General features: G+C 58.8%; 5 protein-coding genes and 2 long non-coding RNA genes across 12 annotated transcripts; 2 read left to right on the forward strand and 5 right to left on the reverse strand.

The window, feature by feature from the left end:
* Positions 1 to 4,378: 4,378 nt before the first annotated feature.
* Positions 4,379 to 11,882, reverse strand: PXMP2 (peroxisomal membrane protein 2). Its single transcript, XM_039505116.1, has 5 exons — positions 11,711 to 11,882; positions 6,585 to 6,701; positions 5,945 to 6,107; positions 5,272 to 5,391; positions 4,379 to 4,834 (listed from the first exon to the last, which is right to left on the reverse strand). Exons 1-5 carry the CDS (start codon positions 11,818 to 11,820, stop codon positions 4,763 to 4,765), a joined length of 582 nt encoding a protein of 193 aa, XP_039361050.1. The 5' UTR covers positions 11,821 to 11,882; the 3' UTR covers positions 4,379 to 4,762.
* A 280-nt stretch (positions 11,883 to 12,162) lies between these two features.
* POLE (DNA polymerase epsilon, catalytic subunit) lies at positions 12,163 to 48,130 on the forward strand. 2 transcript variants are annotated; one of them, XM_039505115.1, is made up of 49 exons: positions 12,164 to 12,313; positions 12,427 to 12,562; positions 12,751 to 12,831; positions 14,075 to 14,119; positions 15,376 to 15,468; positions 15,847 to 16,001; positions 16,622 to 16,763; positions 17,147 to 17,227; positions 17,552 to 17,659; positions 18,162 to 18,272; positions 18,517 to 18,602; positions 19,345 to 19,464; positions 20,238 to 20,370; positions 21,032 to 21,145; positions 21,810 to 22,022; positions 22,476 to 22,583; positions 23,029 to 23,157; positions 23,461 to 23,563; positions 23,693 to 23,839; positions 24,690 to 24,835; positions 26,114 to 26,262; positions 26,709 to 26,801; positions 27,046 to 27,190; positions 28,166 to 28,323; positions 32,618 to 32,813; positions 33,680 to 33,894; positions 34,147 to 34,249; positions 34,440 to 34,520; positions 34,602 to 34,724; positions 34,831 to 35,049; positions 35,318 to 35,527; positions 36,435 to 36,578; positions 37,939 to 38,079; positions 38,524 to 38,677; positions 38,761 to 38,867; positions 39,081 to 39,257; positions 39,655 to 39,878; positions 40,035 to 40,255; positions 41,041 to 41,245; positions 41,611 to 41,784; positions 42,805 to 42,930; positions 43,744 to 43,864; positions 44,044 to 44,227; positions 44,653 to 44,784; positions 44,910 to 45,103; positions 45,459 to 45,659; positions 45,747 to 45,872; positions 47,279 to 47,368; positions 47,594 to 48,130. In XM_039505115.1, exons 1-49 carry the CDS (start codon positions 12,249 to 12,251, stop codon positions 47,702 to 47,704), a joined length of 6,840 nt encoding a protein of 2,279 aa, XP_039361049.1. In that variant the 5' UTR covers positions 12,164 to 12,248; the 3' UTR covers positions 47,705 to 48,130. The 2 variants fall into 2 exon arrangements, 1 of the variants encoding a protein (XP_039361049.1); XR_005589561.1 differs by lacking the exons at positions 43,744 to 43,864; positions 44,044 to 44,227; positions 44,653 to 44,784; ... (3 more) ...; positions 47,279 to 47,368; positions 47,594 to 48,130 and having other exon boundaries at positions 12,163 to 12,313; positions 41,611 to 41,891.
* LOC120386163 lies at positions 14,443 to 15,852 on the reverse strand. The gene is made up of 2 exons (XR_005589562.1): positions 15,699 to 15,852; positions 14,443 to 14,588 (listed from the first exon to the last, which is right to left on the reverse strand). It is a non-coding gene; the product is annotated as an uncharacterized LOC120386163 (long non-coding RNA).
* An 8,989-nt stretch (positions 48,131 to 57,119) lies between the features above and the next one.
* Positions 57,120 to 76,044, reverse strand: P2RX2 (purinergic receptor P2X 2). 5 transcript variants are annotated; one of them, XM_039505190.1, is made up of 12 exons: positions 75,548 to 76,044; positions 69,008 to 69,143; positions 66,561 to 66,632; positions 65,906 to 65,981; positions 65,655 to 65,751; positions 65,183 to 65,263; positions 64,387 to 64,525; positions 62,809 to 62,939; positions 62,161 to 62,251; positions 59,295 to 59,360; positions 59,140 to 59,217; positions 57,120 to 58,453 (listed from the first exon to the last, which is right to left on the reverse strand). In XM_039505190.1, the coding sequence occupies exons 1-12, from the start codon at positions 75,706 to 75,708 to the stop codon at positions 58,364 to 58,366; spliced, it is 1,218 nt and encodes a 405-aa protein (XP_039361124.1). In that variant the 5' UTR covers positions 75,709 to 76,044; the 3' UTR covers positions 57,120 to 58,363. The 5 variants fall into 5 exon arrangements, with proteins under 5 accessions (XP_039361124.1, XP_039361122.1, XP_039361123.1 ...); XM_039505188.1 differs by having other exon boundaries at positions 57,120 to 58,681; XM_039505189.1 differs by lacking the exon at positions 66,561 to 66,632 and having other exon boundaries at positions 57,120 to 58,681.
* Positions 76,045 to 82,689: 6,645 nt separating this feature from the next.
* On the reverse strand, positions 82,690 to 85,034 carry ISG15 (ISG15 ubiquitin like modifier). Its single transcript, XM_039505083.1, has 2 exons — positions 84,872 to 85,034; positions 82,690 to 84,130 (listed from the first exon to the last, which is right to left on the reverse strand). Exons 1-2 carry the CDS (start codon positions 84,872 to 84,874, stop codon positions 83,660 to 83,662), a joined length of 474 nt encoding a protein of 157 aa, XP_039361017.1. The 5' UTR covers positions 84,875 to 85,034; the 3' UTR covers positions 82,690 to 83,659.
* Positions 85,035 to 92,723: 7,689 nt separating this feature from the next.
* On the reverse strand, positions 92,724 to 120,339 carry LOC120386289 (2'-5'-oligoadenylate synthase 3-like). The gene is made up of 12 exons (XM_039505442.1): positions 120,055 to 120,339; positions 116,298 to 116,580; positions 115,332 to 115,498; positions 114,735 to 114,985; positions 111,001 to 111,148; positions 110,119 to 110,247; positions 99,880 to 100,092; positions 98,121 to 98,409; positions 96,521 to 96,696; positions 96,019 to 96,269; positions 95,255 to 95,402; positions 92,724 to 94,482 (listed from the first exon to the last, which is right to left on the reverse strand). Exons 1-12 carry the CDS (start codon positions 120,238 to 120,240, stop codon positions 94,348 to 94,350), a joined length of 2,376 nt encoding a protein of 791 aa, XP_039361376.1. The 5' UTR covers positions 120,241 to 120,339; the 3' UTR covers positions 92,724 to 94,347.
* LOC120386147 lies at positions 105,000 to 106,841 on the forward strand. The gene is made up of 3 exons (XR_005589555.1): positions 105,000 to 105,053; positions 105,636 to 105,735; positions 106,326 to 106,841. It is a non-coding gene; the product is annotated as an uncharacterized LOC120386147 (long non-coding RNA).
* Positions 120,340 to 136,400: the final 16,061 nt, after the last annotated feature.

Below are 136,400 nucleotides of genomic sequence, written 5' to 3' on the forward strand. Positions count from 1 at the left end.
GTGGTGAATAGGAATGTTTTGTCTGAAACATCAGGAGGAAAGTAGGGGAGGTAACAAAACACACCGTGAAACGCATAGGGAGATAAGTTGTTTATCCCAGATTGTTTGTCTCGGTCTATACCCACCACCGACTGAGCTGCGTCCATTGTCACTGGCAGACACGTCTTAGTACCCTCATAGAATCTGCCAGTGCTATTACCGTGCTTCGCCGACAGTGAACCTGGCCAGGCGCCTTCGCTACTAAACCAAGTCTTGTGATCATTGACTAGTTCGACCGAGGTCTGCTGTGCCAGCGATCTGCGCAGGGCTGGGACAGCACACAAAGAACACACGCATGCAGTCGAACAGCTGACCACAGGCACTTTATACTAAATGCCCAAAAAGCCACAATTGAGGAAGGGTGTATTGGTTAAAGAAACCTCTTTGAGCGGCGAAGTGAAGGCAGCTATAATATAATATAAAATATAACAACTGAAAGAAAGGGGAAGTTGATATAATGAATATAAATCAGAAGCTAAAACTGATACAGGAAGCAAAGTGACAAGGGGAAATGTGTGGCCAGCAGAGACAAGGACAGTAAGGAGATTTTTAAGTATATCAGGAACAAAAGGAATCCTTACATTCTTTTCTGGTCTGTTACTAAAAGGAAATAGTAGAACTAATTATTAATAATAATGCAGAAAAGGCAGAAGTGTTCAATAAATATTCCTGTTCTGTATTTGAGGGGAAAAAACAGAGGACGTAGTCATATCATATGATAACACTTTCTATTCCCTAGGATCTCGGGAGGATATTAGACAGCAGCTACTAAAGTTAGACATTTTTAAATCAGCAGGTCTAGATAACTTGCATCCAACCGTTTTTTTAAAGGGCTGTCTGAGGAGCTCACTGGACTGTTAATGTTGATTTTTCAATAAATTTTGGTGCATTGGGAAGATTCCAGAAGACTGGAAGAAAGCTCATGTTGTGCCAATATTTTAAAAGGGTAAATGGGACACCCCAAATAATTATAGGCCTGTCAGTCTGACATTGATCCCAGGCAAGAAAATGGAGCAGCTGATACAGAACTTGATAAAGAATTAAAGGAGGGTTGTATAATGAATGCCAATAAACATGGGTTTATGGGAAATAGATCCTGTCAAACTATCTTGATATCTTTTCTTGATGAGATTATAAGTTTGTTTGATAAAGGTCATACTGTTTTGATGCAATATACTTGGACTTCTGTCAGACATTTGAATTGGTACTACTTGACATTTTGATAAAAAATTAGAAAGCTATTTAACGAACATGGCACACATTAGATGGACTAAAAACTGGCTAACTGATAGGTCTCAAAATACAGTTGTAAAGGGGGAATCATCATCATCAAATGGGTGTGTTTCTAGCGTGGGATTGCAGGAACTGGTTCTTGGCCCAGTGCTGTTTAACATTTTTATTAATGACTTGGGGAAAAAAACCCATAAAATAATCACTGATGAAGTTTGCAGATCACACTCAAATAATGGAAGTGGTAAATAATGAAGAGGACAGGTCACTGATTCATAGCGATCTGGATCGCTTGGGAAGTTGGGTGCAAGCAAACAATATACATTTGAATATGGCTAAATATAAATGTAGACATCTGGGAACAAAGAATGACATTGCTTGTCCTGTTTCCAAAAATAAATTAACCCTTTACAGACAGTGGGTCACAATACAAGGGAGAGGGGAAACTGCATGACAGATGTTATCCATACGAATACATTGGAAGAGTGCCAGTTCTCCACACCATCCACATGCAAAATGGAGGACTAGTCTGTGGGATGGTGCAATGGGGTATACTCCACACACTGGCTCTGAGGGCTGAGGTAGGCCAGGTGGGCCCAATCAGCCAATTAAGTAGCAAAGGGTGATATAGGCTGAGTGGGAGCTTTGACTAGAGGGAAGCTCACCTGAGTAGGCGTCATCTGGGCTACTATATGTCCTGGAAGTTGGCAGCCGCAAAGTAGGCTGAGAGGAAGTTTGTGGTCGCGCTCTGTGTATTAGAGAGGAAAGGAGGGAACCCAGGGAAACAGTAGGACCCTGAGGGCCTGGCCTGGCAGGAAGGGTGGACCTTGAAGAGAGCAGGGTGGAAAACAGAGCCCATGGGACATGAGGTAGGAAGCAGCCTAGAGAGTGAGCAGCAAGGACTGAACAGACCTTGGTGGCGTGTGTGGTCTCTGGGCTGGAACCCAGAGTAGGGGGTGGGCCCAGGTTCCCCTACCCACCACTAGGGAAGTGGCACTGGTGGGGCAGTGAGCTGGAAGACTGCCCGTGTCACTGCCAGAGTGGCTGAGTCAGGACAGTGGGTGTGAAGCCTGCCTGATGCCAGGGGTAGAAAGAGACTCTGAAGACACCCCGGAAGGGGAAAACGTTACTAGTGACCTGGCTGGAGGGCTGAGTCACCAAGAGGAAGCTGCAGCTCCTGGCACTAGAGGGGGCTACAGAGAAAGACACCGAGTGACAACGTGCCGCAGGAAGGGCCACTGGCCTGGCAGAGCTAATTCCCAGAGCAGCCAGGAGAAGGCACCATCCTGAGGTCAGTAGAGCACCCCCGTCCCAGATGGTAAAATGCTTTGAAGACAAGCTGCTTTTAGGACCTTATTTAGATGTTTCAGAGGGAGCCCTGCTGTGTGTGGTCCCGGTTCTGAGGCTAAACGTAAGATGGGGAGTGGGTTGTATCATTCTGATCTAAAGTGGAGAACAGGTGACTTCGTTCATGTCCCGCCATTTCCAAGCGTTGCTGAAACTCCATCTGGGGGAAAGCTGTTCCCATGATTCATGCACAGCTCTGTGGAATACCCCTCTGGACAATGGCCGGTGACCATTTGGATCACGGCTATAGGTGGCCATTTGCTCCTGGCCTAGCACCAACTGTCTGGGAGTCCTGAAGATAGCACTGAGACAACAGAGGGCATCCCCTGACCCGGCCTCAGCACCCTGTATTTGGTCCAGCAACTGCTTGTGGAGTGGTGTGCTCTCCTCTCATACTACAGGGCTTGCTTCAGCAGGATTCCTTGCTATAGCGTCTGGCAGGAGCCAGGCGTGTACGTTGCCTTTCCCAGTGACACGGGATAGCCTCAGCTTTCCCGACAGGCTCCTGCAATACCACTAAGAGTGCTGGGAACGGATGTGCCCGAGTGTCTGATCTCGAGGAGCAAAGCTCCATGGACCTGCGTGAAATAGCTTTGTATCCCACTGGGTTTTTCCGAGAGAAGCCCTGAGGCTGAGAGCTGGCCAGGTGGAGGGACCACACCCACAGTACTGCCCACCCATTACCAGCTGGTGCCAGCTGACAGCTCCTACTTGTTGGCCTGACCCCACCCGGAGTTTTCACACCCAAAGAAGGGGGCTGAGGCGTTTGTCGGGACCCAGCTGCCTGTGAAGGGCCTGCTGAACGGGAAGGGTGCACACTGGGAACCTTCTGGCCTAGTAAAACGGAGGCCAAGGGACTAGGAGGGAAGAACTAGGCCCCTTCCTGCCGGCTTGTTCTTCAACAACTGGGCTGCTCTCCCTTGTCGCTGCACAGCCCTCTGCTGGGGCGGGGGGTGGGAGACGTGGCAACCCGCAGGAGAAGCTGGGAACAATGCCTGGAGGGACTTCAGGGCAGGGTGACCCGCAGCAGCAGCTGGGGACAACAGCCAGCTACTTTCCAGCCTTTCCCTGTGGCAGGAAAACCCTGTCCCTGTCCCATCTTCCCAGGGTGCCTGAGGAGGAATACACGCTCTCCTTGCCCAGGGCAGCGGCAGAGCTCCTCACATCGTTTCACAGCACTCCGTACGCTGCCTCTGGTTGGTTTTAACATGCAGATTTTCCTGTTGGTCCTCCAGCTCTGCTCCGGACTGCTGGCTTCCCTGCCCTAAGAAGGGGGCTGCACACCTACACAGGCGTCCCGCCATGGCTACGGCCTGGCCTCTTCTTCCTCGAGCTGGGGAGCAACGCTGAGCTTAGCTTGCTCTGAAAACAGTTCCAGGGGCTGGCAATCTCCCTGCCCTGCAAGAGCCTGGGCTGGTCTCCCCTCCCGCACACAGACCGTTTGGGGCGTCTCCAGAAAGGTACTGGCCAGAGACTCCCCAGAAGCTCCTCTAGACAACACGTGGGTCTGTATTTCCCAGTGGATATCAGCAGGGGCTCCCTGGGAGGAATGGGGCACATCAGCCTTTTTGATGCTGTCAGTTGTTAGCTCTCCTTCCCACTAAGTAGGGGACCTTCACTTTCCATCGTCTCTCTCTTGCATATGAGATTTATCTTATTCCTTCCTGCAACTAAGAGGAGACTGTTCACTTCTGCCTGGATTTGTCACCGATCTCAAACAGAACCAGCAAATCACCAGAGGAAAAAATAAAACTTCACAAGAAAGGAGTGAAACAGCAATTTTATTATACTTAAAAATGAAGAGTAAGAGCCAGAACACTTTGTGCTGGTTTCTCACTCTACCAGTTGATTTTGTGGTTCCTGTTAAGCACCATTAGAAAGCAGTTATTCACGTCTTAGTCAGAAAAGAATCAAAGTATTATTTGTATTAGGAGAGTGCCCAGGGCTCCGGGGCAGGGACAGGCGCCCGACTCATTGTCCTACGCACCGTCGGCACTAGGGCAGCATGCGCGGTGTTGAATCACAGAGGATTTGCAGTGGTATCAGTTCTTGCAGACGCTCCCAGATTGAAGTGGGGGCTGTGGGCTCTCAGAGCACAATTGCCTCAACCGGCAATACAGGCCAGCCCAAAATTACAGCTGTGATGCTATCGCTTCTTGATGGAGGCCAGGTAGGCAAACCAGAAGAGAGCAACGAGGTTTCCAAACAACACCCGAAACTGTGGAGAGAAGCGTCAAGATACAGAATGGCCTGGGGCTGACAGTCCCCTGGGTCACTTACTGCACTGGGACGCGACACCCACTTCGGATACAGGTGCGAGTGCCCATGTCTTACTGACAAACGTGTCAGGGGCTGTCTGGATTTGTGTGGTCCTTCACAGGAGAACAACTGATTGTGGGCAACGGGGACCTCAGCTCTGCAGCTCGCTGAGGAGCGGTAACAGATACAGGCCAAAATCTCAAGCACAAGAGCAACTGAGGGGGTTGCTAGCATGGAGGACAGATGTATTAAAGGAAGGGGATCTTAGGGTGATTGATAAGGGGACCCTGGACATACACTAGTGGGGAAAAAGCCCACGCTATAAACCTGGATGTAGGGCTGCAAAAGTGGTCAGAATTCCCAGCAAGGACAGCACGTGAGCAGGCAGAGACTTACCTGCATAGGGACATAATTGACATTAATGAACTGGACTGGGGTCCACACTTTCCAGTTCATTTTGAGTGCTACCCAGTAACCACTCTTTATCTTCTCAGCAAACGCAGACAGATCTTTCCCCTGGAACACAAGGGACATTGGTGATGGCCAGGCCTAAACTCCAGAAAAGGCCCAACTCTCATCCTTACAGAGCCCTAAGCCGTGTAGGCAAAGGGGTTACAAAGAGAAATCCTAACAGACAGCACAGCCAGAGAGAAACACTCGCCACCTGTGAGACCCAGGCGCACACGATGTGCCCAGAGGCGCATCACACTAGCCAAAGTTGGCCATTCCAGCAGAAGGGACCAGAGCGACTGGCCATGCAGCACGCTCAGGAGATCACAAACCGCCGGCTGATGTTAAACACGAGCATCCCCCTGGACAGCAGGGCAAGCCAAGGCCCAAAGCAGCTGAGGGAGCTACTTCAGAGCTCACAGGAAGACAGCAGCTGAGCAAGAAGGACCCGTGCTCTGACCGACAGGGCCTGTCCTAGATCATGGGTGACCGGGAGCTAGCTTCCGTCCAGGCACATAAGCACACAGATACGTCTATCTTCCCTACCTGTCGCAGTATCCAGAACCACACACCAAACCCTACAGCCCGACTTCAGCACACACTGGAAATGGGCACCTACCTCCAGCAGGTTCATGACGAAGAAGAAGAGCAGCAGGAAGGGTGGAGCAACAACCAGACGGTCCAGCAGAAGCCTCTTGACCATGGCAAAAGGGACACTCGATGGGATCAGCTGCTCCAGGTACAGGTAGAAATAGTGACTGAGTGGCCCTGTGAACAGGAACCTGACAAACCAGAGGGCATGACTGTGCTTCATCGCTGTCCTCCAGCCTTCCCCAGACTTCCATCCAGCCCCAGCGTAGGTGCTTAGCTGGCCCCATTACTACAGTATCTGAGCACCTCATGATCTTGAATGTGTTTATCCTCACAACACCCCTGTGCGCAGGGGCAGGGTCTTATCCCCATTGTACAGATGGGAACTGAGGTCCCAAGAGACAAGTGACTTGCCCAAGGTCACAAAGGAAGTCTGTGGCGGAGAGTACTGTGCTACTGCTCTAACCAGGCCATCCTTTCTCTTGCTCCAAAGAGATGCCAATGGTGCCACAATAGTGAGGGGGGAAGCACTCCTGCTTCTCACAGACCTCCAGGAGGAGAGCACCACCAACTCAACATCCTCTCCGGTCAAGTTCACGCCCATCACCATGGTACCCGAGCACCTTTCAGAGGTGCACTAAGTGATGCAACTAGCACCTGTGACTTACCCATAGATGGCGAATCTCAAGGGCCCACTCAGGTCCAGGCTTTTGGATGACCCTGGCTTTTTCCGGCTCCTCTCAATGACCTGGGACAGGAGGCTCCCAAGCGCTGACAAAACAGCACTGCAGGCAGAGGGAAGGGGATGAGATCAGAAGCCAGCCACAGAACCCAGAGTCCGAGGGAACCTGAGCTCTGAGCATAGCCACTGGAGAGGAGTGCAGTAGCTCCAGGACCCGTCAGATCGGGGTGGGAGCACTCACTGATGGCGCAGCAAGCTCTGAGGCGTCACACTTCCCGCATGCTCGTAATGAAACCCAGCCGATGGGGGCGGGGGGGAATTCTGCGTCTCCCATCTAGATTTAGTAGCACTGGCTCGCAGCCCGTGACCAGGGCAATGCTCCCAGTAGCCCACTCCGGGGCCCACCACTTCCAACAGAAGAGAATGGGTTTTGTTGTTGTTTTTTAAATTAAAGCTTCTGACCCTTCTGGCTGTGGGGCAAACATGCCCAGATGTAACCCCCTCCCCCACATGCTGCGGCCTTCCAGACTCAGCAAAGAGCCTGTGTGACCTGCTCCTATTTATCTCAGTGATGAGCTGACTCTGAAGACTACTGATAAAAACAAATGGCAGTGTCGGTAACTATTGTACTACAGACCAATAGCAACAGCATCTGGCTAGTTCCCATATGCAGTGCCATGGAAACCAGAGATTGGGTCAGGTTCCCTGTTCCCTACAGCTCTCCTCTGCTTCAGCCAGCCTCATTTAAAATATCCCCCGTGATGGGCCCTTCACCCCCTGCCTTGGTGAGAAAATCCCATAGCCAGATACAGCTCTTCTCTGCCTGATCTTTAAGCCACATTTTCCTTCTCAGTTTCATCCTCTCACTCCTAGGGGTGTCTCGGCGCTCAGAGAAGAGCAGGGCAGCAACCACCCCGCAAAGGAGAAGGGTTATAGGAGGAAGGAGGCGGTGAATGAGGTACCAGCACAGTTCCACCACCTCACCCAGGCCCTTTGAGCCCTGCTTCTGTGGACTGCGACCCCATCCACTCAGCAGGGTCTTAAACCCCCCTGTAAACTGGTCACTTTTCTGCCAGCTGCTGAGCTGACAGCCATGGGGTCTGCGGAGTCCGTTCACTTGAAAGTGTCCTTTAGATTGCAGCTCTGCTTTGAAAATGGCCCCAGATCTGCTCCCGGTGTGTGCCAGTCAGAGCTGCAGGCTTGGGGGGGACAGGAAGTTGGTGCTGCCCTGAAAAGCCAACACAGCTAAGAGCAGGGGTTCTCAAACTGGGGGTCGGGACCCTCAGGGGCTCGCAAGGTTATTACATGGGGGGTCATGAGCCGTCAGCCTCCACCCCAAACCCCGCTTTGCCTCCAGCATTTGTAATGGTGTTAAATATATAAAAACGGGTTTTTAATGTATAAGCGGGGTCGCACTCAGAGGCTTGCTGTGGGGAAGGGGTCACCAGTACAAAAGTCTGAGAACCCCTGGCAGAGAGAGAGAGAGAGAGAGAGAGATAAAGGCTCCTGCTGGTGCGTGGGCAAGAGAATCGTTTGCTGTGGGCCAAATCCCGCTTCCACCGACACCCACGGCAGCCTTCTGCATTGATTGCAATGAGCATTTGATCAGCCCTAAATTCCATTCGTGGACACCTACGCCCCCTCACCAGGCAGTGGAATGACAAGCACCAGCCCTTTCTTACTGGGGAGGGTGCGTGGGAAGGAAAGAGCCCGGCTCTCGGCCATGGGGAGCGTGCTGGGCCAGCGGAGAGCAACCCAACACGTCTGCCTATCGATGGCCCCAGGTGCCGCCAGTCTCTGAGACACCGACTATACTCTGCCCGCGGGTAGCGTGGCTCACCGGTGGATCTCAAAGAGCGTTACAAGAACAGGCCCTATCATCCCTGTTGGCCAGACACTGACGTTTCGGTCTCATTTGCCAGAGCAGAAATGGACACAGAAATTCTCTTCCCTGCTCCCAAATGCATAGCCCTAACTTCCCCTCCCTCTGGCTGGTCAGTGCCTCAGGGAGGGGAAGGCCAAGGCCCATGGGAAGAATAGGCAGTAGCTGGTGAGAGGGAGCAGCTTGTCTGTCTCTCCATGGTATGCCCACGGCACACATCACTGTAGCATCTGAGCACCTCACAGTCTTCAACGTGTTTACCCTCACAAGCCCCGTGAGGTGAGGTGCCATTTATCCCCATTGTACAGGTGGGAACTGAGGCAGAGACTAAAGTGACTTACCCAAAGTTACACAGGGCAGTCTGTGGCAGAGCATGGACTTGAACCGAGGTCCCCCAAGTTCTAGGCTAGCACCCTAACCACTAGACCACACTTCTCCTTTGGTCCACCCAGTGAGAGGCCAAGTGGTGGGAAATTGAGCTGGTGGTAAAGGGGAGAAGGGGATGGGGAAAACAGGAGGGGAGGGTTTAAAGAGAGGAACAGCAAGAGAAGAAAAAGTAAGAGAGTTCTCTGAGGTTATTCACACTGGGCTGGTTCCATTTACTCTTCAGCATACCACGTGGCCACGGGGCAAACAGTGAGTGCTTCACTCTTCACCACACCTTCAGCCAGGAGCCTCTAAGTGCTTTACAAACACTAAGGGCACGTCTGCATTACAGAGCTACACTGGCACTGCTGCAGAGCGTCCGGCGAAGACGCGCTCTGGGAGTGCTCTCCCGTCGGCACTACTCCACCTCGGCAAGACGCGCGGCTATGTCAATGGGAGAGCAGCTCCCACTGTGCGGACAGCGCAAAACGTGTGTTGCTCGGGGTGGGGGCTTTTCACACCCCTCAGCGATGTAAGTTACATCAACTTAAGCAGCAGGGCAGAGCTGCCCGAAGGCTCCCAACCTTCCTGTGAGGCAAGGCCACAGTGTTCCCCTGTTAGAGCTGGGGGAACAGAGCTGAAGCAACTTGTCACAAGAGTCGGCGATGGAACCCAGGAGTCCTCGGCTCCAATCAGCTGCAAATCACAAGCTGGGGCATGTCCCCACCTGAACGTGTGGGTGCTTTGTTTGCCAGCCCCACCCAGCCCTGGGCTATCACTTGCTCAACACAGATCTGCTTCTGGCCAGCACTCTCCCTCACGCAGCGTGCAACGTCTCCGTTTCCGCTCAGAAACCTGGGCAGGGAGTTACCCCACCTCCAACAGGCAAAGCCAGATACGTCTGTAGCACAGCTTCAGAGTGCATCCCCCTCTTTGTACTGAACGGGAGCAAGACCCCTTCACCATGTGCTGGGAGGACGCTCTGTGGACAGCGGTGCCAGGGGCGGCTCTAGCCATTTCGCCGCCCCAAGCACGGCGGCACGCCGCGGGGGGCGCTCTGCCGGTCGCCGGTCCCACGGCTCCGGTGGACCTCCCGCAGACGTGCCTGCGGAGGGTCTGCTGGTCCTGCGGGTTCGGTGGAGCATTCGCAGGCACGCCTGCGGGAGGTCCACTGGAACCGCAAGACCAGCGGACCCTCCGTAGGCACGTCTGCGGGAGGTCCGCCGGAGCCACCTGCCGCCCTCCCGGCGACCGGCAGAGCTCCCCCCGCGGTGTGCCGCCCCAAGCACGTGCTTGGCGTGCTGGGGCCTGGAGCCGCCCCTGAGCGGCGCCTCCGGGCATGACAGCAATGGCCCTGCTGACAAGCTCCCGAAGGCCAAGACCATCAGTTGATTAGATCAATAGCTGAGAAAATGCCTTAAGATCTCTGACCAGGGCGTTACGTTGGATCCAGTCTGAACTTTGGCCTGACAATCAGCTTCCTCTTGTTCTGGGGGAAGCTGAAGGGTTAAGTTGGTGTATGGAGAGCTGGCAAGAGGTGCCAACCTGACGGCTCTGGAAACTGGGGTTGTTATCTAGACTGTGGTAGCACCTAGGGACCCCAATCATAGGAGCAGGACCCCACTGCGCTAGGTGCTGTACAAACAGTCCTCTGCTCTCCATTATCGACAGAGCAGGTACAGCCTGGGCAGCCGCAGGGCAAGTGTCTCCTGCTCCAGCAACACGCCTCGTCCCTGCCGTCTGGTTTAGAGGGGAGCTCGGTGTCTGTGACCCCGAGAGTCCGTGGTGCCTCCGCTGGGAAGAGCAACCAGTGCAGGCTGTGCCGATGCCTTCAGTGAGTGAGCAGGAGCGACCCCCCCCAAATCACTGCTCAGAGGCTGCTGAACCCCGCCCACTGTGGCATCTTGTGGGACTCCTGACAGCAGCTGGCTCAGAAAGCGGCCCAGAGGTAACATCCCCCGCAGCCCGTGCACACGTACAGCCCCGCTTTCCCCTCACTACCCATTACAGCCACACTGTGGGTGAGAGGCCTGGGAGCGTTTGTCCAACGCTGCTGCTGCACCTCGCCAGCAGGTGCAAGAACTGGCTGACAGGTGGTGTGCCAGCCCCACGGAGTGCACCCAGCCCCAAAGAGCAAGGGGGCGAGGGCCGAGCATCCTGCAATCCCACTGCAGCTGGGCCTCTGCCCTGGGAACAGCCCTGCCAGACCTGGCGCTCTGTCTGCACGGGGCAGGGGGGGGCACGGTGTTAGCTGGCACCGTGTTAACCAGGACTCTGCCCTTGGGTACGCCAGGCCAGGGAGGTGCGAGCTGCCCCTGGCTAAGGGCTTGGAACAGGGCAACTGCGCAACTCACAACAAAGCACGGGGTCAGGGGTCGGTCCTGGTCTCTCCCGGGGAGGGCTGGTTCCCCGGCTGGGGGTGGGGGTCTGTCCCTCCCGGTCTTTCTCACAGGGTGATGGAGTAGTTCCCTGGTTTGGGGGTAGGGTCTGCCCTGGTCACTCCCGGGGGGGTCTGGTTCCCCGGCTGGGGGGGAGGGTCGGTCCCAGACACTCCCACCGGGGGGTGCTGTAGTTCTCTGGTGTGGGGTCGGTCTCTCCTCGGAGAGGCGGGCAGGGGAGGGGGCTGGTGTCGGTCCCGGTCTCGCCCCCGGGGTGGTGGAATAGTTCCCTGGGTTGGGGGTAGGGTCGGTCCGGTCTCTCCCGGGGGCGGGGCTGGGGCTGGTTCCCCGTGGGGGGGGGGTCTGTCCCGGTCTCGCCCCCCGGGTGGTGGAATAGTTCCCTGGTTTGGGGGCAGGGTCGGTCCGGTCTCTCCGGGGGGTCGGGGTCTGGGGGTGTCAGTCCCGGTCTCTCTGCCCGGCGCTCACCTGGACGCCGCCTTGGTGAGCAGCGGGTGGAGCCGCAGCAGCAGCAGGTACCGGGCGAGCAGCCTGCGGGGCAGCGGCCCCGGCGGCGGCTTGGAGAGCGCCGGGCACATCGCGCTGCACGCTGCACCCCAGCCACCCTGGGCTGGCTACTGCGCGTGCGCCCAGCGCCTCCGGGAGGGGCCGGCTGGGCGGGTCCCACGAGCCAAGGGGCGGGGCTCTGAGTGCGAGGCTCTGGGCAGGCAGCTCGGGGGCGGGACCAGACCCTCGGGGGCGGGGTTATCCTTGTTAGGGCGGGGCCAGTATCGCTTGGAGGTGGGGTGAGGCTAAAGGGCGGGACCTGCCCGTGGCGGGGCGGGCCGATGGAGAGGGTGGCCTCTCTCCCATTGGCTGACGGAGGGGCGTGCGCCAGGAGCGCCCTGTGATTGGCGTAGCGTCCGGAGACAGAGAACGGGCCCGGCGCTCGCGGAGGGGGCGGAGTCAGGCCGATCTCGCGGGAGCTGGTGCAGCGCGGGAAATTTCGCTGCCGGCCGGAGCCGGGATGATGCTGAGGAACAGCGGGCGGCGCCGCGCGGAGCCCGCGGGCGGGGACCCCGACACCCCCCGGTGCGGGGCGCGCGCGGGGCCGGGGCCGGGGCCGGGGCCGGGGCCGGGGCTGGGGCGGGGGCTCCCTGCGGGCGTGAGGCGGCCCCCCCGGCCTGACGCGCTGCTCTCCGCAGGGACGATGGCTCCGGGCTCTCCGCCCTCAAGCGCCTGGAGCGCAGCCAGCGGACCGACCGGCTGGACGCGCAGTTCGGGTTCGAGCGGGCCAAGGAGCCGGGGGAGAAGACGGGCTGGCTGGTCAACATGCACCCGGTGGGCGGCGCCGGGCCGGGTGTGGGGGCGGCGCGTTGGGGTCCGGTTTGCCGGGCTGAGCCGGGTCAGCCTGTGATGCTGGAGGGGGGGGGGGGGGGGGTTGGGGGGGGGGAAGCGGAGGGGGGAGGCGGGGTTCTCGGGCCCTGCGCCCTAGGCAGGGTCTGTGATGTGCTGCCTCCCCTCTGCAGACAGAGATTTTGGACGATGACAAGCGCTTGGTCAGCTGCGTGGATTATTACTTCATCCAGGAGGATGGGAGCAGGTTTAAGGTGAGTCCCTCTAACCTTGGGCGCAGAGGATGGAGGAGCGGGAGCAGCTGCCCTTGGAGGCACAGGGAGTGTAACTCTGGGTGGTTTGGGGGAAGGCTTTGCAGAGCTGTACACTGGAAACGGCTTCCCGACTGACGCTGGAGAATTGACACCAAGGGGCTGCTCCTCCTTTGGGCACAAGTCCCGTTGACAAAGAGGGTGCAGAAGGGAGGGGCGGGATAGCTCAGGGGTTTGAGCATTGGCCTGCTAAATCCCGGGTTGTGAGCTCAATCCTTGAGGAGGCCACATAGGGATCTGGAGCAAAATCAGTACTTGGTCCTGCTAGTGAAACTAGGGGGCTGGACTCAATGACCTTCCCTTCCAGTTCTAGGAGATAGGTATAGCTCCATATATTTTGTTTATTTTTATTAAGGGAGTTGGGTGACTGCATTAAGGGGTACAGACCCCGCAGATTGCCTTGCAGTTCAGTTGACTCTTTCCTGGATCTCCCTTAATCCCTAAAAGGGCATTGTGAGGAACACTAAGGAAACAGAAAGACAAACTGGGCAAGGTGATATCTGTTATTGGACCAACTGTCCAAAGAGATTACCTCACCCTGGTCTTTGTAACATCCTGGGACCAACACCGCATACAACTAAGGAAACAGTCTGATCACCATTCCAGCCTCACGTCTGTGCTGCCAGGTGTAGGTAGGGGTGATTGGCTGGAGGTGGGATTGGGCCCCATGCATAACATTTGCCTGCATTGTTATGTATGTGCCTCAGTCAGAGGCAGGTGAGGATGCCTGCAGAGCTTTGCTCACAATGGCCAGTGATCACCATGGTAACAGGAGGTCAGTGCTGGCCTCATCTTATGGTGCCTCCCTGCTGCGTGGGTGGGTGTTATTATAGTGTCTTCTGTGTTCTTGCCCTGAACATAGCCTGTTTTTCCTAGGCGTCCAGGTGCTTTAATTCCTTCTTGATGGGATTTTAAGTGGGGCAGTTTACTCCACCATGGAAATCTGTCCCCACAGGCTGAGGTGGGAAGGGCCCTGCTGGACTCTGCTTGAGAACCAGAGGGGGGTGGGTTTGTGTGTCAGGGCCAAGCTGAAGGGTACATGGGAAGGTGTATGTTAGATTATTGTCTGTGCGAGAGAATGGGAATATGCAGGTCTGTGTGTGTCGCACAGGGAATGTGCTGAACTACATGCCTCTCCCCTCCTACCCAGGCATGTGCCATGCTGACTGTCTCTGCTCTTTTCCAGGTGGCCCTGCCCTATAAACCCTACTTCTATATTGCAACCCGGAAGGTGAGTATCGACTCTGTGGCTGGCAAACAGGGCTTGAGGTAGAGCGTGGAGACAGACGTGGGCATGAACCAGGGATGTGAGTTAGGCAGGTGTGGGGCTGAGGCAGCAGCATGATAACAGCCTGAGAGGGCTTGGCGGGGGGTCCTGGCCAGTGAGACAGAAATCCAGGATTATAGCTGGGCTTGGAAGGATCAGATCTTTATCGGTAAATGCTGATTTTTTGCTGCACACCCACAAACCAACGAAAACATGTTTCCATGGCTAACAATCAAAATTTACAGATAGGCCAAATAAGAAAACTGCTGCTTGAAAAATCATTAGCGTTTGATTTAAGGATGTTTACTTTGTATATTTTGACATGGGATGTTGACAATTTCTCTTTTAATGGTTATAAAGCTTGAACTTCTTGAATTTCAACATCTCCTGTGATGAAATAATCGGCTGGTCACCTTTGCCTACTTTCCTGCAACTGTAGAAATATAAATAGGAACAAATTGAAAAAATGTTTAAAAATGAATATTAATATTATCCATCAAAATGATAAAATATCGAATTCAGTGCTAGTTGCAGTGCTGATGTCTGACTCCTCACCAGAGCTGTCTGTCAGCTGTCGACCCGAAAGGAGATGGAAAGCAGCTATACCAAATGTACATAATCTTTCTGATGTGTTTCGGTGGAGATTTGCTTGTGTTTCTGAATGAGCTGCCCCTCGAAGTACCAGCCACCTGGTGCTCTTGCTCAGCGAGCCCTTCAGCTCCTAATCAGCAGCCCTGTTTGGCTTCTGCACACAATCCTGTGACTAAATGCACCTTTCATTCCTGTTCACGGTCCAGTAAGTAGCTGAGGGTTTACTGTCCTGTCACTCTGCCCCGTGGAGAACTCACCTGGTTAGCTGCAAAATTGAGGGCCTGGCTGAGAGTTCTGGGATTTTACATTTTTAGGAACCTTGTTTAAAAAACAAACAAAACCAAACTCCTCTCCAGGGTGGAAGACATTGGTTTCCAGTCAGGCCCTGTATATGTAGAGGTGCAGGACACAGCCCCAAGTGAGACAGTGTCTGTAAATCTGCTCTGCTTTGATGGGCAGGGCTTTGGCTGCCCTAAGGTGACCAGATAATAAGTTTGAGAAATCGGGACAGGCGTGGGGGGTAATAGGCACCTCTGTAAGAAAAAGCTCCAAATATCAGGACTCTCCCTATAAAATCGAGACATCTGGTCACCCTAGGCTGCCCTCTTGAAGCTCTAGTCTCTGTGCAGGGCTGTGAGCGGGAAGTGTCCTCCTTCCTCTCCAAGAAGTACCAGGGGAAAATCGCCAAGCTGGAAACGGTTCCCAAAGAGGATCTGGACTTGGTGAGTAGCTACTCTGCCCCCTGCCCAGTTGCTGGCAGGTTGCACAGCTCTAATGGGGGAGGGGCGTACAAGTCGGGGGAGAGTGGGATGCAGCCCGATCTGTATGGCTCTGTCCTCCTAGTTCTGTATTCTGCTCATACTAGGCATAGGGCCTGGACATTGATCAGGGGAAATAATGTTGACTCTTGACAGGCACTTTCTCTTCCCTTCCTTTCTCCCCATCCACATACCTCAGCCCCTTGTTCTGTGGTCTCTTCTCACCCCCAACTCCTGCTGTCTGTCTTGGTCCATCTCCTTTCTCAACCGCCTCTCGCTTGTATAGTCTCTTCCCCCCATTCTCACTGTCGTTTCCTCATTGGCCGGTCCGTCCCTTTGTAGCCAAATCACCTGGTGGGCCTGAAGCGGAACTACATCAAGCTGTCTTTCAACACTGTGGATGACCTGGTGAAGGTGCGGCGGGAAATCTCTCCTGCTGTGAAGAAGAACAGGGAGCGGGACCAGGCGAGCGACACCTACACGTCCATGCTGTCCAGGTAGATGTTCTCCTTTTTGGCAATGCACCTGGAGGAGCTGGTCCCAGGGCCCAGCAGGATTCCCTTATGTTCTTGTACTGTGCCTAGTGAGGTGTTTCCCATGTGACCCAGACCTACCTCTTCTCTAACCAGCACTGAAAGGGTTTAACTCTAGCTGTTTCCTTTGCTCCGTGTTAAGTTCACAGGTCCTGATGTCAGCTCCTCTGGATAGGGAGGGAACTCCCTGAGCTGACGCTCGCCCTGGTAACCACAGCAAATGTCCCAGTTCTCCTTTGTCCGTGGATCCCACTCGAGGTGAGCATGAGCCTCGTACATGCAAATCTCTCGCACATGAGGCGCATGTGCACCTTGAGTGGGATCCACACAGACAGAACACCACAAAGAACCACCATAACCCTAGGGTAAGCAGCTGTTCTTTTCCTTTTCTGAAGCTGGCTGCTGGATTAATAGGGAAGAGTTCCTTCCGGTGACTGCCCTAGCATCTGCTGGTGCTAAACCTCCTGCTGTCCTGTTCAGGTCACACTGACTAGAGCTGCTGCTGCAGTGGTGTTTCTTATCTTCATTCCCCCTGAGTCTGAGACCTGTGTATTTAAACCATCCCTCTCCCCTGCGCCTGGCAGTGCTCTAGTCGGTGGCAGCCTGACCATGGATGATGAGGGGCCCTCGAAGAAGACTGTCAACCAGATGGACAACATAGTGGACATGCGGGAGTACGACGTGCCGTACCACATCCGCCTGTCCATCGACCTGAAGATTCATGTGGTGAGTGAAGAAGCCAGGAGGGGGTAGCACGTTTGTTCTAGCGCTGTGCCCTTGAGGGGCAGAGGTGATGGAAATTCTTTGTCTCTCATCCATCCAAGAGTCTCCATGGCGATGAGTCAGTCTCTGTGATGTAGGCGATTACTGTTAGTCCTGTTTCTCAGCTGTGGAAACTGAGGCACAGCAGCTAAGTGGCTTGCCCAAGGCCACAACTTGATCCAGTGATAGAACTGGGATCCTTAACGCCCAGCCCCCTGCTCTGGCCGCTTAGCCCATGCTGCCCTTCTTTCCGATGGCCTGTATTAGGTGTCAGTTCAACACCCAGCACATGGCATTGGGAGATGCCGTGTTAATGCAGCTCCTCTGATTCTCTCCTACTGCGACAGGCTCATTGGTACAATGTCCGCTATCGGGGCAGCATCTACCCTCCGGAAATCACTCGCCGAGACGACCTGGTGGAGAGACCGGTGAGTGCTCCGATTAGGGTGGGGCAGTCTGTGCCTCTCCTGCGTGGCTGGTTATTCTCTGCTTGAAGTTGGCTTCCACCAGTGAAATGGTGGGTTTTCCCAAATGTGGCTGGTCTTGTACCACAGGCTCCAGAGGGATCATGGTGCAAGGTTAGAGGATGGGCTCGAGGTAGTGGCTTGGGTTGATTAGGAGGTGATGTGACCAAGCAGTGTTTCTGCCTCACTTTCACTCGGTTGGCACATTATCTCTGCCTGCACTAGCCTGAAATCACATTGTCTGGATCCAGGCTCCCATGCTGACCTTGACGTGTGGGTCTCTTTCAGGATCCTGTTGTACTGGCCTTTGACATTGAAACCACCAAGCTCCCCCTGAAGTTCCCTGATGCAGAGACAGACCAGATCATGATGATCTCCTACATGATTGATGGCCAGGTAACTGTCCAGCCAGGGCTGCTGCCTCCACACACTCCAGCAGCAGAGCCAGGCTCCGAGCCCACCCGTGACTTCAGCCAACTTATCTCCTTTTTGTCTCATTGCATGTTGCTTAGTGTCTATGGAATGGCTCAGGGAATGAAACTAATATCTACGCCAGAGACTGCAGGGTTCCTAAGGGCTTTCCTTTCAGTCTTCTCTTACAAAGCCTTGCCCTCCTCCCATCTGGGGGTAGGGGGTCCCCTCTTTGGATAAGCAGCAATACGTGGGAGAGTGTGAGGAAAATCCAGGGCTCTCCACCATTGTCTCCTCCCAGTCCCTCAAGCCTGGTGACAGACACAGGTCCTCGTCTGGCCAAAACAATCGGTGATTGCACTGGCTGATGCACCCCTAGCATCTTCAGCCACAAGGACTGGCCAAGCTGGTTCTGTGGAGCTCTCCCCAAGTACCCTGCACCTGCGGTGCACACGTTCACTAACCCTTCTCCTTTGCTGCCTCCTAGGGCTACCTGATCACAAACAGGGAGATCGTCTCTGAGGATATTGAAGATTTTGAGTTTACTCCCAAGCCGGAGTACGAGGGTCCCTTTTGCGTCTTTAACGAGCCGGATGAGGTGAGTAGGTTCAGTTTGGAAGATGAGATTCAAATTGCTACCCGTCATCCACCCAGGTGTAGGCAGGCCAGAGAGAGTTGGCTGCTTCCTTTGGGGATTACAATGTGATCGTAGTGTCGGTCACAACACATGAACAGGTTTGGTTTCCTGTGTTTAGTCACATTAGAGCAGATCAGGTTCTGCGAGAAGGAAAGCAGAGGGTTGGTTACGTTATATCCACATCTCACCTTTCTCTTAAATCCAGGCCCATTTAATCCAGAGGTGGTTTGAACATGTCCAGGAGACTAAACCCACCATCATGGTCACTTACAATGGGGACTTCTTTGACTGGTAAGGATGGAAGTGAAACCATAGGGCAAAAGTCAGCTGGGGGTAGGAGCAGGCACTAGACCATGTGTCCCTCCTTCATTTCCAGGGAGTCACAAGGTGACTGTGCAAGGCTGTTTTGATCCATGTTGAGTATCCAGCCACTGTATGTCTGGAACACCCTCTCTGAAGAGCTCTTTCTCCGTGCTGTGGGACTGATCAAAGCCAATGGGTCCCAGGCTACAGAGCCCTGCGGTGTGGGGGAGGTGGGGTGCAGAGCTGCGTCTCTCATGTTCCTGGCTTTGAAGCAGTGACCCTGGACGTTCCAATCTAGTTACTTCTGGCTTTCCAAGCCCTGCTCTGCCATCTGCACAGCCGCCTCTTGTCTCTGGTGTAGACACCACCGTGTTTATGTGCTGCTGCTCCCAAAACTGGTGGGGCAGTGAACAGAGAGGAAACTGCAGAGTGAGCTGGGAGAGCAGAGCAGTGGGGGGCTCTGTGCAGGTTGGGTTGGCTGACCATTGAGTTCTTCATTCAGATGCAGAACGTCACTGAGTAGCTGTGCCCATCCTCTGCGCAATGCTGTGCCGAGGGGACTCTTTGGGTTCATACTCGGAATGGTAGCTGGGAAGGGAAGGGGCAGGGAGGAGCTCTGGCTTACATGGTCCATAAAGGAAGCCAGGTTTGAAAGCACTTCTCCAGGGGAGGAGGGGTGAAGGTGCCTGTGTTTGTGTCCCCTCTGTACTATGCTCCGCCTTCTCCCCAGGCCCTTTGTGGAAGCCAGAGCAGCAGTGCATGGAATCAATATGTACCAAGAGATCGGATTCCAGAAGGACAGCCAAGGGGAGTACAAAGCCTCCCAGTGCATCCACATGGACTGTCTAAGGTACCAGACGCTGCCTCCCTTCTGTGCACCTGTGGCTCTGGGTTTGTAAATTGCCAGTTCCCGGAGGAGCGAGGACACTGGCCAGTGAGCTGCCCCTTGGGAGACGTTGCTCGCTGGCTTCATGCATGGTGCCTCGTTGCATTGGTGGGTCAGTCCGCTATTTGGCTGTTCCATGTCCAGTGCTGGGTATGCTAGGGCCTGGGTAGTGCAGCAAGCCAAGGCCTGGACCTGGTAGCTCAGGAGATATCTGCTAGCGCTCTGGCTTGGCTGATGGGTCCCAGAGGGGTTGGTCTCAGCCCATTGCCTAGCAGGCAGGTGATGGCATTCCAGCCTGTAGTCTGAGCTCCGGCACCCAGGAGAGGCGGAGGAGGGGCATTTGTGCACCGAGGCAAATCCTCCACAGAGAGCTGGAACGGGAGCGAGTGTTTTAGTTGGTCCAGTTCTATGGGACGGATCCACAGTCCGGATAACCACTCTCCTCCTGCTGGGAGTCCCAGGGTCCCGTCCTCTTCGCTCAGGGATTTAAAGTAGGAGGGCTGAGGTGTGCTGGGATTGGGGGGTGGGTTAAGAGTCGCAGAGGATGCAGATGAGCAGGATTGAGGGCACTGGCAGAGATGCCCAGCCCCTCCCCACACTAGGGCTGGCTCCTGGTACCTTGAACGAAGGCCATGCTCCCTCCCCCCACTTGTCTGAGTAATCAAGGTGCTGCCCGTGTGGTGCAGGGTGGCTCATGGCTTCCGTTCACAGGCTGGCGCTCTGGTTCCTTTCCCCAGGTGGGTGAAGAGAGACAGTTACCTCCCCGTGGGAAGCCACAACCTGAAAGCAGCAGCCAAAGCAAAGCTGGGTTACGACCCGGTGGAGCTGGACCCCGAAGAGATGTGCCGGATGGCTACAGAGGAGCCTCAGGTACTCTCTGCTCTGCAGCCTCTGCACCCAGTGGTCAGGAGACAGGCCCCGGGAAGCCACTGATCGTTTGGGCTAGTTCTTGGGGGGGATAAATGCCTTCGGCTAATGCAGTGAGCATGGAAGGAAGCCGGAGAGTCACTTTGGCCTCCTCTGTTTCTGGCAGCCTTGGATGGGGTTCCCATGTAATCAGCAGAGCCTGCCCAGGGCGGGGTGGGGGATTCCTCCTGGTGCTGTCATGTTGATTTCACTAACAGGGGACCTCTCACTCGTCTACAGCGAGTGACGCACTTGGGCCGTAGAAGTGCTGTGCAATGCTTCACTCCCACTACAGCTGGGGGGAAGGCTCCGTGTACACATGGACAGGGTGGGGCATCAGCTATGGGGCATTTGTGTGGACAGGAAGCAGCTCCCCACTCCCAGCACTATGGGGCATATGGGCAGCTATGTGGCAAGTGGCCCTTTCCCCTGTCCCCTCAGGGCTGAGGGGCCTCTGAGCATACAGCTCATAGAGAGCCTTTACTGTCTGTGACTGCCCGTTGCCCACGTCCCGCCGGGCTGTGGTGTGTGCAGTGGGGAACAGGCATGGGGCAGGCGTCGCTCTGCTAGACTCCTGTGCTCAGCTCCACTTGAACTAATCCAGCTCTTTGCTGTTTCCCATCAGACGCTGGCCACTTACTCGGTGTCCGATGCTGTTGCTACCTACTACATGTACATGAAGTACGTGCACCCGTTCATCTTCGCCCTGTGCACCATCATCCCCATGGAGCCTGACGAGGTGAGTGCTCAGGAGCCAGAGCCCAGGCTGGGCCAGGCAAAGGAGCTGAGTGCTCTGTGTCGGTGGAACACGGCCATGCTGGCAGAGGGTCCCCATTGCCAAGGGGCTGAGGCATGAGAGTAGACTCAGGGGGGAGGATCAATAGGGGCTGTGGCTCTGACAGTGCTCAGACGTGCTGAGCACTGGCAGCTCCCAGTGACTTCAGCTGGAGTTCTGAGCGCTCAGGATGTCTGCAGATCAGGCTCCCGCCAGTGTTACCCTGGGCTCTGGGCGTTTACCCAGTAGAGGGCACTCCCCTGGGCCAGGTTCACTCAGGGAGCTTTGGGAGCTGTCTGTGGGAGCAATTTTGAGGAAGTCTCTCTCTAATACTGGTGACGATGGGAGCGCTTGGAGATGCAGCATGGGCAAGTTCACGCCATGTAGGCCTGTCGTGAGCCCCAGCCACAGCTCTCTCCCAGTCACTAGTATAGGTGCAGTGTGCGAGGCTCTCCGAAGGGCAGGGTGTTCTCTGCTCCCCACTGTTACCACAAGCTGGGTGTTGCCAAGCCAAGCACCTTGTCTCGCTGACATGGTGCTGACACAGGGCTGGCTCCCCTGGGTTCCTGCGTGGCTCGGTCTTGGCCGTGTGTCCTGACGCCAATTCCCCCCACGTCTCTCCCTGCAGGTGCTACGGAAAGGCTCAGGGACGCTGTGCGAGGCGCTGCTCATGGTCCAGGCCTATCACGCCAACATCATCTTCCCCAACAAGCAGGAGCAGGAGTTCAACAAGCTCACAGAGGATGGGCATGTGCTAGACTCGGAGACCTACGTCGGGGGCCACGTGGAGGCGCTAGAGTCAGGGGTCTTCCGCAGCGACATCCCCTGCCGCTTTAAAATGGTGTGAGCCTAGGTGTGATCTCCCTCCCCCCATCTCTGGGGTGTAGAGAGCCCACCTGCCCCCCCCCCCCATTAGTAGTTACTTTCCCTCGTGTTTTCTGTTGTGCTGGGATCCTCTGGCTCTGGGCTCCTGAATCCAGACATAGCTCAGACGGGCAAAAACCTTTCCCCAGCTGGAACTAACAACCAGCCAAGCCAAAAGGATTGGATTTTGTCTCCTCATCACAGGCAAACGTGTGGCCCTTACCAAGGGGAGGGAAACACCCCCTAGAGTAAGCCGTAGGTTAGTGGGGAGAGTGGCTTGTGTCATGGATGCCTTCCGTTGTCCTAGGCCCAGAAACGGACAGCTCGGGAGGAGTTTGTAGTTGCTGTCCTCCCCCCGGCCAGGGAGGGAAGTCGGGTGAGAGGAGCTGGAGTCAGCCTCATAGTTACTGTCATTCCCATGTCCCCTCAGAACCCTGTTGCCTTCGACTTCCTGCTGCAGCGCGTGGAGAAGACCCTCCGGCATGCCATCGAGGAGGAGGAGGGTTTGCCACTGGATCAAGTCACCAACTTCCAGGAGGTAGCTTGGACCTAAGCCTGATTCCTGCCTACGTGGAGTGTGGCACGGCTTGGGGCCTGTAGGGGGTAGTACGTGGAATTTCTCTAGACAAGCCCATCTCCTGTTTGTGTGTGTGAGCATCATATAACCGCTCCTCTTTAGCTGTTGTTCTTTTAGCCCTGAGTTCCCTCCTCCCCCACCTGTGCCTGGCCCCATTCCCTTGTATGAAATAGTTGACATCAGAAACAGTCTCCTGTGACAGGCTAAGGGGAATCAGTGCTGGTGAAGATCAAAATGCAGCTCATTCTAAGCTTCGTGCTCCGTTGGCTCTTACTCCGGGTCCTCGTGCGCTTTGTGGTCATGGGAAGGTTGAGTACCTGTCCCTGTGGAGGGGAGGCCGTGCTGCGTGCTCAGCTCAATTGCTGATTCATTCCTGTCTGGTTTCTGCCTCTTCCCCTCACCACAGGTGTGTGATGAAATCAAAGTCAAGCTGAACTCCCTGAAGGACATTCCTAACCGGATCGAGTGTCCCCTCATCTACCATCTGGACGTGGGGGCCATGTACCCCAACATCATCCTTACAAACAGGCTGCAGGTGGGTAGCAGGCTGCCTCCTCCTGGGTTCGCATCCCAGTGGGACAGGGCTCAAAGACACTGCCTGCTTCCCAGCCAGCGAGAGCAAACTCCCTGCTCAGGAGGAAGTGCGGAAGCAGGGCTGGGTGCTGACGCCCAGTCGGGCATTTGGAAGGGCCTGCTATACCTACGGCTGCCAGCGGGTCAGAGGAGAGAGGCCTCTGAGGAGGCAGAGCTCTGAACCCAGTTGCTAGAGGCCTGGGCTGTAGGCCAAGCCGGGGGTAGAGCCAGGTTCTCTGATCTCTCTCTCTCTCTCTCTCTCCAGCCCTCGGCAATGGTGGATGAGGCCACATGCGCTGCCTGTGACTTTAACAAGCCAGGTGCCAATTGCCAGCGCCGGATGACCTGGCAGTGGAGAGGGGAATTCAGTGAGTGTTGCTCTGCTAGCAGAGGTCCCTTTGCTGTGCTATGCTGCAGGGAGACCCTGGAGCCTGGCCTAGGAACAGTCCTCCCCCGACTCCTGCTCAGACGTGCTCATGGCTGTCCTTCCCTTGCAGTGCCTGCGAGCCGCAGCGAGTACCACCGCATCCAGCAGCAGCTGGAGTCAGAGAAGCTGCCCCCGCTCTACCCGGACGGCCCACCCCGTGCTTTTCACGAGCTGTCCCGTGAGGAACAGGCTAAGTTTGAGAAGAAGCGACTGGCGGGTGAGAACGAGCTTAAAATGACATTTACTGAACTCTGAGGGCGTGGTATCTTGTGGTTCGGTTTGCTCCATCAGGGTGCTGAAGGGTCACTTCCCCTGAAGATATTTCTCCAGATTAACTCCCCCTGTTTGCCTAGTCCATGCTGGTACAATCTGCGGCTCTAAGGGATGACGCACTGCCAGCTTGTAATGTAGACACTGGCTACGCAGGCACAACTGGCTTTCGCCCTTCCACCTGTCATCATACACTCTCCTCTGCCCATGTGCTGAGTGTTCTTGTAACCGGCTGCTTCTTCCTAGCTGCTGAAGTTGGAGTTACGTTGTGTGCCAGGACAGATCACGTCTGCTCTCAGCAGGCTGTATGCCAGCTCTCTTCTGAGGTCCCCAGTGGGGCTGGGCAGTGAGTTTCTAGCCCTTTGGGTTGTGAAGAAAACCCTCCAAGGCTCCCTGCTGTAGTCTGTGGAGAGCGCTTTGGATTCTGTCTGAGACATGAACAGCCCCATTCATCTCAGATGAGTTTTAACTCTGAAACCTAATGATGAATAGCAATGTCAACACCGTGAGCATTTTTACTGCTTGGGAGGCACTGTTTAGCAAACCCATCGCCCTATTCTGGGGCTGTAGATGGAGCCTGGGTTTGAGGGTGGAGCGTGAGGAGAGCACCATCACTCTTCTTGTATGCCCCCCATCCTGACCCCTGTGTTGGCAGGTGCTGTTTCTCCCTGCTGTTATGGCCTGCCCCGGGCAAAGCTTAGCTGCTACCGCCATCCTCCTGTGTCCACCAGTCGGGGTGAGCGTCCGTGTGGGCACGCTGGTCTCTGGCTAAGCTGCTTCTGCTCTCTCCGGCACAGATTACTGCCGCAAGGCCTATAAGAAGCTGCACGTCACCAAGGTGGAGGAGCGCGTCACCACCATCTGCCAGCGGGAGAACTCGTTCTACGTGGACACCGTGCGAGCCTTCAGAGACCGGCGCTACGAGTTCAAGGGCCTGCACAAGGTGTGGCGGTCGGATCCCTCTGCCCTGGGTGTCACTGGGGGAGCCATGAATGCCCTTTTCCTGGAAGAGCTGATCTCTGCTTCCAGAAGCTGAGCATGAGCATCTGTGCTCAGGAGCTCAGGCCGGCTTGCTGAATCAGACCCAAGCTCAGAACAGAGACGGGTCCCTCCATGTGGCAATTCTGGGAGGGCCGAGGGGACTCACCGGGGTCTCCCCATTGATCCAGTTTACTCAGTAAGCAGCAGTGGTGAGGCATGAACAGCTCCAAGACCCAATCACTTGCTACACCAGTGAGCTGAGTGGCTGCATGTTTAGTTCATCTGGGATTTAGTCAACCCTGCACCTAGGCATCCTGTTTCCTTGCCTTGGGTTCACATTTAAACCGAGACAGCTGTGAGGTGAGAGGACTGCAGACTAGGGCCGGGCTGGGAGGGGAAGGCTGAGAGCTGGCTGAGGGAGAGGGGGACCCTAAGCGTACAAACTGCTCTAAAGGGGACCGGGATCGGCTCCCCTCCTCCCTGGAGGCAGGGAAATGCTGCAGCAGAGCAAAACAGCAAGAGGAATTTTCCTGTAGGCACTGGGGTGAGCTGGCTGTGGAGTCCCAGCTACGGGACATGGGGGCTGGGCTGTGGGTGCTTGTCGAAGGGAATGGCCCAGAGATGGGGGCTGGGAATCAAAGCCCATCGATTGGTTTTATTCCCTTTGCTGAGCCATGCGCTGCCTAAGACGCTTCAGGCCCAGAGAGCTGCAGCTCAGCTGTCAGCCTCTTGTGTGTCGCTGTCCGTCCCAACGCCAGTCGGGCCCCCAGCTGGGGGCGGTTGGGACCTGGTGTCCCTAATGCATGTAGGAAAAAACAAAAGACCCTTGAGTCTGTCTCCAGAACGGCTCCGCAAAGGCCCAAACCATCTTTTCCTTTGCCAACCCACATGGCTCTGCTGTTGGATTTTATCCTGTCTCCTCCCGCTGCACAGCTTGCTGCCATCTGTGCAGTGAGATGGGGGCAGAGCTGATCGGAGGTAGCTCGGCTGCTGTGTGACGTCTGTGAGGAGCGCGTCCTTCAGAGCCGAGCGGGAAGCAGGAAAGCGCCTCTCCATCTAGCATGAGATCTTGTTCCCTAGGTCCAGGTGAAAGGAATGTAGCGTCTAAGCAATTGATCCTGGCGCACCCATGCCGTACTGGGGGCTGTTATCTTGGGGAATAACTGGACACTGCTAATGTCTGTAGTGCCTAGGCAGGAGCATTCTGACCCATGTGCGGCTGTCTGTCTGTCTCGCTCAGGTGTGGAAGAAGAAGCTGTCTGCTGCCACAGAGATGGGAGATGCCACCGAAGTGAAACGCTGCAAGAACATGGAGATCCTGTACGACTCCTTGCAGCTGGCACATAAGTGTATCCTCAACTCCTTCTACGGCTACGTGATGCGCAAAGGGTGGGTGCTGCCTGCAGCCCTCTCCTCGGGGAGCTAGACACACGCTCCTCCCTGCCAGACCCCTGCTGGGAGAGGCTGCAGGAGGGAGGGTCACTCTTGTGATTCTGCCCCCTGCTTCCCCAGCTCCTCACTGGTTTCCAAGTCTGTGAGTGATCCCTGTACCACTCCCCTTACTGCTGTTTCTTATGGCAGCCCGCAGAGGCCAACCCAGAGCAAGACCCCTTGTGCTGGGCCCTGAACAACCAGCAATAGACAGTCCCTGCCTCGAAGAGCTTCCAGCCTAACCAGACAAGAGACGGGAGGGGAAGGGGATACAACCCATCGCTGGGCGTCACTCTCTTGCTCTTCGACCTTCCCTTCTGGGGCTCCTTGCCAGGCCCTTTTCCCAAAGGTTGGCATGAGCTCGCTGCCAGCCCTTGTTCATACCTGGCCCCTCTCTCCGCCAGGGCCCGCTGGTACTCCATGGAGATGGCCGGGATTGTCTGCTTCACTGGAGCAAACATCATCACCCAGGCCAGGGAGCTGATCGAGCAGATTGGGTAAGTGCCGGAAGGGGTAAATGACCCAGGGCATGGGCCTGTGGGTGGATTGGGGGAGAGGTCTTGGCTGCAGGACTGCCCCGGTGGGACACGTGGCATGAGGGCTTGTGAATCACGGCCAAGATGCGGGATACAAAGGCTCTGCCACCTGCAGGTTCTTCCATCCAGCTGCCCGTGTTAACTGCGCGGGCTCTGCGGAAAGGCCCTGCCCTTCTCTCTGCCAAGCTGTGCTCTCCCTTCCTAGGAGGCCACTGGAGCTGGACACAGATGGAATCTGGTGCGTCCTTCCCAACAGCTTCCCAGAAAACTTTGTCATCAAATCGACCAATGCAAAGAAGCCCAAGGTGACAATCTCCTATCCCGGTGCCATGCTGAACATCCTGGTGAAGGTAAATCCAGCCCCAGCATAGACCAGCTGGGAGGGGGTGGAGAGGGAAGGACAGGAGGGGAGACTCCAGCGGACCTGATCTTGGCCTTCACCCACGCGTGGAGCCAGTGAAGGTTGCTCTGCCTTCATTGGGAATTACAGGTGCTGGGGCACCCAGAGGGCAGCTTCTGATCCAATACCGCGAATGAACACGCCCTTGGAGCCTCACTTGCTGCTTGCCCAGTGCCGACCTGGGGAGTCATTAGCACAAGCCTGGCACCTTGAGGGTGGGGGAGAGAGTCCCAGAACCCCGCAGCGCGGTGCAGATACCAGCTCCTAGAGAGCAGGAGCCCAGGATTGGTGCGTGCATGTGTATGCACACGCTCCCTTCAGTCTGCACGCTGGCTGAGTGGCGCCATGACCCTGGTTGCTGGTTGCCAGCGTAGAGCCTGGCTTCAGCGACTGGAGTGCAGCATGCCCACCTCTGCTCCTCGCTGTAACATAGCGGGGGGCTGATGGCTGCCTACACCCCATTACTGCCTCGCTAAAGCCTCTGTCAGGACAGCCACTTTAACAAGCTCTCTGCCACCCTCTCCTCCTCTGGTCCAAACCCAGCGCACCCTGCTGCTGTCTGTCCAGCCCGCCCCGTGGCAGCCCCACACTGGCTGGAACCAGAGCGAGGTGCTTTGTAAAGCTTTTATGTTGTGTCCTGCTGAAGTGCAGATCAGGAGGCAAAACTCAGTCAGGCATCTCAGCTGGCTGGCAGGTCAATGCTCCACCTAGGGCCGTGGGAGTGTGGTTTGTCTGTGGGGAGCCAGGGTGGTGCCCATTACCCTGGTGAGGGAGCAGAGAGTGTTTGCTGTCCTTCCCTGCTCATTTGTGGGAGCAGCGGGTACTTGCGGGTCAGTCCTGGTGGGCGTGTTGGGGGAATGTCCCCCTTTCACCCCGCAGATTGCCAAGCCAGCAGGGAAGTGGTCCCATGACGCTGTGTTTACAGGAAGGCTTCACGAATGATCAGTACCAGGAGCTCGTGGACCCGGCTTCGCTCACCTACGTTACCCGCTCAGAGAACAGCATCTTCTTTGAAGTGGACGGGCCGTACCTGGCCATGATCCTCCCAGCCTCCAAGGAGGAGGGCAAGAAACTGAAGAAACGGTGAGTGTCACTTTGCTCAGAGGGAGGTGGGCAGGCTGGCTGTTTGCGCTCTCCTAGTCTGATAGGGCGTGAAGCAAGTCAGTCCCTGCTTCCTTACCTGCTCAGCGCTGCACAGAACGCAGGAAATGCAGCAGTCCAGATTCCAGCTGCAATGTGAACAAGGCTGAACTGACTTCACCAGCAGTACAGGGGGTGAGCCCGGCCTAGGGAGCATCTACTGTTAACTCTGGTTCACCCCCAGGAATGTGTCAAACGTGCCAGTAAGCCAGAAGAGTGCTTAGCATTGCTGGGGCAGCCTTAGCTCGTACGTTTTCTGGCAGAGATTTGAACTGGGCAGCCTCCATGTTACAGCCACAGAATCTTTTGAGTTATGTTGGACCCGATTCTCCTTTGACTTGCAGCCCAGGCAACTCCACTGAAACCTAGGAGCGTAAGAATGGCCGGATGGGCTTAAACCAGTGACCCATCTAGTCTAGTGTCCTTCAGAGGACAGAGCAAGGAAACTCACAACGTGCAGTTACGAAATACTCCTTCCCAGTGAGGAGAGTGTGGCTCAGAGCCTTTGGCTTAGATCCCTTCCAATTTCCTGTAACTCTGCTGTTCTCCTGAGCCTCACAAATATCTGATCCTCGTTTGAATCCCACTAACCTGGCCCCAGGGATGTGCTGTGGCAGTTCTTCTCCTGGATTTCCCGTCTGCCAGCTCAGCAGCAACAGGGCCCAAATGAGGTCTTTCCACCACTTTGTCTTGTACCGGCTTCATGGCTTTGGTGATCTTTAATCCTCTTTGTTCCGTGTCATTCTTCACCGTGTCTATCCAATGCATCCTTGGTCTTCCTCTGTTTCTAGTTCCTTGCACTCTGGTACGTATCCCCATGTGTGGTATCCTTCTTGAAGTGTCCAAACTGTCGTCGTCTTTCTTGAATCTTCTGTAACAGCGTTATTTCTTGCCCTAACCATTTTCTTCTCTTTGTTTTCTGCAGTTTTCCGTTTTCCCCTCAGGCAGTTCATTTCTGCAGTCAAGATCTTTTGTTCATCGGCTTTTCTCATACTCCAGCAGTATTGGCATGAGGGAGCCTCAGATAGGTTGGCTTCTGCTTTTATCAAAATGTCTTTACCCTTCTGCAAGATCTAGAGTTATCCCAATGTGGTAACAGCTAGACAGTCATCTTGTTATCTTCCCAAATCCTGTTCTTCAATACTAGTCCTCCAAGGTACACTGTTTGTTCTAGTTCTTTCTCCTCCAAGTTTGATCTTTACCTCTTTCTCTTGTCTTCCAGTCTTCTCCATGCTGATCTTCAATCCAAATGTTCTGCTGTCCCAGCTGACCTCATCGCTTATTCTCTATAAATCATCCTAGGTCAATGCTGAGAGTCAGTATCCTCCACGAATTGAAGGCTATGCACTGTCCTACCATGTAACATGACTCCTCCCATTTCATCTGTCAGTGCTACAGCCATGACTGCATCCAGTACCAAGATCTGATGAGAGCGTCCATCCTTGTCTCACTTCTACAGATGCCCTGCACCATTCCATCTGCTTCTTTTCTGCTCTCACCACACGCAAAAACTTGCTGTGGATGTTTGCTCCATTCTTCATGGATGCCATACTTTCTCATAGCTTGCCATAACCCTCTCTGCCAAATGCAACCAAAAGACTCTGAAGTCTGTTGTGACAGGTTTGGCTTTGTTCTAGGTACTTGTCTGATATCTGTCTCGTCACAAATAACTGATCTATTGTGCTTCATTCATCCTGGTTGAAATCCAGCCCATTTCTCTGCAAGCGCTGCTTCCATAGACGACTTTGTTCTCGTCTGCAGTGTGTTGGGGAATGCTTTCCTGGCACACTCAATGAGCTGGTTCTTCTGTCATTGCTCCATTGACTCATATCAGTCCTATTACCGCTTCTCCCTGTTCGCTTGGCACTTGCTGCATGTAGACCTGTGCCTGGCTTGTGCATCACCTTCACTGTGTGTTCCTTTCCTGCTTGCAGCAGCTCTGAGCTTACGTTGGCACCTTTTTCCTTTTCAAACTGCCTATCAAGATCTTTTGCTACTTCTAAGAATTCCAGCATCTGTTCTCCCTGGTTTGTGCTGAGGAGCTTCTCCAGGAGGTTTCCCCCACGTGTTCTGCACGTGGTACAGCTCTCCAAAGTGTTCTTTCCATCGCTTACTCTTTGCTTATTCACCCCCAGTTACTGTTCCACACTTGTCTTTCACTGCCGACATCTTCATCTCATCTGTCCCCCTATAGTACTAATTTGTCTTGTATTGAAATATAACACCTGTGTCACATTTCTCTTCATGGATTCTTCTGCTTCCTTACATTGTTCTCTTCTCCAGTTGCTTCTGTCTCTTTGCTTCCTGTTTTGTCTCTCTGGTCAGCCAACTGTACTCAGCTCTTATACTTACATCATCCTTTTCATTCTCCCTTAGCTTCCTACGCTTGTCACTGTACTGCAGCATTTCATCTGCCTTGCAGCCCAACACTTATTCACCCACTCTCATAATCCCATTTTGTACACGGTTCCCATGTCTCTTCAACATTCATTTCTTCTTTTAGCAGAGACGTGATGTTTTTCCACATGACGTCTTTTTAGTCTTTCCTGATATCCAGCTCTTTCACTTGGTCTGCATCATGGGTCTTGGGTTTCGGCACTTCTTCGATTTCTCTCAGCCTCAACCTTATTGATGCCAGGACTAATTTATGATCTGATCTGCTAACAGCCTCAGATGATCTCCACACTTGATTTATAGCTGCAATTCACAAATACAAAGTCTGTCATGTTCTTCGTTTGCCCCTCAGGTGATATCCATGTCCACTTCCTCTGCCACCACCTTTGTTGAAATAGTGTGTTCGTTATCACCAGGCTGTTACTTAGGCTACTAAATTTCTGCCTTTCTCCTCTTCTGTTTTCTTCATCTACCTCTGTCTATTGCTCCAGCGCAGGAATTCTAGTCTGATCCTACTTTTGCTTTAAAATCTCTTGAAACTCCTTGTATTGTTTTCTGTAGATCTTTATAAAATTTGTCAATTTCTTCCTTGGGCACAGCTGAGGTTGGTGGATATATTCGTACTGTTGTAACTGCTCAGATTTGATTCTGAATCTCATCTTTGATGTACAAGGAGATAGCAAGTTCCTGTAAGAACCTGGCTTGCCTTCAGCTTTAGCAGCAATGCAACTCCATTCTCATGCCCGCCATCTTCTTTTCCCGCTGTGGGTGTCGCATTTGCATCACGGTAAAATTCACCTTTGCCTTCCCATCTCATTTTCATATTCAGGGAATCCAGTCGGGCCTGCCAATGCCTGTTAAACTGAAGGGCCATCTCCTTGCTCAACCCCGCTCAGTTCCTGTTTGCAAGTAACTTGTAGCCTTCTCCCCCTCCCTCCAGTCCATCACCATGGAAACCAGTGTGATGTCGAGCACCCTGGGCTCCTTGAGACCAAGTAGCTGCAGGATGGGGGCAGGTGCAGTTGCTGATCTGGGTGGGCACCTTGGCCTATCACACATTGAACCAACTGCTGCCCAGAGGCCCTGCCAACATGTCCCATAGTCACATGGATGGTGGAGGGCCTTCCATAATTCTCTGCATTCACGCTTCCCTGGACACTCTGGTGTGGGACTGACCCTCCTTTGGCATCTTCAGAGTGATGTGGATACTCATGACCTCTGCTCCATGCACCCAGCTTGCTTGGAGAGCGTGGCCCTGGGAGGCTCGAGCCGGTTTGTGTCCACCCATGTGCACTGGTGATTGGCTGGGGCAGGGATGCGAACTGCAGAGAGAGCCGGGGCTGGCAGTTGGAGGGATGTGTCTTTGTAATGAGTGATGCTGCAGCATCTCTCCTCCCTGATTGCGCCATCAGCTTCCTCTGCCCCTTCACAAGCAGGCAGCTTCCTCATCCTCCCTGGGAAGCTCTCCAGAGCTCCGCCCTGCTTTCCTCACCCTCGTCCTGCACCATCCACTTCTCAGCTCCCTAGGCATGGAGCAGTGTCCCGTTCAGTATCCACCCCCTGCCTGTTCTGTCCCACATAACTCCTGACGGCCCTTCCGTGCCTGAAGCGTTCCGGTGAGAAACGCTCCCAGCTGGCAGCTCCGTGGAGCAGGGCTCTGTTACCGCTCAGCGCCTTGACTTTGAGCTGCGTGAATTTGGGTTTATTTTCTAGCACCCCAGACCTTGGCCAGCCTGGCAATGCGGCTGGGGGTGTCCAGGAGCACAGCGAGGCCCATCTCCACTGGCAGGGAAAGGACATGCCCTGGAGTGCTGGGCGGTCTCTCACGAGCGCTGTCTCCCAGGTACGCGGTGTTCAATGAGGACGGGTCCCTGGCTGAGCTGAAGGGGTTTGAAGTGAAGCGGCGAGGGGAGCTGCAGCTGGTTAAGATCTTCCAGTCGTCGGTGTTCGAGGCCTTCCTGAAGGGCACCACGCTGGAGGAGGTCTATGCCTCCGTGGCCAAGGTGGCCGACTACTGGCTGGATGTGCTTTACAGCAAGGTGAGTGCCCAGCCTCTTGCTTCTCTGTGCTGCAGTGTGGGCCCAGGAGTGGAGATGGGCGCAACCCCCTGGATGGGAGGACAAGGGATGCACTGGTGCCCTGCCGTCAGGAGCTAAGGGAGAGCAGCAAGGGGAGGACGGACGCTTTCTCCAGCGACCTGCTTGTCCCCTTGTTTCCCCGAGGGCCATCCCAGCTCTATGGCTTTGGTTCTCTCTGCTGCTCCTGACGTTGGAGGAGAACAGGACCTGTCGGTGGCCTGTGTTTGCGGCACTCCCTTGGCGGCTGCTGTAGTCTGTGTTTGGGCTAATATTTGCCCTTCTTCTCCAGCAGCTCCCATCCCGGGATGAGTATAGCCCCCTCCCCAGAGCTGGAGAAGAAGGGCGAGTTCTCCCGGCAGGGCAGTGCTGCTCAGCTCTCACTGGGTTCATTTTGTGGGGACCCTCGCCGGGTAGGATGTGGCCAGTGGGGCTCTGTGGAGTCTGGCCACCTTCCCTGGGTCAGAATTGGCGAGCGCTGACATGGACAAAGCCAAGCAATTGGGCAGAGTGGGTGACCCGAGGAAACAAAGGGGGCACAGGGTCCCCAAGGGACACTTGGGAGCTTCCAGTGGCCACTCTCGTGCCTGATCAGGATGATAAATGGCCCTAAATTGCCATAACATGACAGTGTAAAACAGGGCTGTCCCCAGACACACACCCACCAGCAAGCCAAGCTGTAGTCAGTGTGTTGTTGGTATGCTTCAGATTGTAAGCACCGAGGCAGAGCGAGGCTCGTATAGCGTCCCCCTCCCCCACATAGAGGACTGTATGCTCCTGCAGCACTAGCTGATAGCAACAGGGATCCCACAGACGCGCTCTCTCCCCAGGCTGCCAACATGCCGGATTCTGAGTTATTTGAGCTGATTTCCGAGAACCGCTCCATGTCCCGCAAGCTGGAGGATTATGGGGAGCAGAAATCCACCTCCATCAGCACGGCCAAGCGCCTGGCCGAGTTCCTGGGGGATCAGATGGTGAAGGACGCTGGGCTGAGCTGTCGATTCATCATCTCCAAGAAACCGGAAGGGTCCCCTGTTACCGAGAGGTAAATCTGCTTTGAGAGGCACTGGGGCTCACCACAGAGGGCCTGTGGCGAGAAGTCTCTGCCGGCGGAGGCAGACCATAATGAAGGCATGGGGGTAAGATGGCGCCTGTACCTGCCTGCTGCAATGAGCCCTAATGGGATGCTCTGGGGAGGGGGGCGAGCCATGACGCCCCTCGGCCTCCCTGCAGGCTCGGGGAGGGAGTTTTGTGCTGCCAGCACCCAGTGGGTGATGAGTGCTCTCATGTGCCCCAGGGCCATCCCGCTGGCCATCTTCCAAGCCGAGCTCACCGTGCGGAAGCACTACCTCCGGAAATGGCTGAAGAGCCCCTCCCTGCACGACTTCAACATCCGGACGGTAAGTGAGCCGGAGACACCGGTACCGACTGCCCATCACTGGCACCCGACGAGGGGTGTGGCTAGCACATGGGCACAGAGGGGCTGTGCGCACCCAGACTCCCTGCGGCTGTGCCTCTCAGCAAGGCGTAGCTAGGGAGCCTGCTGCTCTGCCTTCCCCAGTGCTAACTGCCACCCTGTCCTGCCCCCAGATCCTGGACTGGGACTACTACATCGAGAGACTGGGCAGCACCATCCAGAAGATCATCACCATCCCTGCGGCACTGCAGCAGGTGAGGGGGCGGCTGGGCCTGGAGGGGCTGGGCCCCTGGCCTCTCGCCCTGTGGCTGGCGTGACAGACCATGTCTCTGCAGGTGAAGAACCCCGTGCCCCGCGTCCGACACCCCGACTGGCTGCACAAGAAGCTCCTGGAGAAGAATGACGTGTACAAGCAGAAGAAAATCAACGAGCTGTTCACTAGTGAAGGCAAGAGACAGGTAATGGGGGTGGGGCTGAGACACAGCAGGGGGACTGGCCGATGCTGTTTGCCTAGGCCACGTGGGGCCCTGTCTGTTCCCACCCCTGCCCTTGTTCCCACCCCAGGTCACCGCCAACCAGCCCCAGGAGGGCACCCCCTGCACACAGGTTGCCGACATGGAGGATTTGGGGGCTGCCAAGCCCGTGCAGCCGTCGGTTCCTATCGCCAGTAAGCGCAAGCGGGTCCTGGTGGCAGGGGAGAGCCAGGAGATGTCTCAGAACCTGGAGCTGACCCAGTCCTGGCGGGAGATCCTGGGCCCGCCCCCGCCCACTGGCACCACCAAGGTAAAGATGCTCCGGTGGGAGGCAGGGCAATAGCTATGAGATGCTCACTTGTCTGGGGAGCAGAGGGGGCAGCGGTGGGGCGGGGGGGGGGAGGCTTAGCCCAGCTCCATCGCCACGCCCCAGAGCCTGTCCTGCTGGGTTGTTGGAGCGGCTGGGTGGTAGCACATATCCATATCCCAGGGGATTGCCCTGACCGTGCTGGGTGTGTTTGCAGCTAATAGTCCCGCCATGATCCTGGCCCCAGTCACCCCCCTTTGCTCTCCCCCAGGAGGAGCGCCTGGCCTGGCTCCGGTACCACAAGAAGAAGTGGGAGCTGCAGGCGCGGCAGCGCCAGGCCCGCCGGAAGAAGCGGCGGCTGGAGGATGGGGAGGTGGTGCTGGGCGGGGGCGTGATCCGGGATGGGCTCTCCAAGGGGCTCGGCAGCTACCTGCGCAGGACAGCGCGCAGCATCCTGGACCTGCCCTGGCAGATCGTGCAGGTACCAGGCAGCAGGAGGGGGGTGTCTCTGCTGGGTCCGTCACGGGTGCTCAGCCTCCGCTTGGAAATCCCTCCTGCAGACTCCCAAGCTGGTGAATCCCTGGTGGACCAGGCGGGATCTCCCAGCCCAAGGGCCAGGTGGCTCTGTATGGACACGAGCTCCCCTGGCAGAGAGGGGGCTCGACCCATTGTCCCTGGCCAGGATTGCTGGGTGGGAGAACCCGGCTCATCCCCTGTGGTGCTGCCATCGAGCCCAGCTCACTGGGGCGGGGAGGAAAATGGTGTCTGGACCTTGGCCTGGACTGTGGGCTCCTCCTTCCGTTTGGGCGCCCAGCCTCTTGCTGCTGCAGTGCCCGTCGTGGCCTTTGAAAGCCCCTGGCTGGCCTGGAACTGCAGCCTGAGCATGTGACAGTGATCCGCACCTGGCCCAAGCACAGAATGCCTGGCCAGGGGCCGGCGCTGGCCAGGATCTGCTGGCCCTTGTCACGGGCTCCGAGCAGACAGCCCTGGTGGCATGTGTGCGGGCAAGGTGCGGTGTCATGGACTGGAGGCTCCCTGGGAGCAGACCTCAGTGGGGATCTCCCCTGGCTCAGGGCCTGGCTTTGAGCTAGGAGGCTTTGGCCTCCAGCCCCAGGAAGAGAGCACCCCGGGGGGCAGTAACTGAGCACGTGCAGGGGATCAGGGGGGCAAAGGCGCGGCATGGCCAGAACGCCCCTGCCTCTCAAGTCCCACGGTTGAGAAAACATCCAGTGTGGCTGGCGGCCCCAGAGGGAGCGGTTCTCTCGAGGCAGGTGCCCGGGGTTCAGGGGGGTATCCTGAGCGGGGGGCCCTACAAGCCCCTGGGGGAAGAGTGAGTAACAGTGCGCGCTGCCTCCCACCGGGCCTCTGAGCCGCCTTCCCGCCTGCAGGTCGCTGAGACCAGCCAGCCGGGGCTGTTCCGGCTGTGGGCCGTCATCGGGAGCGACCTGCACTGCCTCAGGCTGAGCGTCCCGCGTGTCTTCTACGTCAACCAGCGCGTGGCCAAGCCCGAGGAGGGAGCCGCCTACCGGAAGGTGAGGGGGCAACCTCGGCTCTGCCAGCTGCACACGGGCAATGGGTCAACTGCCCGGGGCGGGAAATCCTGTCAGCTGGAGGCCGAGTGCAGACAGCTTCCTGTGCGGGGCCCTCTACCCAGCTCGGCCAGCGCCCCTCAGTCCTGCCCCACAGCCCCCGCCCGGCCAGCGCCCCTCAGTCCTGCCCCACAGCCCCTCCCCCCACTGCTCGGCCAGCGCCCCGCAGTCCTGCCCCACAGCCCTCCCCACTGCTCGGCCAGCGCCTCAGTCCTGCCCCACAGCCCCTGCTATCCCAGCCTTGCCCCGCCCCACCCACTGCTCTGCCAGCGCCCCTCAGTCCCAATCCACAGCCCACTACTGTCCCAGCCCTGCCCCCCAGCTCTGCCAGCGCCCTTCAGTCCTGATCCACAGCCCCTGCTGTCCCAGCCCTGCCCCTCAGACCCGACCCACAGCCCCCTGCTCTCCCAGCTCCGCGCCCATCCGCCCCCCCGCACTGCTCGGCCAGCGCCCTTCAGTCCTGCCCCACAGCCCCTTCCCCCACTGCTCGGCCAGCGCTCCTCAGTCCTGACCCACAGCCTCCTGCTGTCCCCGCCCTGCCCCCCCCAACAGCTAGGCCAGCGCCCCTCAGTCCCAATCCACAGCCCACTACTGTCCCAGCCCTGCCCCCCAGCTCTGCCAGCGCCCCTCAGTCCTGCCCCACAGCCCTCCCCGCCCGGCCAGCGCCCCTCAGTCCTGCCCCGCAGCCCTCCCCACTGCTCGGCCAGCGCCCCTCAGTCCTGCCCCACAGCCCCTCCCCCCACTGCTCGGCCAGCGCCCTTCAGTCTCAACCCACAGCCCGCTAGTGTCCCAGCCCTGCCCCCCCACTGCTCTACCAGTGCCCCACAGTCCCAATCCACAGTCCCTGCTGTCCCAGCCCTGCCCCGTCCCCCCACCCCACTGCTCGGCCCGCACCCCTCAGTCCTAACCCGCAGCCCCTGCTGTTCCAGCCCTGCCCCCCCCAGCTCTGCCAGTGCTCCTCAATCCCAACCCGCAGCCCCCTGCTCTGCCAGCCTTGCCCCACCTCCTGCTGTCAGCACCCCTCAGTCCAGACCCACAGTCCCCTGCTATCCCAGCACTGGCCTACTGAGCAGAGGCGGGCAGTTATGGTGATTTTGAGATGTGCACAGTGGATGAATCCACTGGACTCCTTTCCGCGGGGGAGTGGGCTAGTGCTGGGAGGTGGGTGGCCTGTTCAGCCAGGCCCTGAGCCAGTTCTGGGAGTAGCTGTAGTTCTGTAGCTCTCCTGGGGGCGTCTGGGGCTCCCCCAGCCCATGGGAGGGGTGCAGACTGGCGGACGGTTGTGTGTGCATCTTCCTGGCAGGTGAACAGGGTCCTGCCCCGCTCGAATCTCCTCTACAACCTGTACGAGTACTCCGTCCCCGAGGACATGTATCAAGAGCACATCAACGAGATCAACGCCGGCCTGTCTGCCCCGGACATCGAGGGGGTGTACGAGACTCAGGTGACCGCGCCTGGTACCCACCGGGGTTCTGCCCCCAGAGACAGACGTGGCTCCTAAACTGCTGGCCAAACCTGGCCTCAGCCGGGGGATGGGAACACAGGCTCCCGTGGCCCACTCGGGTGTTACCCCAGCCTGCCTGAGGCCTGGGAGCCCCCTGCCTGCAGCATCAGGTGTCCTGTCGCCGGCTCAACAGGGCTCTCCCTCCAGGGAAATGCAGCAGCATGTGCCACCCCTCTTCCCTGGGAGCTGTGGGGTGAGGGGAGGGGAAGCAGGTCGCCAAGTGAGATCACACAGGGAAATGGGGCAGGGCAACAGAACTGCCTGAGCGAGCCACGGTCCCTCCCCCTCTGGCCCCCCTGCACCCACGTGAAGAGCTGCTGGCCCAGTGTCCGAGCCTGTGCCCGGGGCTTCCTAGGGAGGCTGACGAGCTCTGCCCCTCCCCAGGTGCCATTACTGCTGCGCGCTTTGATCCACCTGGGCTGCGTGTGCATGGTCAGCAGGCAGCTGGTCAGGCACCTCACCGGCCGCGAGGCTGAAACCTTTGCCCTGGAGCACCTGGAGATGCGCTCGCTGGCCCAGTTCAGCTACCTAGAGCCAGGTAAGGCCCGAGGCTGGGTGTGTTGGCAGGAGGGCTGCGGGGCCCAGCCCCACGGCTCTGACCTGTCTGCTCTGCGTTCCTAGGGAGCATCCGGCACATCTATCTCTATCACAATGCCCAGGGCAGCAAGGCGCTCCTTGGCCTCTTCGTCCCATCGCAGCGCAAGGCCTCTGTCTTCGTGCTGGACACGGTAAGGGGGGGCTGCGGGGTGTCTTTAGAGGGGCTGGGGCGTTCTGCGCTGCGCTGGATCGTGGCTTCCCAGTGGGCTCCAGCAGGAGCACGGCAGCGTTGTTCTCCAGACCCCTCTCAGCACAGAGAAATGCAGCGTCTGGAGCCGCTGGCCCCTGGATGTGAGGACTGGGGGCCCTGCTCCCCCCTGACCTGCTCTCTCTCTTTGGCACAGGTGCGCAGTAACCAGATGCCAAACCTCACCAACCTGTACTCGTCAGAGCGCAGCGCCATGCTGGAGAAGGTGGGCGAGGAGCTGCTCCCTCCGGACAAGCACACCTTCGAGGTGCGAGCCGAGACCGACCTCAAGACCGTTTCCAGGGCCATCCAGCGCCTGCTGCTGGGCTACAAGGTAGGAGCCACCCCCGGGCTTGGCTAGACACGCAGGCGCGGCAGCAGACCGTAGGCGGGTGGCCCAGCACTTTACACCCACCCCCAGGCCCTGGCTGGCCAGCCATCGCCCTAGCCTGGTGCGGTCCCTCCCCGTGCAGGACAAGCCTTGCAGCTAGGCCTCCCAACTCGTTCCTTGGGGCCACTCCCCACGGCCTCTGCTCCCAGCCGCGGTGACCAACGCGATGGAGAGGTGGCAGAGGGGGACCCGCCAGCTCTGCAGGGTGCTCTGACCCGCTGCAGGGGCAGGCGTGATCAGCCATGGGCACTCGCTGGCCAGGCTGCAGTTTCTCCACGTAGGCAGAGGCCTCCGCACCCCCGGCCCCAGCCAGCCCCAACTCCCCTCCCGCCCCATGCAGGACGAGCGCCGGGGCCCCACGCTGATCGCTGTGCAGTCCAACTGGGACGTGAAGCGGCTGGCGAGCGGGATTCCCATCTTTGAAGAGTTCCCCTTGGTTCCCGTGCGGGTGACGGATGACATCAGCTATGCCGTCCTGGACTGGCAGCGCCATGCTGCCCGCCGCATGATCCGCCACTACCTCAACCTGGACACCTGCCTGTCCCAGGCCTTCGAGATGAGCAGGTGAGCCGCTGCCGCGCCCCCGTCTGGGGACAGGTGCCTGGCACAGTGGGAGGGCCGGGGTTGGCTCTGTCCTGTGCCCCCGAGATGGGGCAGGCCAGTGTCAATCGCTGTCTCTGTACCTGGGCTGAGCTCTGCCCCTCGCCTTCCCCGCCCCAGGTACTATCATATCCCCATCGGGAACCTCCCCGACGACATCTCCACCTTCGGCTCCGACCTCTTCTTCTCCCGCCACCTGCGTCGCCACAACCACCTGCTGTGGCTCTCACCAACGGCCCGCCCGGACCTTGGGGGCAAGGAGGCGGACGACAACCGGCTGGTCATGGAGTTCGACGACAGAGCCTCGGTGGAGATCAACAACCCGGGCTGCTATTCCACCGGTGAGGAGGGTGCTGCGGGTGGGGAGCCACTGGCCCACAATGGGCTGCCATCCTCTTGGCTAAGCCAGGGTCAAGGTGGTTGATACTGAGGCTGGTTTATGGTGAAAAGTGACATTGGGCATAGCTACGTTGTGAACCCACCCCCTCCGCCTGATGCAGCCATGCCGACATAGCCCCGGTGTAGACACAGGGTAACTGAGAAACCCCGTCTAGAAGTGTAGGCTGCATCTGTACTATGGGCTGTGCTGGTCTCTGGAGACGGGAAATCCCCAGGGAATGCCGGGGGCTGCAGGCACCCCCATGGTCACCCCGGCTGTCCTCGGAAAGTCAGCCCATTATTGTGAAACCTTCAGAACCAGGCAAAACGAGCCAGAGGCTGAATAACACCGAACAGGCTGCCCGGGCCAGTGTCCCTGCGACTGAGACACTGAGCTGAGCCTCTTTAAATGCCAGGAAATAGCAAAATCCTGGCTGCGGCTAGCGACTGATCAGCCAGCTAGCGGTTGTGCAGACCCAGGCGGCTGTCCTGCCTCACCTGAAACGGTACAGGGCCCTCCCTCTCCACAGCAGCCACTGCTCCAGATAACCGGCCCCTACCACCCACCCCACCCTCCCAAGCATCGTTCTGTACAAAGCCACAGGGTACCTGTACACTGCAACAGTTGCACTGTAAATAGCTCCACGCGGGGTTCGCTTGTGTTGAACCATTGACTTCAGTGGGGCCAGGAGTTCACCGTGCTGGGGCCAGGGAACTTCCCTCCTGCTGACAGGCTGCTTGTATACAGTGTGCCTGGAGCTGGACATCCAGAGCCTGGCTGTGAACACCATCCTGCAGTCCCATCACATCAACGACATGGAGGGAGCCTCCAGCATGAGCATCAGCTTCGACGTGATCCAGCAGGCGTCTCTCGAGGACATGGTGACGGGGAACCAGGCCGCCAGCATCCCAGCCAGCTACGACGAGACCGCCCTCTGCTCCAACACGTTCAGGTGTGGCCACGCGGCCAGCGTACGGGCCAGGCGCTCTGCGAGGAGACGCCTAGCAGGGGCTGAGGGGTGTTTGCCTGCCCAGCAGGTGTCTTGGAGCAGCTGTTCGAAGGGCATGGCTGGGGGTAGCCAGGAGCATGACTCTGGGCTCCGGGGACAGGGACCTTCCCCCATTCCCCAGGCCTGTAGGTGTCGGCAGAGGGGACCTGGAGGTTTGGCCTACGCAGGGACACCAGAGTGCTGCCCTTGTGGGTGGGGGGTGGGCGCTGCTGGGTTCCTCCAGCAGCATTTGGAGGGGTCAGGCTTCAGCTGAGGCCTGTGGAGTTGGCCCAGAGTTGAGCAGGGCCTGATCTCTGCTCTCCTGGCAGGATCCTGAAGAGCATGGTGGTGGGCTGGGTGAAGGAGATCACGCAGTACCACAACGTCTATGCTGACAACCAGGTGATCCACTTCTACCGCTGGCTCCGCTCGCCGGCCTCGCTGCTGCACGACCCGGCGCTGCACCGCACCCTGCACAACATGATGAAGAAGCTCTTCCTGCAGTGAGTGAGGGCGGGCGGCTGGCAGGCCGGAGGGGGCTGCTATAGGCCACGGTGTCGCCCTGTCACGGTGCCAGCTGCAGCCGGGTCCCCTGAGGAGCTAGCTGCAGGTGGGTAGGGCAGGCCCCAAAATAGACCTGGTCACCCCATTCGCTGCTGTACTCCTCTGGCTGTGGGGAGAGGGCTGGAGGCACGGACAGCCTCTGCTGTGCTGTGGGACTGCATCGCAGGTTGAGCACCACTAGGTGGCACCATTAATGTGCTCAACAAGTGGGGCCTGCTGCGGGGGCCATAGTGGAGCCGGGGGGGACAAGGCGTGGTGAGGCCTGCAGGCGGGGGGCACCACAGCTGGAGGGGATGAGGCGGGCTGAGACCTGCAGGAGGGGGAGCCAAGGGGATGAGGCGGGCTGAGACCTGCGGGCAGGGGGCCGTGGCAGAGTTTGGGGTGGGGGATGAGGTGTGCTGAGACCTTGGGGCGGGGGGGGGCGCACCGGAGCCAGGGGGATGGGGCATGCTGAGATCTGCGGGTGGGGGGGGCTGCACCGGAGCCAGGGGGATGGGGCATGCTGAGATCTGCGGGTGGGGGGGAGCCGTGCTTGGGCCCAGCGGCTCCCAAACATCAGTGGTTCATGTAGCACCTTGAACAAAGGCTGTGAGGTGAAGGGCTGGAAGATCTGGGAACCCTGCACTCACCTCCGCCCAGAACAGGTGATCCAGGCTGAGAGGTTCGGGGCCTGCTCCCATTAAACACAGGAGGGGTCATGGCAGCGCCTTTGCGTGGCTGTCGGGGCACTGCCATGCTCGCCAAAGGGCAGTGCATGCAGCCCAGCCGGCTGGGCTGGCCGCGCCCCGGGCCAGGCCTCCTGTGCCCAGCACCCTGCCAAGGGGAGCTCCCTTCAGAGACGCGATGCCCGACGGGGTCTGGGCCTGTGGAGGGGACTGGGGCGGCAGCATATGGGCCAGCGCTCTCTGGGGGCAGCACCGGCCTCACGTGCTCCTCTCCCCTTCGCGTCCTTCCCCCAGGCTGGTGGCTGAGTTCAAGCGACTCGGCTCTTCCGTGGTTTATGCCAACTTCAACCGCATCATCCTATGCACCAAGAAGCGGCGCATCGAGGACGCCATTGCCTACGTGGAGTACATCACCAACAGGTGTGGCTGGGAAGCTGGCTGAGTTCCCCTGGCCCTGCAGTGCAGAGCTGAGCCCCACAGCCGGGGCATGCGGAGAGGCTGCAGCCGACGGCTCTAGCCAGGACGTGGGCAGGGCTGTGGCTCTGTGGCGCAGAGCAGGAGTCAGTGGTTCCTGAAACCCAGGCACGCCCCCTAGATCCTCTGTGCAGTGGTGGTGTAGCCGTGTTGGGCCCCGGACGCTGGGCAGACCAGCTGGGGGAGGTAGCAATGTCTCTCTCCCCAGCAGAAGTTGGGCCAGTCAAAGATGTTCCCTTGCCCACTGCATCTGCCAGTCTGACTCCTGCATACCCCAGGCCAGTGAATTTCCCCTAGTGCCAGCTACGCATCCTGGCCTGGCTGGCTCGCAGCATGTCTGAGCCATTAGAGTGCAGGGGCTCCCCACAGGCCTTTGCATCTGGGGGGTGCTTGGGGTAGGGGGCAGCCTGATGAGCACAGTGTGTCGTCCCGGAGCCCCTGGATCAAACATGCCCCTTTGTCCCCAGCCCTGGAGCCTCTGTGGGGCAGACCTGGCACCCATGATGCCCCTGGTCAGAGCAGAGCCATGCTCCAGTCGTCTTATGCCAGGCCCACTCCCTGAAGTGGGTCTGATGTGAGGGGGCTCTACTGGCTGGCTGGGCAAGGGAGTGGCACCCCCATGTGGGGCACACATCCCACACTGCCCTCCTCTCTCGGGCCCCAAGGGGACTTTCCTCCGAGATGCAGAGTAGAAGGCAGACCCTGGGCGGGCTGCAGTCTCCGTGTGGCTCTGGGTCACCATCATCTCTTCCCTTCCAGCATCCACTCGAAGGAGATCTTCCACTCCCTGACCATCTCCTTCTCCCGCTGCTGGGAGTTCCTGCTCTGGATGGACCCGGCGAACTACGGGGGCATCAAGGGGAGAGTGGCCTCTGGGGAGGTGAGCGCCCAGGGCAGGCTGGGGCACACTGTGGAGAGGGGAGCAGGGGCTGTGCCAGGCGTGGGGGCAGGGGGATGGGTTGTCCCTGCAGGGCATGGGGCACTGTTAGCCCCCGAGGGAGGTGAAATGGGGCCAGGAATCAGGCGTGTAACTGTCCAGCGCTTGGCCCTTTGGTCTAGACGGGCACCAGTGAAAGGCAAGCGGGTGCTGAGGAGGGCAGTGAGGATGAAGAGGAGGAGGCTGAGGAGGAGGAAGAGCCAGGGGAGGCCAGTGTGGAGGATTTGCTGGAGAACAACTGGAACATTGTGCAGTACCTGCCCCAGGCAGCCTCCTGCCAGAACTACTTCCTCATGATCGTGTCGGGTGAGTGCGCCCCCTGCAGGGCTCATGGGGGGCCCTCCTCCCCCCAGGCACTTATTGCTGCCCCCCCACAGGAGCCAGATCCAGGCTCTTCCCTGCTGCCCCTTGAGACACTCAGTGCTGCCCCCTGGTGCTCAGTGGGGGCTCCCATCTCTGCCCATTCTGTTATGGACGCCGTCCATTAGGGTGACTGTGTTGTGATAGCAGCTGGGAGCCCCCGACCCTGCACAGACACAGGCCCTGGAAGGCACCCACGGGTGGGCAGCCCAGCTGAGGGGGCTCCCCAGGGATGGGGGTGGTGCACGCCTGCCGGGGCATCTCCGCCTGTCCGCCCATCAGGCGGCTCTGTGCCGGGGGCCAATCCCAAGCACCACGGGGTGCCATGCTGAGATCGTGATTGGAGCCTTGCCTCTGCCCCCTCTTCCCAGCCTACATCGTCGCCGTGTACCACAGCATGAAGGAGGAGATGCGGCGCAGCGCCCCCGGCAGCACGCCTGTCAGGAGGAGGCCCAGCAGCCAGGCCTCCCAGGAGGCTGTGGGCGAGGTGGGCACCATGCCTGGTGAGTTAAACTCTTCCCTTTGCCCTGGGGGCTGCGTCCTGCCGGACGCTGGGGTCTGGGGGGAGGCGAGCTGGCCCCGTCACGCCGCAGTCTGGCTCAGGGCGCCCTTTCCCCTCTCCCCCCAGGCGTGATCACCTTCTCGCAGGACTACGTCTCCAACGAGCTCACCCAGAGCTTCTTCACCATCACCCAGAAGATCCAGAAGAAGGTGACTGGCTCCCGCCATGCCACGCTGCCCTCGGACATGTTCCCAGCGCTGCCCGGCTCCTACCTGCCGCTCAACAACCCGGCGCTGGAGTTCATCAAATACGTCTGCAAGGTTAGCGGTGCGCCCGCTGCGCGGCAGAGCCCTGGGCCTGCTGGGTCAGCAGGGCTCTCTCCTTCCCCCTGTGCCCAGGACTCTGCCCCAGCCAGAGGAGGCACAGCTGCCAGGCTGGGGAATCCCCGGGCGGTCTTCCTCTAATCTGCAGCCTGCCCATGCCACTCACCTCCTGCAGAGAGCGGGAGGCCCTGGCGCAGGGCTCCAGCCCGCTAGTTTCCCCAGGAAGGATTTACCCCTCCCCTGCTGCCCCAGTCGGCTGCTATCACTGCCCCAGGGACTCTGCAGGCCATGTGAGAGGGGCACAGACCCCCACCTTGCAGCCGGTGGCCCATGCAGCTCTCCCCTCCGGCAGGTGCTGTCGCTGGATGCCAACATAACCAATCAGGTGAACAAGCTGAAGCGGGACCTACTGCGCCTGGTGGACGTGGGTGAGTTCTCGGAGGAGGCCCAGTTCCGGGACCCCTGCCGCTCCTACGTGCTCTCCGAGGTGATCTGCCGCAACTGCAACTTCTGCAGGGACCTGGACCTCTGCAAAGACCCAAGCCCCTGCCAGGTACCAGGCTGCCACGGAAGCTTGCTGGGCTCCCACACAGAACTCTAGCAAGTGCCCCGCTCCTGCTGACCCTGTCTCTGCCCTTAGGATGGCGCTGTGCCCCCCAGCTGGGTGTGCTCCAACTGCCAGGCAGAGTATGAGCGCGACTCCATCGAAGCAGCCCTGGTGGAAGCCCTACAGAAGAAGCTGATGGCCTTCATGCTGCAGGACCTGGTGAGAGGCAGAGGGAGGGACTGTCTCGGTGTGGCCCTTGCTGCCGCTCATGTCCAGCTGCTGGGCACGGGGCTGCTCTCCGCACAGCGGCGGGGGAATGGGGTGTCCGCTTGAGGCACATGAATCATAGAATATCAGGGTTGGAAGGGACCTCAGGAGGTATCTAGTCCACCCCCCTGCTCAAAGCAGGACCAAACCCAACTAAATCATCCCAGCCAGGGCTTTGTCAAGCCTGACCTTAAAAACCTCTAAGGAAGGAGATTCCACCACCTCCCTAGGGAACCCATTCCAGTGCTTCACCACCCTCCTAGTGAAATAGTGTTTCCTAATATCCAACCTAAACCTCCCCCACTGCAACTTGAGACCATTGCTCCTTGTTCTGTCATCAGCCACCACTGAGAACAGTCTAGATCCATCCTCTTTGAAACCCTCTTTCAGGTAGTTGAAAGCAGCTATCAAATCCTCCCTCATTCTTCTCTTCTGCAGACTAAACAATCCCAGTTCCCTCAGCCTCTCCTCAGAAGTCATGTGCTCCAGCCCCCTAATCATTTTTGTTGCCCTCCGCTGGACTCTTTCCAATTTCTCCACATCCTTCTTGTAGTGTGGGGCCCAAAACTGGACACAGTACTCCAGATGAGGCCTCACCAATGTCAAATAGAGGGGAACGATCATGTCCCTCGATCTGCTGGCAATGCCCCTACTTATTCGCCCAAAATTCTGTTAGCCTTCTTGGCAACAAGGGCACACTGCTGACTCATCCAGCTTCTTGTCCGCTGTAACCCCTAGGTCCTTTTCTGCAGAACTGCCGCTTAGCCAGTCGGTCCCCAGCCTGTAGCAGTGCATGGGATTTTTCCGTCCTAAGTGCAGGACTCTGCACTTGTCCTTGTTGAACTTCATCAGGTTTCTTTTGGCCCAATCCTCTAATTTGTCTAGGTCCCTCTGTATCCTATCCCTACCCTCCAGCGTATCTACCACTCCTCCCAGTTTAGTGTCATCTGCAGACTTGCTGAGGGTGCAGTCCATGCCGTTCTCCAGATCATTAGTGAAGATATTGAACAAAACCGGCCCCAGGACCGACCCCTGGGGCACCCCGCTTGAAACTGGCTGCCAGTTAGACATGGAGCCATTGGTCACTACCCGTTGAGCCCCACGATCTAGCCAGCTTTCTATCCACCTTATGAGACGGAGCCCAGTGCCATCTGACTGGCATGATTGCAGTGTGCTTAGCAGCCGCTGTTGGGGGGGTAGGGGCTGGCTTCAGCCTCAGGGCCACACAGCCCCCCTCTGCAGGGCCCTGCTGGCGACTGGGGCCGGACAAAGCGAGGCTGTCCCCTCGGCCTGGCGCTGGGGGCTGGGGCCCAATCCCAGGCTAGCCCCTCACCTCAGCAAAGCTCCTCTGCTCCCAGGTGTGTGTGAAGTGCAAAGGCGTGAAGGAGACACACATGCCCATCTACTGCACCTGTGCTGGAGACTTCGCCCTGCTCATCCAGACCAAGGTACGTGCCCCTGTCGGACCCCTAGCCCCACCATGCTCCATGGGAAATGGTGGCCAGGAGTCGAGCAAACCCAGCCCCCTCCTGGCCCAGCCTCTCCTCCCTGTGCCCGCTGGCTCCTCATGTCCTGCCCTGTGCCTGGTGCTGGCACATGCGCTCCCCACCCACACCTCCCCCTGTGGGCTGCAGCCCGGCCACCTCTCCCAACCGCTCCCTCTGCTCCCGCAGGCCTTCGTGGAGCAGATCAACGTCTTCCGCAGCATTGCCCGGCACTACGGCATGGCCCACCTGCTCGAGACCATCGAGTGGCTGCTGCAGCTGAACCCGCAGCTCCGGTGATGACAGACCAGCCCCCTTCCCCGCTGCCACGGGCCCCAGGAGCAGGGGGGTTGCTGAGCCCTGCGCTGCAGCAGCTTTTACCACTGGCAGTTGGCACCCCCGGCCTGCCCCTTGGCTTTCCTGCTGCCAGCTCCGAGGCCTGCAGTGTGACTGAGGTCAAGGTGCCAGCTCAGCCGTGCCCAGCGCTGCAGGCTTTGGAGGGACTGAAGCTCTGCATGGTGCAGGGCAGCGCCATGCTGCCCTGGCACTGACTGACTGAAAGCTCTCGCTGGCTGCCCTGGTAAAGGAGCAGCGGGAGTGAAGCCAGGGGCAGCCTGGCCTCTCAGCGCGGCTCCTTTCTGCACCCCCAGTCCTGGGTGCAGGGGGGTGGCCCTGGTGGTTTTTATGAGGGTTTTTGATACGTTTGTGAATAAAGAGTTGCTCTGACGAGTGCCAGGCTGTTGAGGACGGGCGGGGGGCAGCGCGTGCATGTACCTCAGCGGGAGGGAGGGAGCACCTGGGAAATGAGTGCCCTCCCCTCCCACAGCCCAGGGCTCCCCCCCGCCCCCGCGCAGCCTGGTGGTGCAGTGAGGAATGGGGGCTGGCAGTGGGGGAAGAGGGCTCCCCATGGGCCAGACTGGGCTGCAGCCCTGGCATGGACTGAGGAGAGGCAGCTGCCGCATGGGGCACTGGGGCCACTGGCCTTGATTTCACACGTGGCCGGTGGTGTCACAGGAGAGCCCAGCTCTGCTACTCGGCACTTACTGGGCCTTCGGGTGTCCTGGGTGCCAGGCCCTGGCCTCCCGTGGGCGTGAGTGACTAATCTGCCCCACCACTGCAGGATGGGCAGGGTGAGTGCAGGGGGGGCAGGGGAACAGGTCTCTGTGCTCTGATTGGCCGAGGGGTTTGGAGGCAGGGCATTGTTCACACCCGAAGGCTGATCCCCCGGTCCCATCTCGGGTACCAAGGTGTACGGTTGTGACTTAATCAGAGGGATTAATATTAGGGAGGGAGAGGAATTATTTAAGCTTAGTACCAATGTGGACACAAGAACAAATGGATATAAACTGGACACTAGGAAGTTTAGACTTGAAATTAGATGAAGTTTTCTAGCCATCAGAGGAGTGAAGTTCTGGAACAGCCTTCCAAGGAGAGTAGTGGGGGCAAAAGATATATCTGGCTTTAAGACTAAGCTTGATAAGTTTATGGAGGGGATGGTATGATGGGGTAGCCTAATTTTGGCAATTAATTTGGCAATTGATCTTTGATTATCAGCAGGTAAGTATGCCCAGTTGTCTGTGATGGGATGTTAGATGGGATGGGATCTGAGTTACTACAGAGAATTCTTTCCTGCGTGCTGGCTGGTGAGTCTTGCCCACATGCTCAGGGTTTAACTGATCGCCATATTTGGGGTCGGGAAGGAATTTTCCTCCAGGGCAGATTGGCAGAGGCCCTGAAGGTTTTTCGCCTTCCTCTGCAGCGTGGAGCACGGGTCACTTGCTGGAGGATTCTCTGCAGCTTGAGGTCTTCAAACCACGATCTGAGGACTTCAATAACTCAGACATAGGTTAGGGGTTTGTTACAGGAGTGAGTGGGTGAGATTCTGTGGCCTGCGTTGTGGAGGAGGTCAGACTAGATGATCATAATGGTCCCTTCTGACTTTAGTCTATGAGTCTATGACTGATTCACATCTTCCTGCCCTGCCAGGGCACCTGCTATCCCAGCTGTGCCCATCCCTGTGCCAGCAGGCCACCCTCCCCAGGGCGCTAGCTCCTTCCACAGCCTCGCCTGGCCTATGGCTCCCTCGCCTTCCCTGGGCAGGGTGGCACTGCGGTGCTCTCCTGGCAGGCTGGGGCGCTGCACACCGGGGTGCCTGATGGTGGCCCATAAAATGCCCCACTCCCAGCAGAGTCCCTGGGCCAAGGAGCCATGGGCTCATTTCGCTGTAAACTCTGCAGCTGTGCAGCAGCCTATTAAGCGCTGCGCAGGAGCTCAGGGAACCCGCCCCCCCCCCGGGACCTGCCGTAGCTGGGGGAGGGGCGCCTGTCCCCAACTCAGCCCGGGACCTGCCATGGCTTGGGGGAGGGGGGCACCTATCCAGCGGCCCCAGCCTCAGCACTGCCGCTGAGGGGAGAGGCGCCTCCCCTCCCCCAAGCCCAGGTGCTGCTGTGGGAAGAGAACTGGGGGGAGTCCTCTCTCCCTGTTGTAGCCCTGGGGTAGCCTGCACCCCAAACCCCCCACCCCAGAGCCTGCCCCCTAACCCTCTGCCCCAGTGTGCCCCCTCCCACACTCCAAACCCCTCGGCCCCACCCCTGCCACATGAATTTTGTTTTGTACACCAATAACAGGTGATGTGTCACGTGACACCTCCATACTGGTGCACATAACATTCATTCCGCACATGCGTGGGAAACCTGAGGGGACACTGGCCGTGGGAGGTCAGTGGCCGGGGGCTCGGGCACATGGTTTCGTCCAGCCTGGGCTGCAGGAGGATTCGCTCTCTTCGCTTCAGCCCGAGTGCCCCCTGGCAGAGTTCTCCTAGTGGAAGCTGCAGCACACGGCACTGACTGCGGGTCTGGGCCGTTCTGTTCTTCACACAGGCTGCCCCTGCCCGGGCCCGAGGCTTGTGCTCATGTGGCAGCCTCTGCCCATCTTCATGGGCGCCCCAGCCTGTGCTCGAGGGACAGGGCCCTGCCTCAGTTTCCCCATCTATCAAGTGAGGCTAATGCTGCTCACCTTGGTGAAGTGCTCCAAGCTCTGCTGCTGAAAAGGCCTGGGTCTGAGCTCGGGGGTGTGAGGGGGAGGGGGCAGTGAAGGTGCTGGGCTCACAGCGTAAGCATCAGCTGTTAACCCCACACGCATGGCTCTGCCTAGCCAGGAAGGGTGCTTGGCTCTAGCCTGCTCCATCTTTGGCCTTTGCTGAGCCTGGCACTGCCAGGGCTGATTAATGCCCAGTATTAGCACGTGGGGGGCTGATGGGCTGGCCTGTCTCACTGGAATCTGGTCTGAGAAGCCACTCGGCTCCTGGAGGGGTAGGTGCTGGGCTGTGCCAGGCATGGTGCCATCCGGCTGCCTGGAGTGGGGCTGTTGACTCAGGGCAGAGGGGTAGGGGAGGTTGGATGTTAAAAACACTCCTGGAAGTGGAGACTGGCTCCCCCAGCCCATGCCCTGCTTCTGCTCTGCAGCTGCATGAGGGGGCAGAGCCAGCCGGGGGTGCGGGCACTGGGCTGGGCAGCTGGGGGGACTGTCCTGCAGTTCCAGATGGCAGCCAGCAGGAGGAGCTGCTGCCCTGCTTTGCAGCCTCCTTTGGCTGGTGCAGGAGCCTGGGCTGGGAATGGTCTGGTCTGTAGGCTCCTAGCAGTGGGGTCTCTGGGCACCTCCCATCCATGCATGTGACTAACATCTGTGTCCCCCTCCCTTTTAGCCACTGGACTGGATGCCACCCCCACCCCCTTTGTGACCCACTTTAGCTAGCCACTTGCCAGGCATTTGGGGCCAGTTTCACCCCACCCAGACCCACCTTGTGTTATGAAAACAGCCCGCAGGGACCCTCCCATTCCTGCCCCCTAATTCCTTACCCTGCTCACTTCCATGCTGCGTTGGGAAAGCCAAACCCCCGTCCTGCTAAGCAAACCCCTACAGCAAACCCACGCCCAGGGGATGGGATGGGATGGGGGCAGGCGAGAGCTGCCACTGCTAGAGCTGCTCAACAATCACCTATTGTTTGTGGGAAATTTGGAAGCAATTCTGGAGTCTCAGACAAAGTCCCTCAGCGTCTCTGATATTTTAACTGGCCGGGGTTCAAATGGGCTTTTTGTCAAAAGCCAAAAGTGTGGCCTGAAAACTGGGCCTTGCTGGTTTTTTCATTAAAGAAAATAAACACAGCACTGCCCCGCAGCCATTGCTCCTTTGGGGCAAGAAGCTGCTTTGAGTTAAACCTTTGCCAAGTCAGTTTCATCCCAGCCGGCGCTGCCCCCTCCTGTGCCCAGGCTCTGCACCCCTCTCCCCGCTCTGCGCTGAGTGCAGGAGCGGAGGGCAGCCAGGGGGCTTTGAGCAGATCCCAGACCGCCCTAATGACAGGCCTGTCATGGCAAACCCATGTGTGATCCCACCGCTGCCAGCATGTGCGGGATGGGGCTGTGACCAGAAGAGAGGGGCAGGGAGCACCTCTTGCAGGGGCCAGATGCCCATTAACCAGCGTGGTTGCTGCTCCTTGCCTCCCCTGGCAGGAATCAGGGAATGGAGCTGGCTGGACAGTACAGAGAAACCCGACCCTAATGGGCCTGCCGCACCATGGAATCGAGTTAGCAGGAGGCGCTGCCCCCCGCCCTTTCTGGGAAGCAGAGATTCCGGCAGGTGCCTGCCCCCTGGGGCTGGGGTTAGCGAGTTACACGCTCCCAGCTCCTCCTCTTGGGCAAAACCCACCCTGCGAGCTGGGCTTGGCTCCGCGCTGCCCCCTGAGGGCTGAGATACGGGGGGCTCCGGGCAGCTCGCATGTGCCACCGGAGGAGACCAGTGCAATCAGCAGGGGCGGGGCTGGGCAGCTAGGCGCAGGGATGGAGAGAGCCTGGTTGATGTTGCCCTGTTACTGACCCCCAGCCTGGGGCCTGGTCACTTCCCTCTGGCCAGCGCTGAAGGGGCTCAGGGATCCCCTGCTGTGTTGGGGGAGGTTCTACGCCCGTGGCCACCTGGGGCAGGAAGATTGCCCCTTGCTGTGAGGGGAGCCAGAGGTCAGTTCTGGGGCAGCAGGGGCGCTAGGGCAGCAGGGGCGCTAGGGCAGCAGTGTGGGCGATGCTGCCTCCAGCTAGTGCTCCAGGTGGGATCAGGGTCTTGGAGAGACTCACCCTAGCGCCGTGTCTAGCGCAGCCTGAGGCCTGGCTGGGAGCTGCTGGGCCCAGCTGACGGTAAGCGCAGCGATGCTAGCAGCTCCCGGGCACCAGCCGTGTGTTACTGCAGCACCGGCCTCCTGCTCCCAGGGGTGGCCAGCCACCAGCCCTAATGCCCCCCCCCCCACTTGCATTACATTGATGACATCATCATCTGGACCCACGGAAAGGAGGCCCTTGAGGAATTCCACCTGGATTTCAACCATTTCCACCCCACCATCAGCCTCAGCCTGGACCAGTCCACACAAGAGATCCACTTCCTGGACACTACAGTGCAGATAAGTGATAGTCACATAAACACCATCTTATACCGGAAACCCACTGACCGCTATACTTACCTACATGCCTCCAGCTTTCATCCAGGACACATCACATGATCCATTGTCTACAGCCAAGCCCTAAGATACAACTGCATTTACTCCAATCCCTCACACAGAGACAAACACCTACAGGATCTCTATCAAGCGTTCTTAAATACCCACCTGGGGGAGTGAGGAAACAGATTGACAGAGTGAGATGGGTACCCAGAAATCACCTACTACAGGACAGGCCCAGCAAGGAAAATAACAGAACACCACTGGCCATCACGTACAGGCCCCAGCTAAAACCTCTTCAGCGCATTATCAATGATCTACAACCTATCCTGGAAAACGATCCCCCACTCTCACAGACCTTGGGAGGCAGACCAGTCCTCCCTTACAGACAGCCCCCCAACCTGAAGCAAATACTCACCAGCAACTACACACCACACCACAGAAACACTAACCCAGGAACCCGAATCCCTGTAAAACCTCATTGCCTTCTCTGTGCCCATATCTACTCTAGCGACACCATCAGAGGACCCAGCCACATCAGCCACCCCATCAGGGACTCATTCACCAGCCATCTACCAATGTGATCTATGCCATCGTGTGCCAGCAATGCCCCTCTGCCATGTACATTGGCCAAACCGGACAGTCTGTATGTAAAAGAATAAGTGGACACAAATCTGACATCAGGAATGGTAACATACAGAAGCCAGTAGAACACTTCAATCTCCCTGAACATTCAATAACAGATTTAAAAGTTGCCATCCTGCAACAAAAATTTAAAAAATGGACTTCAAAGAGAAACAGCAGAACTAAAATTCATTTGTAAATTTAACACCATTAATTTGGGCTGGAACAGGGACTGGGAGTGGCTGGCTCCCTACAAAAGCAACTTTCCCTCTCTTGGTATTGACACTTCCTCATCTATTATTGGGAGTGGACCACTTTCAGACATCTCATAGAGCTGGAAGGGACCTTAAAAGGCTCTGGAGTCCAGTCCCCTGCTTTCACGAGCAGGACCAAGTACTGTCCCTGAGGTTTTTTGGTGCACCCTAGATCCCTAAATGGCCCCCCTCAAGGATTGAGCTCCCACCCCTGGGTTTAGCAGGCCAATGCTCACACCACTGAGCTACCCCTCCCTCCAATTAGCCCTGTCAATACTGGTTCTCCACTTGTGAGGTAACTCCCTTCTCTCCATGTGTCAGTATCGAATGCCTGCAGCTGTAACTTTCACTCCTGAAGAAGTGGGGGTTTTACCCACGAAAGCTTATGCCCAAATAAACGTGAGAGTCTTTAAGGTGCCACTGGACTCCTCCCAGTAGGCCAGCCAGGGTGTAAAATGCCAGGAGAGGTGCATTGGCCTGCCCAGCAGTTGCACCGTGCATGCATTTCTTCACCTTGTGTGGTTGCGGTTTTGTCATGCCATAAAGTCTGTGCATGTAACTGAGCCACACATGCACGTGGGCACGTTCACGGTGCTTGTGCCTACACCACGCTGCAACGGCTTGCACGTTCAAGAAACGGGACCAGTCGTGGATGCTGGTGAGGGCTCATCAGAACAGAGCAGCTCTGAAAGGCCCATCGAAAAGACAAAGGCCTGGTGGTGTTACAATAAAAACCCTGACTGTACAACCTGGCTTTACAAAGTCGATGAACTTACAGCCAAATGCCTTGTGTGTTGTCAAGTATTTTCCGGCTGTAAGGCTAATCAGTGAGGTTTTGCTGTCTCTCTCATTTTCTTAGGTGATGCTATTTTAGGCTCTGTATTTTCAAACAATGGCATTAACTAGCGCCCGGGCGCACACGTTGAAACGTGCATTAACAAGCAAAGGAACCTAAACCCCATCGCGCTATTTAAAAATAAGATTCACATTGCAACGGGTGATTTTGCAGCATTGTTTATTTATGCAATATGCTTAAAATGTGACAGTGTGACTCATCCGACGCTTGTTTCCAGCGAAGGCAGTGGCGGCTCTGGAGGGAGTGAGGTTCAGAGCACAGTAGTCAGGCGTTAATGCCATTACATCCTCCCGGAATAGATCCCCCAGCTTCTGCCCCTGGCCCCCTCCCCTAGGCCCTGGCCGGGTGCAGCGTCTCTGACCTGGCCCTGGGCGCTCTTTGGCGCAAAGCCCCGGTCTCCTTGCCCTCCTCTTCCCAGGGGCATGGGAGCTGGCCCTGGACGCCCTTAACAGCAGAAAGACCTCTCCCCTCCCCTCCCCTCCACTTTCCGTCCCCAGCTCCAGCTGCTCCCGGGACTCTCCTCCGGGGCCCATGGGGCTTGGCAGCCCTGAGTGTTGCCCTGGGGTGGGCAGGGGCTCAGGAATGGTCCGACCCCTAACCCTTGCCCGGTCCTGCAGGGGACTGGGGGGACCAGCCCTGGGTTCTGGCTGCCCTGGCCCCTGCGTTCTCCTAGAGGTCACAGCAGGAAGCTGCTAATGCGCTGGGATTTGCCGCAGAAACAGAAGAGCCAGAAAATGAGATTATGCTCAGAACCCCCCCTGCTTGCTCTGACTCGGTTCCCTCCAAGCCGCTTTCTAATTGCTTTAGCGGCTCCCCGGGCACTTAGCGGCACCAGCAGCCCGCACTGAGTGTGTGTGGGGGGGAGGCACAGGGGTGTATCCGGCATGTGATGCCATCACACGGGGAGACGTGACAGGGGGTCCGGGTTCAGGGCTGTCTGGTGAGTCGGGCATCATGTGGGGCAGCTGCAGTCGCTCTGATGGCTTTCCCTGCACTGGCGAGCTGGGGGCAGCGTCTTTCTGCACCTCCTGTCCCAGGCCGGCAGGCAGGGAGCTACGTGCCGCTGGGCCCCGGGCAGCAGGGGGAGGAACCTGAGAGCAGCCCACTGCGTCACAGCGTGGGCTCGGGCCGCAGGCGGCTACCGTCCCCATCCCATTAGCCAGCCCTGCTCAGAGCAACGGCCCTGCACCAGGCTGGTCACGTCCCTGCGGCCCCTCCACAGCGCCCAGCGGCTGAGCTGAGCAATGGGGGCAAGGCCAGGCAGTGCCTGGCGGGGCCGCGCCGCAGCCACACCTCACAGCTCGGTAGCGTAGATGGGCCCTGTCACGGAGTGTGGGGGAGTCAGGGCCCTGCTCCCCTCTTCCTGCCATTCACCGGGACTCTCCGCCAGCCAGTAACACAGAAGGTTTATTAGCCGACAGGAACACAGTCCCAAGCAGGGCTTGTAGGTACAACCAGGACCCCTCAGCCAGGTCCCTCTGGGGGCTTCAGGGAGCTTAGACCCCAGCCTGGGGTTCCCTGCGTTGCACCCCCAGCCCAAGACTGAAAACAAAACCTCCTCCAGCCGCTCTCTTCCCCCTCCCCCAGCTCCTCCTCTCCTTTGGTCAGTCTCCCAGGCAGAAGGTGTCACTTCTCCCAACCCCCCTCCTGGCTCAGGTTACAGCTCAGGTGGCTTCCTTCAAGGCAAGTCCCCCATCCCCAGTGTAACTCCCCTGCAACATTCCCAGGTCAAATCCGCCCTGCTTCCTGCTCCGTCACAGGCCCATAAACAGCTGCCATGTAGCAGCCACACTGAGCAGACACCTCCCGGCTCCCGGCTCGCCTGCCCCATGGCTGCTTTGAGAGCTCCATGAGAGATGCAGTGGGAATACGGGGTGGGTTGCAGCATCTAGCCCAGTGGGGCCCTGATCTCGCTGGGGATGCCCAGAATCATCCTGTATGGCCCCGCTGGTGTAGGGTGTGGGGCTGGGCACCAGCCCCTGGAAAGAAGCTGGGGAGATGGTGCAATGAGATCCAGGATCTGCGCCCCCACTCCCATGCCCAGGCATCACCATGCTAGCAACCCACCCGGCTGCCTGGTGTCTAGTCATGAGGGCTCTGCCCTCCCCCATCTCTCCGGGTACGGGCCACGTGGGGGCTGCGCCGTCCTGCCTGGCACCTCTCTCTGGAGGAGCTCAGGATTCTGGCAGCTACGTGCTTCCCATCATGGCACGGGGCATGGGGGTCGTGGGGTGCTCCCAGGCCCCTGCCCCAAGCGGCTCATGGCAGGGGAGGTATGTGTAAGGGAGTGCAGGGGCCCTGCCTTTGCTCCACCCTGCCCCGATTCCACCCCCTTCCCCAAGGTCCCGCCCCTGAGCGCGCTGCAGCCCTGCTCCCGGAGTGACCTGAGCACTGGCAAACAGCTGTTTGGTGGCAGGGGAAGCACTGGGAGGGAGAGAGAGAGGGAGGAATGGGACCACAGCGTGCTCAGGGGAGGAGGCGGGGGACGGGGGAGCTTGGCTGCTGGTGGGTGCGGAGCCTGCAGCAGGAGCCCCAGGAGCCAGCAGGACCAAGCTTCTGCCCCCCACAGCTGCCTGTCCCTGGGCCCCCCTGTCCCTGGGGTCCCCATGCCAGGACCCCCTGTGTTTTACTGTAAATCCACCTTTGGATTTGGGGGCATCTCCATTTTCAGGTGCTCAGCCTGGGCAGTTTTACACAGGACAGGGGCTCTGCACTTCCTGGAAAATGAGGTGTCTCAAGCTGGGCCCCAAAAACCTGACCCCCCCCAATCCCTGAGCACTCCAATTAAATCTCTAGCCCTTAGTATTGTAACAAAACCCTTCAAAATACGACCCACGTGTCACTGATGCTGTGAACTCTGCCGGAGTCTGCAGGGAGCCTGAAACAGCAGCTCTGAGAGAGGTGATGTCATCTCAATGGCGCGTTACCTCTGAAACCTAAAGACGACTATTCAAATGTCAGTACGTTGCTGCTGCTCAAAGCCAGCCAGAAGGATGAGTGGCCATGAGTGGGCATGGCCGGGTTTGTGGGTGGCTCATGGGAGCGTGAGAGCAGGTTTCACAGCCTCAGTTCCATGGGGTGAGCAGGCTCCAGCACAGCAGGGGAAATGGGGGGAGCAGCTGTGGAGGAAGAGGAGCCTGGGGCGGGGCAGGGGGGGCTCCCTTAGGGGGAGAGTAGCAGGGAAGAGGTGATGCCCCGGGAGAGGCCAGTACCCACGTGCTCCCTCAGCTCATGGCACCCAGCGACCCAAGTGACACCCTGGTCAGTGCGAGTTCAAGAGCCGGCTGGGCCCGGGGAGGCGGCTGCGGCCTGCACAGACCAGCCTCTCTGTGGCTGGGCTCCTGGGGCTGACCTGTCGCCCCATCACAGCCCACTGGGCACGTTCACTGCGGGAGGGGCTGGCGCCGGCAGAGCAGGGGGTGTAGAACGGGGCAGGTACCTGTCCCACGCTGCCCCCGTGGGGGTCTGGCCCTGCCCCGGGATCTGTCCAAGGCTCCAGGGTGCCTGTGCGGCTGTTCGGCTTAGCGCTGGGGGCCTGTCTGGGCCGGGGCTCACTCTCCCCAAGCCCTGCAGAGAGTCGCAGGGAAGCTGAGGCTCTCCGGGAACTCTGCTGCCCACGCGGTGAAATCCGGATTGGGCCGGGGGTCTCCTGGTCCTCACCCCTCCAGTCCCACTCAGCCTGCCCTGTGGCAGTGTCCCCGCACTCTCCAGTCCAGCCACAGCAGCAGGTGGGGGGCAGAGGCAGCTCAGAGCTGGCCGGGGCCCTGGGGGTTGGCCGGCGAGGAGGCCTGGGTGGTGCAGGCGTTACCGCTGCAGCTTGGGGCCGGGGTCCTGTCCTGGCCAGACAGAGGAGAGATGGGGCGGTTAGTGCCTGGGCCTCGCTCCATGGCCCCACCCCAGGGCCCGGGGTATGGAGAACGACCAGGGGAAGGCCCGTGGGGTGGCTCGTCAGGCAGGCTGCGGTGCCCGGCTCCTGCAAGGAACGCCCAGAGCCAGCAGGGGCAGGGAGAGCCCATCCGGCCTGGTCTCTGGGCACTGGCTCTCGAGGTGCCAAGCGGCTGCATCTGTGATGGGCAGAAACACAACGTGTGACAGCAGCTGCAGCACGAGGGGGCTGGGCCGGGCAGGGTTCATGGCCCCCTTCTCCAGGGTCTCCGGAGCTAGTTCCACTCTCACTCCTGCCTCCCCTGGTAGCGGGGGGCCTCGCCGGGGGTCTCCCAGCGCTGCAGGGGGAGGATCTCTGCTGGGCTGTAATTCGGGGGTGGGGGGAGGTGCCCCAGGCACTCCCTCCCTGCTCTCGAGCATGGAGATGCCCAGTCACAGCGCAGGCAGTGGCGTCTAGTGGTGAGAGCAGGGTGCTGGGACTCCTGGGTCCTATTCCCTGCTTTGCCCTGCCTTGCTGTGTGACATGGCGAGTCGCTTCCCCGCCCCCGTGCCTGTGGATGGGGGCACCTCCCGGCCCAGGGGAGGGGGCACCCTGGCAGGAGCAGGGCAGGGCCGTAGTGCGGGGCCGGGCCGGTACCTGATCGAATTTCCGGGCGCTGTACGCATTGTTTTTGTTCAGGAAGGTCAGTAAGATCCAGTCGCAGAGGAAGGAGCCCTGGGGAGCAGGAGAGCGGGGTTAGTGCCCGAGGGAGCCTGTGCCAAGCATCCCGGGCACAGCGGGCACATACTCACCACTCCCACCGAGGTCAGCGCCGTGGCCAGGTTAATGATGGTGGGGATCAGGCTGAACTTCCCTGCCTAGGCAGAAAACCAGAGCGGTCAGCACCGCGCTCCTCACCCCCTGCCACCCCCCCGGGGCTCAGGGTTCCCAGCTTTGTCATATAGAATATAAACCCCAGAACCTCCCTTCCCCGTCCCTTCCCCTGGGCCCTGCCCCACCTTGTCCCCCCAGACTCCACCCCTGCCCCACTCCTCACCCCAGACCCCACCCCTGCTGTGTCCCTTCCCCCAGGCCTCACCCCTGCCCCACTCCTCACCCCAAACCCCACCCCGCTGTGACCCTTCCCCCAGGCCTCACCCCGCCCCACTCCTCACCCCACACCCCCCCCCTGCTGTGTCCCTTCCCCAGGCCTCACCCCTGCCCCCTCCTCACCCCAGACCCCACCCCGCTGTGTCCCTTCCCCAGGCCTCACCCCTGCCCCACTCCTCACCCCAGACCCCACCCCCGCTGTGTCCCTTCCCCCAGGCCTCACCCCTGCCCCACTCCTCACCCCAGACCCCACCCCCGATGTGACCCTTCCCCCAGGCCTCACCCCTGCCCCACTCCTCACCCCAGACCCCACCCCTGATGTGACCCTTCCCCAGGCCTCATCCCTGCCCCACTCCTCACCCCAGACCCCACCCCTGCTGTGACCCTTCCCCAGGCCTCACCCCTCCCCACTCCTCACCCCAGACCCCACCCCTGCTGTGACCCTTCCCCAGGCCTCACCCCTGCCCCACTCCTCACCCCAGACCCCACCCCTGATGTGTCCCTTCCCCAGGTCTCACCCCTGCCCCACTCCTCACCCCAGACCCCACCCCTGATGTGTCCCTTCCCCAGGCCTCACCCCTGCCCCCTCCTCACCCCAGACCCCATTCCTGCTGTGACCCTTCCCCAGGCCTCCCCTGCCCCTCCTCACCCCAGACCCCACCCCTGCTGTGACCCTTCCCCAGGCCTCACTCCTGCCCCACTCCTCACCCCAGACCCCACCCCTGCTGTGTCCCTTCCCCAGGCCTCACCCCTGCCCCACTCCTCACCCCAGACCCCACCCCTGCTGGGTCCCGTCCCCAGGCCTCACCCCTGCCCCCTCCTCACCCCAGACCCCATCCCTGCTGTGGCCCTTCCCCAGGCCTCACCCCTGTCACCCCAGACCCCACCCCTGCTGTGACCCTTCCCCAGGCCTCACCCCTCCCCACTCCTCACCCCAGACCCCACCCCTGCTGTGACCCTTCCCTCAAGGCCCTGCCCCTGCCCCAGCCCCTCCCCTTCCTCATGAGGCCCCACCCCAGTTTGCTTCTCTATCCCCCTCCCACAGTTGCTCGCTGCTCTTCCCCTCCCGCCCCTCCCTGCATGGATGGGGAGGGACTCGCCTGCAGAGCCGGGCCTGGGAGCTGTAGCTGCCCGATGCAGGCAGGAGGCAGCCCCCGCGATGACCTGGCTCCTCTCCACCTCCCCACCTGCAGTAACCGGACTTTGGGTGTCCAGTCAGTAGATCTGACCGGACACCATCAGGTCCCCTACCAGACATCTGGCCACCCTATGTGTGAATGTCAGTGACTCGGCCCAGCCTGGCAGCACAGGGTCCCCGCAGTGCCAGGCCCCATGAAGGGGAGGGGGCGCCGGGCAGGGTCCTGCAGTGCCGGGCCCAGCGTGGGGGAGGGGGCACCGGGCAGGGTCCCGCAGTGCCGGGCTCAGGGCGGGGGAGGGGGCGCCGGGCAGGGTCCCGCAGTGCCGGGCCCAGGGGCGGGAGGGGTGCTGGGCAGGGTCCCGCAGTGCCGGGCCCAGGCGGGGAGGGGCGCCAGGCAGGGTCCCGCAGTGCCGGGCCCAGGGCAGGAGGGGCGCCCGGCAGGGTCCCGCAGTGCCGGGCCCAGGGCGGGGGAGGGGGCGCCGGGCAGGGTCCCGCAGTGCCGGGCCCAGGGCGGGAGGGGGCACCAGGCAGGGTCCCGCAGTGCTGGGCCCAGGGCGGGGAGGGGGCACCAGGCAGGGTCCCGCAGTGCTGGGCCCAGGGCGGGGGAGGGGGCGCTGGGTAGGGTCCCACAGTGCCGGGTCCAGGGCGGGGACGGGGTGTTGGGCAAGGTCCCGCAGTGCCGGGCCCAGGGGCGGGGAGGCGCTGGGTAGGGCCCCACAGTGCCGGGCCCAGGGGCGGGAGGGGCGCCGGGCAGGGTCCCGCAGTGCCGGGCCCAGGGCGGGACGGGGTGTTGGGCAAGGTCCCGCAGTGCCGGGCCCAGGGGCGGGAGGGGCGCCAGGCAGGGTCCCGCAGTGCCGGGCCCAGGGCGGGGAGGGGCGCGGGCATGGTCCCGCAGTGCCGGGCCCAGGGCGGGGGGATGCCGGGCAGGGTCCCGCAGTGCCGGGCCCAGGGGCGGGAGGGGCGCCGGGCAGGGTCCCGCAGTGCCGGGCCCAGGGGCGGGAGGGGCGCGGGCAGGGTCCCGAGTGCCGGGCCCAGGGCGGGACGGGGTGTTGGGCAAGGTCCCGCAGTGCCGGGCCCAGGGGCGGGGAGGCGCGGGCAGGGTCCCGCAGTGCCGGGCCCAGGGGCGGGAGGATGCCGGGGAGGGGCCCCCAGGGCCGGGCCCCGGGCGGGGGAGGGGGCGCCGGGCAGGGTCCCGCAGTGCCGGGCCCAGGGCGGGGAGGGGGCACCGGGCAGAGTCCCGCAGTGCTGGGCCCAGGGCGGGGGAGGGGGCGCCGGGCAGGGTCCCGCAGTGCCGGGCCCAGGGTGGAGGAGGGGGCGCTGGGTAGGGTCCCACAGTGCCGGGCCCAGGGCGGGGAGGGGGCGCCGGGCAGGGTCCCGCAGTGCCGGGCCCAGGGCGGGGGAGGGGTCCCTGGGCAGGGTTCTCTGCCCACCTGGCCATGAACAATAACGTCGATGCGAATCCCATAGGCCTTGATCAGGCTCCGCGTGTTCGTCCCGTTGCAGTTGTAATATTTGGCGAACCTGGGCAGGAGAGAGTGGGACGAGGGGCAGTCAGAGCGGAGCGGCCAGGCCCGAGAGCGGGGGGCTGCAGGGTGTGATGGAGCAGGGAGTGGGGCAGATGTGACCTGGGAATGTTGCAGGGGAGTTACACTGGGGATGGGGGACTTGCCTTGAAGGAAGCCACCTGAGCTGTAACCTGAGCCAGGAGCGGGGTTGGGAGAAGTGACACCTGCCTGGGAGACTGACCAAAGGAGAGAAGGAGCTGGGCGGGGGAGGGGGGAGAGCTGCTGGAGGAGTTTGGGTTTTGGGAGTTGGGGGCTGGGGGGTGCAACGCAGGGAACCCCAAGCTGGGGGCTAAGCTCCCTGAACCCCCCAGAAGGACTTGCCTGAGGGGTCCTGGCTGTACCTACAAGCTCTGTTTTAGACGGCGTTGCTACTGTCCAAGAAACCTTCTGTGTTACTGGCTGGCTGAGAGTCCCGGTGAATCCCAGGAAGAGGGGTGCGGGGCCCTGACTCCCCCACACTCCATGACAGGGCCCTGGGGGTCACCGCCCCAGAGGAGCGGAGGGATAGGTCACCTGTAGTTGTAGCCAGAAGACACCTGAATGCTCTTGGGATCCAGCCTGCGGAAGGAGTAGCTGGGGTTGCACGCGGAGTCGGGCAGGTCCAGGTTACAGTTCCAGTTTATGATCACCCCAATAACGCCGCCCTGCAGGAGACAGAGAGCAGGGCAGGACCAACACAGCTCTAGCAGGACCTCAAGCTGCCCTGGGCAACACCTGGGGTCCTCACTTCCAGCCCATTGCCCCCCCCCCAGACCGCCTTGCGTCTCAGAGGTCCCCTCTCTGCTCCCCGTATCGGCCTGCTGCCCGTCCAGCCAGACACTTTCCCTCCTGCTCGCCCTGCAGGGCCCGCCGGGCTCCGGGAGCTGCCTGCCAGCCTAGCTCAGCACAGCGCCTGGCAGACTGGTGCTGGCACGAGGGAAGCGTGAAGGAGCTGGCTCTCCAGGCCCAGGGGGCGTGTGGCTCTGGCACCAGAGGGGACCCAGCAGCTGACCTCTGCCCAGTAGGGGGCACCCTGAGAAGAGAGGCCAGGATGGCGCAAGGCTCTGGGGAGTGGCAGAGAATGGCCAGTGAGCCAAAGGGCATTCACCTGCCAGGCCCTCCTGCAGCAGCTGGTGCCCCCCACAGGCACCCGGGCAGTGTTGGGCGCAGGGCGTTCAGCCGGATTGAGCGACATGCTGGGCTCGGCACGGAGCTGCCTGCAGGCCTGCGCTGTCTGTCTGACGGCGTCCCAGCAGCCTGCCACGGGGTGTCTCTGGCGTGCCAGGAACTCCCTGCCACGGCACCTGCTCGAGTGCCCCTGACCCTCAACGCCCCCTGTGCAGGAGGCAAGATCGGCAGCAGGATGGGCCTGAGCCGGAGCCTTCCTTCGGGGGAGACCCGAGAGCCACGTGCCCGAGAGAACCCAGCCCTAGGAGAGACCCGGCAGCAGCCACACCGGGCCAGAGCTCGAGTCCCGCCTCCCCGCACACCGGGCCAGAGCCCGTTCCCTGTCACCGGGCGAGCGTCCCCCCTCTCCGCACACCCAGCCAGAGCCTGTCTCCTGTCACCGGGCGAGCGTCCCCCCTCCCCGCACACCCAGCCAGAGCCCGTCTCCTGTCTCCGGGGGAAGGTCCTCCCTCCCCACACACCGGGCCAGAGCCCGTCCCCTGTCACCGGGCGAGCGTCCCCCCTCTCCGCACAACCAGCCAGAGCCCGTCCCGTCGCCGGGCGAGAGTCCCCCCTCCCTGCACACCCGACCAGAGCCCGTCCCCTGTCGCCGGGCGAGCGTCCCCGCTCCCCGCACACCCAGCCAGAGCCCGTCCCGTCGCCGGGCGAGAGTCCCCCCTCCCCACACACCGGGCCAGAGCCCGTACCCTGTCACCAGGTGAGGGTCCCCCCTCCCTGCACACCGGGCCAGAGCCTGTCCCCTGTCGCCGGGCGAGGGTCCCTCCTCCCCGCACACCCGACCAGAGCCCGTCCCCTGTCACCGGGCGAGCGTCCCCCCTCCCCGCACACCCAGCCAGAGCCCGTCCCCTGTCGCCAGGCGAGGGTCCCCCCTCCCCACACACCGGGCCAGAGCCCGTCCCCTGTGCCCCCTCCCGCACAGCCTACCCGTTCGGCCAGCGCGGTGAAGTTCTCTCCTGCCTGCTCCACAATGGAGCCCAGGCGGAAGATGGGGCAGTACAGGTCAGAGGTCTCGTTGAAGGTGCAGCCTTTGAGGTAGCCGCTCTTCTCGCCCTTCACGTTCCCTCTGAGGAGACACGCCGAGCGCTGCTGAGTGTCTCATCCCCCATGTACGTGAACAAACCCAGACCCCCGTGGGGCCCACAGCTGCCAATACCCCTGCACACGCCCGAACACGCTAGGGTGCCAACTTTCTAATTGCTGAAAACCAAACACCCTTGCCCCACCCCTGCCCCACCTCTTCCCCCGTGGCCCCGCCCCTGCCCCACCTCTTCCCCTGAGGCCCCGCCCCTGCCCCCCCTCTTCCCCATGGCCCCTCCCACCCCACCTCTTCCCTGTGGCCCGCCCCTGCCCCCTCTTCCCTGAGGCCCCACCCCTGCCCCCTCTTGCCCCGTGGCCCGCCCCTGCCCCCTCCCGCACCCCAACCCCTGCCCCGGCCCTGCATACAATGTCCCCACCCAGATGTGGCCCTTGGCCCACCCCTGGTCCAGACTCCTCTCTAGTGTTTGCTGGTCTGCGGTGCCCCGGCCTGCCCACAATGCATCATTCAGCCAGCTGCTGACACAACCCACACACCCAGAACAGCCCCCAGGCAGCGTCTCCCCCCCCCCCCCCGGTGCCCATGTGCCAGTGCTCTCGCTCCCTCCTCCCCACCCCGGCTCTGTTCCCGACTGGCCCCGAGGGGCGGCTGGCGTGAGACTCGCGGGTCACTGCTGAGCCGTACTTGGAGAATCCGAAGCGGGGGAAGTGGATGTTGTTCTTGATCAGGATGGTGAACTGCGCGGCCATCTTCCCCAGGGACTCGCTGGCGAGGGCAGAAACGTGTCAGCCCTTCCCTGGGCAGGGAGTTCCTCTTCCCCGAGCCCAGGGCATCGTCCTCCCCACCCCTACAAGTGATGGCCCCCCACCCCCACCCAAAACCACATCGCCCCAAAGCACGTGGGGGTCCCTGCTCCACCATGAGGGTGTTGTGTCTCTCCACTGCTGACACCCCCCTTTCCCGGGGCTAACCCATCCCGATGAGAAGGGGGGGTCCTGCCTCCCCCCAACCTAGCACCCCCTCCCTGCCCAGCTCCGTCTCCCTCTGGGGTGTCCCACTGGAGCTGGGTGCTGGGGTGAGGGCTGGGTGGCATCCCAGGGCAGGAGAAGGGTGAGGGGCTCCCAGCTCCCCCTGCACTCCCAGCGGCCCCCTCTACCTGACCGTCCGTCCGTCTTCCACTGGACACCAGGCGGTAACCTCGCAGGTCTTCCCCGGCCCGCTGTAATAGGGGACGCAGCGCCCCGTCCTCTCTCCTGCGGGAACAGACAGATGGACTGAGAGCGCGTCCCCTGGGGGTGGCAAGCCCCGCCCTCCCTCTGGCCTTGGGGTGGCTGAATGCCAGTCTCCGGCTGGCGCTGCCCCGTGCCCATGCTGCCATCCCGGCTGCCGGCGGCACTGCTCACTCACCGTTCCCCAGCATGTCCATCTCCCCAGCCACACAGTCGCTGTCGGAGCTGCAGGCGGCGTGAGGGACCTCCAGGCTCTGCGGGGGCAGAAACCAAGGTGTCACTGGGAGAGGGGAGGGACCCCTGGGACCCTGCAAAGAGGGCAGAGCTGGGGGAGGGGAGCGATGGGACTGAGCCAGTCCCCCTACCCAGCACCCTCCCTCTCACCCCCACCTCACCACCCCCTGCAGCCTGGGATGCCCCTCGCGTTGGGTGACCTCTGCCCCCTGCACTCAGCAGCCGGGAGCTGAGCGAGCTCAGCCCAGACCCAGGTGTGGAAATGGGGCAGAGCCGAGCAGGATGCCGGGAGCCAGAGAGGCCCAGTTCTGGCTCCAGGACACACCGCAGCTCCCACCCCCTGCAACTGGTGTCGCTCCCTCTCCCGCCATGCGGGCTGCCACCTACCCACCAGCCGCTGTGCTCCTGCTTGTCAATCACCCTGGGCTGGAGTGTGGGTCTGGGGCTGCCGTGGGGCAGCTCAAAGCACGCCCAGTCCTCCAGCCCCAGCCTCCTTCCTCACATCATTTCGCTGCCCCCAGCCAGCCAGGCCCCCTGCCTCCACCCCCCACCCCCGGGCTGTGCCCTGCCCTCCACCCAGCCCCGGCTGCCTCCCTCACCTCGGGGCAGCGCTCCAGAGTCTGGGAGTGGGTGACTTCCACCCGGGTGAGGATGCTGAACACGCTGCCGCCCTGCAGAGCCGACAGGGAGAGAGAGATGTTTTCCATGGAGCCCCCCGCCCGTTTCCCCCCCAGCCCTCACTGGGTGCCCGGCTGGCGATGGAGTGAGTGAGATCACTGGAGGGCATCCGCCTGGCCGGCCTCAGCCAGCGAAAGAGCAGCCAGCTGCCTCTCCATATTCCCAAGGGGGGAGGGCCCGTAAATCCTGCCCCCCTGCCCAGGCCAGTCCCTTCACCATTTCCCCCCGCAGGAGCCACGCCGGGCTGGCCCCAGGGCACACTGTTCTAGGGGTCGCGGGGTCTCGCTGGGCTCCCTATGGCAAGTAGGCAAGTCAGCGCACACAGGGGGATTGGCCCAGCGCAGGGGCCCTGGGGGTGCAATGGGGGGTGCTGGGACAGGGGCTCTGTGCCCGGCCCTGGCTCCGTGCAGCGCTCAGCGGGGGCTCTGGGGGTGCAGGGAGGAGCGCTCTGTGCTGGCTCCGTGCAGTGCTCAGCGGGGCCCTGGGGGGTGCAAAGAGGGGGTGCAGGGCCGGGGGCTCTGTGCTGGGCCCTGGCTCCGTGCAGTGCTCAGCGGGGGCTCTGGGGGTGCAACAGGGGGGTGCAGGGACAGGCGCTCTGTGCTGGGCCCTGGCTCCGTGCAGTGCTCAGCGGGGGCCCTGGGGGTGCAATGGGGAGGTGCAGGGAGGGGGGCTCTGTGCTGGGCCCTGGCTCTGTGCAGTGCTCAGCAGGGCCCTCGGGCTGCAATGCGGGGGTGCAGGGAGGGGCGCTCTGTGCTGGCTCCGTGCAGTGCTCAGCGGGGGCTCTGGGGGTGCAGTAGGGGGGTGCAGGGAGGGGCGCTCTGTGCTGGCTCCGTGCAGTGCTCAGCGGGGGCTCGGGGGGGGCAAGGGGGAGGTGCAGGGAGGGGGGCTCTGTGCTGGGCCCGGGCTCTGTGCAGTGCTCAGCAGGGCCCTCGGGCTGCAATGCGGGGGTGCAGGGAGGGGCGCTCTGTGCTGGCTCCGTGCAGTGCTCAGCGGGGGCTCTGGGGGTGCAGTAGGGGGGTGCAGGGAGGGGCGCTCTGTGCTGGGCCCTGGCTCCGTGCAGCGCTCAGCGGGGGCTCTGGGGGTGCAGTAGGGGGGTGCAGGGAGGGGCGCTCTGTGCTGGGCCCTGGCTCCGTGCAGCGCTCAGCGGGGGCTCTGGGGGTGCAATGGGGGGGTGCAGGGAGGGGTGCTCTGTGCTGAGCCATGGCTCCATGCAGAGCTCAGTGGAAGCCTGGGGGGTGCTGGTCACATGCGGGTGACGCGCTGTTATTAGCACTGGCACAGCCAGCGTTAGCGAGGTGCCCAGAGCAGCCTGTCTGGGGGCTGTCAGGGTCTGGTTGTTTCCAGGGGGACCTGGTATCAGGCAGGCGCTATTACAGCCTGTTGCGGGGAGGGGCAGCGTCAGGGATTCATGGGGAGGGAGTGGGGGAGGGGCAGTGCTTTGGCTTCCCAGAGGGGAGAGGGGTCACATCAAAGCCTTGTGGGGGTGCATGGGGAGGGCAGTGTCACAGCCTTACGGTGGGGAGATAATGTCAGGGCCTCGGAGAAGGGGTCAGATCACAGCCTGGGCGGGGGCAGCGTCACAGCCTTGCGGGGCGGTAATGTCAGGGCCTCGCACAGGGGTCAGATCACAGCCTGGGCAGGGGCAGCGTCACAGCCTTGCGGGGGTAATGTCAGGGCCTCGCACGGGGTCAGATCACAGCCTGGGCGGGGGCAGCGTCACAGCTTGGGCGGGGCAAATCACAGCCTGGGTGGGGGCAGCGTCACAGCCTGGGCAGGGGTTAATGCCAGGGCCTCACAGAGGCGGGGGGACAGATCACAGCCTGGGCGGGGGCAGCGTCACAGCCTGGGCAGGGGTTAATGCCAGGGCCTCACAGAGGCGGGGGGACAGATCACAGCCTGGGCGGGGGCAGTGTCACAGCCTGGGCAGGGGGTCAGATCACAGCCTGAGCAGGGGCAGCGTCACAGCCTCGCGGGGGTAATGTCAGGGCCTCGCGGGGTCAGATCACAGCCTGGGCAGGGGCAGCGTCACAGCCTGGGCAGGGGGCAGCGTCACAGCCTTGCGGGGGTAATGTCAGGGCCTCGCGGGGTCAGATCACAGCCTGGGCAGGGGCAGCGTCACAGCCTGGGCAGGGGGCAGCGTCACAGCCTTGCGGGGGGGGGTAATGTCAGGGCCTCGCGGGGGGGGGTGGCAGGTCACAGCCTGGGCAGGGGGCCGATCCCCGCCTGGGTGGGGGGCCGCGGCACCGCCTTGGCGGGGGGTAATGTCAGGGCCTCGCGGGGTCAGATCACAGCCTGGGCAGGGGGCAGATCACAGCCTGGGTGGGGGGCAGCGTCACAGCCTGGGCGGGGGGCAGCGTCACAGCCTCACCTCAGCGGGTTTGACGTACTCCTCCACGTCCCAGACCTTGCTGTGCGAGCGGGTGACGCCCTTCACCTTGGTGAGCACAGAGCTCTCGGGGCCCGTCTCGCTCTCCTGGTAGCCCTTCTGGATGATGAACACGTACCTGGGGGTGGGGGGAGCCGTCAGGGGCACACACACCCCGCCCAGGATCCGAGCCCAGCACTGCCCCCGCTGCTCTCACCTGGGTCCCAAGCCGCCAGGGGTGCAGCAGGTGGGGGGGAGGGACATATCCCCCACCTCTGCCTGCTCTATGGCTGGGGAATCCAAAACGCAAGGGCTTCTCCCCGTCTCCTGCAACCCCGCCCCATCCTCCCTGCACTGCTGCATTATCCACATCCCTGCCGGGCAGCTCCCGGGAGCTAGCCCGTCCCATCACAGATCCCAGCCCACACCAAGGGGGTCAGGTGCTGGGAGCACCAGGAAGGAGCAGGCAGAGACAGGAGGCCAGTGGAAGCCAGTGACGGGGCCGAGGGAACCTGGGGAGCACGAACGGGTGTGTGGGGCGCGGTGATGGTCTTAGAGGGTGAGTGATGCCGTGCGGGGGAGAGCGGGGCAGAGAGGAGCCAGGAGAGGAGGTGGCTGGGGACTCTGGGAGCAGGTCTGTCGCTGTTGGGGGATCCTGCACACCCCCACCAGGGCTCATCCGTCTGGGTGACGCTCATGCATGTGGCAGGTCGGTCTCCCCAGCCTGCAGGGCAGGTGAAATCCCTGGTCTTTGCAGAGAGACCCTCCCCTCACAAGGTCCCAGCTGGCCTTGGGCGAGGAGCCAGCCTGCAAGCCAGGAGACCACGGCTCTGGCCTCGGCTATTTACTAACGGCCGGAAGTGCTTCTGTGCCCTTCCTAATCCTCGCTATTAACCGAGCCCTCGCGTGCCAACCTCGCCACTCGCCCAGGGAGTGAAAGTGCAACTCACAAAACCCAGGTCTCGCTAAGCCGGGGGAAAGTCTCACCCCTTTGCCTTACAGAAGGAACGTGCCAATGTATGTGCTTGATTGAGCTGTGTGTAACCACTGGCCCTGGGATTCTTACTCTGGGCACTACAAACCCATATCAGAGCCTTGTAACCACCCTGCCCAACCCATATTGCTAAATGTGTGGGGGGGGGGAGGGGGCTAGCTGGATCCCACCTGGCTGGGAGGGGGTCCCAGAGGGGGCCTGGCATGGAAAAGGGAGACCCAGTGCAGGATCTTTGGGGCCAGGGACAGGGATTCACACTCAACACCTCCAGACTGGTGCCACCCCAGTGAGGTTTGCAGATACTGGTTCCAGCAGGGTTTCCAGAGACTAGGAAACAAAGGAAGGGCGGTTGGCTTGGCAAGACTGACCCAGGGACGGGAGCTTTCCACAGATTCCCAGGCCAGATGGGACCACATGGCACTGACTGAGAAACGCTGCATGAAGCTGATCCTAGAGCCAGGAACAGGATCCTGGAATCCCACCGCCTCTCAAATAGCGGGTGTGTTTGTCCCCCTCAGGCCCTGGCCCACTGGCTGCATTCACCAGCTGGCTAGAGAGCAAGCGTCATTCTGGGCAGTGTAATAGTTAGTGCTGCTTGAGGCCGGGGTGTCTCAAGGCCCTGCTAGCAAAGCCTTTCGCCTGCAGGTCACCAGGAATCCTGGCTCCCTCAGCCGGGATTCAGACTTATTTCCAGCTAACAGATGCTGGGTGGTCCCTCTTGGAGCGGAGGTGGGGGGGGGGTCCCTGTCACACACTCCCCGTCCCCGCCATGCTTTGCGCTGGTGAGCAGACTCGGCAGCGAGGCCGAGAACTGCATTGGCCATGGGCTGAATTATGCCGTGAGGAAATCGTTTCCGGATCAGCTGGGCGGTGTGTGTGACTGCCCTGCTGGGAGATCTCATTCACCAGCATGTGCGCGCGTGACATGGGGGTGGGAAAGAGGAGAGCGAGTGGGTGTGGGGAAGGAGAGGGCATGGGATGGGGGAGCTTTTAGTGGAAAGGGAAGTAGGGGGGCAGAGTGCAGAGAGAGTGGGAATGGGGGATGAGAGAGAGGGGAAGGGTCCGGGACAAACAGAGGGAGAAGAAAGTGGTATCAAGCAAAGTGCCCCAAGGGTCGGTCCTGGGGCCGGTTTTGTTCAACATCTTTATCAACGATCTGGAGGATGGGACGTATTGCACCCTCAGCAAGTTCATAGGTGACACTAAGCTGGGGGAAAGGTAGATACACAGAAAGGCAGGGATAGGGTCCAGAGTGACCTAGACAAATTGGAGGATTGGGCCAAAAGAAATCTGATGAGGTTCAACAAGCACAAGTGTGGAGTCCTGGGCCTGGTCTACACTACGCATTTATACCGAATTTAGCAGCGTTAAACCGATTTAACCCTGCACCCGTCCACACAACGAAGCCCTTTATATCGATATAAAGGGCTCTTTAAACTGATTTCTGTACTCCTCCCCGACGAGGGGAGTAGCGCTGAAATCAGTATTGCCATGTCGGATTAGGGTTAGTGTGGCCACAAATAGACAGTATTGGCCTCCGGGCGGTATCCCACAGTGCACCATTGTGACCGCTCTGGAAAGCAATCTGAACTCGGATGCACTGGCCAGGTAGACAGGAAATGCCCCACGAACTTTTGAATTTTATTTCCTGTTTGCCCAGTGTGGAGCGCTGATCAGCAAGGGTGGCGATGCAGTCCCAAATCCAAAAATAGCTCCAGCCTGGACTGTACGGGAGCAGGGGTGGCTCTAGGATTTGGGGCGCCCCAAGCACGGTGGCTCGCCGCGGGGGGCGCGCTGGCGGTCGCGGGTCCCGCGGCTCCGGTGGACCTCCCGCAGGCATGCCTGCGGATGCTCCACCGGAGCCGCGGGACCAGCAGACCCTCCGCAGGCATGCCTGCGGGAGGTCCGCCGGAGCCGCCTGCCACCCTCCCGCGGGACGCCGCCCAAGCGCGCGCTTGGCGCGCTGGGGTCTGGAGCCGGCCCTGTACGGGAGATACTGGATCTGATCACTGGATGGGGAGACAAATCTGTTCTATCAGAGCCCCGTTCCAAAAGACGAAATGCCAAAGCATTTGAAAAAAGCTCCAGGCTATGATAGACAGAGGCCGCAGCAGGGACTCAGCACAGTGCTGCGTGACAAGCGTAACGGAAAGCCAAAGAATCAAATGGATGCTCATGGAGGGAGGGAGGGAGGGGGGACTGAGGACTCCAGCTATCCCACAGTTCCCGCAGTCTCTGAAAAGCATTTGCATTCTTGGCTGAGCTCCCAATGCCTGAAGGGTCAAAAACATTGTCTGGGCTGGTTCAGGGAATATGTCGTCAATTTACCCCCCATCCCCTCCTCAAAAAAAAGGGGAAAAAATCATTTCTCGCCTCTTTTCAATGTCACCGTACGTCTACTGGATGCTGCTGGTAGACGGGGTGCTGCAGCGCTAAACAGCAGCATCCTCTCCCCTCCCCTCCCCTCCCTGGTGGCAGACGGTACGGTACAAAATGACTGATAGCCGTCCTTGTCATCATCCCGTGAGTGCTCCTGGCTGGCCACGGTGAGGTCGGCTGGGGGCGCCTGGGCAAAAATGGGAATGACTCCCGGTCATTCCCTTCTTTAAGCTTTGTGTCCTGGAGATTCAGTCCTGGCAGATGGTGCAATAGGGCTGGTAACCATCCTCATCATAGCAGCTGGAGGCTGAGCTCCTCTCCCCCCCACCCTTTAATGACTAATGGAGATTCTGTCCTGCCTGGACTATCATAGCAGCTGGAGGCTACCTCCCCATCATTTTATCTCACTAAAAGTCAGTGTTTCTTCTTCCTGCATTCTTTATTACTTCATCACACAAATGGGGGGACACTGCCACGGTAGCCCAGGAGGGGTGGGGGAGGAGGGAAGCAACGGGTGGGATTGTTGCAGGGGCAGCCCCTAGAATGACATGCAGCTCATCATTTCTGCAGGATCTCTGGGGCTCTGACCCAGAGCAGCTGTGCTCTCTGGTTGTCTAGTAGACTTGCCCCATATTCTAGGCAGGACTGACTCTATTTTTAGACAAAACGTAAAGAAAGGAATGACCTGGGGAGTCATTCCCAATTTTGTCCATGCGCCCCCAGCTGACCTCAGCTAGGCCAGCCAGGAGCAGACGGTACAATAGGACTGGTAACTGTCATCGCCAATTTCCAAAGCAGCAGATGGTGCAATAGGACTGGTAACCGTCTCTGCTATCTTGCAAAGGCAAATGAATGCTGCTGTGTAGTGCTGCAGTACCGCGTCTGTCAGCAGCATCCAGTACACATACGGTGACAGTGAAAAAAAGGCTAAACAGGCTCCATGGTTGCCATGCTATGGCGTCTGCCAGGGCAATCCAGGGAAAAAGGGCGCGAAATGATTGTCTGCCGTTGCTTTCACGGAGGAAGGATTGAGTGACGACATTTACCCAGAATCACCCGTGACACTGTTTTTGCCCCATCATGCATTGTGATTTCAACCCAGAATTCCAATGGGAGGGGAGACTGCGGGAACTATGGGATAGCTACCCACAATGCAATACTCTGGAAATCAACGCTGGCCTCGGTACATGGATGCACACCGCCGAATTAATGTGCTTAGTGTGGTCGCATGCACTCGACTTTATACAATGTTTTAAAAAATCGGTTTATGTAAAATCGGAATAATCCCGTAGTGTAGACATACCCCTGCACTTAGGGAGGAAGAATCCCATGCACTGCTACAGACTGGGGACCGAGTGGCTAGGCAGCAGTTCTGCAGAAAAGGACCTGGGGATTACAGAGGATGAGAAGCTGGATATGAGTCAGCAGTGTGCCCTTGTTGCCAAGAGGGCCAACAGCATTTTGGGCTGCATTAGTAGGGGCATTGCCAGCAGATCGAGGGACGTGATCATTCCCCTCTATTCGGCACTGGTGAGGCCACACTGGAGTATTGCGTCCAGTTTGCCCCCCCCCCCCCATTACAGGAGGGATGTGGAGAAATTGGAAAGAGTCCAGCGAAGGGCAATGAAAATGATCAGGGGGCTGGGGCACATGACTTATGAGGAGAGGCTGAAGGAACTGGGATTGTTTAGTCTGCAGAAGAGGAGAATGAGGGGGGATTTGATAGCTGCTTTCAACTACCTGAAAGGGGGTTCCAAAGAGGATGAATCTAGACTGTTCTCAGTGGTGGCTGATGACAGAACAAGGAGCAATGGTCTCAAGTTGCAGAGGGGGAGGTTTAGGTTGGATATTAGGAAACACTATTTCACTAGGAGGGTGGTGAAGCACTGGAATGGGTTCCCTAGGGAGGTGGTGGAATCTCCTTCCTTAGAGGTTTTTAAGGTCAGGCTTGACAAAGCCCTGGCTGGGATGATTTAGTTGGGTTTGGTCCTGCTTTGAGCAGGGGGTTGGACTAGATACCTCCTGAGGTCCCTTCCCGCCCTGAGATTCTATGATTCTATGAAAAGAGAATGGAAAGTTAAAGGAGGGAGGAGGAGACCACAACATAGACAGGACAGTAGGAGAAAACGACTATTAAACAATCTAGAAAAAGGCGATTGAGGGGGCACTGGAGAGCAGAGCAAAGGGAAAAGGGGAAAAGGAAAAAGAACAATTCATTTTACTACATTTTTACCAGAGTCAGACAAAAAAATTTTTTGGCAGAAAACCCCAAACCCGAGACCTGTGCACGTTTTTATTTGAGTTGAAATTTCGGGCGGGGGAGGGGGGTATGAAAACCAAAAACTGTTTGGGGGACAGGTTTCCTTTTTGGTACCACTGCTCAGGTTTTGATTTTCCAAAGGCAACATTTTTTTACCCCAAACCAATTTGTTTTTGCTTTTTTACCAGAAATGATTTTTGAAAACTACATTTTTATCAGAAATGTTTTGATCAAATGGAAAAGGTTTCAGGCTGGGATTGTCATTGAGAGGAAGAAAACAAAAACATTCTAACGGGAAACTAAAACCCCTGAAGTCTCCTGCAAACCATAATTGCCTTTTATTCACCAGCTCTCGTATTCCGGAGTCGGAAGGGTCGGTGCAAAGTGATGCAAGATGTAACCACATTGCAAAGGGCCGGGCCCAGCAATGTGCCCAGGCCGGGCTGGCTACGCTGCCCTCCTGCCTTGTCTCTGCTGTGTTGAATAAAACACTCCTTGTTGGTCCCCCACCCCCACCTCTTTTTCTCTGGTTGCAGCTATGTGGCTCACCCAGCTAACGACGTACCTACTGCAGGACCCTGTCCTAATCCCAGACCCCCCCAGTTCCATCGTGGGGCCAGCAGGGCCTCATGGCAGTGGGGCTGGACAGAACCTTGCGTCCCCTCCCTCCTGCATCTAACCCCACTCCGTCCCTTCCTGAACTCAGCAGCACAGGAAAGGGTTGAACTGCAACCCTTGGGCCAGATCCTTCTCTGGTGTAAAGCAGCAAATGGCTCCAATGCAGCAGAGGATCCAGCCCCCCACTCAGCTCTCTGTGCTGGTGCTGAGGCTGGCATGTCTCTGCCTGCCCCCTCAGCTCTCCCCACCCCATCTCTCCCAGACCCACACACTGGCTCAGCCAGCAACCTACCAGATGAAGTAGAGCAGGATCAGCAGCTGCACCCCTCTGTACATGATGCCGAGGTTGCGGTTCTTCACCACGATGACTTTGGGGGTCTCGTAGTTCCAGAACTCCCAGAAGCAGCGCCAGCAGCCCACGGCCCCAGGCCGCCTCGCCGGGGGCTCCTCCATCCGCGGGAGGGTCTAGGGAAGCCTCTGGGCTGAGACTGGGATCTCCACTCCCTCGCCTTACACTGGGAGAACTGGGAGGGTCCCAGTCCTACAGCAGCAGCAGCAGCCTCCCTGTACTGGTTTATACTGGGAGCTCCACTGCTCCTCCCCGCTCTGAAGCTGCCGTTATACTGGTTTATACTGGGATCTCCTTTCTCTCCCTGTCTGCAGGTTCATGCTCCGAGCCTCACTGAGCGGCACCACCCAGCCCCTGCCGCTCTCTGACGAGGGCACTGCATGCGCCGGGCATCCTCCCCTCCAGACCAGGAATCCAGCCCCTGAGTGCCCGCAGCTGCCCATCACTGCAGCACTGGTGCCCCCTTGTGGCCAGAGTAGACATTCCTGCTCCACGCACACAAGCTGCTCCATCATCCCCAATCCCGGAAAAGGAGTGGAAGGAAACTCGCGTTGTGGGTACACGCGCCGACCCAGGTAAGTCTAGGCCTGTCAGCCTGACATTGATCCCGGCAAGGATAATGGAGCAGCTGTGATGGGACTCGATTAATAAAGAATTAAAGGGAGGAGGTAATTAATGGCACTCAACATAGGCTAATGGAAAATAGAGCCTGTCAAACTAATGTGATGGCTTTTTTGATGACTTGACGCGTTGGTTGGTAAAGGTGATAGGGCTGATGTAAAACATTTTGACTTCGGTCAGGCATTTGATTTGGCACCACAAGATATTTTGAGTCTGAAACTAGAACACTAGAAAATCCGCATGCCACCCGTTACGTGGATGAAACACTGCCGGAATGAGAGGGTTCAGAATGTAATTTGAACCGGGGAATCATCACTGAGTGGGGGGGTGTTTCTAGCGGGGTCCCACCAGGATTGATTCTTGGCCCTGCGCTATTTCACATTTTTATCAGTGACCTGGAAGAAAGCACAAACTCATCATAGAATCATAGAATCTCAGGGTTGGAAGGGACCTCAGGAGGTATCTAGTCCAACCCCCTGCTCAAAGCAGGACCAACCCCAACTAAATCATCCCAGCCAGGGCTTTGTCAAGCCTGACCTTAAAAACCTCTCATCAGTGAGAATGTTTGCAGATGACACAGATAAATAAATAACAAAGAGGACAGGTCACCAATACTGAGCAATCTGGATCGCTTGGTATGCTGGGCAGAAGCAAACAAGATCTGTTTTAATATGGCCAAATGCAACATCGTACTTCTAAGAACTAGGCAAGCAGAGCGTACTTCCCGTGGGGGATAATCAGCTGAACAGTGCTCCCCTGAGGACAAAAGGGCCAATGTGATCCTGGGATGTATAAACAGGAATCTCGCGTAGGGTTATGTGAGCTCTGCATTTGACACTGGTGCAAACTGGAATCCTGTGTCCAGTGCTGGAGGCCACAATTCATGATCCAGTGGAGAGGGTTCAGAGCAGAGCCAGCAGAATGCTCAAGGGCTTGGAAAACCTGCCTTCTAGTGACAGACTCAAGGAGCTCAACCTATTGGCTTCTCAAGAGGAGTTTAAGGGGTGATTTGATCACTGTCTAGGCAGCAGTACGTACACGGGGGGCAGAATTCGACACCAGAGGGCCCTTCACTCTTGCAGGCAAAGGCAGAACAAGCTCCAATGGCTGGAAGTTGCAGCTAGAGAAATTCAGGCTAGAAACAAGGCATCGTTTTGTAACGGCCAGGAGGGTAATTAACCGGTGGAACAATTTACCCAAATCAGGGTGGAGTCTCCAACACTGGCCAGTTGTAAATGAAGTCGGATTTTTTTTAAACATCTGCTCTAGCTCAAGCCCGGGGCTGTGGCCTGTGATACAGCCGCTCAGACCAGATGGTCACAGCAGTCGCTGCCACCTTGGACTCTAGCCGGCCCTGGGGGTCAGGAGTGTTTCCCCTTCAGAGCTCCAGGGACACCGCGAGTGGCATTCGCCCTCGGAGTTGTCAGGGCTCCAGGACGTCACAGGCCCGGCGAGGGGGTTACGCGTCTCTACAAAGCTTTAGTTTGTGTTGGGTCTTTCATACAATCTAATGGGATGCTAGTGCGATGCAGAGGCTGCCGTGTAAAGGGTTAACGTCCCAGGGTGCGGCCCCAGTGGTAACAGCTCATGGCCCAGAGCAGTGGGCCCCAAACTTTTCACTTCATGCTCCCCATTGTCCCGTCCACACCCCTCCCCTGCAGCTCTGGGGACACAGACAGAGGTAAGGGGGCTGGGGCCACAGCTGGGAGCGGGGGCGGGGGCCGGGCCAAGAGCACAGCGGAGGCCAGGGGCCAAGGCCGGCAGCCGGGGTTCCGAGCGTGGGCCAGGGTGCGGGGTCAGCAACAGAGCCCCGGGCTCAGTCCTGGCAGCCAGGGCCAGCAGCTGGGCCCAGGGCCAGGAGCAGAGCTGGGCGGTGCTCTCTCTGCCGCCCCCATGGGTCCTGGGCTGGGCAGCTGTGCCCCCCACCCCGAATATTCCTCTGTGCCCCCTTAGGGGGCGCACCCCACAGTTTGGGGACCTCTGGCCCAGAGGATTACAGGGCCGTTGGCCTGGCTCTCGGTCTCATGCTCACACCTGCTCCTCCCGCACCGTATTTATATTGCACGTCTGTCTGTGGTTCTGTGGAGGCACCGAGCACAGCGTCACGTCTCAGCAATTTCTATGGCCCCGCACCTATGGCTGCCAAGCCTCCCCGTTTCACCGGCAGTCTGCCAGAATCAGGCTCTAGCGCCCAGAGGCTACTGAAGCCAAACCGGGAGATTTTAGGCAGCTGAAAGTCAGGCGGCACAGTGGGGCCAAGGCAGGCTCCCTGTCTGCCCCAGCCCCACACCGCTCCCGGAAGCGGCCGGCACGTCACGCTAATATATTCCAGAATTATGTTCACTTGCTTTGCAACATTACATTGTTGCCTCATATTTAGCTTGTGATCCACTATAACCCCCAGATCCTTTTCTGCAGGACTCCTTCCTAGGCAGTCAGGTCCCATCTTGTATTTGTACACTTGATTATGCCTTCCTAAGTACTTGGCATTTGTCCTTATTGAATTTCATCCTCTTTATTTCAGCCCATTTCTCCAGTTTGTTCAGATCATTTTGGATTCTAATCCTGTCCTCCAAAGTGCTTGCAACCCCTCCCAGCTTGGCAGCCCCTCAGACTTCATCTGTGTACTTCTCTATGCCATTGTCCAAATCACTGATGAAGGGATTGAATAGAGCCGGGCTCAGGATAGCTCCCTGTAGGATCCCACTCAGGCCCTTCAAGCTGCATTGGGAACCCTTGAGAACTATTCTCCGAGTACAGTTTTCCAACCAGTTGTGCACCAAACTTATAGTCGGTTCATCTAGGCTCTAGTTCCCTACTTTGCTTATGAGACGGTCACGGGAGACAGTAGCAAAAGGCGTCACTAGTGGGGGCATCACCACCATGGTCACTGAGCCTCTTATCTTCACCACCCCGTTGGGAGGCAGGGCAGTGTAAAGGCTGCTACCTTGACCAACAGCCACGGTGGAACCAGTGACCCCGTGAGCTGAACGTCTCAGAGCCAGGCTCTGGCATCAGACTCCCATTCCCTGTGGTCCGGGCACAGAGGGGAACACGACACAGATGCGTCCCTGGGGAAAGCAGCAGCATCCCCATCTGACAGCTACACCCATGGGGAGTTCAAGTGCCTTTCAGGGAGACAGTGCTGTCTAGTGAGTAAGGTACTGGGCTGAGACACAGGAGATGTGGGTTCTATTGCCCAGGTCTGCGACTGATTTGCTGGTGAACTTGGGCATGTCACTGCCCCGCCCTGTGCCTCAGTTTCCCCATCTGTAAAGTGGAGGTAATGCTAGTGACCGCCCTTTGTAGACCGTTTTGAGCTCCAGGGTTGAAAAGGGGTACAGAAGAGCATGGTGGTGGCATTATTCCAAAGGGGATACGTAGAAAGTCTTGGACAAAAACAAGAATTGAGCCCAGCTCCTGTGACTTCCAGGGTTTGGGACACAGGTGTCTGCCCCCAAGCAGTGAGCTCTGAGGGTGCATTGCAGGATGAGCAGGGAGGGGATGCGCTTTGGTAAAGCCAGGCGGCATGGGGCTCAATGGGGCCGTGGCTGTGCGCTGGTGGTGACAGCAGGGGTGCTCTGTCTGGACACTTCATTCACGATTGACAAAGTCCTTTAAAGGGGAAACATAAGCTGCCCCCCCTGCTGGCCATAGGGCGGGGAGAGAGCCCCGGCAGGGCTCACCGAGGGCCTCACACTCCCACTTCTCAGGGAATTGCTCACGCCTCCGTGCACCGGCCTGCCCAGGGGAGAGACAGCACCAGACACCGAGCAGCCAGTCCAGTCACTCTCTGACCAGGGCAAAATCCCCCTTTCCACCACTCTCGCTCCCACCTGGGATTCTTCCCCCTGCATCTCCGCCCCACAGGGATTCCCCCAGTCTCTCTGCCCGCCCGTGGGAAGTTCCACCCCTGTAGCCTCTCCCATGGGAACCCCCCTTCAGTTCCTCCCCTGGGGATTTCCCACTCCCTTTGCTAACACTCCCCACCTCGGGATTTCCCACCTGTGACCTTGCCCTCCATAAGTTTTGTGAAAATATGTTTATAAGTGTGAATATAATGTAACTGGAATGTGCTTTATGCAAAAGGTCTCTTGTAAGGTATCATTACAAAGCTTATAATCTACAGAGTGTGGTCATCCTGGTTGTATGTAGGTATCATTCTTGTATCTGTAACTAGAAATAATAAGTATAACTCTGAAGTCCTATTGTCATTATGCAAATCTTGATGGCTCTCATTGACCAGGACAATTGGTTGTAAATGGCTCTGTTTACTTGCAAGCCTTCGTGTGAGTCAGGCCAAGAAGAATGGAGACTGGGGTCTCACAGGACATGTGACCATGTCACCTGGTACTGGAATCCATCTTAAACCTGGTGCTTTTCCATTTAGAAGGAGGGTGGGGACCCAGAGAGACAAATGAATCCTGCCTTGTGCCAAAGCTATAAAAGGGGGTGGAACAGAACAAAGGCGGCTGCCAGTCGTGAGAAATTCCCTAGTTACCACCTGAGCTGGAACTACCAAGGGCTGTACTGGGGAAAGGATTGGGCCCAGACTGGAAGGAGTCTAGTCTGTGAAAGACGCTTATTGGAACATCTATGAGGATGAGATTTTATCTGTATTCAGTTTCTTAATGTTTTAGGTTTAAACTTGCGAGTTTTGTTTTATTTTGCTTGGTAACTTACTTTGTTCTTTCTGTTATTACTTGAAACCACTTAAATCCTACCTTTTATACTTAATAAAATCACTTTTGTTTATTAATGAACCCAGAGTAAGTGATAAATACCTGGGGGAGCAAACAGCTGTGCATCTCTCTCTATCAGTGCTACAGAGGGCGGACAATTTATGAGTTTACCCTGCATAAGCTTCATACGGAGTAAAACGGATTTATTTGGGGTTTGGACCCTACTGGGAGTCGGAGAATGTAGCCTGCTGAGCAGTTTTGGGTTAAAGTCTGCAACTTTGGGGGCGTGGACCAGAGCTGGATCTGTGTTGCAGCCGGCTTGCGTGTCTGGCTCAACGAGAGAGGGTTCTGGAGGCCCAAACGGGCAGAGAAAACAGGCTCAGAGGTCATCTCAGCACATCAGGGGACAGCCCCAAGGCGGTCTCTGTGACCAAACAGACCTTTTTCATAAAGCATATTCCAGTTACATTATAGTCACACTTACTTTCATAAAACATATGGAGTGCAACGTCACAGCACCCCGTGGGGATTCTCAGTGTGGGGTAGGAGCCATGTCCTCGAGTAGTGGGCTCAGTGGCAGTCGGGGAAAGCAGCCACACCCCCAACCCCAGGCTGGCATGTCATGGCAGCCACAGCTTGGCAGCACAGGGGCAAGGAGCAGGAAGTTTGTGGCTTGTGACATGGGTCATCTCCTGCATGGCTCCTGCCAGCTCCCTTGAACTAGCCGCAGGCCAGCAGCTTTGATGGAGGCAGAGGGAGCTGTGAGCCAGAGGGAAGGCCTGGGGGTGGATCCGGGCCCCAAGCTATATGCTTGGCGCCAATGGCCTAAGCACTAGCTCTTGCTTTAGGAGCGCAGGAATGGGGTTCAAACTCTGAGCCAGCTCCTGCGAGAGCTACTTCAGGAGTGTTGCCAGCCCTCCAGGATTGTCCTGGAGTCTCCGGGAATTAAAATTCTGTCATGTGATGAAACCTCCAGGAATACATCCAACCCGAGCTGGAACCCTTATCTACACCTTGTGCCGAAGGGGGAATGTTCTGGCTGGGTTCTGTGAGTGCTGAGTGGGGAGTACGGAGCTGGGGAGGTTGCAGGGGAGTTGGGATGGCTGCACTGGGGAAGGGAGGATACCTGAGCATGTAACCTGAGAACCCAGGAGGGGGGTTGAAGGCCAGGTGACACCTCTGCCCGGGACACTGAACAAAGGACACAAAGGCTGGGGGAGGAGCCGGGGGGAGGCTGGGGGGAGTTTCAGTTTGAAGCTGGCTGGGAAATGGAGAGGGGCCCCGATGGGGCTTGGGCTTCCCAACGGGGCAGTTGCCTCCCTGGGGGCCCCAGATGGACCGAACTAAAGGGGTCCTGTTGTCTGTACCAGCAAGACCTGTTTCAGACTGTGTTCCTGTCATCTAAATAAACCTGTTTTACTGGCTGGCTGAGAGTCACATCTGACTGCGAAGTGGGGGGGTTCAGGACCCTCTGGCTTCCCCAGGACCCTGCCTGGGCGGAGAGGAGGCTCCCCAAAGTCCTGACTGGCTTTGGGGGGGAGCAGTTCCAGAGCATCGCCCGGGGACTCCGTGACACCCCTCAGCTGCAATTCCTTTCTTTCTCATGCAAAGGGCAGCACAGCTGGCTGGTCTGGGGGGTTCCTCCTCTTCTTTGGTGGTGAGGCCAGCATTTGGGAGTGTAGGGGTAAGAGCTTGGCTCGGTGCACAGGGGCAGATCACCTGGAAGGGTTTACCAGCATGGATCAGAGTCCGCAGGGAAAAGACAGGACTCGGAGCAGGGCAGGATTTGAGGAAACCTGTTTATTGATCCTATTAGATTATTCTCATGCATTTACATAGCAAAGTGCCGTAGTGTGCAATACAGTCACAGACTGAGTCCATCAATCACAGTTTGGAAAATGCAAATACTGTCTTGTCACAAAAAAAAGACCGAAATCCTTACTGCCAAAGCCAGAGACTAATCAGGGCAGTTCCTTTGTTTCTTCACAGACCACTACCCCCAGTGGTCATTACAACCTTAGCCTCGCCCCATAGCAATTATTCACTCAAGCCCCATCCCCAATGTGACATCACAGGAGGCAGCTGCACAGCCCCTGAGGAGGTGGAGCAGGGGGTTGTGCTGGATCTTCTTGTGATGTTGGCATCCAGGCTTCACACCTGAATTCAATCGGTGACAAAGGGAGTGGCCAGTGTGCTCTTCCGCTAGGGTTACTGCCTGCTGAAAGCACACCCTCACCCACAGCACTGCCGGGAACCACAGCAAACACCTATAGCAAGGAGACAACTCGCTAGACACATGGCACGACAGACACGGTGGGGGGGGGGGGGGGGGTGTCTCATTCACATGGAGGAGCTAACTGAGCAAGCCTCCTATGGGAGAGATTTCCACCATGTTGTAAGGAGCCCAGCCCCACAGTGCCCCCTGGAAGGAACAGAGTCGCTCTGCACGGCCCAGGTCAGCCACACAGCCTGGCACAGTGGGGCCATGCTGCACTGGAATGGGATGCATGGACGGATGAGGAGCTGGTGAGCACGTGCACAATGGGGTGCAAGTGCTGTGGGCAACCCAGCATCAGGGTGATGCTCACTCTCCCTGAGACCCTCTCCCAGTCTTCTGCATCACCCCCACCCCAGCCAGTGCTGGAGCCGGTCACAGCTTCACATCCGAGAGTCCAAAGCTGGTGTACGATGTTTGGGACGCTAAGGGAAAGAGGAAGGGAGCAGGAAAGTCAGGAGGGCCGGGCCCCGGGGCTCAGCCCCCCCGCAGACGCAGGTGCAGGAAGATGGTGCAGTGGGGGGCGATGTTGTAGTCTCCCAGCTTGTGGCCGTTCTCGAGCGGTTTCCCCTCAAAGCTGAGCCAGAACTGCTCCGCCTGGATGTTCTCCTGCTGCTGGACCCGCCCCTTGAACTGGGTGACCCCGTCGGAGGGGAGGACGGTGTAGGTGCTGGTCCTGCCTTTGTCGTTCTTCACGAAGATGGTGATGGACTCCTCATTCTTTACCATCAGCAGGACGATGTCTCCGGTCTTGAGCTGGTAGTCGGAGAGCCGGGAGCCATCACGCAGCTCCACGTAGGCCCCGTTCTGGCAGGCCAGCTTCTGCTGGTACGGGGACACCCCCGTCTGCTTGGCGATCTTGGCCTTGAAAGCCGAGACGGTCATTGTGCTGGTGACCTCCAAGCTGTGCATCTCGCCAGTCAGCAGCTTCACGCTGATACACAGGGCCTGGGGAGGAGATGGCCCAGAGCAGTCAGACCCCCTGGCAGCGGGAGCCCAAGCGCCCATCCCACACGGACTCACAGCCCCGGGAGGGAAGCAGGTTGGGGGCTTGTTACGGTCCCCATATCCTCCAACGCCTGGCACCAGGTGCAGTCATTACCCCAGTGCAATGTGCAGGGAAATGCGTCCCCGTCAGCACGGCAGTGATCACACCCGCCGCACCAGCATCCGTGCCAGCGCACGAGGGCTCAGTGAACGCTCACCAGATCCCTTTTCATGGGGCTAAAGGGGGCCCAAACCCAGCCCCCCCAGAAGGGCGGTCGAGGAATGAGGCTGCTCGCTGGGCCGGCTGGTCTGACCCCTCGGAGCCCAGTCTTGGTTGGGGTGCACTAGCCAGCACTCAGGGGCTGCCCCGGGGCGAGGGGCACCCAGGCTGCTGCGCCCCCCCTCCGGGGCTCCCCAAGGGCTGGCGGGTCGCTAACAAAGGGGCAGCTTAGCGAGACCGGGGCTGGGAGGGGGCGGTACATACAGGCGGCAGCTGCCTTTCCTGCGCCAGGGGACCCCGGGAAGTGCCGATCGGTCCCTCCCCAGCTACCGGCTCGGCGCGGGGGGTCCCCCCAAAACCCGGGAGGGGGTGGGGCCCCAGCGGACAGGAGACCCCGGGGGTGGGTCCGGTCCCGAGCTGCCCGCTGCCCTCCCGCGGACCAAGAACGTGCAGCGCGACCCCCAGCCCGGGACGCGCCTCACCATGTCCGCAGCCTGCCGGGGTCTCCCTGGCTCCGCAGCGTCCCGAGTTCGAGCCCGACCCGCTCTGCCCGGCTCCGCCGCCGGCTCCTGCTTTATAGCCCGGCCCCGCCGCGTCACCCGGGGCCGCCCCGCACCGAGAACCAAAACCAGCCTCGGCCGCTGAGTTTCGGTTTCCTTCTCCGCCCCCCCCCCCCCCCAGCGCCGCCGGGAAACGAAACTGGGAAGCGATGGAGGAAGGGACCCGGCCCCCGCACGTCACCCCGGGGAAGCGAACCCAGCTCCGGGCTGCCACGGGGGGGCAGGGACCCACACCCGCCATTGGGCCGGGGCCATAAACTGGCCCTTTGGGGCGTGATCCAGACCCGGATCCACATTTCGGGGCTGGCTGCATCGCTACTTTAGAAAAGCAGATAAATCGGGGTGTCCCTGTGCCCCCCGACCCCCATGCACCCCGCCCCGTGTCCGCAGGAAGAGTGGGCTCCGTGTTTAATCAACCGTAACGCTGTTACAAATACTAACGGGAAAAACCCCTGGGGGTGTTTTGTTTTAACACAGGGCCCCCGTTAACCTGTGGGATTCCCTGCCACAAGACAGCAGAGAGCTGGCAGCACCGCAGGCTCGAGGGGCTCGGTCAGTCCAGGGATGATGAGAACATCCCAGTTCCATTAGATGGGGCACAGTCTGGCTGTTTAATAGGGGATATAATCGCTCGTGCTTCAGGGGGCAGTGTGGGGAGCAGTGTGGGTCAGGGAGCAGCGGGAGCCATGGGGTGGTGTGGCGTGTGGGGAGCAGTGTGGGGATGTGCCAGAGGGCAGTGTTGGGAGCAGAGTGGGTCAGGGAGCGGCACGTGGCATGGAACGGTGGGGGGAGCAGTGTGGGTCAGGGAGGGTGTGTGCCAGGGGGCGGTGTGGGGAGCAGTGTGGGTCAGTGAGTGGCATGTGCCCTGGGGTGGTGTGGGGAGCAGTGTGGGTCAGGGAGGGTGTGTGCCATTTGGTGGTGTGGGGAGCAGTGTGGGTCAGGGAGGGTGTGTGCCATGAGGTGGTGTGGGGAGCAGTGTGGGTCAGGGAGGGTGTGTGCCATGGGGCGGTGTGGGGAGCAGTGTGGGTCAGGGAGTGGCGCATGCCATGGGGCTGTGTGGGGAGCAGTGTGGGTCAGGGAGCGGCGCTACAGCAGTGGCCTGTATGGGGCAGTGTGTGGGGGGGGTCTGGACTCTCACATAAGAAGTGCCTGGGGCGGAGGGGGGATGGGCTGAATTGATGGGGCTCCTGGGGACAGGCTGAGTCGCTGGGCAGGGCTAACAGTAGCCGTCACCCGCACAGGGGCTGTGGCGGGGGGAGTGCTACACCCCAGAGACAGACTGACAAACACAACATCCCGGGGGGCGGGGGGGGGGCTCCTGGGGTGGCTCCGGCTGGCTCTGCTGGGAGCGACAGGGAGAGAGGCTCAAGCAGGTTGAAAAGGGGCTCGTGGGGGGACGCGCATGGAGAGTCCCAAGGCGCTTTGGGCGGGAGAGAGGGGGAGGGGCAGGAAGTGTCTAGCAGGGAGGGTCTGGTTAGCTGCAGAACCGATTCTGGCCAAAGCAAGGTGGCCTGGAGGGAGGCTGCATGGTTCAGACCTGGAGCCATGTGGTGCCCTAGAAAGACACCGGACAGTCCTGAAGGACTCTGACCCCTAATGGCTGCTGCACTTGGACCCAGTTCTAACTCTTCACAGATGCAAATCTCACCCCCCCATGAGGGGGCCGGTGTGCGGCAGGGTGGTTCTGCTGCCACCTTTAATCTCAATCTAACAGTTTGAGCACCAGATTCTCCAGCTAATTCCTCATTTTGCCTTGAACTGGTTGTCACTGTACCGTATTTTCGCAGATAGCAGCTCATTCCTACACTGCCTTCTAGCAAATACTGTGTTTCTCCCAGGAACTGTAGCACCCCCAGCTACCATCTTCACACTCAGTGCACTGCCCCGTTGTTTGCTTTCACCCAAAGCGAGGTAAGGGGTGTCCAGCAGAGACAGGGAGGTCTAACCCCTGCCTAAGGCACTGGTCAGGCCTCGCTGGAAATCCCACGTGCAGTTCTGGTCACCCGAGTTCAAGGAAGAGGAACTCCAGCTGGACCGGGTGCTGAGAAGCGTTACTAGGGCGGGCAGGGAACGCAGGGCCTGGCTTCCAAGAGAAGACTGGACGTGCTCGGCTTGTTTAGTCACAGAAGAAAGCTGAGCAGGGCTGCGACTGCTGCTCTCTGTAGACACACTGGGGGGAGGGGGGTGCACCCTGTCACGGAGTGTGGGGGAGTCAGGGCCCTGCCCCCCTCTTCCTGCCATTCACCGGGACTCTCAGCCAGCCAGTAAAACAGAAGGTTTATTAGCCGACAGGGACACAGTCCCAAGCAGGGCTTGTAGGTACAACCAGGACCCCTCCGCTGGGTCCTGTGGGGGGCAGGGAGCTTAGACCCCAGACTCGGGGTTCCCTGCCTCCTCCCAGCCAGCCCAAAACTGAAACTAAAAACCCCTCCAGCCGGCTCCCTCCCTTTGTCCAGCTTCCTGCGCAAAGGTGTCACCTCGCCCCACCCCCCTCCTGGCTCAGGTTCCAGGCTCAGGTCCAGTCCCTCACCTAAAGTCACCCCCTGCTCTCCCAGCCCCCATGCAGACAGCGCCAGTAACACTAAAGGACGTTCCCAGGCCAGTCCGCCCGGCTCCCTGCTGCGTCACACACCGCAGGGAGGGAGAGGAGCTAGAGAAGCTGCAGGACAAGCTGGCCTGGAGCAAAGGGGATTGCCAGGCCATGGGGAAACGGGCTGGAAATTCCAAGCAGGTTTCTAAGCACCAGAGGAGTGTGGTTCTGGGACAGCCTCCCATCGGGCACAGCGCGGGGGCGGGGACGCAGAGACAGAGCTGAGGGATGAGCCAGGAGGAGGGCTTGGGGTTGGCAAGGCTGTAAGCAGGGCAAGCTGGCGTTTGGAGGCCAGGGAGGCTGCAGGCCTTGAGCTGGGAGAAGACGAGAGCCTGGATGGGTTAGTGGTGGATAGACTGGAAAGGCGGCTCTTAGAGATTAATGCCACCTCGTTTACGTGACACTGAAAGCACAGGGTGCAATACTGTCACCCGAGGCAGTGAGGCCCCCTGTGGCATTGCCTGGGCATGACACTGGGGCATGGAGGCGCCGCACCAGGGCACGGGCACCAAGGGCTCTGGGGCCCAAATTCGTCCCTGCTTCCCGCTGATTCCTGCAGGCTGGGTGCAGGGCACAGGGCTCCCCCTGGCTGCACCGAGCCTGCCGGAGGGGCTTGGCGAGCAGAGGTGGCTCCATCCTGCCCTTCGCAGGGGGTAGTGCTGCCCAAAGGCGGGGCACTGCTGGCAGTGAAGGACTGTGGCAGGGCTGCCCGGCCACAGGGGAATTTAAAGCAGCTCCCAAAGGCAGATGGAAATACGGCCTGCCCTCCCTAGGGTGAATGCCCCTGCCAAGGCACAGGGACCAGGCTGGTAGCTCACTGGGCCAGGATTGTGTCTGACTTTCCTCCTCCCATCCTCACTGTTTCTTCTGGCCCAAAGGGTGGAGTCCAGCCACCCCGGGGGCATCTCTGCAAGCTGGGCCTAAGGACGACTGCAGTATCATTTCCCTCCCCTAGTGAGTAACTAGGAGCGAGGGCACTGGCCTCCTCAGCTGACTGGCCCCCTGCCACCCTGTTGGTTAGTGCCAGTCAGTAAGGGGCGGGAGCAGAGAGTGACTGGCTGGCTGTTAAAGAGACTGCGGGGTCCTCATTACAGCGGGGCAGGTTACCCAGCAGAGAAACCTGGGCACCTACAGGACCCATGGCGCTCACTGCCACAATCCAAAGCCCTCCGTCACCATGGGGAGAGAAGGGCACAGGGAGGCGTCCCAGAGGAGCAGCCATTTGTCTGGCTGTCTCCTTGCCACCCCCACAGCCCGCTGCTCAGAGAGACCGTCTCTGCCCCCCGTTACCCTGCTTTGATGGCAGGAGCAACAGGGCTCCTCTGGCCCCTGGAAGGTGCCCCCGTGCCCAGGATCAAGGCTGTCTCCTCCCAGGTGTTTGAGAACAATGAACGGGCCTTAAAATCGAAGTTCCTGGCAGAACGGGAGGCAAAGCAGGGTCTGGAGGGCAGAGCAAGGCCCGCGCGCCCCTCTGAGCCGGGCGGTGGCTCTGCCTGCAGTCCCTCATGGCAGCCGGCTGTCTCTTGGGAGGGAGGGCGACTTGTCTCTATTGAAAAGTGCCGGACACAGAAAGCACGTCAGAGCAGGGACGAGCTGGGTGCCACGCAGACCAGTGTCAGGGGGGTTAGACGTGGTTTGCCAAAGGGCTCATAGCAGGTTACGCACAAAGCTGCCTTTTGGAGGGAAGCTAAATGAGACATGCAAGGGAACTGGTTATGGGTTTACAAGGCTGTGCCGTCGTGCCTGTCACCCACACAGCGCCGCCCTGGGGTCTGGGTGTGGTGTTACGGGGCTTCTTTTTAGTCTAGCGCCCCCTGGGGTCATTCTGGTGCCACAACACTCTGTCGTGTCTGGCCTGGCCCTCCAGCCAGGTCACGGCTCAGCCCAGTCCCAACAGGAAACCCCAAAGTCCAGTGGCTTTTGATCCCAGTCCTCAACCTCCATCTGGGGCCCGCCCTACTTGGCCTCCTCTCCTTCTGATGCCTGTACCTTCCCCTTGTCCTGGGGAATGGTGGAGCACCTGGGCCCGCCCTCTCCTCTGGCTGCCAGCCCAGGGCCCGTTTAGGCGCCAAGGACTGTTCCTTGCATCCTGCCACCATTTTCCCTGGGCTGCTCCCACCTTCTGCCCAGCTTGTTGACATCTGCCCCCCGGCCTCTGGATGCTGCTCTTCCCGCCTGGGATCTGTGGTTCCTCACCACTTCTCTGGCAGTGACCCATCCCCATCTGCTGCTCCCAGCCTCGCGTGCAGCACCTGGGCTGCGATGAATAACTCCCCTAGCTCCTGCCTGCGACTAGTGAGTCCTTCCCTCCTCCGAGCAGGAGCGTCCCTTCAGCCCTGCCCTGGAGCCGGCCTCTGGCTTTGGACAGCCAGCCCAACCCGCCTTAAAGCAGCAAGTCCCTCCCTGGCAGGGTGACCAGATGTCCCCATTTTATATTGGGATTTTTATACAATCCCAATATTTGGGCCTTTTTCTTCCATAGGCGCCTATTACCCCCCACCCCCGTCCCGATTTTTCACACTTGCTGTCTGGTCACCGTACTCCCTGGCCTTTTCCCCAGGTTGGCGGCAAGGCTTTGCCAGCTCCCTCCAGCTGAACTCCCTTGCCAAGTAGCCTCCCGCTCTGTAGGGCTCCGCAGAGCAGCCTTCTCCTGCCAGCGCCTGCCTGCCGTGAGGGTGGGACGAGGCAGCCTTCATGCTGCTCCCCGGCTCCCAACGCCTTCCCGCTTGGTTGGGTGAGAGGGGAGCCTTGCTCTAGCTTCTCTGCCAGGTTCCTTCCCCAAGCACCATTCATTCCCAGGACCCTTAGGGCTCGATATGTATCTCTGCTGGACTCTTCCAAACCCTTCAAGGGCTGTACCAGATGGAGGGTGGGCTGACCACTAGGCACTACTGCCCTCAGTGGTGGCCGGTCCCATCACAGCCTAGAATTCCCCAAAGGTGGCCCACAGACAGGTTCACTGGACACAGAGTTAATATGTGTTTGGGTGTGTGATGGAGTAGGGACTGTCTGTGTGGGGGAGGGAAGATCCAGGGAGGACTTTAGGTGAGGGACAGGTGAGAGCGGCCTTTGAGTTTCACAGTCCCGACCCACTAGGGGCCGCACTCTTCCCTCCGCCGCCCCCCACTGAACCACGGTCCGCCCCTTGCTTGCCCGTCCCAATAGGCCACGGGGCTGCGCCAGAGGCCCCACTGGTGGATCACCGGAGGCCAGTGACCCCACCCCCCCATGTGCTGAGAGAGGAGTTGCGGGAGTTCCTGGAGGGCGTCCGGGGCTCCCGCAACAAGATCCCGCTTGCTCTCCAGCGCTGGGGGGACTTCTACCTGATCCTCCAGGCCGTGAGAGCCCTCCTGGGGGAGGGCAAGAGGACCGGGAAGCAGGGTGCCGCGGCTTACCACCGGGTACGCAAATTCGGTGACTCCTTGCTCACCTTCGGGGAGGGCCACGGCTTGCTGCGCGGCCCGCCGGGGGCCGTGAGCGCCCCTGCCGGCAAGAAATGTATAACCTGAGCCAGGGAGGTGGGAGGGGTGTCAGCACCTTTGTCCGGGAAGCTGGACAAAGGAAGGGGCCGGCTGGAGGGAGTTCAGTTCAGTTTCAGTTTGGGGCTGGATGGTTGGAATTCAGGGAATCCCAAGCTGTGGACTAAGCTTCCTGAACCCCAGAAGGACTCGACTGAGGGGTCCTGACTGTGCCTCCAAGCTCTGCTGTAGCCTGCGTTCCTGTTGTCCAATAAACCGTCTGTTTTACTGGCTGGCTGAGAGTCACTGTGAGTCCCAGGCAGAGGGGTGCAGAGCCGGACTCCCCCACACTCCATGACAGGGTGTCACACAGGAATTAATCACATCAACGGAAAGGACAGTATCACATGGGATTGTGCAGGCATGAAATTGCAGGGACAGGAAATGTTCACTGCACCCTTAGACAGAGAGCTAGGAAATCCCAGACCTGGAGGGGCAGGTCTGCTCTGGCCAGTGCAGTGCTTCATTTGTAAGGAAAGAGGTGCTGGGGATCAAGCTACGAACTGCCAGGCCCAGAGGTGCCGGGCTCTGAACTGCCAGGCCCAGAGGTGCCAGGGCTCTGAACTGCCAGGCCCAGAGCTGCCGGGGCTCTGAACTGCCAGGCCCGGAGGTGCCAGGCAGGGCCGGCTCCAGACCCCAGCGCGCCAAGCGCGCGCGTGTAGCGGCATTTTGCCAGCAGGGCGGCAGGCAGGCGGCTTCGGCGGACCTTCCACAGTCATGCCTGCGGGAGGTCCACCGGAGTCCCAGGACCAGCGGACCTCCCACAGGCATGACTGCTGAGGGTGCGCTAGTCCCGCGGCTCCGGTGGACCTGCCGCAGGCATGACTGCGGAGGGTCCGGTGGTCCTGCAGCTTGGCTGGACCTCCCGCAGGCACACCTGCGGATGCTCCACCGGAGCCGCGGGACCAGCGACCGGCAGCGCGCCCCCTGCGGCGCGCTGGCCTGCTTGGGGCGGCCAAAATCCTAGAGCCGCCCCTGGTGCCGGGGCTCTGACCTGCCAGGCCCAGAGGTGTCGGGCTCTGACCTGCCAGGCCCAGAGGTGCCGGGGCTCTGAACTGCCAGGCCCAGAGGTGCCAGGGGTCAGCCCTGACAAGCCCCAGCACAAATTAAGCACTGGGCAAGTGACCAGTAAGAAGGGCATTGTGGCGTCTGTGAAAGTAGAATGAATTATATTGTAAAAATAAGAATGGATTAAAGAAATGCTGTATGTACCTTTAAGCAGAAATAAGAAATGTTGAAATACAGGTGCCAGGAAAAGAAACATTAGGCATAAACAATGGCGCTAATGGCAAAACATTAACAGAAGATCGGTAATAGTTAGTAAGGAAATAAGATATGCATGTCTAGCCCAGGTAAACTTATCTGATTCTGCTTCCTTTGTTACGTTCTCACCCTTTTATCTGTATAAATAAGATAGTTTGTGTCTTGCATGGTGCTCACATTATCTGGGTGTTATTGGCAGAGCGCTGTGCTAATAAACAGAGTGGTCTGACAAACTGTGGAGTCCTGAGTCTAACTTTGACACGTCCCATGTTCAATACTCAGGGATTCTGGGCAAATGTGCTGAATTACAGGTAAAAAGATGCTCAGCTTTGTTCCCAGAGGTGCCGGGTATCAGGAAGACAAGCTGAGCTCTTGCCAGATTATAAACCATCACCGCTTTCCCATCATTCAAGTGACTTTTATTTCCGTTAAGAGAACAATAAAAATACAAGAAAGGACCTAGGTAAAGTCTCCATGAGGGAGCACGGTGTGCGTCTCCCCTGACTCGGCCGAACGGCCGCCTGGCTGAGACTGTGCAGTCCCGAGAGATTAAAGGTGCAAGCACAGAAAGGAATAACGATTGCACAGCTGTATTCACCACTAATAAAGTGACGCTAACGAGGACTGACTGTAGCTCTCAATCTGTTGATGATACCCAAGCTGCAATAGGCCCCAGCTCCCCCTCCCTGCAGGGGGGATTGGCTGGGTTCATGGGAATAAATGACGTGTTTGACACTAAATCCCAGCTGGTCCAAGGGGACATTCCAGGATAAACTCTCCCTGCAAACATCTTCCCCAGGACACTCGGAAACACGTCCCTGTGGGGCAGTGACAGACTAACCCCCTCCCACCTCCCTTCCTGCCCAGCCAATAGAAACCCAGCGGGACCCATAGAATCTCAGGGTTAGAAGGGACCCAGGAGGTATCTAGTCCAACCCCCTGCTCCAAGCAGGACAAATCCCCAGACAGGTGGGGTTTTTTTGTTTTGTTTTTTTTACCCCGTTCCCTAAATGGCCCCTCAAGGATTGAACTCACAATCCTGGGTTTAGCAGGCCAACGCTCAAACCCCATGTTTCACTCAAGGGGGATTTGCCCCATTGAGTGTGTGGTTCCCCACCAGCTACCCTTCAAACATACCCCCAAAGGGCACATATCTCAGCAAGCAACAGGAAGGGCAAATACCCCCAGGCAGGAGAAACCACGTCACAGCTTGACACCCCGTGGAACCAGTCCCCTGAGGCTGGCAAGGGAAACACTCGGAGATCACGGTGCCCATCACGCAGAGCCAGCCAGAGCAATTCCGCCCCACCCCTTCCCGGGTCCCCTGCACCAGAAGTGGCGGGAAGGAGAAGTGAGGCTCCAGGGTGCATGCTGGGAGAGGAGCAGAAGGCAGGGGGCAGCTATGGCTCCCGTGTGCACCACCCCTTTGGTGCAGAGTGTCAAGGAGCAAACGTGAGCCGTGTTCCCTTCCTGAGCCGGGCTCTGAACCCCTTGACATCCCCTCCACGCCTGGCCCCGCTGGAGCAGCGCTAGTGCCACCCAGCAGGCCTTGCTCCTCTCACCCAGTGCCGGACAGGAAGGGGTGCCAAGCCCCGAGCAGGCAGCCAAGGCAATAACCAGGGTCACAGGCAGGGGATCCCTTGGCCGGAGACAGAGCGTAGTGCTCACAACAGGGGATCATTATTATAGGCCCGGCTCCCGCTGTGCTCTCCATCGCAGTCAACAGGGGGTGGCCTGGGGGGTGCTGCCTGCTGTTACTGGGGCAGGAGGGATGCAGGGGTCTAGACGGGGGCTCTGGCTGTCACTGCAGCCAAGCCCCAGAGAGAGCAGGGATGGGGAAGGGAGCTGGGGGAGCACAGAGCACGAGCCGATTGGTCACGTCCCACCAGGGCTGGTCCTCAACCGGCCCCAGGAGCCATTTTCTGAAAGGAGGAAGTTGCAGAGCAGGGAGAGACCCCCACCCCCCAGTAATGCCCACCCTGCCCCAGGGAGGGCTCCTGATGGGGTGGGGCGCTGAGAGGCAGATGTCAGAGGAGAGTGCAGTAGGATTCCGGCTCTGCATCCTGTGCAAACATCCGGTTCTCAGTGATGGGGTATTCGTCATCCGTAGTCTGAGAATGCAGGACGAAATCACCTTCAGCTGCAATCCGTGGCTGCTGCGGCTGAAATAGGGAAACACAGAGTTGGCGGGTTACTGCTTTCCAGACAAATCGCCCTTAGCCAGGGGCTCCGAGACCAGCCAGGTCCCTGTGGCCACCACCACCACGGACCCGGGTGAGACGGGCACAATTAAGGATTTGCACAATTGTTTTCTCAAGGAAGACTGAATCTTGACATTTCAGGTGTCCCCGGTGCCTCCTGACCACACCCCAAGTCTGCTCAGCCCAAGCCCCCAGCCCTACCAGTCCAGGTCACGGCAAGCACTCACTGTGTGAGCTGGGAAAGGAGGGAGATGGGGGCACGAGTGAACCCAGGAGACCATGGTGCACAGTGCAGTTGAATAGGTGGGAAGACCTGGTGGCATCTGAAGTGAGGGGCCCCTGGCCTCCCCCAGCCAACGGGGCTTGTCTGGGAGGAGTCAAGGGAAGGAGCCGGTGCAGTGTCTGTGCACACTGCTTTGTGACTCAGCAGGACAGAGCAAAGTCCCCATGACAGAGACCGACAGCCCCAGCGTCGGACAGACGGGCAGCTCAGCGACCGCTGGTGCGGTGAGGAGAGACCACCGAGGGCCACAGACGCATCAAATGCAATTGCTGTCTCTCTGGCAGGGAGGGGCCATTCCTCCTGGCCGGGGCCAGCTGTGCTGCGGTGGGGAGATGGAACAGGGCCCTGGGCTGTCCTAGCCCCTCCAGTGCACGGGACGGGACACCCAATGGGCTGGGCTGTTTTACCCTTAGACACAATATGAGCCATTGCAGGGAATCCTGCCCTTACCGGCACATGCCAGGGCTGAACCGCGGATCCATTGCGCTTCCAGCAGCATCGCTGGTCACAGCAGCGCTCAGCCTCCTGTGCAGCCAGGTCCCAGCGGCTCCCCTGCCCCACGATGCCCGTTGGATCCGCCGGGTCCAGGATGATGGGCCTGAAATTCAGGGAGACACAGAGTCACGGTGCAGACTCCAGCCGGGCAGAGGCAGGGGGTGCTGCAGAGCCTGCAGATCAGCTGGGCAGAACCCTGCTGCTGACCCCTCCGGCTCCGTCCTGCTAAGCTCCCGTCTGGTCCTTCCTAGGACACGGTGCGGCTAGTTAGTGGCTGGCCAGACGTCCCAGAAGTTCTTTGCCTGCTTTAGCTGCTCTCTGCTCGCTGCCAGCCCTGGCCTCGCCCTGAGCTCTAAGGCCTGGCTCTCTCCGTTCTCTCAGACCCCACCCGCCTTGGCAGAATGAAAACTGAGTCCCTCCTGTTCCCTCCTCCACCAGTGCCACTTCCCCAGCCTCTCCCACACACCGTGTGTTAATAATTATTGCCACTGCCAGTATTCACCAGCACTGGGGTGTCTTGACCACTCAGAGCATCAAAGCCCTGCCCCACTTCATGCTGGGGCTTCTCTTGTTCTCCTTGCCCCGGGGTGCTGTGTCTGGGTTGTCAGCAGCGAGTTTCACACACATAGGGAGCTGTGCATGGGGGGGATCACAGGCAGGGCCCCATTGCCACGGGGACAGGGATGCACACACAAGGGTGGGGTGGTGTTTGCAAGCACCTGGGTTTGCGGAGCTGAGACTCCAGGTACTGTCTCAGGGTTTCATTCTCAAAGCCGTAGTTGATGGTCCAGTAGACACAGAGATGCTTGTACTGCCGGATCAGCTCCAGCACCGTCCGGAAGCCCTCAGCCATGTTGAAGGCTGGATCCCTGCTGTCCTGCTCCCAGGCGTAGACAGACAGGAGCTCCAGCGCGTACTGGGGGGGCAGGGACTCCCCCTTCCCCAGCTCCTTTTTGTGGGGAAGGACGTACTGGATGGACAAAAGAAACAGAGGTGAGACCGACAGGCAACAAACTCTCATTCACCCCTAATCCGTGCCCCGAAATCCACTCAGAAAAGCTGGGAAGGGCTGGGAGACAGGGCAGCCGGGGCTGGGGCAGGGGGAGCTCCCAGCAGCAGGGCCCTCTCCAGGGTACCTTGGTGCCCGCCGGGCCTCCAGCTGGATATTCCCAGCAGGGCTCTGTCCCCCAAGAACGGGGGGAGCCTGTGCAGCTGCTGTACCTGTTTGTACCAGCGTTTCACCAGGCGGATCAGACTCTTGAGTTTGGTGGGCAGAGCCATGATGAAATTCCTCTGCAGCTCGGTGAAGCAGGGGGAGAACTCGCTCCCTTCGGGATCGCTCTTTATCAGACTGATGTACACCTGGGGGGTGGGTTTATAGCCTCTGCACAGTTGGCCTAGCAGAGAACCAACACAGATGTGTAACCCTGTACGTACCCCGTCCCGAGTGCTGCAGGTGGCATGGCCACTCCCCACCCCGCTCCCTGTGCCCACTACTCCAAGTGGGGCCGGGCGTTGCAATCACAGACCCACTGCCCGTCGGCTCCTGACCTTTTCCTGCGATTTTCTCTTCCCCTTCCCGTAGGAACGGCTTTGCATGGCAGAGGGATACAATTCACCCTGCTCACTCCCACCTCAGATTGTTTTTTGAACGGAAGGGGAAAGTGAAGGGGCCAGAGTCCATCCCGGGCAGGGGCCGGTCCTCTCGGCGGGCTCTTGCCAGGTGTGTCCTTGGCCTGGCTGGGGCATGGCCCAGCACATCGCCCTTGGCCTGGCTGCGGCGGGCCCAGAGAATTCATGCAGCTTGTGATGATTGTTTCTGGAGGCCCCTTAGGCCTGCTGGCAGATCAGAGCAGCTCTGAGGCGATGAGCAGCTCTCGGGGGCGGGGGGCGAGATGGGCAGGTGGACCGGAGGGCACAGTCACCAGAAAGAAGCAGGATTTGGCAGCGGGACCGAGGGGAGTGGGGCTGCGAGTGTTAGTCCTTAGCTGGGTCCAGACTGTAATCCGGGTCCTCCCCCGGCCATGCATTGCCCCTCACACTCGGCCCCTCCTTCCCACTGAGCTGTGCGAGAGCCTGAAGCTTTGAGTAGCCTGTTGTAGGAGGCTCCACTCTCTGAAAGCCCTGGGAGTCATTCAGACAAGGCTCTTCCCTGAGCGCCATGTGGTGTCCTCCAAATGCTGCCTGCTTGCTCCTGAATGGAGCAAATTTAAACAGCGACTAATAACCCCCCCCCTGCTCCCCACCGCTATTGGCTGGTGCCTCTGTTCTCAATCCCAGGTGGGCAGGACAAGCGAGAGGAAGAGAAGCAGTTTAGGGGAGGTACAGGAAACACAGTCCCTGGATGGTGCTTTCTCCTGATGAGGGCTAGTGCACAAGGAGGAGATCTGGTGTGCATCTGGTGAGCATGTGTGATGGCCACCTTCTTGACCTGGGATTGAACTGGGGTCCTGCATGGTACAGTGTGAGCTAGAGCTAAAACGTACGGTAACAGACTCCTCTGCTCTGCGGAGTGGATACAGAGGGGAAGCCGTAACCCACACTGACCAGTGGGTGAGGCACATCCACGTGAATTTACACCTGCAAACCTAGACACATGGGATACATTTGCAAATCATAGTGGGGGAGTTTGGCCATGGGATTCCCCTTAAAATCTCCCGGTGTCACGTGCTTACAACCCAGCACAGCCCAGAGAACATGGAGCCATCGCGATCTCGAAAGTAGCAACAGCTCTGGCAATGCACCGTGGGAATCCAGAGAGACTAGACGGTCATTGAGAAACACGGCCCCTGCCCTGGGAATCCAAAACAGTGCATCTTACCTAGAGCGTCGAAAGCCGGCAGCACGTCAAAATCAATATGTTCGTCCGTGGTTCTAGATGTTAGGGTAAACGTGAGCACACGGGGGTTCTCCCACTTTGTTTTCTTAATGCTCAGCACTAGGTCTGTTCCCAGGGACTCTCTGCACTCCTCCAGCCTTGTCTGGATTTCATCAATGATTTTTTTCCGTTCTGCTTTCAGGGCCCAGAAATCTGTAATCGAGCTGACAAACACGACGAGGTCCACATCGGAGACGTCTTTCAGGGCCGTGCCCTTCCCCGACGAGCCGGCCTGGAGACACAGAGAGAGAGGTCTCACTGAGTCCTTCCGCAGAGAGCTCAGCTGTGGCCCACCCGCACGGAGGAGCTGCCTCCTGTGCCACCCTAGAGACACCCCCTGTGGGACATCCCTCAGCTCACTGACGAGTACAGGGCGGGATCCGGGCCAAGCTGATGTGGTTTTGGCCGGTGGCTGTGGCAAACTGAGTCCTGGCCTTGGGACTGAGCATCGGAGGAGCAGGGAAAAGAGGCTTCCCCAAGAGTTAGGGCTGATTCTGGTCTCAGTCACAGGGGTTTTACATCGCGTGGATCTCAGCCGCGTCCCTCCCGCCGATTCAGGCCCTTGGTCAATTCTTCATTTGACTTCAGCAGGCGACTCACGTGAGTAACTGCCCCCCAGCGGGAGGTTGAGTGGTCTGGGAGGGGAAATCTGATAAAGGGCGGGGCCTGGTGATCTAGCATTGGTGAGGATGGAGGCCCAGAGTAGGTACCAGTCGTTAGTTAAGGGCCCTGGCCAGGGCTTCCAGGGAGGGGCGGAGGGGTCCCCAGTGGGGTAAGAACCATTTGAGCCTGGAAGGGGGCTGGCAAAAGTGAGTTATTTTTGTTTGAACCCCTACATATCTCTGGAAGGGGCCAACCCTCACTGGGGCTTGGTCAAAGATTCCGCCAACCTCACTTGTTACAAGCCTGGAGGAGACCATGTGCAAGCACCGCCTGAGCTGCGTGTTTCCAACTGCTTCAGTGCATGCAGCTCGGCAAGTTTTCAAAAAGAATTTAACAGATTCTCTGGATGTGACGTATTGCCAGGCCCTGGGGCCTCCCACCCCGGCTGGGGGCTGGCCAGAGTGATGGCCAGGGGCCCGGCCGGGGCATGTGGGATCAAAAGAAACAGCCTGTGGGGGCTGGAGTGGGGGCAGGGGCCCAGCCAAGGCTAACCATCACCCTAAAAATGACTGCTCCTCTCCCGCAGGCCTCTGCGAGGTCACTGCCTTACCCCATAGCCAGAGGGACTAACCAGTGATTTTAGTGCAAATCCGGGTTTTCTGGTTTTCGCCACGGCCATTCTCCACCCTTGACTCTGGCCTGCTGCACTGCAGACCCCGAACCCCGTGTCCCAGGGGGCCATCGCTCGGGGGGTCTCCCTAAGGGAAGGGCCATTCTGCAGGTATTTTGCCTGCCCTCTGGCTCTCCCCAGACACAGCCCTGCACAAATATCGACAGTGACCATCTGTCCCCCATTTCCCCACGCTGGAGTCCTGCACCTGGGAACCAGCCCCACCTTCCCTCTCGCTCGCCCTTCCTCAGACACAGGCAGAGGGATCCCCAGCCCTGCGCCCTGATTCACAACAGCATCACCCTAGCTGTAGTACCCTCACCATTGAGTACACTCGCCTCTGGACTGTTCCCCCTCCCCTTCCCACTCCCCCCAGTGCCTGGAGAGGCAGGGTCAGGCCGCTCTGTGCACCCCATCTCCATCGCTCACCTTAACTACCTTCAGCACCCGCATTGCAGAGCCAGAGTTTCTGAAGCAGTTTTGGGTCAGAAATCGGAAGATGGTGTGAATGGCTGTGCTGATCTGGGTCTTGAAAACTCTGTTGGGCTGCAGGTCATTGCTGATGAACGTATCAAGTTCCTCAGCTGGCGTCTGGTAGAGCCCCATGGCTGGTGGTGGTGAGGAGACAACAACAGAGGCTGCCTAGGACGGGACTAGCCGGTGTTCCCCTGGCAGAGTGGGACTGTCTCTTGCGCCTTCCGGACTGTAACTGGCCCTGGGTGGGGAGGTGAACAGCAGCTGCAGAGGGTTGGTTGCTGCACAGAGGCCTCGCCTCCTTTCATTTCCTCAGCCCTCTGATCAGTTTCGTTTCTCCCACGCTGCTCCTGCCCCAGGGATGCTTTGGAGTCCACTGCCCTGCACCCCACTTCCTGGCTGTAAGCTGGAATCTCTCCCTGCCTTCCCAGAACTGCTCATGTGCAGAGCTCAGCAGGCCTGTTCGTTGCTAGGCATGCAGAGCCCTGGCAGGGTGACTGCGCAGCTCCACAGGTACTGTGGCTCAGTGATTTCACATCACGTTTTCACTTTGCAAGTTCCAGATGGTTGCAGGCCAGCTGGATTCTGACAGTCCTGCCCTGTTTTTCCACATCCTGCATCATCACCAGTAATCCAGGGTCCGCAGGCCAAACTCTGTCCTCCCCTCTCCTGCATCCCCCTCCCAGGGCTGGCGCAGGAGTCACTGACTGGCCCTGGAATGGGAATTTAGGCAGTCAGTCTGTTGCTGGTGCATCAGGAGTAGAGCAACCACACATCCCATTTTGGCCGGGACAGTCCCTTTTTTAAGCCCTGTTCCATCCCTCTTGACTCTTTTTGGCAAAAGTCGACATTTGTTCCGTTTGCTCTTGCCAACTTGATCAGTCGACAAGAGCAAATGGGACAAATACCCACCTTTGTCAAAAAGTGGGGTGGGAGGAACGTGCGGCGGGGGAGGCGGGCGAGCAGCGATGCCAGCCCTGCACAGGGGGGCAGGCAGGGCTCGGGCAAACAGCGATGCCAGCCCCAGCCTTTGGGAAATAGGGTCACCCTATGCAGTATGTGTAGCGCTGCTCGCCCAACCCCTGCCTGCCCCCCGTGCAGCAGCAGTCTAAAAAGCAAACAGCATGTTGGGAATCATTACGAAAGGGATAGATAATAAGACAGAAAATATCATATTGCCTCTATATAAATTCCTGGTACGCTCACATCTTGAATACTGCGTGCAGATGTGGTCACCCCATCTCAAAAAGGATATATTGGAATTGGAAAAGGTTCAGAAAAGGGCAACAAAAATTATTAGGGGTATGGAACGGCTGCCATATGAGGAGAGGTTAACAAGACTAGGACTTTTCAGATTGGAAAAGAGACCTCTAAGGGATTGAGGTCTATAAAACTATGACTGGTGTGCAGAAGTAAATAAGGAAGTGTTATTTACTCCTTCTCATAACACAAGAACTAGGGGTCACCCAATGAAATTAATAGGCAGCAGGTTTAAAACAAACAAAAGGAAGTGTTTCTTCACACAACGCACAGTCAACCTGAGGAACTCCTTGCCAGAGGATGTTGTGAAGGCCAAGACTATAAAAGGGTTCAAAAAAGAATTAGATACATTTATGGAGGATAGGTCCATCAATGGCTATTAGCCAGGATGGGCAGGGATGGTGTCCCTAGCCTCTGTTTGCCAGAAGCTGGGAATGGGTGACAGGGGATGGATCACTTGATGATAACCTGTTCATTCCCTCTGGGGCACCTGGCATTGACCACTGATGGTAGACTGGACAATGGGCTGGATGGACCTTTTGTCTGACCCAGTCTGGCCGTTCTTATGATCTTATGTTCATCTGCTTCACATTAATGGGGTATGTCACAGAGTCCCCAGGCGATGCTCTGGAATTGCTCCCCACAAAGTCAGTCAGGACTTTGGGGAGCCTCCTCTCCCTTGGAGCAGACTGTCTTCAGGGCAAGAATCTCACATGGCTTCACCTCCTGGGTCTCTCCTTGGAGCATTCAGCATCCTCTGCCCCTCCGTGCAGGTCACCTGATCTCTTTGTTCACCTTTAGCTATTCCCTTGCAGGGGGGAAGGGCCCCGGCCATTTGTTGCCAGGAGACAGAGTGTCAGCCATTTATGCACACTGGAGACTTAAGAAATGCACAGGGGAAACGGAGGCACCCACCCAGTATTCAGAGGAAACATTAAGAACAGTCCCACTTCGTCACAGGGTATTCTTGGTTGATCTCCCCAGGCTGCTGGGTGTCCCTGAACCCCTCAATCCCGGTCTGCGTCTACTGTGGCTGAAACAGGGAAACACAGCAGTTGGGGATCGCTCCTACCCAGAGGAGTCAATTTTCCCATCTTAGCCCCGGGGCTCTAGGATCAGCCAGACCCTGGGGCTGCCACAAACATGGGCCCGTGTCACAGGCACCGTGTTTGTTTCACCTGACAAGCGAGACTGTCTGTAGGGAGAAGCACTCTTGACCTTGGGAGGTATCTGCAGTGTCCTGATGGCACTGCTGGGGCCAGCCCTCGATCCCACCCTGCCAGGAGCCCAGCTGGGGAGTGGGGGGAATACAGGACATGCAGGGCGGAGGGCTCGGGAACCTGTGCTGGGAGAAGGTGGAGCAGGGGCACCCGGAGAGCAGTGGGAGAGCGAAGGGCCAAGCCCTGCCCAGAGGACAGAGGGGGCTGCACAGGGGTTGCAGGGAGACGGGACTGACCCCCAGAGCAGGATGACTCCCCTGAGGTTACCCTGCCTGCACCGAGTGCAGTCTGCCTCTGGGCGGGATTGCGAGAGGCCTTGCAGCGAGGGGAGGGGGCTCCCCGAGGCCTGGCCCATCTGTCCCCTTGTGCATGGGGGTAGGGGTTGGTCCCGGTTCTACCAGAGCCCCTCCCACATGGACAGGGAGTCCTGCCCTCACCAGTGCAGGCCAGGGCTGGAGCACGGATCCAGTGGGCTTCTGGCAGCATCGCTGGCCACAGCAGCGAGCCCATGCAACTAGGTCCCAGCTGCTCCCCTCCCCCACGATCCCCCGGTCCAGGATGATGGGCTTGAAATGGAGAGAGAGACGGAGTCCCGGTGCAGCCTCTAGCCGGGCAGAGGCAGCGACACCGCAGCCTGGCCAGGCTCCACGCTGCCCCCGCACCCACGGGCTCTGTACCGCTTAGCTCCCGTCTCACACTGACCTGGCCAGCCAGGCCTCCATCTCCTCCCAGCTGCCCAGTGCACACGTGGTTCTCACTGCTCTCCAGCGGCCCCTCGCCCACAGGCCCCAGGGTGGGATCAGGCCCAGCACTACGGGAGCCTTGGGGGGAGGTGCTGCCTCCCTGGTGACCCGCTGAGCCCCAGAGCTTAGGGCAGCGCTGAGCCCTGCCTTGCAGCGGTGCTGCACTGGTGCCTCAATCCCCACCCCAGGCACCATCCCCTCCCTGGCCCAACCCACCTGGCAGCACCCTCCCAGCTCCACCCCTTTCCACCTCGATCGCCCCCAGCACCTCCCCTGCCCAGAGTGGTGCAGAGCAGCTGAAGTGTCTGGGGAATCGGAGCCGGGAAATACATGGGAACATGCGGCAGGGGCTGGCACGTCCCAGCTCTTGGGTGCTCAGCTCCATCCTCTTTGGAACCCCCTTTCAGGTAGTTGAGAGCAGCTATCAAATCCCCCCTCATTCTTCTCTTTTGCAGACTAAACAATCCCAGTTCCCTCAGCCTCTCCTCATAAGTCATGTGCTCCAGCCCCCTAATCATTTTTGTTGCCCTCCGCTGGACAGTCTCAATTTTTTCCACATCCTTCGTGTAGTGGCAGCAAAGAGTCCTGTGGCACCTTATAGACTAACAGACATTTTGGAGCATGAGCTTTCGTGGGTGAACAAAGTGGGCATTCACCCACGAAAGCTCATGCTCCAAAACATCGGTTAGTCTATAAGGTGCCACAGGACTCTTTGCTGCTTTTACAGATCCAGACTAACACGGCTACCCCTCTGATACTTTCTGTAGTGGGGGGCCCAAAACTGGATGCAATACTCCACATGTGGCCTCACCAGTGCCGAATAGAGGGGAATAATCACTTCCCTCGATCTGCTGGCAGTGCTCCTACTAATGCAGCCCCAAATGCCGTTGGCCTTCTTGGCAACAAGGGCACACTGCTGACTCATATCCAGTTTCTCGCCCTCTGTAATCTCCAGGTAATGGGCCATTAGGGAAAACAAAAGGCCTTAGGAAAAGCTTATCTTCCCCCGCTCCCAGCCTTCCTGAGAATGTTTACTCTGACTCTGCAAGGTCATGTGACCAGACCACATGTCTCCGGACTCCATTTTGGCTGCCTGCATTTTTCCACAAGCTGGGCTGGGAACTGGTTTTGGAGCAAGGGGTTACCTTGCTATATAAGGGAGTGACTCCCCCACAACTGAACACCTAAGAAAAGCCCCGAAATAAAAGGGCTTGGAATGGGGGTGGGGAGCCCAAGCTGCAATGCAAGAGTGTTGGAAAATCATAGTGCTAATGAAGCCTTTCTGTATTAGGCCTGAGTAAACCAAAGTTATGTTATGCTTGTCCAAACTGTGTTGGAAAGCTTACAGAACTCATTAGACTGAAGGCCGTGTATCTACCTAAGTCAGCTATTTCGCTTATCAGTTTTGTTTGGCTCCCCAAGTATATGTTGGCTCCCCAAGTGTATGCAGCTGCGTTCACATGTATGCATCCAAAGTATCTAGTACAAAGGGTCAACGGATGTATCTTGTGTCCCCTTCAGAATGACAAATGTATCCTCAACAGATGTATCTTGTAGCCCCCACAAAATGATATATGTATCCTGCGTATCCAATTATCCCCTAATAGATGCATGTACAGGTTCTACAGGTCAACCAAATGACGTAGACAAACGTAGGCTAAGTTGTTTGTTTCGGGGTATAAAGGTAGACCCATCTGGCCATGTAAGGTGTGTCTCTTTCTCTGGCACTAGCCGAGAGGAACACCCGCTCAGCTGACCGATCAATAAAGGGTGTGGTACTTGTCTTCCTGTCTCCGTGCCTCCTTGGTGTAATTAGGTAAGCTCCGGGGGGAAAACGAGCCCTTTTGGCTAACAAGAGCAGCTTGTGCCTTGAGAATCTGCAAGCCAGTTTGTATCATCAGTCAGGGTGAGAGATTATTAATTCAAATCCTATCCTTCTAGTATATTAAGCTTAGTTTGCATTTCTATTTATTTACTAGGTAATCTGCTTTGATCTGTTTGCTATCCCTTATAGTCACTTAAAATCTATCTTCTGTGACTAATAAACTTGGTGGGTTTTTTTGCTTTATCTAAAACCAGGGTGCCTTTGGAGAGCCTGGAGAAAATCTCAGCTTGGTTTAACACAAGCATATTGTGAATCTCCTTCCCACATTGAGGGGAGGGCGAACTCTATGAGCTCACATTGCACAAATCCCTGTGCAGTGCAAGATGGTACAATTTTGGGTTTATACTCCAGAGCGGGGGTACATGCCTGTGGAGCTGGGAAATCAGCTGGTGTCTGCTGGTTGCACTCAGGTAACTGAGTTTGGGGGAGTGTCGCTACCTGCTGTTGTGTGGGTGATAGTGGGGCCTGGGTGAGGCTGGTTGTGTATCCAACCAAGGAAGCAGTGTGAGCAGGGCCAGCCCAACTGAGTGGTTAGAGGAGCACAGCGGTTTATCACAGCTCCCAGACTGCACCCCAGGCTGACAACCCTCCTCTCAATTCTAGCTCCACAGCAGTGCCCAGCAGCCAGGACCAGCAATTGCAAGGAAAGTGCTGCTCAGCCCTGGCATGGAGCATGCTCGGTTGCTCTGTGGTGCTGCTGCAGGTGAGATCTGGTCACAGGTAGCAGTTGTGAGGGTCTAGTGCATGCTCACTGCAGATGGACACTTCCGAGAACTGAGCTGCAAAGTTCTAGCACCTCTGCACTGTGTGTGTGAAAGGGAGATTTTTTTCAGAGGCTTCTGACTTGGCCAAAGTTGGGGCCATTTCCATGGGGTGGCAAAAGGCATCTCCCAGCCCCCAGGGTGAGCCACCTGCTACATTTCCAGCCCCTGCTCCAAAGCCTCGGGGTGCTAGAGCTTCTCAAAGAAAGGGTTACAAGAGTTCTCTTAACAGGGGCACAACAACACATTTTTCACAATCTCATCCTCAGAAACAGCTGAACCACTTTTTCCTGAAATGTTCCCAGAAAAATTAAGCCTCTGACACCCAGCATGGGAAACTTCAACCCAAACAGCTAACGCCTGGCAATGTTATACACAACGGAAAACAGGGGCTTAGAATGAAAGTGTCGGGCAACCTTAACTGCGGGCAGCACTTCCTGCCCCAGCTATCATGGGGTTTTTAATGTCGCCTCCTCCTAGAGCAGCCCTGATCCCCCAAGGGTGGTACAGCCTCTTATTCCTCCTTCTGCAGGGCATGGTGATCCTCCGTGGGACCAAGGGGCCTTTACACTCAGCGTCTCCACCTAGTGGCTGGGTCAGCCACTGGCTAGTCAGCCCCTACAACCTCTGGCGTGTCGCACTTTATTGTTAGGGGAACCCAGAACCAGCAGATAATGAAGAGAAACAACGTTTATTCCCAGAAAAGATGGGGGTGAATTAAAAGAAGGAAACGGGGCCCGACTCGTAACCAACCCACCACACCGCTCTAAGTACCAAATGCCACAAACAGAGTAGCAAGGCCGCCTTGCCCTGGCGCCTCCCCACAGCCTCAGCTGGCTGGTGGAGTGGGAGCTCCAGGAGAGGGGCTGGGATCCCTTCTCTCTCTTCTGGGTGCAGTGGGTCCCTGGTGGAGTCAAGCCCTGGCTGCCCCTGGCTAAGGGTTGCCAACTTTCTCATCACACAAGAGGGAACACGCTAGCTCTGCCCCTTCCCCAAGGTCCCACCCCCTGCTCACATTCCCTCTCCCTCTGGGGCTGGCTCTCCCCCACCCTCACTCACTGAGCTGGAGCAGGGGGTTGGGCTCTAACTAGGGGTGTGGGCTCTGGCGTGGCACCAGGGATGAGGGGTTTGGGGTGCAGGAGGGGGCTCTGGGTTTATGGGGGGGCTCAGGGCTGGGGCAGGGGGCTGAGGGGCAGGGTTACCTCGGGTGGTTCCCAGGCAGCGGTGCAGCGGGGCGAAGGCAGGTTCCCTGCCTGTCCTGGCACCGCACTGCGCCCTGGAAGCGGCCAGCAGGTCTGGCTCCTACGTGGGGGGGCCAAGAGGCTCCGTGCGCTGCTCTCACCTGCAGGCACCGCCCGTATGCTGCGTCCCCTCTGGCTGCCGGGCGGCCAGCTCTCCTCACAAACACTGTCCCTGCCCCACTCAGTGCCCGTCAGGCTCTCCAGGGCCTCCAGCTGGTCACCCAGCTTGTCCACTGAGCTCCTGGCTTGGCCCCCACAGGCTGCCTGCGTCTCTCCAGCACAGACTGAACAGGCTGGCAGCACTGAGGGCCATAGTCTCTGTGCTGCTGTCTGTGGGACCTACTTCTCCCAAGCCTCCAGCCTGGCAGGGAGAATAAACTCTCCATGCAGCCACCCTTCCTCCCCCCCGCCCCCGCTCCTTCCTAACAGCGTCCCCCAGGGAAACAGATCCATTCTCCCCTCAGGTACCTCTCATCTTCCCTGCTCTGCAGTGGAAACCCAGCAGGACCCATGGTAAATGGGCATCACAGTTACATTCATTTTGATGGAATAAATGGGCCCAGAGCCTCAAAGGTGTTAACACGAGCCTGTCAAACAGTCACTGTGGTTCGGGGCTTTGGGATGCAGAGCACTCAGCCTGCTCAGCCCCATGGCAAACAGACCAGTACGTGTTTTGTTAACAGCTTTTATTAAGAATACCGAAAAAGAAGGAAAAACATTAAAGGATCTGAAATGTAAAGTATTAAGAACGGTTTGATTTTAACAACGTCCCTGCTTCCCTTTCCATTAGCTGTAGAAAGTCTGTAGCTAGAAGAACCCTGTCTGATGGCTCTAAGCTGGTAACAACTGTCAGTTTGGGGAGGGGGCGGGAGAAAGTGAGTTGAGCTGGGCTGGAGATGGAGCTGTTGCAGTTAAAGTGCCAGCCTGCTTCTTTTAAGGCAAAACACACACAAGGGGCGAGAACAGAACAGCACAGAGACAAACTGCAGCCTCTGTCTCTGGTCCTGACTCTCATTTGCAGCCTCACTGCTGGAGAAACCCGCCCAGCACACGGTCCGATCAGCCGCTCCTGGCAAACTTGCACCAGCATCGGACGATTTAGGGCATTGCTTTTAGCTGCCTCTTTGGACAAAGGCTCCCAGCAGTGATGTAAAATGTGCAGTCGTGGGCGGCTAAGCCAGACTCTTGTTAAGCAGAAGGCAAAAGGCGAGGGGTAGGAAAGAGAGAGTCTTTTCTTTTCAGCCCCCTCCCCCCCCCCGCAAAGGGAGTGGTGCGTGAAATAGCCCAGCCCCTCATTATTTAGGCCTGATTTCTGATGCACCCATTTTGCCTGATTGATTTCTGGCCTCACACTTCTCATGTTTATCAGGCAAGATCTTAACACCGGCCTTGAGTTGAGTTAGGTCAGGAGGCCGTTTGGTTTAGACTAATTCAGTCTGGCTCCCTTTGCTCCCAGAACACCAACACTGATGACAACAGGCTGTGACATGTTACGAATTTTCACTCACTTCTCACCGTTCAGCGCACTCCCAGGGTACATTAGTAGACCCAAACATTACAACATCACTCAAACAGGGATTTGCCCCACTGGGGACATGGTCCCCCCCACCCAGTCGTCCCTTACACACACACACGCACCCCAAGCAATGAACATGGTAAATAACTCAGCAATCAGCAGAGAGGGGAAGTACCCCCGGAGAGAGAGAAAATGCATCATGGACTGATGCCACCAGGGACCGGAGGGGAGGAAGTGCCTGCGAATGCCAAGGCCAGGGACACGCCGGGAGATCACGGCCGCCTCCCCACCCGCTGCACGGAGCCAGTCAGTGGAATTGCCCCCTGCCCTTAGGTGGAAGTCGGAGGATGAAGGCTGGGTAGGAGGGGAGATGGCACAGGGAGACAGAGGGAGAAGGGCAGGGCTGTCCTCTGAAAGGAGGCAATTGGCCTTGAGATGCTCCCATTTGACTCCCAGTCTGGGCACCAAGTTAATAGCAAAGCAGTGACTGAGTCTCGTTTTCCTACCGTTCACTCCCCCCTACAAACACACCCATAATGTCCCCGGGCTCTTGGGCCTGTTTCTCTCTTTCCCCAGCCCCAGTGAAGCAGCGCTAGCACCTGGGGCCCCGTTCCCCCCTGCCCTGGCATCATGGCAGCAGGGAGCGAGTCCGAATGCTGCCGCTCTGAGTCAGTAGCATTTCCCACCCTCAGTGACAACGCAGGGAGCGAAGGGCTCCGGGGCCTTGTCTACACACATCGCACCGGGGTGAGATCGTCGACGTAGTGCAACCGGAAAAGCTATTCCAGTGGAGTGCACTCACAGCGGGCACCTCATGGGGCCGCACTCCACATTGCTAAAGCATGGTGCATTGTGGGTAGGTATCCCAGCATCCTCCACGCCCCAGCTGGCTCCCTGCCTTATGGGGAGTTTTGCTGTGTATTGACACCCCCTGGCATTGTAGGGAGCTCTGGGAGTCTGGGATTTAATGCCAGGATTCCCTCACCTATCCCATAATTCACCTCGCTGCCAGAGAGAGGCCGCGCTGCTATCCATTGCTAGAGGAGGACGCGCCATCCTGTTGTTGTCGGAAGGGCCTGGCAGGCAGGTGGGCTCAGCAGAGGGAGTTGCACAAGGCTCATGGGGAGCATCAGGGTGAATGCAGACAGACATGGGAATGGAGCTGCACAGGAGACCTGTCCTTGGAGGGGGCAGGATGAGGACGTAATGCTCATGGGGGCAGGGTAGCAAGTTGGGGCACTGGGTGGAATGGTCCCAGGCCTGGCTCACTCTCAAGAGCAGCCCACAGCTGGGGAGTTCTCTCCTCTGATTGCCCAGGAGCACAGGACAGTGTGGGAAAGGGAGGCTCCAGTGTTCCCATCCACTCACGGGCAGGGGGACCGTGACACATGGGGACTACGGGAACTGGCCACATCCTCCCGGAGAGGAGACCAGCCCAGCTCCCCTGGCTCAAGGTCGCATGAAAAGTAGGAATGGAGGGAGCCCCCAGAATTCCCCCCTTCCTGTCCACAATCCTTCTGCCCCCCAGCCGGGGCTGTCCCCATAGGGAGGGCTGGAGAGGTGTCTCAGAGGATGGTGCAGAGGGACTGCTGCTGGATGGCCATGGCTTGGTTACTGGTGCAGGCTGGCTCAGGCTGAGGTTCTTGCGCTCCAGTGTGGATCTCAAAGCCCCTGCTCCCTTTGAGGGTTTGCTCAGGCTGGAACAGGAGCACAAAGATATTGGGGATCAGTAAAGAGCCAGCGGCTGCCCCCCATTGGCACCAGATCTCGGGCGCCAGCAGGGGCCCCTAGTGCTGCATCATGTTGTCTGGGGATAACGGAGGGCAGATGGCATCCCAGCCAGCCAGGGAGAAGGGCTGATTTTCGAGGGGAGCAGCCATCTCCGGCTGCTGGCACCTCCTGGCCAGACCCTGCTGGGATCAAGGTGTCCAGACTTGGCAGTTCTGGGCCCAGATTTGGCAGCAGCCTTGGTCCTAAAAGGTCACTGCTCCTCCCTCCCCTGTGTTAGGTCTCTGGGGATGGAGGAGCTGCCGGGGGTGGGGGGCAGCAGGGACGGGGAAGGGCGAGGGCCTGGCTGACCTCAGGAGAGAGAGGCTGTATCTGCAGCAGCCTCCCCGTAGGGTGCCCAGAGCCCTGGGTCTGGGTCTGGGGCTCACACCCCACCTCCCCTGGCGAGATGGCGCTGTCACCCTGACGGGGGCCCCCCCAGCCCGGCGACTGCCTGTCTGCAGGGAACACGGTCAGGGAGCGACTGCCTGGCAAAGCCAGTGCCACTGAGCAGACAGGGCCTTGGGAGGGCACCAGTTGGGCGGAGAAGGGGAGCACAGGGTGCCAGGGTGAATGGATCTCCCCACTCTGCAGGGGTGGAGGCATCCCCAGGCTGGGCCTGTGCTGCACAGGGGTGCAGAGCTGTACAGGGACAGAGTCAGAGACACTGTGGCCGTGCTCACCGGCACGTCCCAGGGCTGCACAGGAACGCCGTAGAGGTCCATGCAGCATTGCTGGCGACAGCAGCGCTCAGCCTCCTGTGCCAGCAGGTCCCAGCGGCTCCCCTCCCCCACGATCCCTGTCGGATCCGCTGGGTCCAGGATGATGGGCCTGAAATGGAGCGAGACAGGAAGAGTGGCGGTGCTGACCAGCTGGGCTGCAGGGGGCACGGCAGTGCGGCCGGGCACACGCTGCCCCCTTGCCCACAGGCACCGTCCTCTAGGCGCTGTCGGTCACTCAGCAGGGAGGGGCTTGGCTGCAGCTCGCCCCAGGCTCTCCCCACCTGTCCCATCCCGCGATCCCGAGTGCGAGCCCTCTGCCCGCCCCCTCCACTCCCACAGGGGCTATCAGGGCCCCACCCCTCCGCTCCCCCAGCCCAGCGGCGTTCGCCCGCCTCATCCCCAGCAGCCGCACTGCCCACTCTGCAGGGACGGGATTTCCCCCCCCCGCTGCAGCCAGACTCCCTACCACAGCTACCCTCCCGCCACTGCAGCCCCACCTAGCAGCTCTGATTGGCTGCCTTCCCCACTGCCCCGCCTCCTGGGGGGGCATCCGACACGACTCTCACAGGAGGGGAGGGGGGAGCCCAGCAGCTCAGGGAGGCTCCATCCCCCCCCTCCTGAGAGCAATGGGGACAGGACGGTTGCTCTGGGCAGGGATATAGGGGGGTGAAAAGCCCCTAAAGCCCCCCACAGCCTGGAAGGGGGATGGGGATCGCGCTGCAGCTCCCCGCCTGGCCTGGGAGAGGCTGGTGAGGAGCTCCAGGAGGAGCTGAGGGGAGGCAGGCAAGGGCAGAACGCATGTGGGGGTTGGGGGGCAGGACTGATTTGGAGGTTGGGGGCTCAATTGCTGGGCAGGAGATGGGCAGATGTGGGGTGAGAGCTGCAGCAGGGGCCAGACTCACCTGACCCAATAGGCCTGGGACTCTGTAGTACGGCGGTGGGGGTCCCCGCCGCCCCGGAGACAGACGAGCCCCTCCAGACACCACCGTGGGCGGAGCCAGGGAGCTCTGAGCCCGCCCCCCAGAGGATCAGGCGTAGCGCAGGAAGTATAAAGGCCCGACCTCAGAGCTCACTGCGAGGGCAGGTGCTGGGGAGACCAGACGCCTCTGGCCTAGCTCCCGGCTGGGAAGCCTCAGTGACCTGTGGTGGACCCAAGGGCTGGCTGGGCCTGCCCTGCACCAGCTACCCGGAGGAGTGGCTGAGTCTGACCCGCGCCAGCTACCTGGAGGAATGGCCAAGCCTGACCCGCGCCAGCTACCCGGGGGAGTGTCAGAGTCTGACCCACGCCAGCTACCCGGAGGCGTGGCAGAGTCTGACCCATGCCAGCTACCCGGAGGAGTGGCCGAGCCTGACCCACGCCAGCTACCCAGAGGAGTGGCTGAGTGTGACCCACGCCAGCTACCCAGAGGAGTGGCTGAGTCTGACCCACACCAGCTACCCGGGGGAGTGGCTGAGTCTGACCCGCGCCAGCTACCCGGAGGAGTGGCCGAGCCTGACCCACGCCAGCTACCCAGAGGAGTGGCTGAGTGTGACCCACACCAGCTACCCGGGGGAGTGTCAGAGTCTGACCCGCGCCAGCTACCCGGAGGAGTGTCAGAGTCTGACCCACACCAGCTACCCGGAGGAGTGGCTGAGTCTGACCCGCGCCAGCTACCCGGGGGAGTGTCAGAGCCTGACCCACACCAGCTACCCGGGGGAGTGTCAGAGCCTGACCCACGCCAGCTACCCAGAGGAGTGGCTGAGTGTGACCCACGCCAGCTACCCGGAGGAGTGGCCAAGCCTGACCCGCGCCAGCTACGCGGAGGAGTGGCCAAGCCTGACCCACGCCAGCTACCCGGAGGAGTGGCCAAGCCTGACCCGCGCCAGCTACCCGGAGGAGTGGCTGAGTGTGACCCACGCCAGCTACCTGGAGGAGTGTCAGAGCCTGACCCGCGCCAGCTACCCGGAGGAGTGGCTGAGTGTGACCCACGCCAGCTACCCGGAGGAGTGTCAGAGCCTGACCCACGCCAGCTACCCGGAGGAATGGCCAAGCCTGACCCACGCCAGCTACCCGGAGGAGTGGCTGAGTCTGACCCACACCAGCTACCCGGGGGAGTGTCAGAGCCTGACCCGCGCCAGCTACCCGGAGGAGTGGCAGAGTCTGACCCACGCCAGCAATCCCGAGGAGTGGCCGAGTCTGACCCACACCAGCTACCCGGAGGCGTGGCAGAGTCTGACCCATGCCAGCAATCCCAAGGAACCCCTGGTGCTGGACCCCCCTGAGGACACCGCCCCAACCCAGATACCTCCAGAGGGGGAGTCCGGAGGTAGCCCAGGGGCAGCTGACCCTAGTCTGGCTGCAGCACTGCCAGAGCCAATGTCAGTGTGTTGCGACCAGGATCCCACTGACACAGCAGCGGGTCGTCTGCCGTGCTAGGGCCTGGGCTGGGATGCAGTGGAGTGGGAGGGCCTGCGTCCCCCCTGCCACCCACCCTGTGGGTGCCCCTCTCCCAGGCCACTGTGTATATCCTGTTCTTGCTCAGCCCCTGACTCACCCTTGCCCTGCCCTGACTAGGGCCTGGGCTGACGACTAGCTGTGTCGTTTCTGCCCTCACAAAGGCCGCGGAGGAAGACTAGACCCTGCTAGAGCTCTTCCCAAACGTAGTGAGGTGGTGGGGGTCCCCGCCGCCCCAGAGAGAGGCAAGGCCCGGCTAACCTCTCTACAGACCCACACGGGGGGTGGGGGTGCGGGCTGAGGGCGACACTCAGAAAACAGATCGAAAATCACAGTAGCGTCTTTTTTTAAAAAAAAAATCATGATTTTTTGGGATCTGACTCAGGAGTTTTGCTCTCCTGAGCCTGGCCGTGCTGGGATCCGATGAGCTGCAGGTAAAAGCCAGGCTGAATGGCTGGGGGTGATGGGGGCAGCTGCAGGATGGGGGAGGGGCAGCTGTGGAGCTGGGGTTACAGCATGAATTGCCTGGAAGGTTTTGCTCTGGGGAGGAGCTGCGAGCTCCCCGCGCCATCAGGCAGCACTGGCTACAAATCTGTGTCATTCGGTCATGAGTGGGTCTCATCGCGAGAGCTCCTGTAGCCGAGCCCATCGTGGGTGGCTTACGGTGCACGGATGGGGCTGCCGGTGCTGCCTGCGGGGGTATCAAAATGAGGAAACAAACACACACACCCCATCTCCTGATTGGGGGGGCAGCCCCTGATTTTTGCCACCTCAAGCTGGAGTGCTTCCGCCAAAGGAAAAAAATAATAAAAAGCCGGAGTGCCACCCCTTGAGAAATGTCGCCTCAAGCACATGCCTGGAACGCTGGTGCCTAGAGCCGGCCTGAGCCTGGCACCTGGGGCTCAGCCCAGCCTTTCTTGGCGGGGGGGAGCCGAGATGCAGGTGCCCCAGGAGCAGTCACCGTGTCAGCTCCTCCCTGTGCCTGGGACCGCACAGCTCACCCGTAGCACCTACCCCGAGCTGGAGCCAGCAGCCTGGACGTGGGAGCACCAGGCTGCATCTCCCACCCTGCGCTGCCTGGACTGAGCCCTGAGCACGCTGTCACGTCCACACACTGCTGGTGGGTTCATGGTCCCACCGGCCGCTCCCAGTGCAGACCTGGACAGGACCGGCCCCGGGGCCCGGAGCAGGAGCGGGGCGGGTGGGGATAGCCATGGGGCAGGATGTGGAGGGAAACCATCGGCCTGGGAGGGAAGCTGACCTGGCTTTCTGGAGCTGATGCTGCAGGAACCCTGCCATGACCTCGTCTGCAAAGTTGTAGTTGATGGTCCAGTAGACACAGAGATGCTTGTACTGCCGGATCAGCTCCAGCACCGTCCGGAAGCCCTCGGCCATGTTGAAGGCCCGATCCCTGCTGCCCTGCTCCCAGGCGTAGACAGACAGGAGCTCCAGCGCGTACTGCGGGGGCAGGGACTCCCCCTTTTCCAGGTACTCTTTGTATGGACGGACATGCTGGCATGGACAAGAGGAACAGAGATGAGCCTTGATTCAGTGCCCAGTTGGTGCCCCCAAATCCACACAGCAAAGGGCACCAGGGCTGGGGCAGTGGGAGCTCCCTGCAGCTGGGCCCTGTCAGTGCCAGCCAGGGCTCGGGCACAGTGAGCTTCCTCACCACAGTGCCCTGCCAGTGCCAGCTCCGTCCGGGCACCATTCACCCGTCTCAGACTCAGACGGAAAAGCATTTAGTGAAGGGGCTTTGCTGTGCCAGTCAGGGCGAGTGGAAGGTGCTGGAAGGGGAAAGCGCGACCCCCACACCTCCACCCCAGGGGCTCTGGGAAGCCTGGCCTGGCTGCTGTACCTGCTTGTACCAGTATTTCACCAGGCGGATGAGGCTTTTCACTTTGGTGCGGCGATCCACCACGAAATCCCGCTGCAGCTCGGTGAAGCAGGTGGAGAACTCGCCCCCCCGGGAGCAGCTCTGGATCAGCTCCTCGTACACCTGGGAGGGAGGCTTGGCACCCGAGGCTGGCAGGGAACATAAACACACAGGTGCATGCCAGGCTGGGCTCCATCTCTGTTTAACCTCAGCATGGCACCTGCAGTGCAAACCTGGACCCTGGTAACGCAGGGGGACCACACCTGGGGCTATTTAGCAGAAGGACCAGGGTGGGGGCGGGGCAGAGGCCTGGTAGGCAGGCTGGGAGCAGAGGATGATTCCCATTGGGCTGCCACTATCTCTCATGCCACCAGGTGCAGCACGAGTGCCCGTCTAACCCCTGCAGGAGTTCGCGTGACACCTGAGCTGCTGGGAGCGGGCACAGCGCCTGGGGGAGGGGATCTACATTCATTTCAGGGCAGGGGTGTGTGCAGGGGAGCAAGCAGGGGCACACCGCCCTCCCCAATCAGCAGGGGTATAGAACTCTTCCACTGGCCCTGGGGCCACCGGGGGGAGGGGGCGCCAGCTCTACCGGCCGCAGTGGGGAGAAGCAGTGTCCTGGGGCCCAAGCTGCAGGGGTGTGGGGTGGAGAGCCGGCTCCTCTGGCCATGGGAAGCACAGAAAGTGCCCCTCCAAGAGAGGCCAAATTTTTATTCCCTGCACACCCGTTTCTGGATGTTGTACGTTGCAAGGAGCGGAGTAGCAAAGATTTAGGGATCTGTGGAGAGACTGTGACACCAGGGACCCAGCAAATGCGGCTCTCCAAGGCTCAGGGCCCAGACTCTCCCCCCCAAGGAGAATCCCTGGCCTTTGGAGACAGTCAGAGAGCAGGCAGCCGTCAGAGCCCCGTGTCCCTGACCCTGGCAGAGTAGGGGCAGCAGGACGTACACAGGGCATTGTAGGCTGGCAGCACGTCGAACTCTATGGATTCATTGAGCGTCTTGGAACTCATCATGAAGCTCAGCACACGGGGGTTCGGCCACCGGGACTGCTCAATGAACACCTCAAAGTGCTTCTGCTGCTGGCACTTCTCCAGCATCCTCTCGATCTCCTTGATGATCCCTGCCCGGTTCGTCTCCTGATCGCTGTACCCTTTGAAGCAGCTAAGGAACACCACGAGGTCGGCATCGGAACCGCCTTTCAGGGACGTGCCTTTGCCCAAGGAGCCACCCTGCCGGGAGAGGGGAGTTAGTCCCACGTCACCTGCTGGGCCTGCCTCCCCTACCCCTCCTGCAGAGCCCTCTGAGCCTGCAGAACACAGCCCCAGACGTGCACCCGGGGACTCCTGCATCCAGCCCATCACGTCTGGCTGAGCTACGCAGACCTGTCTTGACTGCAAGACTTCAAGTGACGGAGAAGCCACCATGTCCTAGGTTACGCTGCCCCTTTGGTTAATGACACCTCCCCCCAATCCCCATTAAAAAAAGGTATCTTCTTTCTAGTCAGCTCCAGCGTCCAGCCACTGGATCTGGTTCTGCCTTTTTCTGCTAGATTAAAGAGCCGTCTGCTATACGAAATCTCTTCCCAGGGAGGTACGTGTAGCCCATGATCACGTCTCCTCCTACCCATCTCTTAGCTAAGCTAAAGAAAGGGAGCTTAGGCCAATCCTGCCAAACCTCAGATCATTCCTCGGCTCTTCTCTGAACCCTTTCCAGTTTTTTCAGCATCCAAAGTGTGAGCAGGATCCAGGAATGGTCTCGCCAGTGCTGTACCCAAAGTGAAAATACCACCTCCCTGTTCCGACTGCATCCACAGCCGTATTTCTGCAAATGACCAAGGGTCACAGAAGCCTTGCACTGGGAGCTGATGTTTAGCTGCCTTCCCCCATGACTCCTGAGTACTGGTCAATCACTAATGTCCAGGATCCAGCTCCCCGCTCTGAACACATGACCTGCTGTCTTCGTTCCCAGGTGTATGACCTTGCATGTCGCTGTAGTAATGTTGTTCCAATGAGCCCAACTCACCAAGGGAGCCAGATCGCTCTGGGTAACTGACCTGTCCCCATCACTATTCACCATGGCACCAGTCTTTGTGTCATATGCAAATCTTACCGGCAGTGATTTTATATTTACTTCCAGATCACTGATAAAGCTATGGAGCAGCACTGAGTCGAGAGCAGATCCCTGTGGAGCCCACTAAAAACACACCACTGGATGACAACTCCCCGTTTACACTTGCTTTTGCACACCTATCAGTAGGAGAGCTTTGAACGGATTCAATAGCGGTTACAGTGATTTTGCACAGTGCTGATTTTTTACTCCCAGTGTCACATGGGACCAAGGCAAATGCCTGCCAGGAGTCAAAGTACATTATGTCCACACCTCTCCCAGGTGAGCACCCTAACCGCTGGGCCAGATCCACGGAGCGGAACTACGCCCAGCATTGCAAAGCCGAACTTCAGGTGCTCCACCGCTTAGTGGAATCCACAGCCTGGAGTCAGGCACCCAGCCTCCCGATGCACGGGGAGAGCCAGGCACCTGAGAATGGGTCCCACTCAAAACACAGCTGGAGAAGGAGGAGCACTCCCCCACAGTGGGAGAGCCTGTTTCAGATCCCCACTCTGCTTAATTCAGGGCAGGGCCTTGCAGGCTTCCACTGGGAGCCCAAATCACTGGCTATAGGGTATTCTGGGGTGAGACTCTCTCAATCCCTCCTGGGAATGTAGGTACCTGCAGGATTAGGCAGTTGCTCAGCAGTAGTTTTGAGGATCTAAATTTTGTATTTAGGTGCCTAAAGCAGCAGTTAGATGCCTAAATCCGTTTGTGGATCTAGCCATGATTTGTTTCACAAGATCCGTTGGCCATAAAATCATGTTGACTGGCATTATGTATTCTGCCATTCCTTAATTCCTTACTGATTGTGCTCCATACCAATCTTTCCCTGATTTTGTCTGGGACTGATGTCAGGCATCATGACTAACAGCTTTACCATCCTTATCTAGTATTGGATCTATGCCATATGCTAGGATTTGATTTATTTCTGAAATATTTAAAGAATTCCTTCTCATTGTCCTTAACCCTATTGACCATAGAGTGTTCATTGATACCTTTAGCTTCCCTTATCTATTGTCTGCAATTCCTAACTACAAGTTTGTACTCATTGATATATATATATATATATATATATATATATATATATATATATATATATATATATATATATATAAAATTGGTCCTTCCACCTTCCCTCTCAACCATGATGTTTTTTTAACCAAAGAAGGCTTTGTACATAATTGCAGATCCCTTGGGCATGTAATAAAGCATCCTTAAACAGCACCTAATTATCATTCATATTTTTATGTTTATGTTTTTCCTCCTCTTCCATTTTGCTCAGGACTGTTTTCAGCTCTAGGAAACTGGCCCTCTTAAAGCACCAAGTCTCTATACTGGTTGGGACTATCTTTTGTTTGCACAGAGCAAATTAAATTTGATCATGATCACTTGCACCTAGCTAGCCATCAGGTTTTAGTTCAGTGATAATTCATTTTTATTCTTCAGAATGAAGTGTAATATAGAATTCCCCTGAGCGGACTGTGAGGCTTTTTGCATTAGAAAGTTCTCAGCTATAATGTTTAGAAACTCCAAGGATGTTTTTCCCATGGCAGCATGAGCCCTGCAGCATGTGCCCCCCTCACCCCGATCAAACCCCCCCATGATAAAGCAACTCTTTCTACACATTCTAGAGAGCTGTTCAAGGAGCTGCTCACCCTGTGCCTTCATCCGATTTTGACTGTAGCAGAATGCACAGTACCTGCCTTGGAACAGATCACAGATCCATGTGCACCCCAGGTCCTGTTCCTTTGGACTGTCACTAGTGCTAAAGCAGGTAGCGATATCTATGATGCAGATGCTACCCCCTTCCCCATCTTCTCCCCAGAGATTCTGGCCACAGAACCCCCCTCCAGTGCTCCTTGCTCCAGCCCCAGCGAGGTCCCCACCAGCTCTCTCCCACCTGGGCAAGCCTGGCTGCTAGTCCCTCCCTCTCCCCCCACCCTGTGCTCTTGGCAGGGGAGGTGGCACCCAGGCATGTGGGCTGCCAGGTGAGGGCTGCCCTTCCCTTCAGCACGGCCATACTGCCCTCAGCAGCTGGAGGAGCCATCCTGGTGCTCAGCCTGGCCCGGACACTGCCCGCTCCTTGCCATGTAACCACATAACACTCTGCTCCTTGCTGCACACGCCCTGGCAGCGATCCCTCCTGCGAGCCCCAGCAGTCCCTCTGCAGGCACCCCAGATCCTCAGCATCCCTGCTGGGGTCAGTGCCACTCAGCAGAGCACCCATGGGGTCTCCGGAGCGCCCTGCCCAGACGCACCCTGGCCCATTCGCCACCTTGACTTTAGATTGTTCCCTGCCCCTGGGGCCCCAAAGGCCAGTCCCCGAGCCCCACGTCCTGGTGTTACACCCGGGGCCCCGGCCTCACTCTGCGGTGTCTGAAGCAAAGGGCCGAGCCAGCGGGTCGCCTGGTGCCTGGGTGGCTTGTCCCTCTCCTGCGTCCCAGACGTGCACACAGACCAGCAGGGAGCCTTGAGCCTTGCCACTCGGGACAGGTCACCCCTGCCTGGCATTGCCCTGCCCCCGTGCGAAGCAGCCGCCCGATGCACCATCCCCAGCGCTCGTGCCAGGAGCACCACCACTCACCACCACTCACCTTCACAACCTTCAGCACCTTGATGCGGGGCGGGGGGCGGTCGGCGAAGCAGTTTGTTTTCAGGAACTCACAGATCGTGTCGATGGCTTGGCCAGCCTGGCGCAGGAACGTGCTGTCGGGCTGCAGGGCATCGAAAATGAACTTATCCAGCTTCCCAGCCGGCGTCTGGTAAAGATCCAGACCCATTGGCGCCGGCCTAGCCCGGACCCACGCCGCTTAGAGCCCTTGCGGGAGCCTGGGCTGCAGCCGCTGGCTACAGCAGGGGCAGGGGCAGTGTGGCCCCGGCGGCAGGCGTTTGCAGGGCCCCGTCGCTGCGTGGCAGCTCCAGCTGGCTCTTTGCCCTGGCACGCCCTGCTTTTGTTTTCTTGGCTCCCGCGTCGGTTTCATTTCCCGCTGCAGCTCAGTGCAGACTGGCGGTTCTCAGGAGGCAGCTAACGCACGGCAATGTGGCCTTTAACGTGCCTGGGGGAGAAGCCCCATCGCTTAGTGAACCTCTCCAAGCCAAGCCCTGTAAACGACCCTTTCCCCCCACACCTGGGCCCTGGTCACACAGGGCACGGTCTGGCTCCTCCGTGGTGGGCCGGATCCTGTGCTCACTCAGCTAAACCTCCAGCAGTTCCATCCGTGCCCCATGGAAGCCAACGGGCGCCCTGTGTTTGACAGCATGGAGCCAGGGCACGACCCCCAGGGCGCGACCCCCAGGGCGCGGGCAGGAGTCCGAGGCCTTTGCCACCTCAGAGCGTTACAAGAGCCTGGACTCACGTCATTTCACTGTTAAGCCTTTTCCAGATCATCTCCCGGGGCTCGGTTCTGTGAGCTGCAGGCAGCTGCTGGGAGTCCTGGGCAGTGGGCGAGGGAGGCTGAGCAGCCCGAGGAGGAGCATGGCAGAGCCACGGTCGCTGGGGCCCAGCACCATGTTCAGCTGGGCAAGAAAACACCCTGTTCCAGCTGGTCAAAGCCACGCTCCAGCCGGGGGAGGTGTCGCAGCCCCGGGAAACAGCTGGGAGCTGGGACCAGGTGCTGACTCAGTACAGCCGGCCAGCCCCAGAGAGACCCCTGCCCCACTGTCACTGCACCCCAGCTCCAGAGAGACCCCAGCCCCACTGTCACTGCACCCCAGCTCCAGAGAGACCCCAGCCCCACTGTCACTGCACCCCAGCCCCAGAGAGACCCCTGCCCCACTGTCACTGCACCCCAGCTCCAGAGAGACCCCAGCCCCACTGTCACTGCACCCCAGCTCCAGAGAGACCCCAGTCCCACTGTCACTGCACCCCAGCTCCAGAGAGACCCCAGCCCCACTGTCACTGCACCCCAGCCCCAGAGAAACCCCCAGCCCCACTGTCACTGCACCCCAGCCCCAGAGAGATCCCAGCTCCACTGTCACTGCACCCCAGCCTGAGAGACCCCCTGCCCCACTGTCACTGCACCCCAGCTCCAGAGAGACCCCAGCCCCACTGTCACTGCACCCCAGCTCCAGAGAGACCCCAGCCCCACTGTCACTGCACCCCAGCCCCAGAGAGACCCCTGCCCCACTGTCACTGCACCCCAGCTCCAGAGAGACCCCAGCCCCACGGTCACTGCACCCCAGCCCCAGAGAGAACCCAGCCCCACGGTCACTGCACCCCAGCTCCAGAGAGACCCCTGCCCCACTGTCACTGCACCCGAGCTCCAGAGAGACCCCAGCCCCCCTGTCCCTGCACCCCAGCCCCAGAGAGACCCTGCCCCACTGTCACTGCACCCCAGCTCCAGAGAGACCCCAGCCCCACTGTCACTGCACCCCAGCTCCAGAGAGACCCCAGCCCCACTGTCACTGCACCTCAGCCTGAGAGACCCCCAGCCCCACTGTCACTGCACCCCAGCCTGAGAGAGCCCCTGCCCCACTGACGGTCACTGCACCCCAGCCCCAGAGACATCCCTGGCCCCACTGTCACTGCACCCCAGCCTGAGAGACCCTGTTCTCCCAAACTCCCAGGCTGTATTTTATTTTATTACATTGTATGAAGCCCTTTGCCCCATTGACAAACAAAGGCAGGCGGTAGTACCGACCTCCTACCATGGCTACACATCTAATGTGGCCTGAACTTGCCAAGTGTCTGCACCAAGGGCCGGGATGACACTGGACCCCCAGGTTTTTCAGACCACCTCACGCCCTGCAAACTGGCCATGGTGACTGTACCCCAGGGAATGCCTCACCCATGTGTTCCAGGCTCTGCAGGGTGATGCCCTTTGCCAGTGGAACCCAATTCAGCTGGATGGGCAACCGCGCCAGCTCACAGTGGATCGGGAGGCTTTTCCTTCCATGCTTGAAAGTGCCAAGTTCCCCATAACCCCCCAAGGAGCCTCGTGAAGCCCTTCCAATAGCTAGTGTGGAGAGTAAACCAAAGCCTTTCTCCAGCCGGGACCGAGGCTGGGCCCAGGGCCGGCTGTAGGGACTCGGGCCGGCTGTAGGGACTTGGTCCGGCTGTAGGGATCCAGAGCAGGCTGTAGGGACCCAGGGCTGGCTGTAGGGACTTGGTCCAGCTGTAGGGATCCAGAACAGGCTGTAGGGACCCAGGGCCAGCTGTAGGGACTCGGGCCAGCTGTATGGCCCTCTGCACCACTGCACTGGGCGGTTCTTGGGAATCAGCCCACCCCTGACATGTGAAAACCGCCGGCATCTGTTTTGCAGCCTGTGGCAAACTGGGAATGTTCTTAATGTTTTCTCTGAATACGGCGTTGGTGCCTCAGTGTCCCCTGTGCAGTTCTTAAGTATCTAGGTGGTGGAATAAGGGGGTATGGTAGCTACAGAGCAAAGGGCCAGTGCACCTAAATGCCTGACGCTCTGTCTCCTAACAACTTGGCCTCTCCTCTGCAAAGGTGCCAACTAAACGTGTTGGAGACAAAGAGGTCAGGTGACCTCCTGGCCCGGGAAAGGAACTCAGCAGAGGAGGAGGGGCTGGAGGGGTTTGCAGTCTGGAGCTGGCTGGGGAGGAGGAGTGAGGGCAGATGTGGGGGTCTGGCTCACTGCCCCCCACAATGGACCCGGCTGAGGGGTCCGGTTCTCTGTACCTACAAGCTCTGTTTTAGACCCTATTCCTGTCATCGAATAAACCTCTGTTTTACTGGCTGGCTGAGAGTCACATCTGACTGCAAAGTGGGGGTGTAGGACCCTGTGGCTTCCCCAGGACCCCGCCTGGGCGGACTTGCTATGGGAAGCACACGGAGGGGCAGGGGACACTGAATGCTCCAAGGAGAGACTCAGGAGGTGAAGCCGTGAGAGCTTCTTGCCCTGAAGACAGTCTGCTCCAAGGGAGAGGAGGCTCCCCAAAGTCCTGCCTGGCTTTGTGGGGAGCAGTTCCAGAGCATCGCCCGGGGACTCCGGGACACAGCCCACCTCCCTCCAGGGACGGATGGACATCCTGGCTCGCCTCCTGCTCGGGTCTGTGATTGTCACCCCCTGCTGTCAGAGCAGGGTGCCTCAGACGCTCCTGCCTCCGTGTACAAGCGGTGGCCGTCTGCCCAGAGCAGGGCAAGTCGTGCCATAAACTCAGCATGTCTTTCAGGGGTTGAAGAAGAACCTCCAAATTTGAGTGTTGGCTCCTTTAAACATAAAAGCCAAGTGTCAGGCGCAGGGCCCGAGGCCGTGGCAAGCACCCCTCCCCCCTCTCCCCCAGACCCTCCCCTTCCCTGGGGTTCCTGACTGGCCCATCTCACTCCGGGGCCAAGACTTGTTGGCGGGGCAGAGGCCTGGCGCATCCCATCACAGCGATATCCTGCGTGTCCCCCAGGTGCTGTCCCGCAGCCTCCACAGGAACCAGAGACACGGGCCGGGCTGTGGGGTGCAGCGCAGGGCGCAGGTGCCTGTGAATGGCCAGGCGGGACCGTAGCCCCCAGAGCTCAGGGGAGCACTCCCCAGAGGGCACCGCTCGGACCCACCCCCTCCATGCCGCCCGTGGAGCTGGCCAGCAGTGTGGTGGAGCAAGCTGCATCCCCCTGCACTGTGAGCTCAGCCCCACAGGATGCAATGGGGTCAGGCGGTGCTAGCTAACCCCCAGCTTTTCCCCAGTGTAGACGCAGGCTGACACCTCCCGCCTGGATTTAGCAGGCCAAGGGCGAGCTCTCTCCCAGGTGTACGCTTGGGGGGCAGTTCCTTGGCCCTGCCTTTCCTCTTCTGCAGAGGTTTAGGTTTCGCTCAAAGGGGGGCAGAGCGAAGGGTGGGGGCGGGGGAGGCACGTCCTGGCTTTCTCCTTTACAGCCGGCTTTGTCACATGTATTTCCTGCTTCCCAGGGGTGCAAGGCTTGGGCTGCCAGCCCCGTGGTGCGGAGGGTGCGGGGCGCTGCCAGGCAGCCCCAGCCCCCCTCGTACCAGGCTTGGTGCCAGGGCATTTCGGTTACAGGGACCCTCTTGGGGAAATGCAGCTCACCCGGGCCTTGGCACCATCTCTTCTGTTTAAATGGCCCTCTTTGAGCCTGACATTCTCGGGCCTGCCTGAAGAGGTGACTGCGCAACGGAGCCTGGGTCTGCTAACCCCCAGCCCCAAGTCACTTAGACGGCATTAGCTGGAAAAGATGCACCTGGGTCCCAGGTGGAGGGGGGCTCTCACTGCCCTGAGACCTTGGGGAGCTGAAATTCGGGGAGCCAGTGGCTGCTGACGCCTTGACTCCCAGGCTGATCAATCTGCAAGCACCCAGGGGGTTGAGCTGCCCCACTAGGGGCTAACTAATAGCAGTCGCCCTGGCAGCTCCTCGCCGGGCGTTCGGCTCCAGGGAACGGGGCAGCAGTTGTTTTGCTGATGCTCCCCCGCTGGCTCTGTTTTCTTGATGCCGGGAGAGCAGCCTCCACAGAGCGAGTCGCTGGCTGCCCTTCGAACACGGCTTGTGCCAGGCGCTGCTGCCCCGGGGCCGGGGACTAGTTCCCAGTTCATGCAAAGCCCCAGCTGAGCCCCCACTGGACCTGCAACCTGACCCCCATCATCAGGATCAAGCTGCAAATTGTGCGGCCACCTCCCAGCTGGGCATCGCTGTAGGACACAAGATGCAGCAGGCCGGGCACAGGCTGGGGGCCCAGGAGTCACCCTGGCACTGCCTTGCTGTGCGAGCCCCACCGCCCTGTGCCTCAGTTTCCACAGTTGTCAAACCAGGTCACCGATTCCCAACCCCTGTGGGGCTGGGGCTGAGTTAATGGCAGGGAGGCAGCTGAGCAGTGGAGCTCCACATCCTGAGGCTGAGGAGGCTGCTGTCACCTTGCCTAACAGCTGGGCAGTGGCACCTTGTGCTTTTCGATTCCAAGGTCACAGGTTCAAGCCCCACTGCCTGCAACACCTGCTGCCTCTGCCCATGTCCAGCGGAGGCTCCCAAGGTGCTTTACCCTCGCAGGCGTTCCTGTGGCACTTCTCGCTGCCCTCGCAGACGTTACCAGCGACGAGCAGCTGCCATTGCAGGCGAAGCCTCAAGCCAGCCCTGCCAGCGGGCGTCAGCACCCAGACCGGGGGCACAAGCGGCCTCGTCTCAGGTCACCTGAAGCCAGAGGCAGAGCTAAGTGCCCAGGCTGATTACGGTTGCCAGGCATCCAGTTTTCAACCAGAACGCCCAGTCAAAAAGGGACCTGGCAGCTCCAGGTGGCACCGCTGACCAGGTCAGCGGGGGCCTGGGGCTAAGGCAGACTCCCTGCCTGCCCTAGCTCTGCGTGGCTACCAGAAGCAGCTGCCAGGTCCCTGCAGCCCCTAGAAGCCGGCTCCGCAGCTCCCATTGGCTGGGAACTGCAACCAATGGGAGCTGTGGGGGCAGCGCCTGTGTGTGAGAGGGCAGCGCGTGGGGCCTCCCTGGCCACCCACATGTCTAGGGGCCGCAGGGACCTGGTGGCCACTTCCCGGGAGCTGTGGTAAGTGCTGCCACGACCCCAAACCCTCTCCTGTCGCCCAACTGCCTGCTACACCTCAGAGCCCGCACCCCCAGCCAGAGCCCTCACCCCCCCACACACACACCACAACCCCTACCCCAGCCCCTCCCGTACCCGAACTCCCTCCTGGAGCCTGGACCCCACCAACACCCTGCCCCAGCTCCCTCATGCACCCCAACCCCTCATCTCCAGACCCATCCCAGAGCCCACACCCCCAGCCGGAGCACAACCCAGAGCGCAACCCCCCACACCCCAACCCCCTGTCCGAGCCCGGAGTCCCCTCCCATACCCAAACTCCCTCCTGGAGCCCACATCCCCCCAAATCCTGCCCCCGCTCCCTCATACCCCCCAATCCCCGCCTCCCTGGCCCCACCCCAGTCCACACCCCCAGCCCGAGCCCACACTCCCAGACCAGAACCGATACCCCCCTTCACCCCAACCCCCATACCCAGCCCAGAGCCCTATCCCACACCCCAAACCCTTCATTCCTGGCCCCACCCCAGAGCCTGCACCCCCAGCCGGAGCCCTCACCCCCTCCTGCCCCAGCCCAGTGAACGTGAGTGGGGAGGGGCGCGTGAATAACGGAGGGAGGGGCATGGAGTGCATGGAGGTGGGGTGTTGGAGAAGGGGCAGGGTAGGGGTGTTTGGTTTTGTGCCATTAGAAAGTTGGCAACCCTATCGAAAAGGGACCCTGGCGGCTCTGGTTGGCACCGCTGACCAGGCCATTAAAAATCCGGTCGGCAGACAAATACCCTTGCTGCTTGCAGGCAAAACAGAGGAATTACCCCCCTACTTTCCTGTGGTTTTGTTCTATAGGCAGGCCACGTTTCAATGGCTTCCACCTTTTCAGGGTTCAGGGTGAATTATCGCACTGTGCAGTTATTACATTCATGAGGTGGGGTACCTCCGTTTTCCTTCTGATACAGCAGACCTGGTTTGTAAGGTTTTTTGCTGTGCTAAGCTTTACATTTATTTACAGATAATAGCTGAGAAGCATCATTACCATATGACCGTAAAGGTTTTTTCCAAAAATCATACACACTCTACGTTGTTACAGGGGTACTTAGTAACCTCACATTTATCCCAGTGTTTAATATTAATAAGAACATTAGCATCTTGTTATACCATGAATGTGACGCAGTAGGGACTGTCTGCATGGGGGGTGGGAGAGCAGGGGGTGACTTTAGGTGAGAGACAGGACCTGAGCCTGTAACCTGAGCCAGGAAGGGGGGTGGGGGGATGTCAACACCTTTGCCCGGGAAGCTGGACAAAGGGAGAGAGCTGCTGGAGGGGTTTTTAGTTTCAGTTTGGGGCTGGCTGGGAGGAGGCCAGGAACCCTAAGTCTGGGGTCTAAGCTCCCTGAAGCCCCCAGAGGGACCTGGCTGAGGGGTCCTGGTTGTACCTACAAGCCCTGCTTGGGACTGTGTTCCTGTCAGCTAATAAACCTTCTGTGTTACTGGCTGGCGGAGAGTCCTGGTGAATGGCAGGAAGTGGGGGTTGCAGGGCCCGGACTCCCCCACACTCTGTGACAACTGGTGGCAGAAGTGGGATCTACTGCACCCCGTGGACAGCGCTTCCTGCAGTAAGTGACTGGGGAGCAGTAAAACGAAGGGGGATTGATGGGGACCAGGCATGCTGAAGAGTTGGAGAGAGATGGTTTCAGGGGGCGATTAACCCCTGGGAGTGTGTGACCAGAGAGAAGGACTTTGCAGTAACAGGGCCCCCTGGGGGATTGCAGCGAGCGGTCCCAGGGGCGGAGGAGTCTGCAGCTTGACCCTGGCAGAGAGGTGGTGACCTCAAGGACTGGCACTCTGGGGGTCTCCCTGGAAACCGTGGGGAGCAGTGAGCACCCCGGCCTGCGAGTGGCCAGCAGGAAGAGGTTTGCCAAGCGGCTTAAGGGCGACCTGGTGGAGCTGTGCAAGCAGAGGGGGCTGCGCAGAGGGAGGCTCACCAAAGACCAGCTGATTGCCCAGCTGGAGGAGGGAGATCGCTTGAATGAACCGATCCCTGTCTCTGAGGGAAGCAGCCCGGCAGATGCAGCGCAGGCACCAGTGTCTGTCCCCGCTGGGAGTGGTCAGCCGGCTGCTGAGGGCTCCCCGAGACTCCTTCTGCCTACGCCTAGGGGAAGGGCAGGAAGGAGCCCAGCGACTACCAAGGGCTCCGTGGCACCCCCGGACAGCAGGGGATCATCCCGGTGAAGCTCACCTGCCAGCAGGGGATCCTCCCAGCGAAGCTCACCCGCCAGCAGGGGATCCTCCCGGCGAAGCTCACCCGCCAGCAGGGGATCCTCCCGGCGAAGCTCACCCGCCAGCAGGGGATCCTCCCGGCGAAGCTCACCCGCCAGCAGGGGATCGTCCCGGCGAAGCTCACCCGCCAGCAGGGGATCCTCCCGGCGAAGCTCACCCCCCAGCAGGGGATCCTCCCGGTGAAGCTCACCCGCCAGCAGGGGATCCTCCCGGCGAAGCTCACCCGCCAGCAGGGGATCGTCCCGGCGAAGCTCACCCGCCAGCAGGGGATCCTCCCGGCGAAGCTCACCCCCCAGCAGGGGATCCTCCCGGCGAAGCTCACCCCCCAGCAGGGGATCGTCCCGGCGAAGCTCACCCCCCAGCAGGGGATCATCCCGGTGAAGCTCAGCCGCCAGCAGGGGATCATCCCGGTGAAGCTCACCCCCCAGCAGGGGATCCTCCCGGCGAAGCTCACCCCCCAGCAGGGGATCATCCCGGTGAAGCTCACCCCCCAGCAGGGGATCATCCCGGTGAAGCTCACCCCCCAGCAGGGGATCCTCCCGGCGAAGCTCACCCGCCAGCAGGGGATCATCCCGGTGAAGCTCACCCGCCAGCAGGGGATCCTCCCGGCGAAGCTCACCCCCCAGCAGGGGATCATCCCGGTGAAGCTCACCCCCCAGCAGGGGATCCTCCCGGCGAAGCTCACCCGCCAGCAGAGGATCATCCCGGTGAAGCTCACCCCCCAGCAGGGGATCATCCCGGTGAAGCTCACCCGCCAGCAGAGGATCCTCCCGGCGACGCTCGGCATCCGTGGAGCGCAAGCAGCTGGAATGAGAGAAAGAGCTAAAACTGAGAGAGCTGGAGGATCATGAGAGACAGAGAGAACATGAGGAGAGACAAAGACAGCGGGAACTGGAGGAGAAAGAGAGACAGCGTCATCATGAGCTGGAGCTGGCGAGGCTGGGGGGCAGCGGGCCCCTGGCTGTGGTGAGTGAGGGGGGGGCCCAGGATTGCGCGGAGCTTTGATAGGTCCATCCTGGCCCAGCGTAAGGAGGGGGAGGACATGGATGACTTCCTGGATGCCTTTGAGACGGCCTGCGAGCTGCACCAGGTCGATGCTGCGGACAGGCTCCGGGTTCTCACCCCCTTGCTGGACCCCAAAGCCGTGGCATTGTACCGCCAGCTGGAAGGGGGCGGAGAAAGGGAACTACGAACTATTCAAACAGGCCCTGCTGCGCGAGTTTGCGCTGACTCCTGAGATGTACTGGGAAAGGTTCCGGGGTCAGGATAAAACCCCTGAGGTCTCATAACTGCAACTAGCCGCCCGCATGGAGGGATACGCCAGCAAGTGGGCAGATGGGGCCCAGACGAAGGGGGACCTGGTTAAACTGCTGGTACTGGAGCAACTGTATGAGCGGTGCCCACCCGACCTGAGGCTGTGGTTGAGCAGGCAGTCCCTACTGCGTCACCTCTCTCCCCCCTTCAAGACTGAACCGAGCGGGGTCACTCTGCCCAGTGACCCGAGGAAGTTCGGGGCCCCCTCTCCGGGACAGCACGTCCGCTATCAGGTTGGCAATTCCCTTCACATGGACCACGTCCATGTCATAGTCCTGCAGGAGCAGGCTCCACCTCAGGAGCTTGGCGCTGGCTCCTTTCATCTGGTGCAGCCAGGTCAGGGGAGAGTGGTCAGTGTACATGGTGAAGTGGCGTCCAAACAGATATGGCTTTAGTTTCTTAAGGGCCCACACCATGGCCAGGCATTCCTTCTCGATGGCCGTGTAGTTCTGCTCCCGGGGTAGCAACTTCTTGCTCAGGTACACGATGGGGTGTCTCTCCACATTTTCATCCTCCTGCATTAACACCGCTCCCAGTCCCATGTCTGAGGCGTCAGTGAACACCATAAAGGGCTTGTCAAAGTCTGGGTTTGTCAGAACTGGGCCACTGACCAGAACCTCCTTCAGCACCCGGAGGTGCTGGCACTGCTCAGTCCAGACCACCTTGTCTGGCTTCCCCTTCTTGCACAGCTCAGTGATGGGGGCGGCTATGGCGCTAAAGTGGGCCATGAACCTTCGATAATACCCCGCCATCCCAATAAAGGCTTGGACCTGCTTTTTGGTTTGGGGAGTGGGCCAGTCTCTGATCACCTCCACTTTGGCTGGTTCCAGCTTTAGGCAGCCGCTCCCCACCCGATGGCCCAGGTAAGATACTTCAGCCAACCTTGCACTTCTCAACTTTTACGGTCAGCCCCGCCTCCCGGAGTCGGTCCAGCACTTGTCTAACCTGGGACACGTGGTCCTCCCAGGTCTGGCTGAAGACGCAGATGTCGTCAATATACGCCACAGCAAAACTCTCCATCCCCCTCAGGAGCTGATCCACCAGGTGCTGGAAGGTGGCCGGCGCTCCCTTGAGGCCGAAGGGCAGGGTCAGAAACTCATAGAGCCCCAGAGGGGTGATAAAGGCCAATTTCAGCCTGGCATCTGCATCCAGCGGCACTTGCCAGTAGCCCTTTGTAAGATCCATGGTGGTGAGGTACCGAGCGCCTCCCAGCTTGTCTAGGAGCTCGTCAGGCCTGGGCATGGGGTAGGCATCAGATACAGTGATGGCATTGAGCTTTCGATAGTCCACACAGAACCGGATCGACCCGTCCTTCTTGGGGACCAGCACCACCGGCGAGGCCCAAGGGCTGGCGGACGGCTGAATCACCCCAAAGCCAGCATGTCCCTGACCTCTCTTTCTAGATCCTGGGCAGTTTTCCCGGTGACCCGAAAAGGGGAGCATCGTATAGGAGGATGTGGCCCAGTCTCCACCCAGTGGACAGTCAAATTAGTGCATCTAGGCTGATTGGAAAACAGCTGGGTACAGATGCAGCACCCCTCTGATCTCAGCCTGCTGGGTAGGAGTTAGCCAATCAGAGAGGAGAATTGCCTCCAGGGGGAACCAGCTTTTGTCCCAGGGAATAGATCCACTAAAGGGTCATCTCCCTGCTCCTCCCAATGTCCACACACGGCCAACACCACATTCCCCCTGTCATAATATGGCTTCATCGTATTCACATGGTACACCCGGTGGCGGTGCGCCCGGTTCGACAGCTCCACCACATAGTTTACCTCATTTAGCTGTTTGACAACCTTGAAGGGACCTTCTCAGGCAGACTGTAGTTTGTTTTTTCTCATGGGGATGATCCCCGGTGGCGAAGGCACGATCCCGCGCCGTGCGGTCATACCAGACCTTCTGCTTCCTCTGGGCTCGGGCCAGATTCAACCTGGCCAGGCCCATGAGCTCAGCCAGTCTCTCTCAGAAGTTCAGGACATACTCCACCACTGACTCTCCATCAGGAGTGGCCTTCCCCTCCCATTCGTCTCTCATCAGGTCTAGGGCCCCCCTCACCCACCTGCCGTATAACAGTTCGAAAAGCAAAAACTCGGTAGACTCCTGGGGTACTTCCCTGTACGCGAACAGCAGGTGAGGTAAGTACTTGTCCCAGTCCTGCGGGTGCTGGTTCATAAAGGTTTTCAGCATCATCTTTAGCATCCCATTGAACCTCTCCACCAGCCCGTTGGACTGGGGGTGATACGCGGAGGCCCGGGTGTGCCGGACCCCACACTTCTCCCACAAGCACCGGAGCAAGGCCGACATGAAGTTGGACCCTTGGTCTGTCAAGACTTCCTTGGGAACCCTACTCAGCTGAAGATGGTCAGCAGCGCATCTGCCACGGTGTCTGCTTCAATGGAAGCTAAGGGCACTGCCTCGGGGTAGCGGGTGGCGAAATCCATCACCACCAGGATGTATTTCTTCCCCGACCGGGTCATCTTGCTGAGAGGTCCCACTATATCCATAGCCACCTTCTGGAAAGGTTTCTCGATGATGGGCAAAGGTCTCAAAGCCGCTTTCCCCTTGTCCCGGGCCTTCCCCACCCTCTGGCAGGGGTCACAGGAGTGGCAATACTGTTGGACCGTAGTAAAGACCCCAGGTCAGTAAAAGTTCTGTAGCAGCCTCTGCCTGGTGCGCCGGATTCCCGGGTGCCCTGCAAGAGGGATGTCATTGGCCATGTACAGTAGCCTGTGGCAAAACTTCTGGGGGACCACCAGCTGCTTCCTGCTTCCCCATAACTCCACTTCCCCTGGAGGAGCCCATTCTCGGTATAGAAACCCCTTCTCCCACAGGAACCTTTCCCCATGGTCTATACTGCACTGAGGTCGGCCAGGTCCCTTATGTTATACAGACAAAACCACACAGGATCTTTTCAGGGGGCAAGACAAAGATGCCACATTTATTATGATAACAATCTGATTTATGACCAATAACTAATATTTTAATCCTTATACACACACATTATACCTAATACCTATACACACACACCCCCATTAGATGTTCTGCAGCTGCTGCACAGTTACCAGTCCTGAACACAGCTTGAGTTCATGGCTTGATTTTGCAGCTTGGGTTCATAGCTTGTGGCAACTAACTGGCCAGGAAAGCCGGGTACAAGGACGAGCTGGGTCTCTGTTGGGCCTGCACTGATGCCCTTCCATGTTGGCAGCAGAATGTTACCCTCCAAAGTCTTCCATGTCACCCATCCTTTTTGTAGGCTTTAATTTGAATCCAGAGTCTATAGGTCTTGCTGTGTCACGCTGCCTCTGGGTTTGGTAACTGATCACCCGCCAATTGCAGGCGTGACTTTCAGCCTGGGACCTGGCTTTGATCTTCCTTCTATTGCACCTTTTCTTTTTAGGGTGGACTCTTCTTACTTTGTTAGGGCTCTTGTCTGCATCTTCAGCCGGTGGGGTTTGAACTCTGTTTCATCAGGACAGGCTGGGGCTGGAGGTTGATTCCATCATCCATACATACCTCAGTCACACATCTAAACTAAATTAATAAGAGTACAGCAGGGTTTGCAAAAATGAAGGTTGGAGGAAGCTTTTACAAAATGGAGTGAGCGTTTTAAAATGGGGTTTGAATTACAATATGGCAAACAGTGAACAGAAGTTACAATGTAGGCAAGTGTAGTGAATGGTGAACAGAAGTTACAATACTGAAACAGTGCAAGTCTCAGTGATTTAAGCAGGAATTGGATTGATAGTGAAACTTACAAAGGCAGCTGACTGAACAGCTATGGCTCTTAACAAGCATTTTTATTGTCAATTAGCCAGTTATTGGGGTAACCGGTTTTATGAATGAACGTTGTTTTATTCATAAAACTTTACTTATGAAGTTACATTAATAAAGTGAACAATTAAAAACAATTTCATTCATCAGTTTTATACTTAGCTTCTGCAAGGAGGGATCTTTCTGCAACTCAGCCTGAAACTCAGCAGCTGGCGAAGGGATGGGGATCGGCTCCCTCTCACCTGTGGGCTCTGAAGCCTCAGCCTCCCTGAGCCATGTCCCTGGGCATCCCCTCCCCTCCGGGGCAGGGTCCTGCGCCTCGGGCAAGGTACTCCCCCTGCGGTCAGGGCAGAGTGTCCCTTGCCGGCTCTGGCTACGGGTCACGACCAGGGCACCCTGGGGGTTGCCTGGCCAGTCCTCCAGGTACCCCCCCATTAACACCTCAGTGGGCAAATGGTGGTGCAGCCCCACTTCCTTGGGGCCCGCCTTGGCCTCCCATTTCAAGTGTACCCTCACCACGGGCACCTTGAATGGGGTCCCGCCCACCCCCATCAGGGTCAGGTGGGTGTTGGGCATCACCCAATCTGAAGCCACCACCTCAGGCCAGGCCAGCATCACCTCAGTGCCCGTGTCCCAGTATCCACTGACCTTCCTCCCATCCACCTCCAGGGGAACAAGGCACTCGCTCCGCAGGGACAGCCCCGCTCCCACCCTGTAAACCAAGAACCTTGAGTTTGGAGCATCCAACCCCCCAGAGGAGCTGGCCTGGGGCCCTCCTCTCTCCTGAGCAGTTGATAAGCTGTCAGCCCCCCTTGGCTGGGAAGCCTGCCCCTCGTCCGGCTGGGTCTCTACCAAGTTAACCCTCCGTGGATTCGGTCTGCTCAGTCTGTCCTTGAGTTTGGGGCACTGGGACCGTATGTGGCCTCTTTGGCCACAGTAATAGCAGCCCAGGTCCCGTGGGTCCCCTCAAGCCGGTTGGTTGGCCCTGATGCTGGGTGTTCCCCTTGGGAGGGGGTTCTCCATATTCCCCTTTTGGGAGGTCCCAGGATGACTCTCTCTCTCTGCATCGCGGGGGGCCTGTTCCTTTGGGACTCCTCCCTGCCACCCCCGACCGGCTCTTCACAAACTCATGGGCCAGCCGCCCTGCATGTCACGGGTTCTCTGGCTTTTGGTCCCTCAAATGGGGGGTGGGAGAGCAGGGGGTGACTTTAGGTGAGGGACAGGACCTGAGCCTGTAACCTGAGCCAGGAAGGGGGGTGGGGGGATGTCAACACCTTTGCCCGGGAAGCTGGACAAAGGGAGAGAGTTGCTGGAGGGGTTTTTAGTTTCAGTTTTGGGCTGGCTGGGAAGATGCTGGGAACCCTAAGTCTGGGGTCTAAGATCCCTGCCCCCAGAGGGACCTGACTGAGAGGTCCTGATTGTACCTACAAGCCCTGCTTGGGACTGTGTTCCTGTTGGCTAATAAACCTTCTGTTTTACTGGCTGGCTGAGAGTCCCAGTGAATGGCAGGAAGTGGGGGTTGCAGGGCCCGGACTCCCCCACACTCTGTGACAATGAGTTATATCCTTGGGGTTTTGGTGAATTAAAAGCCAGGGGCGTCATGCATATAAGCAGCCCCCTTTTGTACCTGTCTTCAGATTTTAGCACTGTGCATACACACATACAAGTTTGTTTGTTTTTTCCTGCTTAGGATTAACTTGTCCCTCTCACTCTTAGGGTTGACATTTTTTCCACCTTCCTCTGGAGGGTTATAATTTGAGCCTTTTGATTTCAGGTAGTTTGTTTGCTGACCAAGTATGTTCGGTATCTGCAGCTCCTTGGTGCTGCCATTTATGGGCAGTTCTCTCTTTCCTTTATCAGTTAGGTCATTTGCATTCACACAGACACTTTGCATCAGCCAGTCAGAGACTCTGTCTTAAAAAGGACACAATTAACTCCCACCCGAGTTTGGAGTTCTTTCCACTTTCAACTCCTGCTCCCAAAACACCCAGCGAGCTGAAAAAGCAAAAACAACCCATTGTGGCTCCCTTTGGAGCCTTAATAGGATTTTAATTAAGTAGCATGTTTTGTTTGCATTACTTTGACCCCTTCTACAATATACACTGCACATGTCCTGGGACAAATGCACATTCCTTCCCTAGTTTAACTTCTATAACATTAGCCGTATCAATGTGTACATAAGGGGTAGCTGTTTATTCTGTGCTCACAGAGTTTTCATGTACCCTTATCAAAGTGACAGTCTGATTACACAGAACCGCCTCAGGGCTCAGTGTTCCTAATGGGTTTTTTGTTGTTGTTGTTTTGTGCATCTTACCCCTGCTGTTGCTCCAGAGGGGCACCCACTGTCTCTTAAAATTTCTTATTCTTTCACTACAGCTCTTATCTGCTATTTTGTTACCAAAAAATAAATCCAGAATCTCTTCCCATCCTCATGGGTTTGACTGCCCTGCTGCAGCCATGAGTCAGTTTTGCAACTTTGAATGAAAGATTCACATGGATTTTGAGTGGTATTATTTAAATAAACACGTCACCTATTTACACAATATATTTATACACACAGAGATACATACATACTCTTTTGCTTAACATCCCTTACACTGCTTTAATTTTTACATAGCTGTACATAGATGACATTTGGGGGCAGTTGAGTTCCAATAGAAACTCCATATGTTCTTTTAGCAAATTTGACTAAATTGTCCATAGTCAAATGATTTCAATCAGATAGTCTCTTTGCCTGGATTATTTACAGACATTTCTTTGGAAAAGGGCCCATTTTCCCTTCAGAATGGCTGCAAAGAAACCAAGAATTCTCTTCCTATCACACTTCCCTTTTAACATTTTCCCTCTGGCCTATGCAGAGTTTTCACTCTCTTTCCTTAGATCACTTGCTTATCTCCCAGAACGATGCCTTCCCCAGCTCAGATATCACCATTGTCCCAGGGATGTGACTGGCCTTTCCTTACTCCTGCCACTCTGCCCCTCAGGGCACCCAGCCTGTTTTCCAATCTCTTTATCTGTCACCTGCCTGCTTGTCTGGGCCCGATCCTGCTTTCCTCGCTGAACTGTCCGTTCCCACGGGCACAGGCTTTGTGCCACTAACCATTTAGCAAGGAGGGTGGGCTCCTGAATGAGCCCCTACC

The sequence above is a fragment of the Mauremys reevesii genome, linkage group 18 (genome assembly GCF_016161935.1).
Source record: "Mauremys reevesii isolate NIE-2019 linkage group 18, ASM1616193v1, whole genome shotgun sequence".
Classification (NCBI taxonomy): domain Eukaryota; kingdom Metazoa; phylum Chordata; order Testudines; family Geoemydidae; genus Mauremys; species Mauremys reevesii.

Excerpts from the sequence above, each read along its gene's own strand:
- PXMP2 (XM_039505116.1), bottom strand. The coding sequence starts at position 11,820 with ATGTGCCCGGCGCTCTCCAAGCCGCCGCCGGGGCCGCTGCCCCGCAGG. Across the intron at positions 6,108-6,584 it reads TTGAGATTCGCCATCTATGG|GTTCCTGTTCACAGGGCCAC; the intron begins GTAAGTCACAGG and ends CTGGTTTGTCAG. Across the intron at positions 5,392-5,944 it reads TCGTCATGAACCTGCTGGAG|GGGAAAGATCTGTCTGCGTT; the intron begins GTAGGTGCCCAT and ends CTTGTGTTCCAG.
- POLE (XM_039505115.1), top strand. The coding sequence starts at position 12,249 with ATGATGCTGAGGAACAGCGGGCGGCGCCGCGCGGAGCCCGCGGGCGGG. Across the intron at positions 16,764-17,146 it reads TCGACCTGAAGATTCATGTG|GCTCATTGGTACAATGTCCG; the intron begins GTGAGTGAAGAA and ends CTACTGCGACAG. Across the intron at positions 24,836-26,113 it reads AGTTCAAGGGCCTGCACAAG|GTGTGGAAGAAGAAGCTGTC; the intron begins GTGTGGCGGTCG and ends TGTCTCGCTCAG.
- P2RX2 (XM_039505188.1), bottom strand. The coding sequence starts at position 75,708 with ATGGAGGAGCCCCCGGCGAGGCGGCCTGGGGCCGTGGGCTGCTGGCGC. Across the intron at positions 69,144-75,547 it reads ATCCTGCTCTACTTCATCTG|GTACGTGTTCATCATCCAGA; the intron begins GTAGGTTGCTGG and ends CCCCACCCCCAG. Across the intron at positions 62,252-62,808 it reads TCTTCTGGCTACAACTACAG|GTTCGCCAAATATTACAACT; the intron begins GTGACCTATCCC and ends TCTCCTGCCCAG.
- LOC120386289 (XM_039505442.1), bottom strand. The coding sequence starts at position 120,240 with ATGGGTCTGGATCTTTACCAGACGCCGGCTGGGAAGCTGGATAAGTTC. Across the intron at positions 95,403-96,018 it reads TCTCAGCTCCGCAAACCCAG|GCCCATCATCCTGGACCCGG; the intron begins GTGCTTGCAAAC and ends CCTGAATTTCAG. Across the intron at positions 94,483-95,254 it reads TTCAGCCCTGGCATGTGCCG|CCGCAGCAGCCACGGATTGC; the intron begins GTAAGGGCAGGA and ends TCCCTATTTCAG.